The 139,752-nt window shown below is 41.5% G+C and overlaps 1 protein-coding gene across 2 annotated transcripts; it reads right to left on the bottom strand.

Moving 5' to 3' along the window:
- Positions 1–18,355: 18,355 nt before the first annotated feature.
- On the bottom strand, positions 18,356–84,390 carry LOC121877201 (serine/threonine-protein phosphatase 6 regulatory ankyrin repeat subunit C-like). Of its 2 annotated transcripts, none has more exons than XM_042382815.1 (8): positions 84,349–84,390; positions 62,503–62,821; positions 48,648–48,948; positions 37,343–37,755; positions 31,053–31,370; positions 25,965–26,255; positions 23,267–23,665; positions 18,356–20,334 (listed from the first exon to the last, which is right to left on the bottom strand). In XM_042382815.1, exons 2-8 carry the CDS (start codon positions 62,602–62,604, stop codon positions 18,622–18,624), a joined length of 3,537 nt encoding a protein of 1,178 aa, XP_042238749.1. In that variant the 5' UTR covers positions 62,605–62,821; positions 84,349–84,390; the 3' UTR covers positions 18,356–18,621. The 2 variants fall into 2 exon arrangements, with proteins under 2 accessions (XP_042238749.1, XP_042238750.1); XM_042382816.1 differs by having other exon boundaries at positions 25,965–26,183.
- Positions 84,391–139,752: the final 55,362 nt, after the last annotated feature.

Below are 139,752 nucleotides of genomic sequence, written 5' to 3'. Positions count from 1 at the left end.
TACGTATGGATCTCCTCCAATAACCACATACGGCTTTGTTTCTCCTTTGATTCCCCGAGTGATTGCATCTCCCAACAGGGCCTTATCATATTTATGTCCATGGCGGTTCAATTCATCGTTTAAAGCGAGCATAGCATCATAATATTCAAGAAGCGTTTCGTTGCTCTGTTGTTTCCGATTCATCACCTTCTGAATGGCGTCGTACGCGGCCGTCTGCCCGCCGTATTGCTGCTTCAAATAACTAGTTAATTCGTCTACGGTTTCCCAGTCTCTGCGTGCATTGTATAAACGATCCGCCGCAGGCCCCACAAGATGCCTTATTATGAATTGGATTCGACCGACTTCGTCTCCATCTAGCAGCTTGAGGGTTCGGTCAACCTCTCTTAACCACTTCCCTACCTCTACTTCTGGCCTACCGTCGAACTTAGACATGGTCAACCCGGCCCCGGGACTAGTTCCCTCTCTACTATTGTGTCTCCTCATCTCCCACATTGTCTCATCGTGCTGTATTTGATACTGTGTCTTTACCCTATCTAGTGCATCCCCCAACTGAGCTAGGTGTTGTTGATGTTCCTTCTCTAACTGTTGCAATTGTGTGTGGTGTTCCCCCCTTAACTGTTGTACATATACTCCATACTCCCCCCTCATTTGGTTCGCCCATGCCTAACACTCCCCATTGATCTTCCCTTCTAACTGTTCCAATCGTGCCTGGTACTCTCCCCGGATTTTCCCCTCTAGCTTCCCAATACGTTCCACGAAATCTTCTCTCAACTGTACCAACCCCGGACTGTCTCTCCTTTTCTCCGAGTAACCCCGCACCGTGAACAACAACAAACCCATTCCCACGGCGAGCATGAGTAGAACTGAGGTCACACACTCTACTGTTTCCATTCACTTAATGATTTCGCTCATTATCCCAACCACAGAACTATCAGTCACGAAATAAAAATAACCATGCTCTGCTACCATTTGTAACCGGTCGGAATTACTGGACATACTGTAAGTTTCTCACTTGACTAGGGGTTTATTAAAGATTATTAGATGGTAATTGCAGTGGAAGCGCCCCCTTGGAGAAAAACCCCGAACCAGCATAAGAACAATTAAATTTACTTAACAAAATGAATTCTCCGTGACCCGTGGAAGGATAGCATCTGTGATTGGGATGAATGAGACACAGGGTAAAAATTAGACACTTATATTCCCTCCAACACTCCAGACACAATCAAATAATGGTACACCAACATATGTGCACCTCTTAACCTGAACTTAAAACACTACTCTGGGGAATAAAAGTTATACATGATATTGAAATTATTAGAAACTCAGACAATGCATCATTAGACAGCAATAAATTCAAAGTATTAAGAAATGTTGCTTGAAACATGAAACATGAAACAGGCCTTAAGGGCTTTCAACAAAATAATATCAATCACTGAGGAAATGGTATACAAAAATAAGAAATTATTAATTCCACCATGAATAAGCCTAAAGGGCACTCAATAGAATTATGTTACACCAACAGATGCAGGCCTTAAGTGTTTTCAACAAAATGATATCAATCACTGAGAAAATGGTATTTACAAAAATAAGAAATTAATACCTCTGCAATGATTGGGCCTTAAGTGCACTCAAGAAAATTATATTACCCCAACCAATGCACACCTCCTAACCTAACTTAAACACTACTCTGGGGAACAAAGGTTATACCTGAGATTGAAATTATAAAGAAATATTAAATGCATTAAAGGAACTAAATCACAGTATCACTTATAACATAAGGGAGAAAACTCATCTGAAAAACAGCTCCCTCATTCTCTGGTTTCAATTAGTGATGCAACATCAAAAAACAATACTATCAAAATTATTTAAGAAATATTAACTACACACAGCAAGACCACATCAGTAACTGAAAAAATAGTATTAAACTACACACAAAAATATTATCACTATTATTAAGAAGTTACTGAGTCCACCAATACCCGTGAACCATGCTTCCTAACTTAGCACACACATAGATTCCTCCTGCACTCCGTAGTTTTTTAAGGCACAACCAACAGGCACCCGTAGTTTAAGGCCCAAACCGGCCTTTCTCAACCTTGAAAAATGTACCTCTAAGTTCCACTAGACTCCTGGCCCCAGTGTGTGTGGCCCTGTATTCACTCAGCTGGCTTCACTTTACCCCCAGTACATCCATGCAACGGAAGGGAGTGAGCCAATCAGACCTTGTACAGTTGAGAGAAGCTTTAGCTTCCCGTTAGTAAAAGATTTTTCACTAAGCTGCTTGAAGATGTGTGGTATTGTGAGCCGAGGTAGAGGAGAGCTGATGACCCCAAACGATCGTCACTTCGTTAGTTGGGCACCCAGACAGCTGGTTTCAATCCAACTCTCACCATACTCAACTGGTGGCTTAAACCCAGGTCAGTGGACAGTCATACAGCTCGCTTCACCACTCGTTTCATACCGCCAGTAGACGTTATCATACCGCGTGGGGGTCTACAGAACCTTGTTAATACTGATGTTAAAAAATCGAAGGAACCAGGTCATGAGATCCGTCTCTCCTGGGTACAGCGCAGAGGTGGTCCTGCTAGCTTGACCTCTCTCACAACTCCACAAGCTAGTATATATATATACTAGCGGAATCGCTGCCCTCCGGGCGGCTCTTTCGCTAGGCCAAGGTAGGACGCCACCTTCCGGGAGGCTCCACATTGCCTCACTGTAGTGCATTTAGGTAGACCACATTTTTGGTTTTGCCATTAGCAGCAAGTATGTACAGATTTTTGCCAGTTCCCACTCTGGAGCATCCAACAGAGAACTGTCCATGAGAGAAGCAAGGAAACACCAGGTTTAGGCCAACCATCTTTAGGGACTGTCCCTGGCTTTTGTAGATGGTCATGGCAAAGCTCACTTTAACCGGGAACTGAAGTCGCTTGAACTCAAATGGCAGGTCAGTGGTGATGAGAGGTATCCTAGGTATAAAATCGTCCTCTCCTTTAGCTTTTCCTGTTCGTATTGTAGCTTACAGTACATGTGGCATCATGTTCTTCACCACCAGTCTTGTGCCAGGTGAGAAGGTTGGGTCAACTTACACTCTAAGCTGACTACCGACCGTTGCGGTGCTTTTTAAAGATTAGTAGGGTCATTACCTAATACCTGACCATTGTGGACCTGATCTCACCCTCCTCTGTGTATATATATATATATATATATATATATATATATATATATATATATATATATATATATATATATATATATATATATATATATATATATATATATTTCATGTAAACCACAATGAAAACGTGGATAAGATAAATCTTGATAAAATCACACGGGAAGATGTCTTGAATAAAGACAAGCTAAGGTACTCCGTTGTTTCCATTTTCCGTGTGATTTTATCAAGTATATATATATATATATATATATATATATATATATATACCTTGTTTTGTACTTCTCCTTAGTCCGTACTCACCCCTGAAGATGTGAATTACACGAAAGCTCTTCGGAACTTCGTGTTTTCGTCTTTCCTTATGGTTATCAGCATATACCTGGATCACGTGCACCCACAGTGATTTACTTGCATATATATATATATATATATATATATATATATATATATATATATATATATATATATATATATATATATATATATATATATATATATATATATATATATATATATATATGATTTTAAATCCATGTCCTTAAAATATAGTTATAATAAAAAGTCTCAAAAAGCCTGACAGTTAATACCATTAGTGACCTCAGCCCACATCCGATGTGGGCCGAAATCACCACTGGTTCGAAGTCACCAGGGGCCGTCTTCACCTGTATACAAACTTATATGTTCTGCAGTCATGGCTAACGAAAAGAAAATATATTATGTAACTAATTACTGACTGGCATGGAGAGAGAACAGTTTAGTATATCAGTTAGGGGCCATGAGTCTTTCATTTCATTTTCTAACATACGGGTACATAATTATCAGTAGAGTTGATCATGGTTGTTAATTATACTAGTGCAATTGAGGACAACGCACTGTAAATCTGTGCAACTTATATCCCCATCGTAGTATGAGGGGAATTGTTCAACTGTAACCCCAGTTTAACTAAGGGGTGAAGCAATAGCTTGATCCACCTGTTACCTGATGACATACACTTGAAATAAAGATGCATTATGCTAATTGTCTTGAGACGTGTGGCCGACCACCATCTATACTTGAACTAAAAGTTAACGCTATCCCAACAACTGATTGGCACTTAGATCATAGTGTGAATTGACAGTTTTACATTTCACGGTAAATAATATACAGAATATTGATTAGTGTTAGTGTCCGTTGAAATTTATGCCACCTTATTGTTTAAACTAAACCAGGAGATGATTGGCTGTGTTAAGACACACTGTATAATATGTTTATGTTAGGCTCAAGACAGAAAAACGACCACAACGTGGTGTACATGCAGAATTTTCGTTCGATTTTTATTCCCCATCCTCTTACCTACCAAGGTTAATCTGCAAGGGAGTGGGGCAGTGCTTGGTAGGCGCCAGGACGTGTCCACATGTTCTTGGGCTTATATGCTATCCCTCTGGGGCACACTGCTGCTCCAAGATCCCCTGCTGGTCTAGCCTTCGGTCGTGATGCATTCAGTTACCATGTGTTGTCACGAGGAGGCACAGCAGGAGTCTTGATGGTGAAGAGGCTGTGTAATGGCAGCGGAAGACTAAGGCAAGGCTGCTTCCCTGTTCACCACGAGGGCTAGCCAGCGGCGGTAGCCGAAAACTAAGGAAGCAAGCATAATGCTACCACACTAGATGCATTACACCACCCTGTGTGTACACATACACACCATCATCACTATATATATAAAACAATATCCATCATTAATACATGTAACACTATCCATCATCACTACATACAACACCATCCATCATCACTATACTTAACAACATCCATCATCACTATACTTAACACCATCCATCATCATTACATAATATAACACCCCCCATCGTCACTACATGCTGTATAACACCATGAATCAACATTACGTATAACACCATCCATCATCACTATATGTGACACCATCCATTATCACTACATATAACACCACCCATCATCACTACATTTAAGACCTTTCATTATCACTATACTTAACACCAGTCGTCATCACTACATATAACACCAGTCATCATTACTACATATCACACCATCCATCATCACTACACATAACATTATCCATCATCACTATACCTAACAACATCCATCATCACTACATGCTGTATAACGCCATGAATCACCATCACGTATAACACCATCCATCATCACTACATATTACGCCATCCATCATCACTATACCTAACAACATCCATCATCACTATACATCTGTCATCACTATAGTAATAAACTGAGCTTGAGTTCTTACTAAATATAGAAAATTCCAACCTCATTAATTACTGTATATTTCTGAATGGTCAAATTATGAATTGGCCTCAGTGAGGGTGCTGTAAGTTTGGGTCAGTATTAATGTTATGACGTCCCATAAAGTACAAAAGATACCACACTCTGAGGTATCTTTTGTACTTTATGGGGCCCTGGACCACAGGCCACCTTTATGATATTATATAACACAAATAGGACTTGAATCCTTATTTTGCAACCCAACTCCTCTCTTGTAGCGTTGCAGACGTGCACCTCTCTCGTGGCTGAGCGACGGCAAACCTCTCTCGTAGTGGAGCGGCTGCGCACCTCGCTCGTAGTGGAGCAGCCGCACACCTCTCTTGTAGTGGAGAGGCCGCAAACCTCTCTAGTAGTGGAGCGGCCGCGCACCTCTCTTATAGCTGAGCGGTCTCGCACCTCCCTCGTAGTGGAGCAGCCGCGCACTTCGCTCGTAGTGGAGCAGCCGCGCACCTCTCTTGTAGTGGAGCGGCCGCAAACCTCTCTAGTAGTGGAGCCGCCGCGCACCTCTCTTGTAGCTGAGCGGCCGCACACCTCTCTCGTAGTGCAGTGGCTGTGCATCTCTCTCGTAGTGGAACAGCCGCAAACCTCTCTAGTAGTGGAGCGGCCGCGCACCTCTCTTGTAGCTGAGCGGCCGCACACATCTCTGGTAGTGAAGCGGCCGCGCACCTCTCTCGTAAGGGAGTGGCCTCGCTTCTCTCTCGTAGCGGAGCGGCCACTCACCTCTCTTGTAGTGGAGCGGCCGCGCACCTCTCTCGTAGTGGAGCGGCCGCGCACCTCCCTCGTAGTGGAGCAGCCGCGCACCTCTCTTGTAGCTGAGCGGCCGCACACCTCTCTCGTAGTGGAGTGGCTGTGCATCTCTCTCGTAGTGGAGCGGCCGCGCACCTCCCTCGTAGTGGAGCAGCCGCGCACCTCTCTTGTAGCTGAGCGGCTGCACACCTCTCTCGTAGTGGAGTGGCTGTGCATCTCTCTCGTAGTGGAGCGGCAGCTCACCTCTCTTGTAGTGGAGCGGCTGCGCATCTCTCTTGTAGCATTGCAGCTACACACCTCTCTGGTGACGTTGCGGCCACACACCTCTCTCGTAGCGTTGCGGCTGCGCATCTCTCTCATAGCGTTGCAGCCTTGCACCTTGCATGTCTCCGCAAGGTCAACTTTTTCTTAGTTTTCACATTACGTCACTTAGTCCCATAATGCAACGCGTCTAAACCTACAAGATGGTGGACGGCGCAATGGATTATGGGAGTTGTGACGTCACTACAAGCTAGGTGTTGTGCATCACCACAGTGCTACCAGGTGAGTGAGCGTTGGTGATGATTGGTCTTTTTTTTATGTGATTATCCCATAATAGCACAGGTCAGTGACCCACATCAGGGCCTGGGGGGTGAAAATATAATAATAATAATAATAATAATAATAATAATAATAATAATAATAATAATAATAATTATTGTTAAAAATAATAAAATTACTAAACATTTAAAAACAATATTAAATGAAAATATAATAATATTAAGATAATAATAATAATAATAATAATAATAATAATAATAATAATAATAATAATAAATTATAACATTGATAACAATAATGTTAATATTAATAATATTATTAAAAATAAAAAAGGTCTATAAATACATACAAATAAAAACAAACAAACAGGTAAATAGTGAGAAACGATATATTTATATTGTGTTGTCAAAGAGAAATAATTTAAACCCTGTAATAGCAGAGTTGCTAGTCAGAATTTTTTTCGTAGGATGGCAGGTCAATGGGTAAAGAAAACGCTTAAATTCGCTATGGTAATGATATATTTTAATGAATTGAGCCAAAGGGTGTTAAGAAAAGGGTTAAATAAGGGCTAAAGTCGCTAAAAATTCACGTGACTTCGAAAAGCTCTGTGATTGGTTGTGACGTCACAGGTTGGCTCCAGCCGCCGAGCGTGAGCGTGGAGGCAGCCAGCTGGGGTGTATGTGTTGTTACCAGCAGAAATACAGCACATATGGCCATATACAATGTTGATATACACAGGCATACCTAATTTTACGTTAAAATAAATTACTGCTCAAGTATCATCGTGTGTATTTACTTGCTGGGTGCCAAAATGATGCAAAAGACCGATAACTCCAACATGGAAGTTTACATCAATGTTCTCTATTTCATGTTTGGAAAATGTAAGTTTTCGTCACTGATGTCTATATTTAATGTTGTGGAAGGACTAAGGACGACCATGGCCATGGAATGGGCTTGAGATGATCAGATGACAGATGTAATTTAACGTGCTCCATAGCTGGATGGCGGAGTTCTTGATAATACGACATAACGACATCTAATTTTGGAAAATTTCTTTCCTCTGCCTTGGTGAACCCTGGAAGTAATTGTCCAACCTTCTCGGCTGATCGGCTCTGTAAATATATATTATTAGATAATTAATTGTGTTTTACTGTGCGACACAGTAATGCTACATCTATCTATATAAAACAGAGAAGTATGTCTATTTGTGTGTGTGTGTTTGTGTGTCTGCACGAGAATCTTGGAAACTACTTTACCGATCTATAGTGATGATGGATGGTGTTATATGTAGTGATGATGGATGATGTTATATGTAGTGATGATGGGTATTGTTATATGTAGTGATGATAGGTGGTGTTATATGTAGTGATGATGGGTATTGTTATATGTAGTGATGATGGGTGGTGTTATATGTAGTGATGATTAGACAATAAAATAATAACAGATTAATGCTAAAAAAATATACTTTGCTGTACCTTGGTAGTGAAAAACATGGTGGAACTTATATACACCGTTAATGAACTATTGATGGAAGAAGAAGTTTTTGGGACTGAAAAGTGAGACAATGTGGAGCCTCCTGGAGGGTGGCGTCCTACCGTTGCCTAGCGGATATATATATATATATATATATATATATATATATATATATATATATATATATATATATATATATATATATATATGAGATAATCGAATATGCATAAAGAAATAGGTTTTGTTTCCCATGTAGTTATCAGTATATATATATATATATATATATATATATATATATATATATATATATATATATATATATATATATATATATATATATACACGCAATGGTAAAGGGACACACTATACAGTAAGTCGTGATGAAAGAAAACAAGGCAGATGTCAGCTTTACAACACATCTGACAGTTTCATTAGTTGGAAGGTCCAAAAATACTCTATGATCAACAATCATTTTTTTTAACAAAGCCTGGCGAAGTATTCAGGTAATCCTCTCTGACATGACATGACTTTCACATTTAGTCATGCCAGCTCGGGCACACGAGCGTTCATCATAAACTAAATATCTGGCCGAGTGTGAAGAACTTAAGAAAAATTAAAGGCAACTTTCTGCTGCACATATTCTTATACAAAAATTCCTTAATTAAATATTGATAATAATTTTATATTTTAACTAGCAGAATCTCCATCCTCCGGGCGGCTCCTCCGCTAGGCAACGGTATTACGCCACCCTCCGGGAGGCTCCACATTGTCTCACTGTTCAGTCCCCAAAACTTCTTCTTCCATCAATAGTTTATTAACGGTGTGTGTAAGTTCCACCATGTTTTTCACTACAACGGTACAGCAAAGTATATTTTTTTATCATTAAACTATTATTATTTTATTGTCTAATCATCACTACATATAACACCACCCATCATCACTACATATAACATCATCCGTCATCACTACATATAACACCATCCATCATCACTACATATAACGCCATCCATCATCACTACTACATATAACACCACCCATCATCATCACTACATATAACATCATCCATCATCACTACATATAACACCATCCATCATCACTACAGATCGGTAAAGTAGTTTCCGAGATTCTTGTGCGGACACACAGACAAACAAACACACAGACATACTTCTTTGTTTATATATATAGATTAATACATGGCATAGAAAGAGATCACACAAATGTCGCAGTCAAATCCATTTATAGATCAATACATTCTCTTGCCAAAGATTGAAGATATTTGGAGCAGAATGTTTTTAACTGTTGTGGTTTAGTTGAGGTGTCTCTCTGATAAGTTTCGATATGGCATTATTATTGTGGTCCCGGAGGCTGTAGACGCAACAAAGTGTTGGCTGTCCCTCGCTACAATACTGCAAAGTCTCCCTAACAACACTGTTGGCAGATTACATGCCACTAAGACAATTCCCGGAAACACGATTTCCACATGGCAATTTTAGCTGAAATGGGAATATATTATTCATTATATTAGAACGACAGTAGGTAGTAGATTGGTAGGGAGAGTTAGTAGGCAGCTATCAATCAGGGAGGTACTACCGCCTGGGAAGATATTGGAAGCATAATGTATTGTCTAAGGGTAGATCCTGCTGCCATATGGCATCACAAAAATTGTGACCAATTCCCAGGTTGCTGATATGAATTTCAGCCTCATTTACACAGAATTGCAGGGTGTCAATTGTTTTTCTTACTAATGACAACACAACATACATATATCGTTTCTCACAATTGAATTTTTTTATGGTAATTTATTATTATTATTATTATTATTATTATTATTGTTATTATTATTATTATTATTACTATTATTACTATTACTATTACTACTATTACTATTACTATTACTATTATTACTATTACTATTACTATTACTATTATTATTATTATTTTTATTATTATTATTATTATTATTATTATTATTATTATTATTATTATTTATTTATTTTTTTATTATTATTATTATTTTTTTTTTATTATTATTATATTTTCGTCCCCAGGCCCTGGTTTGGGTCATTGGGCCTGTGCCCTGGTGGGCGAATCCCGTAAAAAAAAAAATAGGGCGTTTAATTATAGCTGACGAGGACTAGGCAAAACTACAGGAAGATCTAAACAAATGGCAGATGAAATTTACTGTGTACAAATGTAAAGTATTTAGCCTAGGAGATGTAAACAGAGAAACCAGATATCAGATGAACACAGAGCGCACCCAACCTTCATAGCGAGCGGACGTACTGCGCGTCGATCCCTGCTCAGTTCAAATTGCTGACCATTACGACTGTCGGCCTTGTTTTTCGCGTTGGGTTCGTTCTGGCTGCTTTATCTTGTAGTTGTACATGGAGATTATTATTCTTGTACACTGCACTTCTTCCCTATCTTATCCTTTCGCCTAGAGTCCTTGCTGTTTGGTAAAGACGCGAACCCTGCGGGGCAGAACCATAAGGGGGGCCCTCAGAGGGTGTTTGGGCCGGGTTTTGATATCAAACGATCTAACTTGTTAACACTTGCCTGAATGAGTGTAGAGTAGTCGCTGGTACCTTTGATGAAGCTGGGTGAGATAAAAGGTAGTCTCACGGCGTGTCACCTTTGATACAGTCGTTGAGTCGTTGAATCTTCCCAGCCGCCCTGGGTTAAACTTGTAATTATCTTAGCTTGTAAGTATACAAAAGTGTACACAGGTTCTGTTATCTTCATTTGTGGTTCCTTGGTTTAATGTAAACACACGTGGTGATTTTCCAGTTATATTGGATGCTCTGGTAGTTTCAGAATTGTTTGTTGACAGACTACTGAGCATTAGCTATTAGCTTGTAATTAGCTAATATAATTAGAGAGATATTCAGACTGGGAGCTATGCTCACACACGTCTCTTTGGTACGGTGTCTGGCTGTGAACTGGTGAACTGTGTGAAACTGTGAACTAGGCGAACCTCTCTCTGTCTGCTTGTAAGGGGGTATGTAATCTACACATCAACACAGAGATAAGAGGCTACACTCCACAGGCCTACTCTCACGGAGGCCTGGGGACATATATTTATGGGTTGTAACCTGAATCTGTGTGAAACTACAAATGTATATGTGTGCTGTCCACCCTAGGAGGTGTGACAGAACAAATGCTTATATAGCTGTATGCTCAATAGTCTGGGTGATAGAATGTATATAATGAATATATGTCCTTAGCCCATATTTATATAATACTAATTGATAAGGGCTGGAACAAGGGCTGCTGAGTAGAGACAGTAAAGGTGGCAACATTTTCTGTTTGGGACTCGGCAGTACTTCATAACCTGTCACTGTACGGTGTTAGGGTTTGGCTAGGCCCCCGTCAGGGGATTGTCTGTTCACCCTACCCCTAGACCCGTCTTTACTCGCCCAACAAGTGGACAGAAGGAGCGACATCCATGGGGTTTAACTGAGGTGGACAGATTAGGTAGGATTTTCATGTATGTTACTGACCATGGCTAAAGTGGGAGTGAAGATCTCGGAACCCCGACCCAGGGGTCTCGGATAGGGCTAAAAAGGCTATTGAGCGACCTAAGGGTGAGAATAAATAGACTTGTGGATCTGAGAGATGGTTACATCATCCTCACAGAAACAGATGAAGATGCTGATAAACTAATTAAGTCTAGTGCCATGGACAAAATGAAAACTAACGGTTACAAGGTCATTGTCCCACGGGAATACGGCGCCAAGCTCACCCTTGTATGTAAGAAGTTAGACAAAGATGTGGGAGAAAATACTGCAGAAGAAATAAGAGATGAAATACAAAAGCAAAACAATGTCAAGGTTGTGGAGGTGTATCCTATGTATGCCCATAATTTAATCAAGGTTCGCTTTGCAGACACAACGGATGCAAAAAGAATGAAGGAGAAGGGGCTCTATGCATATGGCACTTCCATCTCCTCACACCAAATAGAATATGAAAAGTATACGACCATCCAACAATGTATGAAGTGCTATAAATACAATGACCACGTGACCAAGAACTGCCCCATGCAAGGGGTCATATGCTCTGAGTGTTCATCTGATCAGCACTTCTACAAAGACTGTCGCAGCACCATAAAAAAGTGTGTCGTCTGCGAAGGTGGCCACAGGACCTTCTCTGCCACCTGCCTGGTCAGGAAACAGGTACCTCAAGAAACAGAGAAAAAACTGACGGAAATAACCAAACAAAAAGAAACCAGGGAAATTTCTAACACCATAGAAAGGACCACTCAGTCGACAATCATGGCTTACAGCCAAACCCTATAAGACGCTCTGAAAGAAACTCAAGCAGACTCCCAAAAACTCAACAATGTCAGCGAGACCGTGGAAGTCCTGCAATCAGAGATAAGAACCATCAAGGACTCAATAAAACAGGCAGTTACTGAGTCACTGGGCGCCATGAGGGACGCAGTGGCCGAGAGCATCAGGAGCGTCTCCTCTCCACAGCTGGACGAGTCCAAAGCCACCACTATATACTTGTCTTACCTGCATGCCCATCACATGAACATGGTTCATCCAGGTTCATTCTCGAAACACCTCAACGAGACACTAACCAGGAACAACATTGCACCTGTTGAAATAAGCGACAAAGTCCCTTCAAAAGAAATCCTGAAGACAGTATCCCACTCAACGACTTATCGACGACCTCAACCCACGCCAGAAATGAACCATGACCTCCCTGACTTAGGCCAGTCAGTCCCCCTGGGATCACAGCTCCAGCGACACCGTAAATCTCCGTGACCCCAATACATGTACTCCCAGCGACGACAGTGACCATCGGACTGCAACCACAGTCAATGGTTGCGACCAGATGATGGCAACTTACTCCATAGAGGAACAAGACCCTCGAGCTGCAGCGTCAGTAGATTACTTCGACACGCAGGCCCAGGATCTGAACACCTTCCTGCACACTGGTGACGAGAAGTTCGAGGGTCCGCCATTAACTGACAAGCAGATGTCTGAAGGTTCTGCTAAGAAGTTCCGTCCCCCTAGAAATGGCAGAAGCCGAGCAAACACTTCAAGCGACGCCCCAAGCTAGTCTCCGAAATGGCAGTCGTTAGCAGGATGAAAATTGTCCAGCATAATGTCCTATACTGGTCCCTTAATAGACGTAACGAACTGTCTAACTTATACTATCAATTAGACCCAGACATCATTCTGTTAAACAGTACTGGCATAAAGAACGAAAGCTGAAAATTTTTGGCTACACTGTATACCAGAGGAACATGACGGGTGAGATGAACAATGGTGTCGCTGTGGCCATCAGGTCACGGCTGAGTCACAGAGTGTTGCCAGACTTCGAGGATTCAGTTCTGGGAGTGCAGGTGGAGACAACTTGGGGACCTGCTATCATATGCACAATGTACCTACCTCCCAGACGTCCTTACTTACCCGAACAAGACCTAAACCAGTTGCTACGCCACAGAAAACCAACATACATCATAGGGGACTTAAATGCGTGCCACGCCATACTAGGACACGGTAATGAGAACAACGTCGGTGTGGCGCTGTATGACAACATCAGAAGGGGAAAACTGCAACACCTCGGCCCAGATTTCCCGACATTGATAAGACGTGACAGTGCCACAACACCCGACATAATCCTCTCTAACAACGAGGCCGTCCTGAACAGGCACGTTACCGCCGGACCCATCAGTACCAGTCGTCGTGACGCTCTCATCCAATCCAATTATGATCCCTTCCAACATATGGTCAAACCTCAAGCGGGCAGACTGGGACTCCTCCAAGGAATCTCTCAGTCTCAAGCGGGGGAGAAACCTGGAAGAAGCCAGCCCCAATGACATCGACGACGTGGTAGAACAATGATACACGGATGTGAAGACGGAAATGAACAACAACATCCCGACCACCACTCATAGGACCATTCCCCTTTCTCACACAAGTCACCAGCTGAGGCAGCTCAGTGTCCAGTACGATCACGTGAGACAGCTAGCCAGTATCCGCGGGTGGACGCATGAGCTGAGAGACCGGTACCGAGAGTTACGGACTGACATCCAGCACGAGAGCAAACGTCTACAGCTACAAAAGTGGGCCGCCTTGGTGTGGGAGGCAGCCAAATTACCGCCATTCTGCTACATTCTGGAAAGGGATCAAGCGACTGATGGGTTCCACCTCTAGCACGGTCCCTTACCTGCTCGACCAAAACAATGTGAAAATATTCGAGGAGGAAAACCAAGAACAATTACAACGGCGATATTTACGGAAGATCTTTACCATTAGTGAACAGGAGAACGAGGGCTTCGACAGGGAGTTTGAAGAGGACATTTTAAGTCAGTTGCAGGACCATCAGCACCTGCTCCAGCCGCTCCCACGGACTGACTTCACTAGACTGGTGGACGGAAGCTACCTGACGGAGCGAATAGTTCCTGCAGATGTGTCAGCCGTCATAAAAGGGTTTAAAAACAAGTTACCTGGGCAAAGCCATATTAACAAGAAGAATCTGGCTCAACTCCCCGACAACATGATAGAGAGGCTTGCTCATATATGCAACGCCTGCCTCGCCTCTGGATACGTCCCTAAGATGTTCAAAATCGCCGTTATTCGCCTCATACCAAAAGCAGGGAAGCCTCCAAACAAAGTCGAAAACTTTCGACCAATATCGCTGCTAGAGGTACCTGCCAAAATCTTCGAAAAAATAGTAAACAAGCTGTTGCAGAAGTATCTGGAGGACGAAGACGTGCATAATCCCCGCCAGGTCGGCTTCCGCCAGTACCGAGGAACATCCACCGCCATAGCCCAGGCCTACAAGCAGATCGCCAATGCCATGAGTGGCCGCCTGCAGTGCAACATAGTACTAAGGGACGTTAGCAAGGCGTTTGACAAAGTTTGGCATGCGGAGCTGCAGTATAAGATCATACAACTGGGGCAACCCGAAAACCGACGAGCCTGCTGTGCAACTTCATTACGGACCGCAGAGCCAAAATTAAGATGCAAGAACATTTTGGAGAAGAATTCTCACTCTCGAGCGGGGTGCCTCAGGGCTCTTGTCTTTCACCAACCCTTTACACGCTCTAAACCGCTGACCTGCCACCCCCAATCGTCGGCAGCGAGTACATGTATGCCGACGATGTAACACAGATCGTCACCTGCCCAGGAAGGTCCTCGGCAAGGATGGCGCGACTCACTGCTCGGGCAATAGAGGATATCTCAGAGTATGAAAATAAATGGAAAATAAAAACAAACAAAAAGAAATTCGAGGTCATACCCATAGCCAAATTCAAGCCGGCGCCATTGATGATCGACAACGAAGAGATTGAGTACTCTAAACAAGGCAGGCTGCTCGGCCTCATCATCTCTCGGACGGGCATCATTTCCCACGTGAAGGGCAGACTAAATAAAGCCAAAGTCGCCGCAGCCAAATTAAAACGTTTTAAACTGATGCCTGAGAAGATACAAATTCACTTGTACAAGGCGCTGGTGAAACCTGTGTTGGAGTACCCACATATACCACTCGTCACACTCGGGAAGACGAGACTACAACAACTACAGAGCTTCCAAAACAAGTGTTTGAGGTCAGCCAGTGGTCAAGCGCCACCCTACCAGGAGACAGTGGAAACCATCCACCTAAGAAATAAAACGGAGGCCCTCACCGTCAGGTTCCATCGCCTAGGGAAGAAGGTTTGGGACAAGCTCCTGGACGACCCTCACAGCCCAGACCACCTACGTGGGGAAGACATCAACGGAGGGCGACCCCACGCATGGTGGCCCATCTTTGTCCGCCACAGTGATCCGCCTTAGATTAAAACTTAGATGATATAAGTTCACATTTAACAAGTCACAATCTAGTGAGTCCATAACGTAATACAGTATAAGATTTTAATAAACTTGTAGTTGTAAAATCAATCTAGTCATTGTCTACTAAAGTAACCATTGTGCAACCTCATTCTAAATCCTAGGTTAGCTTAGTTAGCCAACAAACTCTGTAATATGTAAAACAAGGGGTGTCGTCCCCCTCTGTTTAACTCATTAAACTTCTTTTCCAACCTTTCCCCCCACGACTATATGTTGTGACCTCTCCATCCCTCATGTCTGGCTGTGCCTTGAGCCCCAGCATGCTTTCCATCCATTCCCCACTTTAACCTAAAAAAAAAAATTCAGATGAACAACGTTGATATAGAGAAATACAACTGTGAGAATGATTTAGGGGTAATGATAAGTAGGAATCTTGAGCCAAGATAACAATGTGTATTTACTCGATACAAGGCTATCAAAGTACTCGAATTCATACAAAGGAGTGTTAGTTATAAAACTTGCAAGATTATCCTAAAACTATATCTTGCGCTTGTGAGGTCTCACTAAGATTATGCAATTCAGTTTTGGTCACCATACTATAGAATGGATATCGAATCCCTAGAAAGCATACATAAGAAATCCACACAGCTATGTCAACGATGTCAGTGTCATTGGCTTTTATGAGAAAATTTGTACTGCCTCCAATACAGCTTGTCTTGCATGTACAAAGAGGCGAGTATCTGTCTATTTGTGGGATCATGAAGTCAACTCTTCTAGAGGCGTATCATGTTTGCTAATGGCATCTTCTCCCATTATCACAATAATTGTGCATGGTGTAACAATTTCACACATCTTGTCTGCAAGGAAGTGAAAAAGTTCAGTCTTGTTATTGTCATCTCTTAGAAAGCTTCTCCAATTTATTGGAGCTTTGCTATTTTTTTTTGTCTCCCTTCGTCTGATACTCTAACCTCGTTTTGACCTGGTTTCAGCCTTTACACCTTTCCTTTTATAGACAACAAACACAACATCACTGTCAACTACAGAGGTAGTTGTTCTTTTTGGGGTCTTTGCAACATTGTGTTGTTAAACCTAAGTCTACAGCTCTCGTGATATTTTTCATTATTTTTCCTCAGTCTCTGCTTTTCATATCAAGCCTTATTAGAAGGGCATTGACTGAGTTGAAAAGAGGAATGTTCTTGGCTAATTTGCTGTAGCCATTTTCCTATCTTCTAGTAAGGTTAGTCTTTGGAAATTTAAGTTCTTCCTTCTTATCATCTTAACATAGACAGCACTTGGCCCAGTTTGTTTTCATTTCATATTATTTTTAGGACCAATATTTATCGCCATTGTGGTACAGAGCCGAGGGTTTATCCTTTTACTACTATGTTTCATATGTACTTTCCTGTATGGGATACAACTATGTTCAAGCAATTACTTGTCCTACACCTAACCCGATCGTTCATTTAAGTCCCGTGCGATCCCATTATCCTTGGCTCGGCTTTCCCGCGCTGGCACATCCTGTCAATTCAGAAGCGGCTACCTAACTTTATTTGGGGCTGTTTAGCTAACATTTGGAACACTAAGTACTTATATACAAATGAATCTTTACAATGAGTTATGTACTTAGATGACACTGAGCCCCATGTTGAGTGTTGTCACCAGTGTGTCTTGGCTGTACGTTGACATTCACTCTTTATAAGCATGTTTCCTTTGAATGTCATCCATTTCAGAGTTTTCGGCACAAAACTCACTCTATACACTGAAAAACAGGGAAATCAACAATGAAATCACCTGAATTGATGAACACAATAATTTCTATGCCCAAAAGGAAAATCTGAGTTCCACATTTAGCGGCCATCTTGGAAAATAGCTGCCATCTTGGAATTTTGAATGTCCGATCAGATAGATTTGATAATTAACCCATATTGATTTTATTTTGCCAATTTTCATACTTGTGTCACCATTTGCAAAATTCTTCAAAAATCCACCTACCACAACCATCCTTCCTGCAGTACAACTATCACACGATACATTTATTACTCACTTATCCTATCTCAACAACACATGTCTTCTTGTGAAGTAGTGAGCAAAATATGTCTGAAGTGTTGATTAGCAATAGTCGTAATCATAAGATTATTTTCAGAGTGTTTTCTGTATTTTGTGTAGCATTTGCCTATTTCTTAACTTAGTTACCTGTGTTAAATATTGCCATTGTTTGTAAAGCATAAGTATCATTTTGTTTGTAGCTGATAAAATTTTTTCTTGATGTGACCGTGATACTCTGTCTGTCAGTGGATTATTACGTTACCGGTACTCGGGTATTTAGGTAATCACTACTCGGTAATATGTACAGTACTTTAAATAATCTTTATTTTGACCAGTATCAACTCAGTATACAAGACAACCCATAATAATCAATGACCAATCTCACTTGATTCACACGACTTGTGAGTAGCAACATGGGGTCTCCTGGGCTTAGGGAGATATTCTTCCACAACCTTTATAGGGTCATAATACTGTACTCGAGGCGCACTTGGTGTGATGTGATGTAAACAGTTCACAGTTGTATTGGATGGTTGATTTTAATGTTCAGTTTTCACACGACCCTCAGCCAAAAAATCACCTGAGGAAACCTTGCTTGAATCCCAGGAAACCAACTTTAGGGTTTGAAAGTTTCGTGAGACTCTTCTTGAGAAATTCATTTATAAGCGGGGCTCCTTCTCCCACCTTTGGCTTTTCATAGTCTCCACCAAAGTAAGCATGAACTTTGGCTGGCACAAGATGTTTAGTGTCATCCGTCTTCAGACACATTATTTCAAACACCTCCGTAACGTGTGTCATTGTATCCCCTTCCTTCCATTGGATTTTGTTCTCCCGTTTCACTTGAAGCAGCTTCAAGAAGGAATTCTTGAAGCAGAATCCTGCAGGAATAGGGATACTCCAGTAGCGAGAGTCCCACCAAGAAAATTGGTTCTTCACGTCTCTGGGCATCCAGAGTTCAGCCTTCATGTAGGAGAGGAGCGTCTTGCCGGTGAGAAACACTTGGCGTTCCTGAGGAGCCAACTTCTTCACCACCTCCACCTCAGTCGCGGCGAAGCTGCAGCGCCATTTTGCATCTCCGGTGTTACTGAGGTGGATCATCTGTGAGTCGACGGGTGTGAGGGGTGGTCTCATTATCTCCTTAGGCCAAGGTACAGATAGTACTGGAACTAAGTCAATGTCAACCAACAACAAGGGATACTCACTTCCCTGCCAAGCCAGTGACAGTGCCAGGCCCACCTGCGTCCTGGTCACACCAGGTGGCACGAGGCTCAATCTGTCGTCCTGCAGTACGTAACTATTAAGGCTTTCTCTTACTCGGTCATACAGGTTACTCATCAACCTATTACCCTGAAGGCTCGGGTTTTCTGTTTCAATTTCAATTTTTAACTTGTGGCCGCTTAACAACACATCCTTCTTTGTTTGTTTAATAATTCTAACAGTGACGTCAGAGAAGCTCTTGAGTGTTAGATTAAAATCAAACTCATCAGGATAATAGAGCCTTGTGGAGTCTGCAGTGCTCCCAAGCAGCGTGAGTGTACCAGTGTACGTACTGTCAATATCTGCAACTTTGTCTGTAATTGCCGTCATTTCTTTTGTTATGACTTCTTTTACTTCTTGTGCCTCACCTTTAGTGTAATCAACAGTCACTTTCTGTGCATTTTTCACCAAGTTTCTAATCTCAGTCCGTTTGAGAAGGTTTATGGTGGCATCTGTCGGGTTGTTGTCTATGTGTTCTTGATTTGATTCACATCTGTTATACATCTTTAGGTACTTTGAGAAGTTGTTTTTGACATCTGTTGGAGTAGTTCCAGCTCTACAGGAAGGCTCTTGTTGATCTAGACACTCTCTAAACAGCTCAAAGGCCTTTTGGTGGCCAAACATGGCAGCCAAATGTGGACCTGTTTGCCTGTATCGATCTTCGAGTAGCGGGTCAGCGCCAAGACTCAGAAGGAGGAGGACACAACCAGATTTGCCATGTGAGGCAGCTTGGTGTATGGCAGTCGTGCCATTAGTAGGATCCACTTGTGTATCAATTTCCACACCTCCCACCTTCACCAGGAGGTAGATCAGCTGCAGCATCCCACCTTGAGACGCTATGAGTAGAACCTGGGCTTTGTTGAACGGCTCTTGACATATGGTTGTGGCTGTGTTCCCAGTTATCGTGTCCCAGTATGTTGTGATGAGGTTCTTCTGAACGCGGAGAAGTTTCTGCATCTGATGCTTCTCTACTTTGTCTTTGATCTTATAGTGTAGGTCTTCAAGTTGGATCCTTTCTTTGTTGTAAATATTCTGACAACAAAAATATTATTGTTACGAACTAATCGAGGATAAAGTTGCTACACTTTATAATAAAACTCTGTACCTGTGATTATTATTATTATTGTTGTTTTTGTTGTTGTGTTATTATTGTTATTATTGTTGTTTTTGTTGTTTTACTATTATTTTTAATCAATTAACATTTACTGGTTATATTTAAAATTCCAGAAAATTTGATTTGTTAATTGGAACCAGTTCATTAAACGAAACAGGAAAAAAAATTTTAACGTCAACGTGCCCTCTGCTCCATTAGTCACCCATAAAAATAAAAACACGATAGTTCTCCAGACATCAAAAAAGAATCTTTAGTTAAAACAATTATCCTGTTTTTTTACTCTGTACAAAATTATCTGAGTAAACAGAACCACACACAAACACCAAAAGAGTACCAACATAACAATAAAGAACTATCTCGATATAAATAGTGATGTCAAGCAGGGAAGTGTTCTGTTAATATTGTTGATATTATCACCTATTAGCTTTTTAACTCCTCAGTGAAATATTTTACTTATCCATTTTTGTATTCACATATTATATAGGCAGCAGGTAGTAGGCAGCTACCAAACAGGGAGGTACTACCGCCTGGGAAGATATTGGAAGTATAATATATTGTCTAATGGTAGACCCTGCTGCCATATGGCATCACAAAATTTGTGACCAAGTTCCAGGTTGCTCATTTGACTTTCTGCCACATTTACACACAGTTGCAGGGTCTCAATTGTTTCTCGTACTATTGACAGCACAACATACATAATGTATATCTTTTTAACATTCTTGATTTATTTTTTCGTTCTTGTATTTAATTATGGTTATTATTATTATTATATTTTCGCCCCCCAGGCCCTGATGTGGGTCAGTGACCTGTGCTCGGGTAAGCTAATCACCTGTAAAATATATATATATATATATACTTCATTTTTAGTCCATATAACACGCGGACTTTGAACATATAATCAACGACCTCACCAGCAAGGAATCGAACCCTCGACCTACTGGGTGGGACTAGGGAACGCTTACCGGCTAGGCCACAAGGACACTAAAAGCAGTTCTAGACTCTGCTATATTTCACACAAAGCCTGTTCATCGAGCTGATGGCGCCGTGAACCTCATTGGGAAACTGTCCGTGCCTCGTATGTGGTGTCAGTAGCATTTTACCGAATCCAGCTGGTATGAAACGCGAGGTACATATATATATATATATACTTCATTTTTAGTCCATATAACACGCGGACCTGGTGAGGTCGTTGATTATATGTTCAAAGTTACTACACTATCATCCATGAATCTATCTAGCCTCCTTTTGAAACTTTCCAGAGTTCCAGCACTTACTACAAAGTTGCTAAGCTTGTTCCACAGGTCCACCACCCTATTTGTGAACCAGTTCCTTCCTATCTCCCTCCTAAGCCTAAACTTATCCAACTTAAATCCGTTGCTCTTCTTAATTACGAAAATATCCAGTTTGTAAATACCATTACTTATATTCATGTTGACGAATTCGGTATGTTTAATGAGACTAGATTCTATACTGTTCCTATTGTCAATTGAATTACAAGGTAATATTGAGGAGGCATTATCCCAGTCAATGCAATGCTTATTATCCCTCAAATGAACAAATAGAGCATTGGATTCCTGGCCTGTCCTAACACTATATTTATGTTGTTTAAGTCTAGTTACAAGATCTTTACCTGGTGGCCTAAGTAAAACATCTGACTGACTACCGACTAACCTTATAAATGCAGCCATTGTAGGGCTTACATTGTTTAACAGTGCATGAGTTTTTAAATGCCACATTGACGTTCCAGGTTTTTAGTTGCAAAGGAATTTGAGAGAAATTTTTGTGAAATGGTAATACTAAGAGATTCTTATGGTCATGGGTGGGCTTGGGATCGGTTCTATAGAAAGATGTCTTAGTAATGTTAAGGCATTTGTCTTTGAAAGATCTTGGGTACTTAAGGTTTAAGCCAATATTATAGATATATTTATATTCCTCATCAATGAATTCCGGGCTGCAAGTTCTCAAAGCACGTAAAAACATTGATGAAAATACTGAGTGTTCGACCCTGTTATGGTGGGCAGAATAATAATGAATGTATGAACACACATTAGTAGGTTTCCTATAAATACTGAACTTAAAGGTGTTACCTATTCTGTGGATCAAACAGTCTGGGAATGGCAATTTACAGTCATGCTCTAATTCCACAGTGAATTTGATCGAGGGGGCTAAGTTATTAAGTTGTGGCAGGAAAGTTTTTAGGTCCTCATTACATGGCCAGAGACATAATACATCATCTACATATCTAAACCAGACTGCTGAGGGTGGTAAAATATTACTTAATAGTTTTTTTCAAAGAATTCCATATAAAGGTTGCGTAACACAGGTGAGAGTGGATTACCCATTGCCATACCAAATTTTTGAGCATAATATTCTCCATTGAATTCAAATTTACAATCCTTAATACATAGTTTGATGAGGTAAAGATCTTGTCTTTATATATATATATATATATATATATACATATATACATATATATATATATACATATATATATACATATATATATATATACATATATATATATATATATATATATATATATATATATATACATATATATATATATACATATATATATGTATATATACATATATATATACATATATAACCGTATTACACGTAAAGTGCCTGGGAACGTATATGTATATATATATGCACATATATATATATATATATATATATATATATATATATATATATATATATATATATATATATATATATATATATATATATATATATATATATATATATATATATATATATATATATATATAAAATGACATCTGTAGCAGTCTTACTGAGGTAACCAAATGTTTACTGATGGTTTGATCATAGACAAATACAGACCTGCTCCAGATGCTGGCGGAGGCGTGAAGGCATCATGGTTGTGGGCAGTCGACCTCCAAAGTCAGCAACATACAGGCAACCTCCCATGTTCTTGATCATTTGCCTTGCCAGGTTCCAGTGACCAACCTCCAGCGCAGCGTGCAGAGGACTCACACCGGACTTGGTACACAGGGAGGCGTGACCACCAGCTTCGTGGATGAAGCTGCATGTCAAAGTACACTTGGTACGAACAGCCTGGACCATGAGCTCTGTCAGGTGGAAGACTGACCCGCCATTGGGCCAGCTGGCTTGCCAAAAGTTGTCACATCTCATGGTTAATATGAGTTGACCAACACCTTCTTCAACTTCTGGGAAGTGTGTCAGGTTGGTACGTTCCCACTTCAGAACATGAATGAAGGCCTGAAGATACATAACACATTGATAGTTTATTCTAAAGTGTATGTTGATTTTTATCAATGAGTCAAAGTACACTCGTAAACCATATTCTTCAGCCCACCTGGGTCGGTGCTGGAGGTTAGTACAATGTTCTTTCTGTACGGGGGCCCACTCTAGCTATCACGAGGCAACACACACACGAACACAGACAGTCGTAGTACGGCTGTATACAGTAGATGATATTATGTATAAATATTGTATATGGCATTTTATACTCTGCATTATCTTCATTATATATGAACATGAAGAAAAATTACCATAGGTTGTAGTTACGAAAGTATGAATGGAAATAAACACTTCCAAACCACCCAGTGACTCCACACAACGTGTGTGTGTGTGAGTGCCAGGCCACGATGCTTCCACCACACCCCATCATTCGCGTAACTATATGCGTGATGCGTTGCCTGACTTGGGGTGGCTTGAGCGAACCATACACTTGATATTACAATTTACGTATCCTTCCTGTCCATGATTTACAACAATAACTGTAGGTAAAAAGTTACAATATTATTCTAATAACACTGTCATGCATTGATACTATGACTAGTTACCAAGATACAGAGCACGATGAACATAACATGATAATGATAGTGAAGCCTGGAAGGGTTCATATCATAACGTGTGTGTTCGTGCGTATGTTGCCCCATGAGAATTACCGTGGGCCTCCATGTGCCCAGGTGAGATGGTCAAAGTATTACACTATAAGTGTGTCAAATGAGGAGTGACTGATCTACATGTAATTTAATGTTTTTGAAATATGTAGTTAAATTAAACACGATATTTCATATAGTTACCCGAATGATGGGTTGTGGTGGAAGCATCGTGGTCTGGCACACACACAAACGTTGTGTGGACTCACTGGGTGGTTTGGAAGTGTTTATTTCCATTCATACTTTTGTAGCTACAACCTATGGTAATTTTTCTTCGTGTTCATATATAATGAAGATAATGAAGAGCATAAAATGCCATATACAATATTTATACATAATGTTATCTATACAGCCGTACTATGACTGTGTGTTCGTGCGTGTCTTGCCTCGTGATGGTTAGAGTGGGCCCCCGTCCAGATAGGACACTGTACTAACCTCCAGCACCGACCCAGGTGCGCTAGAAAATATGGTTTCCGACTGTACCATCTTTACATCCTACGGTTGGTGACCACAGTCTTCCACTTTAAATATTTTCGGGCTATTTTTATCAATCCTCCGAGATTTTTCGCCTCTCTGGGCACCCAGTTTTTAATTTCATTCATCCATCCTAGTCCTTCCTCTCCCTTGTGCTCCCCTACCCTCAACTTTGCCCAACTTTGCTTTTATCCTTTCATCCCTGATCATATGACAATATCATCTAGTTTTCCTTATTCTGTAAATTTCAAATATTTCTTTTAAGGCTTTGCCAGTCTTAGTACTTCCTGTCAGTGTAACTTATTTGTTACATTCGCCTGTAACACCATATTTCAAAGGGCTCCAACCTCTTTCTGGTATCTGATGAAAGTGTCCACGCTTCTGATTCATACAACAGTCCTAACAATATTCGAGTACAGTATATAGCATTTTAGTAACCTCTTTCACAAATTAAAGTTGATGTCCTTTTTTATTGGAACGTTTAGATTTTAAAATATTGTTTTTGTATGAACTATTTAAAGGGTTCCCCTAGATCAAGAAGACATAAGAGATTATTTTAATATCAAGTCGGGAACTAATCACGCAACATTAACGTAAGTTTAGCTAAATATAGACGAGTATTATTCATAAAGTATAGAAGCACCCACAATCCGCAGCCGAGTGAAATGTGAGGGAATATGCACTTGTCAAAACAAGTGATTACACCAACGTAACTTGACTCCCCAGTCCGACCACACCCAAATTCTATAATTATAAAGACCTTGGCCACACCAAGGCACTCAGGGTATAGCCACACTAACCGAGTCGTAATCCTGTGCTTCGTTTCTTCTTGTCGTCGAAGAAACGAAGTATGTTAAGGCCAAAATGTACGCTAGTGTGGTCGCATCCTTACACCACTTGTAGGCCTACATAGCAACGTCTCTGAGTTTGATTTAAATTGTCAAGTTTGTTTTTTAGATGCAGCTCATGTCCGTGGCTACATTATCCTCTACTTTACAGCTACTTCACAATCTGCAATACATTCATTACGCTATCTATACTATTATCTACATTACATCATGTACATTTCATTAACTACACTCTCAAGTGCACTACTTCAAATGCATTTTCATCTATACTACATCATTGTAATCACTTACCCTTATAATGATGACCTGGACAGGAGGAGTGACATCGGGGGAGAGCCAGGCAAGCGTCAGCAGGTTGAGGCCGTTGCAGGTGGTGGTGAGAGGCGCCCCTGCCGCCAGCAGGAGGCTGACCATTTCGCGCCGGTTACTGGTAATGGCCAGAGGGAGGGGCTGGGTGGAAGAGCCGCTCGGAGACTCCAAGGGCGCTCCTGCATACAGCAGACGACCCCCCTGTTCGAAGTCGTCACTTTGGGTAATGAGAGACAACAGCTGGTCGTACAGCTCTTCGGGTGACCCTTGAAGCTGTGTAAGACAAATTCTATACTGGTGCTGATCGGGATATATTTGTGTTTGCAGACGGGCCACATTTGATTATATTAAATAGGGATAATTTTCTCGATTCAGGATTTTACCTAAAGGATGAAAGCTTTATATCCGTTTCCTCTATTCGGGAAATGAAGACAGCAAGTAAGACAGAGTATGATTTAGCATACAAACTAAGCGAAATGCATTTAAATGTATAGGGTCAGCAACGACAGCGGGTTAAATATGCAGTCCAATTGTTGTCAAAAACAAGCTCAAGCTCACTGAAATATCTTGGAGAAAGAGGACGACTGGAGAGTAGAAATTGGAAGGAAATTCCCGACTTCATAAATCTGGTGGACGACTGGTTTGACATTATGAATTCTTCTCATAAATTTGGTGAAAAACAATCACTTACTGCATTTGGAATTAATCTATGTGACCAAGTAAATGTTCTGCATAGAATGATTGACGTGGTGACAACAATGAGACTAAGAAACCCGCTGTTGAAAGGCCTTTACAAGTTTCAGAAAGGGGTAATATTATCATCTCGGTCACTTATAGGGTTGTACAAAATGCTCCAGAAGTCTTTTAATCTTGAATTCATTCTTACTATAAAACTAAAGCAAGATTGTCTGGAGCATTTGTCTGAGTGGATAAGGCAGATGTATGGAACCTACGACCATCCAAATGCTGTGTATTTTAAGTTCAGGCTCTAGAAGTTACTCCCTGGAAAAGACGTTTCACTAATTTCTGAGAAATCTAACGCAACTAATGATAATTCTGACTGCTTGTCAAGAAATATTGGTCTTTGACAAACAAATTATAAAAGTACATCTTTCAATAACAAAGAGCTGGCAGTAAAACTCTATGTAACTAATCAATGTTGTAAAGACTTGGTTATTGGCAATGAAGTAGAAAAGAGTTAAGTGATGAGTTTAATGAAAACCCAGGAGGGTGTATAAACCCTGACAAAAATGACGGAAAGCAATAGATTTAGTCATAGAAGAGGAAGCTCTTAGGTACGTTGGTGGCTATATTGTAAGAAGGTTTTGTGGGAAATACCCTCACTTAGGCCAGAAAGTCACTGAGTGTAGTAGCCAAGACAACTATCTGTGCAGGTGGGGGTCGATATGTTCCGAAATTTTACGTGTGACGAGTGACAGCCCTTATATACCAAAATTTATCGTCCATGTTCTCATATTGTTTCCCATAAAGTATGCACAGATAGTTGTTTAAGCTACCGTACATCCATGACCAAAACATGGACAGAAGAAATAAACAGGTGAACTGTATGTTCCTTCTGACACTCTATTAACCATTATGAGAGACGTATTTCAGGCTGTACATTGGAACAGTCTTATGTAGGGGAAAGTATGTTTCAAAACAATGGTGTCTGAGATAGAGAGTTGATGTACCCCGTGATGTTTTATCCTTCCTTGCCAAAATATGTGTTCCTTAGAATTCGGAAACTGAACAGTAGTATTAGGATAGATAGGAAAACAAGTAAAAATTACAGAAGTGAAAATAGAAAAAAAATATGAAAATATCAAAATGAAAAACAGATTGTCTTGGGTCACAGTTGATGTAAATCATATATGTTATTTATTTATAACCTACAGTATGTGTGTAAATAACATAAGTTATCATGATATATTTATTCCTCTTTTAGATGCTTACACACTAATACGGAAACATTTCAGAGGAGGCAGTTATGAACTCAAGTGCACAGATAAATTATAGCAAATAGCATCCGATCGCATTTAGAAAAAAAAATAATCTACGACTCTCAACATGGATTTACAATGGGAAAATCTTGTCTAACAAATCTGCTGACGTTTTTAGAAAAGACGATGACGAAAATTACGATGTTATTTACTTAAGACTTTAAGAAAGCATTTGACAGAGTACTGCATCAGAGGCTTCTGAAAAAGGTTAAGGCTCATGGTATCGAGAGGAAAGTTTTAAATTGGATAAAATAATGGCTACCGATAGAACACAGAAGATCAGCGAAGATGGTTTTATATATGAGTGGGGCCGTGTAACTAGTGGGGCTCCCCAGGGGTCAGTATTGGGCCCACTCTTGTTCATAATCTACATAACCGATCTAGATAATGGGATCAGCAGTGACATAAGCAAGTTTGCTGATGACGTCAAAATAGGGCGGCAGATTAATTCCGGGCAGGATGCAAATGCACGACAGAAAAATTTAAATAAACTGCAGGAGTGGTCAGAAAATGGCAATTGAAATTCAACGCCAGCAAGTGCAACGTACTTAATATTGGTAGAACAAATACTGTCAATGTATACAGCCTTAACATCAACTTAGAGTAGTCGACTTGTGAGAGAGACTTAGGGGTACTTGTAAGCCCGGACCTTCGAACCTAGAAAACAGTGCGTTAATGTTCGAAATAAGGCAAACAGAGTATTAGGATTTATATCTAGAAGTGTAGGTGATGAGTGTGGAGGCCATATTGCAATTATATCTTGCACTAGTCAGGCCGCACCTCAATTATGCTGTTCAGTTCTGGTGCCCTTATTATAGAATGGATGTCAATTCATCGGAGTCGGTGCAGCGAAGACTGACGGAAATGACTCCGGGACTTAGAAACCTTCCATATCAAGATAGATTAAAGAAACTAAACTTGCATTCCCTAGAAATACGAAGAGTGCGGGGAGATATGATAGAAGTATTTAAGTGGGTGAAAGGAATCAATAAAGTAGCTATAGATAAAGTTCACATAATATCCAAGCAGGATAGGACTTTTTTTTTTTAATTTATTAGGCACCCCCCTACATCCTTATGTAAGGTGAAGCACAGAAGCGATTACAGCGCCTAACAGGGAATCATGCTAAGTTCATGCTTGCCTTTATGTCTCATGAACTAAGGGCGTAGAAGCCTGAAGAGTCAAGGGCGTAGAAGCCTGAAGAGTCAATGGTTTATGTCTAAGGAAGTTATTAGAAGCTCCAACAACTTGTCCCTGAATACGAAATCGCATCTTTCTATTTACAACAGGTACCTACTTTGCTGCTAGGTGAACAGGGACCAAGGGAAGCTGGGAAGTGTGTCGTAACAACTTTCCACCGGCCTTGGAATCGAACCCGTGACATCTCGCTTGCGAGACAAGAGCGGTACCGTTCTACCCACCGGCGCCCCCGATAGGACTCTTAGCAACGGATTTAAGTTGGATAAGTTTAGGTTTAGGAGGGAGTTAGGAAGAAACTGGTTTACAAATAGGGTGGTGGACGAGTGAAACAAGCTTCGCAAATTTGTAGTAAGTACTGGGACACTGGAAAGTTTTAAAAGTACTTCCAAAAACAAGATGATGGGGCATAACAAGCAAAAAACAGTCAAAAAGGAAAGGGTAAGAGTTTTTAAAATAACTGATGAGGAAAATGAAGATTTTGAAAGTGAACACGAAGAAAGGATAGAAGGTGAAATGGCAAGACACACACATAGAATCACCCCAAGGCAATATATAGACTATAACTTATCACCTAATAATCAAATAATAAATATGGGAGAAATGATGCTCTGTCTGGGGAAGTTTAAAGAAAAGGCCCCCCGGTCTCACAGGTATTACACGAAATATGATCATAAATCTACCGGAAAGCATCTTACAAACATTATTGAACATCTATAACGCATGCTTAATAACTGGTTACTTCCATAGAAACTATAATATGCTAAAATTATATTTATTCCCAAAGAGGGTAAGGACAATAAGGAAATATTAAACTACAGGTCAATATCTTTATTAGAAATTACCGGGAAACTATTGGAAAAATTAAATTCAGGACTTATAACCTTTCTAACACAACATGGGAAAACAAACAATAGACAACATGGAATTGTGTCCAATAGAAATACCCTAACTGCAATAGCTACAATAACGGAAATAATGGCAATAGAAAAAAGCAAAGGGAACCTGACCAATATAATTTTAAGGGACGTCTCTAAGGCTTTTGATAAAGTTTGGCACTTGGGCTTAAAATATAAAATGTTACAATTGTGACTTATCAAACACTTGCTAAGAATATTATGTGACTATTTAGATGATAGGAGAACACAAATTGAAATTGGAAACTTTATGGGAACTAAGGTAAATCTCGAGAGTGCAGTACCTCAAGGAGGATGCCTTTCTCCATCACTATATACAATATATACCTCAGACACCTCAACCAGCCCCCTTTCGCGAATATGTAATGTTTGCTGATGATATCACTCAAATAGTATCATACCCAGGAAAATCAACCCAATTTATGGCACGCTACACGGTAAGAGCGATAAAAAACATAAATGACTTTGAACAAAATGGAAAATTAGGACACATAGTAACAAATTCAAGATAATACTAATTGCCAAGATCAAAACAAGTCCACTAATAGTCGACCAGAAAAAAAAAAAAAAAAAATTATATATATATATATATATATATATATATATATATATATATATATATATATATATATATATATATATATATATATATATATTTCATTTGCCCATAAAGCACGCGGACTTCTGCATATAATCAACAACCTCACCCTGCCAGGACTCGAACCCACTATCTTAGGTTCACGGCGCCATAAGCTCGATGAACAGGCTTTGTGTGAAATATAACAAAGTCTATGACTGCTTTTAGTGTCCTAGTGGTATAGAGGTAAAGTTCCCCGGTCACACACATAAAATCGTGGGTTCGAGCCCTGTCGAGGTGAGGTTGTTGATTATACAGTATATATATATATATATATATATATATATATATATATATATATATTACATTTGTAACTAACCGGCGATGAATGCTGTAGGTCCTGAAACACGCTTAGTACATCGCCATGGCCTGCTCGTCGTGCCAGGTCAGCAGGAGTCTCGCCAGCCCAGGTCACCACATTATGGTATAAATGATGATATATAAGGTAGTACCGTACCATGGCAATGTTGCCGACCTCTGCCATCCAGTGGAGGATTGTCCGGCCAGAAGCGTCCTGCAGGTGGATACTTGTCGTGAGTGACTGGTTTCCCATATAGGTAGATACCCCGCTGTCCTTGTCTTTGATATCCTTCAGTGCTTCCTCATAATTATTCGCACAGTCCTTCCAATATATTTTCTGCAATCATCAGGAATATTAGTAACCGCACACAATATCAAAAAAATTACATATTTACATCAGGTGATCCTAACAAAGAAGACCACAACCTAATAACTATCACAGACGTGGATATCACTCAGTGAATCGGATGTAATGTACTGTTGATCGTAAAAGTTTGCTCTGGGTCAACAATATAAATTAAGAGAATTTTAGGAGTACAAAAATCAAAACAATATATTTGTATTTTCCACTGGAAAAGGGTATAAATGACGTTTCACATCATTATAGATGAAAATATTTACAGTTCACCACTATCTATTTTAGATACTTTTTATATGAAGATTAATCGTTCCTTACCTGGACAGTAGTCCATTAGCCAACCCCAGGAACTCTAAATTACTCCTTTTTTTATAACTGGCAAAGCGAAACAACGAAAAACAACTTTATTATCTTTACTAAGAATTATTCTATGATCGTAAGAGTCTGGGTGATTATTGTAATCTTTTATAAAGTTTTGATATTGCAGTCTGACTCTGAAGTTTTATTAAATTAGTTCGTATGGAACATATATGATGATTTTTTTTAAGATTTTAGGTTACTTATTTCAGTAACTATAAGTTAAAGAAGTAGTGTTGAATATTGAAGAAAATGTTTAAACACTGAGGAACATCATGGGAACCAATAGTTTCAATTGAACAACAACATTTAGACGTGGCAGCAGTTGCACTTACATACAATTTTGTGGATATAGTTTATTACTGGAACTCGTTTATTAGAGAAGGTAGTTTAATACTGGAGGTGGCTTATGATACGAGTTTATTAGTGGAGGTAGTTTATTAGTGGAGGTAGTTTATTAGTGGAGGTAGTTTATGAGTGGAGGTGGTAAATTAGTGGAGGTGGTAAATTAGTGGAGGTGGTAAATTAGTGGAAGTGGTTTACGAGTGGAGGTGGTTTATTAGTGGAAATGGTTTATCATAGGTAGTTTATTAGAAGAGGTGGTTTATTAGTGGAAGTGGTTTATTAGTGTCAGGGTTTATTAGTGGAAGTGGTTTATCATAGGTGGTTTATTAGAGGAGGTGGTTTATTAGTGGAAGTGGTTTATTAGGGGAGTTAGTGGAGATGGTTTATTAGTGGAAGTGATTTACTAGTAGAGTTGGTTTATTAGTGGAGGTGGTTTATCATAGGTGGTTTATTAGAGGAGGTGGTTTATTAGTGGAAGTGGTTTATTAGGGGAGTTAGTGGAGGTGGTTTATTATTGGAAGTGATTTACTAGTAGAGTTGGTTTATTAGTGGAGGTGGTTTATTAGTGGAGGTGGTTTATTAGTGGAGGTGGTAAATTAGAGAAGGTGGTTTATTAGAGAATGTAGTTTATTAGTGGAGGTGGTTTATTAATAGAAGGTGGTTTATTAGTGGAGGTGGTTTATTAGTGGTGGTGCTTTATAAGTGGAGGTGGTTTATTATAGGAGGTGGTTTATTAAGGAGTTGGTTTATGAGTGGAGGAGGTTAATTAGTGAAGGTGGTTTATTATACGAGGTGGTTTATTAAGGAGGTGGTTTATGAGTGGAGGAGGTTAATTAGTGAAGGTGGTTTATTATAAGAGGTGGTTTATTGAGGAGGTGGTTTATGAGTGGAGGTGGTTAATTAGTGAAGGTGGTTAATTATAGGAGGTGGTTTATTAAGGAGGTGGTTTATTAAGGAGGTGGTTAATTAGTGAAGGTTTATTATAGGAGGTGGTTTATTAAGGAGGTGGTTTATTATAGGAGGTGGATTATTAAGGAGGTGGTTTATGAGTAGGAGGTGGTTTATTAAGGAGGTGGTTTATGAGTGGAGGTGGTTTATTATAGGTGGTTTATTAAGGAGGTGGTTTTTGAGTGGAGGTGGTTAATTAGTGTAGGTGGTTTATTATAGGAGGTGGTTTATTAGGTAGGTGGTCTATTAGTGGAGATGGTTTGTTAGTGGAATTGGTGTATTAGTGGAATTTGTTTATTGGTGGAGGTGGTTTATTAGTGGAGGTGGTCTATTAGAGAAGGTAGTTTATTATAAGAGGTGGTTTATTAAGGAGGTGGTTTATGAGTGGAGATGGTTTAGTAGTGGAGGTGGTTTATTAGTGAAGGTGGTTTATTAGAGAATGTAGTTTATTAGTGGAGGTGGTTTTGGAGGTAGTTTATTAGAAAAGGTGGTTTATTCGTGGAGGTGGTTTATTATAGGAGGTGGTATATTATAGGAGGTGGTTTATTAGTGGAGGTGGTTTATTAGAGAATGTAGTTTATTAGTGGAGATGGTTTATTAGAGAAGGTGGTTTACTGGAGAATGTGTTTTATTAGGGGAGGTGGTTTATTAGTGAAGGTGGTTTATGATACGAATTGGTTCATTAGGTGGAGGTAGTTTATTAGTAGATGTAGTTTATTAGTGGAGGTAGTTTATTAGTGGAGGTAGTTTATTAGTGGAGGTGGTTTATCATAGGTGGTTTATTAGAGGAGGTGGTTTATTAGTGGAAGTGGTTTATTAGGGGAGATAGTGGAGGTGGTTTATTAGTGGAAGTGATTTACTAGTAGAGTTGGTTTATTAGTGGAAGTGGTTTATCATAGGTGGTTTATTAGAGGAGGTGGTTTATTAGTGGAAGTGGTTTATTAGGGGAGTTAGTGGAGGTGGTTTATTAGTGGAAGTGATTTACTAGTAGAGTTGGTTTATTAGTGGAGGTGGTTTATTAGTGGAGGTGGTTTATTAGTGGAGGTGGTAAATTAGAGAAGGTGGTTTATTAGAAAATATAGTTTATTAGTGGAGGTGGTTTATTAATAGAAGGTGGTTTATTAGTGGAGGTGGTTTATTAGTGGTGGTGCTTTATAAGTGGAGGTGGTTTATTATAGGAGGTGGTTTATTAAGGAGTTGGTTTATGAGTGGAGGAGGTTAATTAGTGGGTGTCGGTTATACGAGGTGGTTTATTAGTGGAGGTGGTTTATGAGTGGAGGTGGTTAATTAGTGAAGGTGGTTAATTAGTGAAGGTGGTTTATTATAAGAGGTGGTTTATTAGTGGAGGTGGTTAATTAGTGAAGGTGGTTTATTATAGGTGGTTTATTATAGGAGGTGGTTTATTAAGGAGGTGGTTTATTATAGAAGGTGGATTATTAAGGAGGTGGTTTATGAGTGGTGGTGGTTAATTAGTGAAGGTGGTTTATTATAGGAGGTGGTTTATTAAGGAGGTGGTTTATGAGTGGAGGTGGTTAATTAGTGGAGGTGATTTATTATAGGAGGTGGTTTATTAAGGAGGTGGTTTATGAGTGGAGGTGATTAATTAGTGGTGGTTTATTATAGGAGGTGGTTTATTAAGGAGGTGGTTTATGAGTTGAGGTGGTATTGTAGTGGAGGTAGTTTATTGTAGGAGGTGGTTCATTAAGGAGGTGGTTTATGAGTGGAGGTGGTTAATTAGTGAAGGTGGTTTATTATAGGAGGTGGTTTATTAGGGAGGTGGTCTATTAGTGGAGGTGGTTTATTAGTGGAATTGATTTATTATTGGAATTGGTTTATTAGTGGAGGTGCTTTATTAAAGAAGGTGGTTTATTGGTGGAGGTGGTTTGTTATAGGAGGTGGTTTATTAGTGGAGGTGGTTTATTAGTGGAGGTGGTTTATTGGTGGAGGTGGTTTGTTATAGGAGGTGGTTTATTAGTGGAGGTGGTTTATTAGTGGAGGTGGTTTATTAGAGGTGGTTTATTATAGGTGGTTTATTAAGGAGGTGGTTTATGAGTGGAGGTGGTTTAGTAGAGAATGTAGTTTATTAGTGGAGGAGGTTTTGGAGGTAGTTTATTAGAAAAGGTGGTTTATTCGTGGAGGTGGGTTATTATAGGAGGTGGTATATTTGTGGAGGTGGTTTATTAGAGAAGGTGGTTTATTAGAGAATGTGGTTTATACGTGGAGGTGGTATAATAAAGGGGGTGGTTTATTAGTGTTTGGTAGTTTATTAGAGAAGGTGGTTTATAAGTGTTACGATCTCAAGTATAGAGGGACGAAAAAATGTGCCTGACAGTCTAGGGGAGAACATGGGACTCGTAACAATTCAGATTCGGTCTCAGTATTGTTAGGTATTGCAAGTGCCACTGCATGTTATGACCATCAGGTCTTAAAAGAAATATCCTATTTCTGATAAAGATTAAAACTTATAAAGAAATACAAAAGAAAAAAAACATCACACTTTATGTTACAATAAACAAAATAAAATTAGTACACATCACTTATAAACTATATATACAAATGCCAATACCAGGATCACTACCAATAGAATAACCAATATCACAACCAATACCACCTTGTTACATTTCCACTTATGTGTTTTAGGGAGGAACCGGCTGAAACGTGCTTATAGGGAGAAACAATACACACGGTAGAGAAGGTTGAGAAAATCTATTGTCCCTATCAATACTCAGCCTTCTTTTGTTCTAGGTGAATGGAGTCCCAACAGTCTGCCACACCGAGGACACACACAGGGGTCACCACACCGATGATCACAGCGAATGTCCCAGAGGAGCAGCCAACCTAGGCGGGGAGTAGCTTGTGGCCAACTGGCTCACACCACCCTGCCGGCTTCCCACCAACCTTTGTGAGTGGCGACAGGGATGTTTCGAATAGAGGTGAACCAGGGTTGTTCGTGGTTTCTGCTTCTAGACTTGCACAGAGGGCATAACGACTCCCGGGGTCGTAACATAGGAGAAGGTGGTTTATTAGTGGAGGTGGTTTATTAGTGGAGGTGGTTTATTAGAGAAGGTGGTTTATAAGTGACGGTTTTTTTTTAGTCGAGGTGGTTTATTAGTGAAGGTAGTATAATATAGAAGATGGTTTATTAGTGGAGGTGGTTTATTAGAGAAGGTGGTTTATTAGTGGAGATGGTTTATTAGAGAAGGTGGTTTATAAGTGATGGTGTTTTTTTTAGTCGAGGTGGTTTATTAGTGAAGGTAGTATAATATAGAAGATGGTTTATTAGTGGAGGTGGTTTATTAGAGAAGGTGGTTTATAAGTGACGGTGTTTTTTTTAGTCGAGGTGGTTTATTAGTGAAGGTAGTATAATATAGAAGATGGTTTATTAGAGAAGGTGGTTTATAAGAGAAGGTGGTTTATTAGAGAAGGTGGTTTATAAGAGAAGGTGGTATATTAGAGAAGGTGATTTATTAGATAAGGTGATTTATAAGAGAAGGTGGTTTATTAGTCGAGGTGGATTATTAGAGAAGGTGGTTTATAAGAGGTGGATTATTATGGAGGTGGTTTGTTAGAGGAGGTGGTGTATTATAGGAGGTGCTTTATATATATATATATATATATATATATATATATATATATATATATATATATATATATATATATATATATATATATATATATATATATATATATATATATATATATATATTATTCACTAAGGCCTTCCTCCAATGATGCTGCAGATTTTCTATGGTGTTCCGTTTCAGTTTCTCTATTTCATCCTCTAATTTTCAAGTTCATTAAATCCCTTTCATTTTTACCCCAAAAATTTCTTTCTACAAGTAGCTTTTAAACTCTAACCTTTCTGTTCTCATTAAGAGAACCAGATACGACCTACAATCTTTCCTTGTTCAAATTTTATTTCCAATTGTTTAAATAAAACATAAGATAATTGATTCCTGACAATATCATATAGGTTGATATCCATGCCTTGGGCGATGTTGAAACCAAATTACTGTATAAATAGACAGTGGCGGGAAAGGTAATTTTTGTCTTCTGGCTTATGAGATCATTCCAATTACAGAAACAATATATGTAGGGGGTAGAGAAGAGACCCTCTCCAGATAGTTCACATCTCACACCCAGGGTACACAAACTTCACGACCAACCACTACTTATAATAAAGATAGATTACACTCTTGTGGGCGTGATTGCTCTATCTACAACACGGGGTAACAGGGTTATTAAGAGAAAGAGGTACAGTACTGACATACCTGTGTCGGTGCTTGAAGAAAGCAACTTACCATTAAGTCTAGAGTTGGTTTCTCAGCAGCAGGTCCGTGGCATGGCAGTTTCCTGAGCCACCACTCCACAAGTTCATGACCTGCCAGTCTTGCAAGATCCAAGGGTGTTTGTCCCAATTTGTCCTTGGCACTAAGGTCGAGGCCAGCCTCCACGAGGTGTTGCGTTACCTCCAAACTTCCATTCGATGTTGCATGGTGTAGCGCTGTGCGGACGGTGTTATCCACGGCATGACGGTCACAGAGTTCACGCCTGAGTAATTGCTTCACAGCACGTATATTGTTGCATATGGCAGCATGGTGCAATGGTCGAACCCCACCACCACCCTTAGAGTTAATGTCAGCATTGGCATCAAGAAGAGTCTTCAAACATGATTCATTATCCTTATATGTTGCTATATGTAGGGTGGTCCAACCTGTACCAAAATCCAGCAAATCTTACATGTTGATAAATCCATTGTTGATTTTTTTTTTTTTACGGGCATTAGCCCACCCGAGCACAAGTCACTGACCCACATCGGGGCTTGAAGGGTGGAAATATAATAATGATAATATAATAATAATAATAATATGTAACGAATGAAAACTAAGAGTAGAATTAATAGTAAGAAGTTATTAGTTGTAGGATTGTAAAGTGAAGAAAGTTTGGTAGCGAGGCCGATTATTTATTTAACTGTATATTAATATATTCTTACGGGAAATCTTTCTAAACACCTCTTCCAAGTACAGCTATTTATTATTCAAATCAACTGCATGTACACATTAATAGATCATTATATTTACGTTACTAGACAATGACTCTCACACACAAACATGAAATGGATACACTTCCCACCGTAAGCAACTCACCCTAATGGATCTGTCTGACAATGACTCACGTGTGACCTGAGGGAGGCCAGGAGGCTGGGGGATGTCTGTAGGTGCTGCTGGACTCTATCTTCTGTGGGAGACTCTGCTAGCTGGAGACTCGGTGCTGGGGAGGTAAGTCTCCCTCCCGACCTCGACTTGTGACGAGCGTAACTCTGAGTTCTGTCTCGCCCTGTCTGACTGGGAAGGAGCTGTTAGCCCCTTCCCTATTACAATAGTAATGTTCGAATGCCTGGTGAGGAGCTACAGGCTTCTTACATTGGAGGAGAGACGGCAGATGACCTCTCCTAATTAACACTAAACTGGTTAGATCTGGACAGCTGTGTTTGTCCAGGTGTGTGGTCAATGTAGCTTATCATGGATCGCCGGTCGGCAATGCTTCCTGATTATTACCACCCGGGTGTGTCTTGGGGGATACGGACAAAAACCCCACCGGACAAAATCCCCTAGAACAAAAACCCCAGTATAAAATCCCCACCAGACAAAAAACCCCACCGGACAAAATTCCCTAGGACAAAAGCCCCACCCCTACCGGACATAAACCCCACATAGTAAAATACAATTGATCGTGGTCACTTCGTGCCTGGTGGCGAGTCCGGTGGTACAGTTTACCAAAGCGTGAAAGTTCGAACGCTCGTGCTTGGCTTGGGCGCAACCGCCGGAAGGCTAACAGAGTACAGCGACATCGTTTTCCAGCGTAAATAAAATGGTAAATTAATGCCTTCTTCAGGAATCCTTCGACATGGGACCAGGTTTGTTACACTCCACGAATTTTTTTGCGATTTTTCCACCAAGTTTGATGAAAAACGATTGTGAAGTTTCGGCTGTCCAGAACAGACCCATACACAGACACAAGGCTATTCCTATAGTTTATGAGATAATCATGGTCGTGGTTGTTATAATCATGGTCGTGGTTGTTATAATCATGGTCCTGGGTGTTATAATCATAGTCGTGGTTGTTATAATCATGGTCCTGGGTGTTATAATCATAGTCGTGGTTGTTATAATCATAGCCGTGGTTGTTATAATCATAATCGTGGTCGTGGTTTTTATAATCATGGTCGTGGTTGTTATAATCATGGTCATGGTTGTTATAATCATAATCATGGTTGTTATAATCATGGTCGTGGTTGTTATAATCATGGTCGTGGGTGTATAATCATAGTCGTGGGGTGGGTGTTATAATCATGGTCGTGGTTGTTATAATCATGGTCGTGGTTGTTATAATCATAGTCGTGGTTGTGGTTGTTATAATCATAGTCGTGGTTGTTATAATCATGGTCGTGGTTGTTATAATCATGGTCGTGGTTGTTATAATCATAATCGTGGTTGTTATAATCATGGTCGTGGTTGTTATAATCATAGTCGTGGGTGTTATAATCATATTCGTGGTTGTTATAATCATGGTCGTGGTTGTTATAATCATAATCGTGGTTGTTATAATCATGGTAGTGGGTGTTACAGTCGTAGTCGTGGTAGTTATAATCATGGTTATGATCATGGTCGTAGTTGTCATAATCATGGTTGTGGTTATGATCATGGTCGTAGTTGTTATAATTATGGTCGTGGGGGTTATAATCATCGTCTTGGTTGTTATAATCATAGTCGTGGTTATGATCATAGTCGTGGTTGTAATAATCATGGTCGTGGGTGTTATAATCATGGTGGTGGTTGTTATAATCATAGTTGTGGGTGTTATAATCATGGTCGTGGGTGTTATAATCATGGTGGTGGTTGTTATAATCATAGTTGTGGGTGTTATAATCATGGTCGTGGTTGTTATAATCATGGTCGTGGGTGTTATAATCATAGTTGTGGTTGTTATAATCATGGTCGTGGGTGTTATAATCATGGTCGTGGTTGTTATAATCATGGTCGTGGGTGTTATAATCATAGTCTGGTTGTTATAATCATGGTCGTGGGTGTTATAATCATGGTCGTGGTTGTTATAATCATGGCCGTGGGTGTTATAATCATAGTCGTGGTTGTTATTATCATGGTCGTGGGTGTTATAATCATAGTCGTGGGTGTTATAATCATCGTCGTGGTTGTTATAATCATAGTTGTGGGTGTTATAATCATAGTCGTGGTTGTTATAATCATGGTCGTAGGTGTTATAATCATGGTCATGGTTGTTATAATCATGGTCGTGGTTGTTATAATCATAGTTGTGGGTGTTATAATCATAGTCGTGGTTGTTATAATCATGGTCGTGGGTGTTATAATCATGGTCGTGGTTGTTATAATCATAGTTGTGGGTGTTATAATCATAGTCGTGGTTGTTATAATCATGGTCGTGGTTGTTATAATCATAATCTTGGTTGTTATAATCATGGTCGTGGGTGTTATAATCATGGTCGTGGGTGTTATAATCATGGTCGTAGTTGTTATAATCATGGTCGTGGGTGTTATAATCATAGTCGTGGTTGTTATAATCATAATGTACGTTATAATCATAATCTTGGTTGTTATAATCATAGTTGTGGGTGTTATAATCATAGTCGTGGTTGTTATAATCATGGTCGTAGGTGTTATAATCATGGTCATGGTTGTTATAATCATGGTCGAGGTTGTTATAATCATAGTTGTGGGTGTTATAATCATAGTCGTGGTTGTTATAATCATGGTCGTGGGTGTTATAATCATAGTCGTGGTTGTTATAATCATAGTCGTGGTTGTTATAATCATAATCTTGGTTGTTATAATCATGGTCGTGGGTGTTATAATCATGGTCATGGTTGTTATAATCATGGTCGTGGTTGTTATAATCATATCGGTTGTTATAATCATAGTCGTGGCGTTATAATCATAGTTGTGGTTGTTATAATCATAATCGTGCTGTTATAATCATGGTCGTGGGTGTTATAATCATGGTCATGGTTGTTATATAATCATAGTCGTGGTTGTTATGAATCATAGTCGTGGTTGTTATAATCATAGTCGTGGTTGTTATAATCATAATCGCTGTTATAATCATGGTCGTGGGTGTTATAATCATGGTCATGGTTGTTATAATCATGGTCGGTTGTTATAATCATAGTCGTGGTTGTTATAATCATGGTCGTGGTTGTTATATTCATGGTCGTGGTTATTATAATCATGGTCGTGGTTGTTATAATCATGTGCGTGGTTGTTATAATTATGGTCGTGTTTATGATTATGGTCGTAGTTGTTATAATCATGGTCGTGGGGGTTATTATTACCGTCGTGGTTGTTATAATCATAGTCGTGGTTATGATCATTGTTGTGGTTATGATCATGGTCGTGGTTGCTATAATCATGGTCGTCGTTGTTATAATCATGGTCGTGGTTGTTATATTCATGGTCGTGGTTATTATAATCATGGTCGTGGTTGTTATAATCATGGGCGTGGTTGTTATAATTATGGTCGTGGTTATGATCATGGTCGTAGTTGTTATAATCATGGTCGTGGGGGTTATAATCACCGTCGTGGTTGTTATAATCATAGTCGTGGTTGTTATAATCATTGTCGTGGTTATTATCATGGTCGTGGTTGTTATAATCATGGTCGTGGTTGTTATAATCCTTGATCGTGGTTGTTATAATCATTGTCGTGGTTATGATTATGGTCTGTTAGTTCTGTTATAATCATGGTCGTGGTTGTTATAATCATGGTCGTGGTTGTTATAATCATGATCGTGGTTGTTATAATCATTTGTCGTGGTTATGATCATGGTCGTGGTTGTTATAATCTCACCGTCGTGGTTCATTATAATCATAGTCGTGGTTGTTATAATCATTGTCGTGGTTATGATCGCGGGTATTGGTTGTTATAATCATGGTCGTGGTTGTTATAATCATGATCGTGGTTGTTATAATCATTGTCGTGGTTATGATCATGGTTGTGGTTGTTATAATCATGGTCGTGGTTGTTATAATCATGGTCGTGGTTGTTATAATCATGATCGTGGTTGTTATAATCATTGTCGTGGTTGTTATAATCATGGTCGTGGTCGTGATACTATAAGAAGGAATAGAATAAAGGTTAGAATAATTAATTAAAGAAATATTCGCCATAAGGAGAGGTTAAAATCATAAAAAAAAATATTATGAATCACCGATGATCATTCGGAGATAAATTATATTATGAAGAGAAGTGACCTTGATTCTGGTTATGATAGTCACCTGTGTTAAGTCATCATAGTCATCATCTACGTTAGTCAGTTTTAGGCCCATCTCACATAACTGACCGACCATCGATGTTCTTTCCGCGCGAGGGTGTTAGTTTTCAACGTCTTATTATTTACGCTGGTGGATGTAAGACCTCCTACCCTCACTGACGCAGCTATGGTCAATTTGGTGTTATTCTTGTTTATAAATGCCTTCTAATCTGTCTCAAGTCTATCCGTCCTGTCTATTGCCATCCCAACTGTCTGTTCGTCTGCGTGGTGTTTGAATGTAAGCCCGTCTGTACTCTTTGTGTCGTCAAATCTGTCTGTCTTATCCGTTGTTGGCGTGTGTCTGCCTGTTTGTGTAATGTGAACCAGTCAGTCAGCTGTCTGTCTGTCATGTTAGTTGCCATATTGTCTATTTGTGCATGAATGAATCTGTCTATTTTTGTCAACCTCCTGTCTGTTTCACTGTCTATATTCACCCTGTGTCTATTGTAGCCATCTTCTTTATGCATTCCTGTTATTATCTTTTTATCTCTTCTCCTTTTCCACCCACAGGAATAAGTATACACTGTAGCTGTAAGGTCGTCTGGTAACGTTGAAACTGCCCATCCAGACGCATGATGAAACTCAGCTCCCCCCCCGCCCCCACCTGTTATCTCTAACTATTTTCTGTTTCCCATTCTTTATTCATTCTTCTATTTACTCATCTTCCTTCCTTTACTAATCCAAACAACATTAAAAAAAAAGTAGGCTAAGAAAAAAATTGGGGGGAGGAGGAGGGAGCCGTACGATAACTGCAATCGTGGGCTGGGTGCGCCAAGTCCGTAGATTTGCATTGTTTTCCAGCGTAAATAAAATGGTTATGTGATTTTCGAACAAATCCACTTTGATATTAGCTCTTACCATTACTGTTCTCACTTTTTGAGACCTCAGGGGACCCGTGACCTCACAATCTCTGGTCTCTCAGGTCTGTTTAATGACGTGTGGTACCATGAGGCGAACTGTATAAAAACCTTGTTCACTTATGCACTAATTCAGTTTTCCTTAAGCAGTCTTTGAATACAGTCGGAAGCTAGATAGCTCGTTTATATTTTTCATACAAATTTCATTTAACGTTAGGTTAGGTTCCAGTAGAGATGGGGTTTTTGTCCGATAGAGGTGGCGTTTTGTCCTGTTTTTTCTTGTCCGGTGGGGTTTTTGTCATGGGGTCAGGACTTAATATCACTGAAGGGTGTGTCAACTTAAGTGGGTGTACACCTGCTCATCTACTTACTGTTATATGTGCTGTCTTTCTATGGGCTGTAGGCTGTGGTCTAATAAACACTCATTACAAATAATAATAATAATAATAATAATAATAATAATAATAATAATAAAAAGAACAAAAAAATGAATGCAAAAATTAAAAAAAGAACAAAAGTGAGAAACAATATATATATATATATATATATATATATATATATATATATATATATATATATATATATATATATATATATATATATATATATATATATACTGTATATTTATGCAAGTGATCTAGGTATATGCTGATAACCACAAGGAAAGAAGAAAACATGAAGTGTGTTCTTCTTTCCTTGTGGTTATCAGCATATATATACTGGCAACAGTAAGAGAAACAATTGAGACCCTGCAATTGTGTGTAAATGAAGCAGAAAGTCAGATCAGCAGCCTGGGACTTGGTCACAATTTTCAGGATGCCATATGGCAGCAGGGTCTACCATTAGACAACACATTATGCATCCAACATCTTCCCAGGCGGTACTAATAATTGAGAACTAATGTCATTAATACCGTAAGATATATGTTTGTGTTTTACAGATCTACGCATTCGTATATCCGCACAGCAAGAAAGTATCTTTACAGCTGGGTATGGTGGATTTCAGAATGAACACCTGGCTTTTGTCGTGTAAGAGGGGTTGGTATACCTGATTACGAAGTACATTTCATAATAATATCATAATAATATTCATATCCCCTCTTTGTGTTACCTTTGGAATGAAATAAAAAAGTTGCAATATAACCTTTTGAAACTAAGATGCAACAGTTTGCTTTGTGTTACGCACATTTAGAAAAATCCAACTCAGGACAAATGTTGCCAAATAGGAATATAGCTTATGAAAAGCAGCATGAATGCACCGATATAGTTGACATATGTTACAATCGTACTTGTATAACTGCAATTGAGACTCACACGCTCTTGTTCTCTTTATAAAATAAAATCAAATTTAATATTCAAATTGGCAAGTGTCAAGGTTTACAGCATAGAGTTCATACAATACTAAACTTAATGCCCTTGTTAATTGTCTTTATACTTGTTGTTACAAACATACGAATCATGTTTTCACATGATGAGCTCAACTTCAGAAGGGGCCACCTCCACTCTAAAGAGTCTGTAGACCTTGCTCGTGTTTGTATTTTTTTTCGCAAATATTTCCATATACTGTATGGAACACCATCCGAATCGGTAATGTAAATACCATTCATGATTTGTGCACTGTATTCGCTATGGAGAGTTCTGAAGCATTGTGAGGAACCATTAACACTACTCTGGGTGAGGGCCTATGCTTATTTTGGTTATGATGTTATATGCATTCAATGCACCAAATATAAGTATTAAATACACTGTCTGGCATCTTTATATTGTAATGCATGGCGTATGTACAGTAGTGAGTTGCGTTGTGCATAGCGAAATATTTTTAGGCATGTTACCCTCAACTACTGTAAATAGAATATTTTTATATAAATATGTGTGAGCAGGGATGGTACTTAATACATAAAAATTTTCTGTATGTATGTAGGTATTTTTGCAAGTTAATGCGGGAGTTCTTTAATATTAGTATTAGGTTTGTAGTCCCCTGGAATATGGAGCTTTGTCAGTCACAAGCAGGCCTTGGGAGTAGGAAGACATCTCAGTTTGTCAGTGGTGGATACCTTTTCAAATAGGGTTTAGTTGAGTATTATCTATTCAGTGCCGCTCTATTATTATTTATTTTGTGTAACAAGGCTAATAAAGTACTTGGGTTCATACAAAGGAGTGTTACTTACAAGACTAGCGAGGTCATCTTATGATTATATCTTGCGCTTGTGAGACCTCACCTGGATTACGCAGTTCAGTTCTGGTCACCGCATTACAGAATGGATATAGAATCCTTGGAAAGAATCCAGAAGAGAATGACAAGACTAATCCCGGGCATTAGGAACCTTGAGTATAGAGACAGGTTAAGGCATCTTAATTTGCACTCCCTCGAGAGACGTAGAGCGAGGGGCGACATGATCGAGGTGTATAAATGGAAGTCAGGGCTAGACAAAGGGGACATTGCAAAGGTACTCAAACTATCCAACCAGGAGCGAACTCGTAACAATGGTTTTAAATTAGACAAATTTAGATTAAGGCGCGAAATAGGTAAACATTGGTTTGGAAACAGAGTAGTGGATGAATGGAACAATTTATGGGGAGAAAATACATGAATCAGTTGGAATGGCGGCAACAAAGGCTTTCCAGCGGCATCTCTGGTATTTAAGTGAGGAGTCAGTAGCTCTGGCTCTCTTCAGTGATAGTGATTCGTATGCTGAGAAAAGAGAAATTCTTGAGTCAATCAAGGGAAAGAACGAGAAAAAGGAAAGTCCAAAGAAGCTGAAAGTGACAGAAGAGGAAATTCCATCACTGGAGCTTAAAACCATGCATCCACAAATACTAACTGCTTCTTTTAAACCACGCTCCTGGATTCTGGATTCGTCTCCAAAGATCCAAGCCAATGGAATGACGATCCACAGTTCTTTCAGTCAAGGGAAATTCTACAAGAGTTGCAGGTGGTGAATGATGTGGCCGAAAGAGCGGTGAAGCTTATCCAGGACTACAACTCTTCAATTACGAAAAGCGAAGATCAAAAGCAGTACCAGCTTCAGGTGGTCACCACACATCGACGTCAGTATCCCAACATAAAGAAGGCTAATCTTCTGTGATGTATGTTTCTCTTACATGTGTTCTTTATGTTAATCTCATATTTTGGATAAAATAAACACCAACAAATAAATGTAATAAATAAATCACTTGTATCTGATGTCAGGAACAAGAATTATTTTATAGAGGGAGAAAACATTAGAGAGGTAGAATTTTCGGGCCACTTGTGCATATCCTAAATGAATCTGTAATTACCTATAATTTCGCCTGAAATGTTTTTACATGTAAAGGACGCAAATAAACATTGAGCACTAAAAATATAAAGAACTTTACTTTTTTTGAACCACCCTAATATATATACAGTACATATATATATATATATATATATATATATATATATATATATATATATATATATATATATATATATATATATATATATATATATATATATATATATATATATAATCAACGACCTCACCAGCCAGGAATCGAACCCTGGCTGGTGAGGTCGTTGATTATATGTTCAAAGTCCGCGTGTTATATGGACTAAAAAAGAAGTATATATATATATATATATATATATATATATATATATATATATATATATATATATATATATATATATATATATATATTGATTCAGATTTTGCCGCTTACAGCGGTTAGTTTATTGTGCACCCCATACTCATCATGTGAGCGGTCGCGAAAAGGGATAACAGAGTATGGTTTACAAAGGGTCATAATAATTCACCCCTGTGGTCAGGATATTATGGCAATGAATGTTACACAGTATTATGTGTGTGTGTGTGTGTGATCCTTGTTTCTGAGGATTGGTGACCATGGTTCTCCACTCTAAAGGTTTTAGGGCTATTTTTGCCAGTCCTCCCGGATTTTGTACCTCCCCTAGGACACAACATTTAATTTAATTTTTCCATCCCAGTCTCTGCCTTCTCCTGGCCCTCTTACCCTCAGTTTTGACCATTAGTGTGCCTCTCATTATCCTCTCAGCCTTAAGCATACGGTCAAAATGTCTCCTTTACTTAATTTATAAAAATTCCAGTATTTCTTTCGTGGTGTTTACCAGTCTTAGTATTTCCTCATTTATTTCGTTCTATCTACAATTTAACTTTAGCTTTTTCCTGTGGCACCACATTCAAAAGGCATACCTTACCTCCTTTTCGTGTCTTCTGAATATGTCCACGATTCTGACCCATGCAATAGTAATGACCATACTCAGCATTTCCGTAATTTGTTTTTATCAAATTGAAATAAGTGTCCCATTTTAGCAGGTCTCAGAATAATAAATGCTGTTTTTGCATGATATTTTATCTTATTAATTTCTGTAACTACTCTACCATCTCGACCAAATTTACTTTGTATGAAATATAACATAGTCTCGGACTGCATTTAGTGTCCTTGTGGCATGGTCGGTAACGTTCCCTGGTCATACGCAGTAGATCGAGGGTTCGAGTCCTGGCTGGTGAGGTCGTTGATTATTATATGTTCAAGTCCGCATGTTATATGGACTAAAAATGAAATATATATATATATATATATATATATATATATATATAAAAAACTCACTTTCCATTATATTTCTCATAACTTTAACATTATGTTTTAATAAAACATTACAGGCAGGACTTGTGGATGAATATATCTCTCATAAACTGGTTACAGTCTAAGCCTCCCTGCTTGCTAGGCAGTGACAAAAATACTGTTTTTTCTTCTAATCACTAGGAAGGTCTTCTTTGAAGGAAATAGAGCTTTAGTACATGTATAAGTTAAACAGTTGATCCCATTCTCTCCTATTGTATTTGTTTTAGAAATTCTTCTGAAAGTTGATTAACCTCACAAACTTTAACATTGTTTTTTTTTTTAATTTTCCTTCCAATTGCCTTAACTTTTGTTTCCAAAACTGGTAGTTTGATCTTTATTTATTTTTAGTTTCTTACCTTCCCTTGATCCTTATCATTGTATAGTTCTACTTACACTGCCCCTCTCTTAATTCTTCTTTGTGAAGTTCTTTGCAAGCCTCACTACCGCTTGTTAAGTTTCTTGATGCATCATTTATTTATTTATTTTATTTTTTTTGTGATCCACTCATGTTTAGACTGATTTCTCTTCACCTTCTCAATGGGTCCTGCTTCTACACATCTATTCTACAGGTGCTACAAACATCTGTCCTAATACAAAGCAGATACACCTGTATCGCCAAACGGTTACAGTGGTGTAAGTTAACTACACGGACTTGCGCACCCACCACACCATAGTGTTGTATGGTTACTCATCTATTACATCCTTACACCAGTGACATCTGTAATCAACATTGTGTGTGAAGTAATCATCATATTCATTAGATTATTTACATACTCACCGTTGACATCCTTGGCCTCCACGTTGGCACCAGCAGCGAGCAGCGCCCTCAACACATGTTTACGGCGTCTATGTGTCGCCAAATGAATAGGTTTTAAGGTCGTCTCAGAGCCATCCACGGGGGCCCCCGCCTCTACAAGTAGTGGTACCAGGTGGGCGGCGCCATTAATGGTCGCTATGCTCAACAAACAAAGTGACACATTACCGTTTTCTACCCATTCAGTGGTGCAGGGGTCAGCACCAAGAGCCAAGGCGACTGACACCATCACCTCGTCTTCACAAATGACTGCCTTCTTCAGAACCTGCAAGAACACGACATAAAAGTACAATTATATGAGAATGAGAGAGAGATAAAGGTGAGAGGAGAGTGGGAGAAACAGCGAGGAGAGCTCGAGAGAGTGGGGACACTCTACTTCCACCACCAATATCTTTTTCCACCACAAATTAAAAATAATAATATTAAATCAATATCAGCTCCATGCAGCTACCATTCATCATTCTACACCAGGGGTTCTTAAGCTAGGGTCCATGGACCCCCAAGGGGTCCATGGATGGGCTTCAGGGGGTCCGTAAAGGTCAGCTAAAAATTTTATATTTATATTCACTATATCTTTATATTAAGTTGTTCTATTTTTGTCAATATATACCAGATGTTATGTATGTATTTTTGATTACTGAAGAAAACCAGTAAATCTGTAGGGTGGCATGGGATGCTACTGTACACGGTCAGGTAACATACAATCGTCATCGTCGTCAGGTTTTGACTTCTAGAATGTTTATTTTATTCATACTTTGTGTATGTCATACACTGTATGAGGCAATGAATTTTCAATAAAATGAAGTATATTCATTGCATGCAAACTTGTGTTTATGTACTTATGTGCATTTTTCTAGGGAGGGGGTCCATAGCTTTCACCAGATTCTCAAAGGGGTCTGTGGCTCAAAAAAGGTTAAGAACCACTGTTCTACACAATAAAGAACAACCACCATCTCCAGCACAAGCGCCAACCACCGTCTCTACTACAACCACGTTTCTAGTCGATAAACAAGGTCATTCCGGGAGCACCCAGTCTGACTCCTAGAAAATCTGATTCTTGAGTGACTAGTGCGTGATGCGACCAGTACAGTACAATATCTAGCTGTGATCCCCAAAGTAGATATATTTGTCAATTTACTGGTGAATCTGTGACTACCACGTGAGGTGTAGGCCCACCAAACTCCCCTCATTGCCATGGCTTGTAATCTGAGCCCTGCTTACTGGTGAATCTGTGACTACCACGTGAGGTGTAGGCCCACCAAACTCCCCTCATTGCCATGGCTTGTAATCTGAGCCCTGCTCACCCCCACCGTCCCACCAGGCCACCCAGCTGACCACAACTCGACCGTCTCCCTACTGCCAGCTACTCAACTCTCACAAGCTCCCATATGTCAAAGTTGGCTGCTTGTGTCAAAAATTCAAATTTCACGAAACAACAACTGACTGATATGATAATGGGAGTCCAACGGACTCTCATACAGGACATCATACAACAAATGAATAAGGAGACCATCAGGAAGCTACAAGAAGTTGACCGGCGTCTCACTGACCAGCTATATGAGATTAAAAGAAGCTTGGAATTCTCGCAAGGGGAAATAAATGACTTACAAGCAATGTTGAACGTTGAAGCTAAAGAGAACCGAACACTCAAGACCTAAGTTCAACAGCTGAGTGAAGAAAATTCCAAGCTCAAAACGGAATTAACGACAACAGCAGACCGGGTGGATTATGTGGATGACATACGGCGGCGAAACAACCTCAGGATTGCCGGTATCACTGAAGACATCCACGAGAACTGGGAGTCATCCCAACGCAAAATTTAACGCCTGCTGAATGACCATTTTAAACTTAATGAAGTAAAGTTTGACCGTGTTCAACCCAACCCAACTCCTCCCGTCCCCGCAACATCATTACAAAATTCTCATCCCCCTCTGACCGTGACAAAGTGTTTTATCAACGCAGTAAACTGAGAGGCACCACTATCTTCGTCAACGAAGATCTCTGCCCAGGTATAACTAAAGCCCGTCTACAGCAAATGGACAAGTTTAAAGAAGCCACGAAACAAGGGAAACACGTGACGGTCAGTCAATTCAATTCAATTCAATTCCTTGTTGTGAGGGATTGGGCAAGTAGACACCCGCCCACTCACCCGCTATACCACCCCCCCCTCCCCAAGGCCCTCCAGTACCCCCTCTCCACTGAGGGGGAACCAGCCACTGTTGCTATCACCTGAGGAGTTTCCCCCTCTGCCGGCCAACTCGAGGACTACACGTCTACCCTCTGTGGTGGAAACCAGCAACCCTCAAACCAGAGTGACAGGAGCACCTCTCACTCTATGTGGGAATCACCCTCAACAGTACCGGTCATCCTAATTCTGTTGGTTATAGCACTTGTGAGTACGTCCCCCCCCCCCCCTCACCACTATTATAATCTTCATAGATCTTCCTTTTTCACACCTCAGTGACCTTGAGTTTTTACTGTTCCTTAATCAGTATCAATGTTCCCACAATGATGATGCTAGTGTCATTCCCTTAGATGTGCTAGATCATATGTGTTACACCCCATTACCCGTGGTGTCGACACAATACTCCCTCATATCGATCCTGACCTCACTAGGGGAAAGGTCATGGCAGGGTTAGCTCCCGAGGGATAATTATCAGATATGGCCAGTGCTATGTTCGGTCTTGGATATGTGAGTTTGTTGACCAAACTGGAGTGGTCCATGGAAGAATTGGCGAGGGCCAAGGAAGAAATTGAGAGGGCCACGTTGGAGAACCTGAAATTAAAGGAAGAGCTGTCGAAGTTAAAAGGGGAGGCTGGACGGGTAAAGCCAGTGTCTGACGAAAACTCAAGCGAGTGGAAGGTTGTGAGTAGTGGGAAGACGAAGCTGGTGGTGAAGAAGTAGACCAAGGATATGACAACAACGACAACAACAGCTAAGTGTACCAACTCGTTCAGTCCCTTGATAGACGAATTGGACGTTAGTACAGTCAGGGACAGGGATGACAAGGAAGGTAGAAAAACTTTAATTGTTGGTGACTCACAGGTAAGGTACATGGACAGGGCCTTTTGTGGTAAAAACAAAAATAGGATGAGGGTGTGTTTGCCAGGAGCTGGGGTGGGGGATATAATTGACAGGATGGACAATATCTTATCTGGTAATGGGAACAAACCCATTATCTGCCTCAGTGCAGGAGGCAATGATATTGGCCGGTGTAGGAGCGAGGAGCTTCTTGATAAGTTCAAGGCAGCTATAGATCGTATTAGGACTAAGGGAGGGATCCCTATCATATGCGGTGTCCTGCCTAGAAGGAGAGTTGGCAGTGAATGGTTGTCAAGGGCAGTTGGTGTCAACGACCGTCTTGACAGATATTGCAAGTCAATATCAGTCCCATTCATTGACAACTGGGACAACTTCGATGGCAGAAGGGACCTTTATGCTAGGGATGGGGTGCACCTGTCTAGGGATGGAGTAGCAACCCTGGCTGGGGCTCTAGAGGGGGCAGTTCAAAAGATATCGAAGTCTTTAAACTGCTAGGAGAACATATGAGCACGGGGGTGGAGGAGACTGCAGTGGGAGCGGGTAAACAAAGTGAAAGATTACAGGGAAATAGTGTTAGGAATGATGACAAAACAAAATTAGACAGGGAGTTTAAAACTAAACGAGGTAAGGGGAGGACTCAGAACACGACTAATTTAAATGTATAGTACGCAAACAGTAGAAGTATGAGAAACAAAATGGATGATATTAGGGCCTTGGTATGTACCGAAAAAATCGATATAATTGCATTCACTGAAACATGGATCAACCTAGACACACGTGAGTTACCAGTCGAATACCAAATTGCGGGTTACAAACTGTTCCATACCGATAGGCAGACCAGGAAAGGAGGCTGAGTAGCAATCTATGTTAGGGATAATCTGAAGTGTGAAATAAATAAGGAAATAAAAACTGAGCGGAATACAGAAACAATTTGAATAGAATTAAGCGACGGTAGAGAAAAATTAATCACAGGAGTAATATATAGACCTCCCAATCTTGATAGAGTCAATGAGCGACTTCTCTGGGATGAAATGCACAGGGCTTCCATACACAACAAAGTCTGTATAGTAGGCGACTTTAACCTTGGCCAAATAGATTGGACTGACCTTACAGGTAACTCAGAATCAGAGGATTTTCTCGAGACGATCCAGGACTGTTTTCTAAGTCAACATATAACCGAACCCACACAGGGTAATAATATACTCGATTTAGTTCTGTCAAACAGAGAAAACGTCATTAGCAGTGTCGAGGTAGGGAACGAACTTGCAAACAGCGATCACAAAGAAATTAGATTCCAGTTAGATTTTCAGGGCAGACTTAAGGAAAATTACACTAAAGTACCAGATTTCAGAAGGGCAAACTTTGACAGTTTAAAGAGGCAGCTGAGAGAGGGGGTGTCGCGCTTGGCCATGAACCTGACAGATGACACCGACCTGATAACGAGATCTGAGATTGCCGAGTTCCACGACAATTTAAATAGTGAGTTACTTAATGCACAAAGGCAGAACATACCATACAAAAAACTCAGATCAGACAACAATGACCTTAAATGGATAAATAATTATTTAAAGAACATCATTGGCCAAAGGAAGGCTATAGGTAGAAGGATAAATCGTGGCGAAATTCACCTCCGGGACTATTATAGGGCATTGGCGAGTAGGGTTAAAACCGAGATAAGGAAAGCAAAGAGGAATAATGAGGTAAGGATAGCAAGGGAGGCGAAGACAAACCCCAAAGGATTCTACCAAATGTATCAAACTAAAACACGAGAACAGATTGGACCAATACGGTCAGACACCGGCGAGCTCACTGATAACGACAGAGAAATGAGCAATAATTTGAATAAATATTTTTCAACAGTTTCCACCACCGAAAATTTAAACATGATACCCGAGGCACCGACTCTATTCAGAGATAGTGAAGAAAACAAATTAAGTGAGATAGTAGTGACTAGTAACGATGTTAGTAAGCAAATAGACAAACTAAAGCCTAATAAGTCACCTGGTCCCGATTAGATATTTGCCAGAGTATTAAAGGAATGTAAGGAAGAGCTTAGTATGCCCTTAGCAAAGTTGTTTAACATGTCCTTAAAAACAGGTGTAGTACCAGAATCCTGGAGGATAGCGAATGTAATACCGATTTTCAAGAAGGGGGATAGATCACTATCCTCTAACTACCGCCCAATCAGTCTAACATCAATAGTAGGCAAATTACTGGAAGCAATCATTTCAAACTCTATTCAAAATCACCTGGAGAAGCACAGATAGATCAATGATTCCCAGCATGGCTTCACAAGAGGACGTTGTTGCCTAACTAATCTATTAACATTCTTTTCATCAGTTTTCGAATCGGTGGACGAGGGGCACAATTATGATGTGGTATATCTCGACTTTAGCAAAGCCTTCGACAGAGTCCCCCACGAAAGACTAATTAGAAAGGTAGAAGCTCATGGCATCAAAGGTAACATCCTTAAATGGATTAGGGCGTGGTTACAGGACAGGAAACAGCGAGTGAGCATTAAGGGCACTAAGTCCCATTGGAGCAACGTCACAAGTGGAGTTCCCCAAGGCTCAGTACTTGGACCATTATTATTTATTATATACATAAACGGCATAGATATCGGCATAGACAGCAACATAAGTAAATTTGTTGATGACACTAAAATAGGATGTGCTATTAAATCTGATGAGGACACAGCAAAACTACAGGAAGATCTAAACAAATTTTTCGAATGGTCTGAAAAATGGCAGATGAAATTCAACGTGGACAAATGTAAAGTACTCAGAATAGGAGATGTAAACAGGGAAACCAGATACCAGATGAACAACGATGCCATAGAGAAATCCGACTGCGAGAGAGATTTAGGAGTAATGATAAGTAGGAACCTTAAGCCAAGTAAACAATGTGTTTTTACTCGTAACAAGGCTAATAAAGTACTTGGGTTCATACAAAGGAGTGTTAGTTACAAGACTAGCGAGGTCTTCCTAAAACTGTATCTTGCTCTTGTGAGACCACACCTGGATTACGCAGTTCAGTTCTGGTCACCGTATTACAGAATGGATATAGAATCATTGGAAAGAAATCAGAGGAAAATGACAAGACTAATCCCGGGCATTAGGAACCTTGAGTACAGAGACAGGTTAAAGCATCTTAATTTGCACTCCCTCGAGAGACGTAGAGCGAGGGGCGACCTGATAGAGGTGTATAAGTGGAAGTCAGGGCTAAACAAAGGGGACATTACAAAGGTACTCAAACTATCCAACCAGGAGCGAACTCGTAACAATGGTTTTAAATTAGACAAATTTAGATTTAGGCGTGAAATAGGTAAACACTTGAAATAGGTAAACACTGGTTTGGAAACAGAGTAGTGGATGAATGGAACAAGTTACCAAATATCATCATTAACTGGAATACGCTGAATAGCTTCAAACATAGGTTGGATGCTTATATGAGCAATAGGGGATGGGTGTAAACGGGACTGCCCAGTATGGGCCAATAGGCCCGCTGCAGTTTCAGCCATTCTTATGTTCTTATGTTCTTATAACCACAAGGAAACAAGAATACACGAAGTTCCCAAGCGCTTTCGGGTAATACACAAGGTTTCCACAATGAGGAGGTCCTTCTTGCAGTTTCTCGTGCCAAGAACTGAGAAACTGCGAAAACGAGTGGTCATGTTGGTGGGCGTAGTTACGCATAGCTGAATGTGGTAGTTGTGTGATTAACTGGCCTGGTCGAACAGAACGGCCCAAGTGCTCATGAATACGAGTTATCAAGATTCTTTTTGTTTTACCTATATTGATAAATAATTGAGGATTATAAGTGTGTGGGTATATTGTCTTCAGTTTTAAAGAATTTTTAAATTGAACTCAGGGCGTTGAAGATTAGTCTAAGAGAAATTTGTGGATAGAATTCATTGAAAAGTTTGTTTCTAAGGGTGAAACTGAGTGGGCCTGTGTACGGGATGGTGAAATAGACAGAATATTTAAGAACTGTGTGGATTTGAGGCTGTGTGGGATCAAAAATCCTATTAAGGGTTTGGCCTATTTAAGTATCTGTAAATCTCATTGGGAAACCATTGTTAAAGAGCAATTACTTTATGTATTTCAGTTCCATGTTCAGGTGGAAATAGTTAGAACATATATTACAGACTCAGTAAGAGTACGCACTAGACTTCGTTTGTAATTAAAAGGAATGAATGAGGATTTTTTTTTACTCAAATGAGTGAATGTTGGTTTTCTGTATAAGGCTGTCTCGAAACTATTAAGAAGACTGTGGATATTAACATCAAGGAATGGAAGAATATTGTCCTTTTCCAATTCACAAGTAAATTTGATGTTGCCATGTTTCGAATTTGGAAAATTTAGGAACATAGAGACGTGATCAAGTGATTTGAAAATTTAAAATGTGTCAAAGGCTTAAATTGGGCGGGACATTCGGTTAGCCCAAACTTCTCGTGGTGACAGAGGAAAGCGTTTGCCAACGTGGGACTTAAGGGCGAACTCATAGCAACACCATCACAGTGTTTATAAGCTTTGTTATTAAATAAAAACAAACGATCATTTACAGCCAGTTTTGAAAATTCTTTAAATTATGGTCCACTGAATCCATCAACTATATCTGTATTTGAGAACAATTCATCTGTACATATGTTAATAGTGTCGGCAAGAGGAATGTTGGTAAATAGAGACTGTATATCAAAGCTAGCCATAACACAGTTGTTGAACGAGATGCTGGTTAGTTCCTTAACAAAACTAAAAGAGTCTTTAACAGAATACTGATTACAGGTTATTGGAGACAATATGGGAACAAGCAATTTGGACAGATTATACCCTGTAGTTGAAGGTGCCGAGGGAAGACAATATAGGGAGAAAGGGACAGTCATCCTTGTGTACCTTCGGTAGACCGTACAGGATACCTGGTTTAGACCCGCTAACAAAGAGTTTAAAAAGAGGAGTCATTAATGACATTCTTGTTTTTAAGTTTACGAAAAAATCTGTTTATCTTCTCCTCATACTACAGAATTACAGGACAGTTAATCACACAACCACCACACTGAGCTATCCGTAACCACGCCTACCAACATGACCACCCGTTTTCGCCGTCGGATTTCTCAGTTCTTGGCAGGAGCAACTGTGAGACGGACCTCCTCATTATGGAAGCCTTGCATGAGTATAACTAAAGCCATCCATTTGTGAATTGGCTTCCTGTGAATTGTTGTGTTTTTCACACTCAGGATCGTCTAAATTAAGGTAATACCCCCAGTAGGAAGGGGTGAGGTCATAGATGACACAACAATTGATCATGACTATAATGTATTCACTAGTATACTACATAACTAGTATACTACATAAAGCATAAGAACAAAATATACCATACAAAAAAATGAGGTCAAATAAGAATGAGCCAAGGTGGATGACCAGAAAACTTAAACATGACATAGGAATAAAGAAAGGAATATATAAGAAATTAAAGGGAGGGGAGGATCAGCACAGAAATAGGTATAATGAACTATCTAGGAATGTTAAGAAAAATGTAAGGAAAGCAAAGAGAGACTATGAAATCAAAATAGCATGAGAATCCAAGGCAAATCCCAAGGGACAAGGACAAAGTTGGGCCTTTAAAGTCAGGGAGGGGAGAAGTTATAAATGGCAGTGAGAAATAAGCAAGGCATTGAACAGCTACTTCTTATCAGTTTTCACAGAAGAAATTCGGGAGGAATTTCCAGAGGTGGAACTGATATTTAGGGGAAAGGAAGAAGAGAAATTAATGAATATCACTAACAGAAAAGAGGATGTTCTTAAGAGGATAAATAAACTAAAGAAGACAAAATCCCCAGGGCTGGATGAAATTTTCTCTCACGTCTTGAAAGAGTGTAGGGAACAGATTAGCGGACCCCTCGTAAATTTATTTACAAAATCATTAGACACGGGAGTTGTGCCAGACTTGTGGAAACAGGCAAATGTAGAACCATTTTCAAAAAGGGAGACAGAGCATCAGCGTCAAATTACTGGCCGATCAGTTTGACGTCAGTAGTGGAGAAATTTCTTGAATCAATTATAGCAGATAGCATCCGATCGCATTTAGAGAAAAGGAAATTAGTCTACGACTCTCAACATGGGTTTACAAAGGGAAAATCTTGTCTAACAAATCTGCTGACGTTTTTTAGGAGTCAATAGGGTAGTAGATAATGACGAAAATTACGATGTTATTTACTTAGACTTTAGCAAAGCATTTGACAGAGTACCGTACCAGAGGCTTTTGAGAAAAATTATGGCTCATGGTATCGAGGGGAAAGTTTTAAATTGGATAAAATCATGGCTCACCGATAGAACGCAGAGGGTCAGCATAGATGGTGTTAACTCTGAGTGGGGCCGTGTAACCAGTGGGGTTCCCAGGGGTCAGTACTAGGCCTTCTCTTGTTCATAATCTACATAAACGATTTAGATACTGGGATCAGCAGTGACATAAGCAAGCTTGAGGATGACACCAAAATAGGGCGGCAGATAATTCAGGGCAGGATGCAAATGCATTACAGGAGGATCTAAATAAACTGCAGGGGTGATCTGAAAAATGGCCACTGAAATTCAACACCAGCAAGTGCAGCGTACTTAATATTGGAAGAATAAATACTGTCAATGTATACAGCCTAAACAACATCAACTTAGAGAAGTCGACTTGTGAAAGAGACCTAGGGGTAGTTGTAAGCCCGGACCTACGGCCTAGAAAACAGTGCGTTAATATTCGAAATAAGGCAAACAGAGTATTGGGTTTTATATCTAGAAGTGTAAGTAATAAGAGTGCAGAGGTCTTATTGCAACTATATCTTGCGCTAGTCAGGCCGCACATCGATTATGTGGTTCAGTTCTTGTGCCCTTATTATAGAATGGATATCAATTCACTAGAGTCGGTGCAGAAAAGAATGACGAAAATGATTCCCAGACTTAGAAACCTTCCATATCAGGATAGGTTAAAGAAACTAAACTTGCATTCCCTAGAAAGACAAAGAGTGCGGGGAGATATGATAGAAGTATTTACGTGGGTGAAAGGAATCAATAAAGGGGATATCGATAAAGTTCTTATAATATCCGAGCAGGATAGGACTCGGAGCAACGGAATTAAGTTGGAAAAGTTTAGGTTTAAGAGGGAGACAGGAAGGAACTGGCTCACAAATAGGGTGGTGGACGAGTGGAACAAGCTTAGCATCTTTGTAGTAAGTGCTGGAACGCTGAAAAGTTTCAAAAGGAGACTGGATAGATTCATGGATGATAGAGAGTGGTAGTAACTCTCGACATGAGATGCCATGCACAGGCCAACCGGCATATTGCAGACTCCTTATTTTCTTAAGTTCTTATGTATGTTTTTAGTTCTGTACGTAGGTCTCCCGCCACCTTTATTGGTTTTAATTCATAATGCTCTTTTTTTTTTAGATTGCAGTAGGTAAATTCTATAATAATGTTCCGTTTTTATTGTAAATTACCTGTAACTTTTTGTCTGTTTTCTAGGCCCCTATGATGGAAAATGATTTTCCGAAACGTTAGTAATTAAAGTAACTCAACTTAGTCAAGATGTTTGTGTTTTCCCTGGTTCTCTTCATTATATATATATATATATATATATATATATATATATATATATATATATATATATATATATATATATATATATATATATATATATATATATATATATCTACAGTCCATATACACGCAGACTCTCATATACAAACAATACCTCACTAGTCTGGAAAAGAACCCTGGATCTATGCGTGTGAACAGGAATCGTGTACCACGAGGCCAAAAGGACAACTAAAAGCAATCCTAGGCTTTGTTTTATTTCACACAAGGCCTGCACATTCGTCTTATCATTAAGCAACGTGATCACGTAACAGGGAATATACCCTACATTTAAAGCTAACCTTAGTCAAACCGAACCAACATAACACTGATATACTAACATTATCACAGTATAATTTACACTTTGGAACAAGGAAAATACACACACACACACACACACACACACACACACACACACACACACACACACACACACACACACACACACCATGTCGTGCTACACCCCACGCAACACTGCTTCCATTATAATCTGTGTGGCATACCATCCGCCTCGATCACCCACCAGAGACACTCTTATCAATCATCTCATCACCACCTCAGACCACCTCAGAGTTAGGTACCCATGTGCCAAGTTAGTATTATGTGGGGATTTAAATGAAATTGACACCACTGATATCCAGGACCAGCTATCACTATCACAAGTTGTGACCTTCCCCACACACGGTCAAAATACCCTTGACCTTATCTTAACTGACTTAGCGGACCAGTACCAACCACCTCAACCAATGCCTCCTATCGGGTGTAGCACACACTTATCAGTGCTCTGGTCCCCAGCTGCCACTCCCACTCAAGTACAGAGACCCTACATCAAGACCTACAGGCCGATTACTGACTCTGCAGTGCGCCTCTTCGGGCAGTGGATAGTTCACCATCCCTGGACTGAAGTACTTAGCGTGGATGACGTGGAAACCAAATGGATAAATTATACCAACACCACCACGGAAGCTCACCACCACTTCTTCCCCGAGAAGTCCGTCAGATCTCACCCAGCTGACTTGCCCTGGATCACACCTCGGATCAAAAGACTTATGCAACAGAGAGACAGAGCCTTTCATCTCAATGACCACATCCGCTACAGGTCACTTCGCAACCGAGTCATCCGCGAAATACGCACTGCAAAGAAGTCCCACTACCCAACCAAATTACAACACCTGAAGCAGACCAACATCAGTCAATGGTATGGTAAGCTTAAAGAACTCTGTGGACTAAACAATAAGACACACCCCCTCCCCTTCCTTAGCCATCTCACTAATGTTGACGCAGCTGAGCAAACAAATAACCATTTCGCTACTATATGCCAGACGCTCCCACGGCTTGACACAACCACTCTCCCTGCTTACCTACCAGCCCCCCTTCCCACTGACTTAGTAGAAGAATTTGACGTAGCAAAACGCCTGGACAAACTAAAATTAAAACGCTCTACCACCCCCATTGACTTACCAATGAAACTCTTCAAGGAGTTCTCCCCGGAGCTTGCTAAACCCCTCTGCTCCATCATCAATGCTTCTCTCAGTCAAGCCAGATGCCCAGCTGACTGGAAGACCTCTTATGTATCACCAGTGCCCAAGTCAACCAGCCCACAATCCTTAAATCAGCTACGACCTATTGCAATCACCCCAATACCCAGCCTAATCTGTGAAAGTTTTGTGTTCGACTGGGCTTATGCTGATATTGCAGGAGTCGTAGACCCTCAGCAATTTGGCAACATGAAAACTTCCTCCACCACTCACTGTCTTGTCAGCTTTCTCGATTACATATACCGCCATCTCGAGAAACGAAAAACGTCTGTAGCTGTCGCCTTCATTGATTTCACTAAAGCGTTCGACCTAGTCGACCACAATATAATCATAAACAAAGCTATTGACCTCGGGCTTCGGAGAAGTCTCATACCATGGCTTACAGACTTCCTCAGTGACCGACGCCAAGCTGTACGCTTCCGAGGGGCTGTCTCCACCTTTCAGTCACTCACCTGTGGCGTCCCCCAAGGCACCAAGATGGGACCACTCTGCTTCCTTATGCTCATCAATGATGCCCTAAGAGAAACCCCTGCTCGCTGGAAATATGTCGACGACTCCACCATTGGGATCAGCGTCAACAATTCTGCTCCCAACTATACCGCCCTTCAGGATTTATTGAACAGTCTCCAAAACTGGGCCACCAACAACCATGTCACCATCAACCATACCAAGACCATGGTTATGCACATCAACCTCTCCTCCGACATTGTCCCACCTCCTTCCATTACTCTAGGTCCGAACACACTCCAGGTTGTAGATTCACGAAGCTCCTCGGCGTCACCATAGACAACAAACTAAATTGGAAACCACACGTCAGTGAAGCTGTCAAATCCTCCAGTTTCCGTCTCCACCTCCTCCGCCGACTCAAGTCCCTCGGAGTTCCTGCACACGAGCTCCTCAGTGTTTACACAACATTCATACTTCCAAGCTCACCTATGCCTCCCCCACCTGGTCTTCCTCCCTAAATGCCACACAACGTAAACACCTAGAAAAAGTGCAAAAGAGGGCATGCAAGATTATTCTCTCCCCTTCCTACTCCACATATCAAGAAGCGCTCAACACACTGACCCTTTCGACTCTCACTGACCATCACCACGACCTCATCTGCAAATTTGGTAAGAAGCTTCTACACCATCCCCGACACCGGCTCCTACTACCACCTGAGATCCCTTGTCCGAGAATTGCTGTTCGACACCACAACCGCATCCAGCCCATACGTGCACGAACTGATCGCTATAAGAACAGCCCAGTCCCAACCATTGTAAAAATTATCAATAACTTGTAATAAATCAGTGTATTCACTCCCAGTAAACACTGCTCCTTACACTGTCACTATGTTGAAATGAACTGTAGTTTGAGCTTTTCCCCATCTAGTTATTATATGTCTTATTTGTGTCACTTATGTTACTTGTATATTATTTGTAATTCGTAACCCATTCCCAAATATGTAACTGTATATTTTCAGCCTTCTGGCTGCCAAGCTCTTTCAATAAACCGTTAATTATTATTATTATTATTACACACACACACACACACACACACACACACACACACACACACACACACACACACACTGATTGAGAAAAATATTTATAAGAAACAAACAGACATGCTTGTGTACTTACCTCTGTTACTCTCTCAGATGGTTTCATCCTTGTTGTGCATGACGTTGAATCACTAGAAGTTGTTGGGGCAAGCTTGGACATGATCTGACTATACAAACCCATTACTATACTGACTCACTGTGTCCACTGTACAAGTCTCCAAGTATTTCCTGTAACAGTCACCACTCCATGACGAGCTGGTCAGTGTTTATGTGTCCTGTTTAATTCCTTGCATCATTTGTCCTATTTAATAATATACCAGCATTCTTCACATGCAACATGGAACATTCTAGCGAGGACAAACGAAGACTGGCTTAAAAAAGTTGAGCTGGGAATGGCACTGCAGTTGAAAAAAAAAGTGGTAGAAAAACGGTATGTTTTGCCGAATTACAGATGTACCATTTGTTGTGTTAAAATTACTCTATTATCTTAAAAAAAAAAAAAAAAAAATATATATATATATATATATATATATATATATATATATATATATATATATATATATATATATATATATATATATATATATATATATATATATATATATATATATATATATATATATATATATATATATATAGCCCCACCCTAGAGAATATATATATATATATATATATATATATATATATATATATATATATATATATATATTGACTGGGATAATGCCTCCTTAATATTACCTTGTAATTCAATTGACAGTAGGAACATTATAGAATCAAGTCTCATTAAACATACCGAATCCGTCAACATGAATTTGAGTAGTGGTATGTACAAACTGGATAATTTCGTAATTAAGAAGATTTTTAACCAGGTGAGAAGGTTGGGTCATCTTACTCTCTGACCTGACTACCGACTGCTGCGGTGCTTTTTGAAGATTAGTAGGGTCACTACCTAATACCTGACTATTGTGGACTTGATTTCACCTCCCTCTACTGTATTATATATTTGCCTTGTTATGTATTTCTCCTTAGTCTGTACTCACCCCTGAAGATGTGAATTACACGAAAGCGCTTGGGAACTTCGTGTTTTCTTTTTCCTTGTGGTTATCAGCATATACCTGGATCACGCGCACCTACAGTGATTTACTTTCATATATATATATATATATATATATATATATATATATATATATATACAGTATATATATATATATATATATATATATATATATATATATATATATATATATATATATAATATATAAATATATATATATATATATATATATATATATATATATATATATATATATATAATATATATATATATATATATATATATATATATATATATATATATATATATATATATATATATATATATATGTGTGTGTGTGTGTGTGTGTGTGTGTGTGACTGGGTAACCGCACCCAGTAAGGTCACCCTAAAGCGGTCGAAAACATAATCATAATCACAGATCCAAACAAAAACAACCTATACAACCTCTTATGGTTGCTGCATGGAATGTCAGGACCCTTCTGGACACTGGCGCAAATGAGCATGCTGAAAGAAGAGCCACCCTTGTGACAAAAGAGCTGTCTAAGTATAACATCGACATAGTAAATCCCGGCTACCAAACGAGGGTCGACTCGGGGGTCTGGTATAGCCGCTATACCTTCTTCTGGAAGGGTAATCCTGCTGCAGAGGGAAACCGCATTTATGGAGTTGGTCTTGCCATTCGCCAACCCATCCTACAAAGGGTAACTGAAATGCTTGTTGGGATTAACGAGCGCCTTATGACGCTCGGAGTCTCACTGAATCACTCACGTCTTATTTTCTTCATCAGTGCATAAGCCTCAATTGTGGAGCGGATAAGCACGACGATTGTTCACTTTTTTATAGAATTATGAGATTTTGGCCACATATTCTACTTGGGTTAGTAAAGATTTTCTGATATAGTGCCAACTGAACAGCGTCCCCTGGGTGCCTGCAGCGCTCCTAGAAGCTGACCGCGGTAGCACCTCCGGAACACTTCTTCCACTGCATCAGCTCCCTTATTTTTTGTCTAAACATACTCTATATATGTTTGGTCAGACCAAAGTGTGTTTGTGTGTGTGTTTGTTTGTTGTGTAAAACAATTTAAATTTTTTCCTGAACTAAATTTTTAATCCTATATATATGGTCTTTATTTCAAAACACAGAAATATATTATGCCCCTTTACCTGCTAGAGTAATTTTCGAAGTAGTGAAGACAGATGCACAGGTAGATTTGGTTGACTGTCTTAATTTCTGCATTCCAGGTACTATGGCTGCTACGTGTTTACCTGATGACGATCGTTCCCTGGAAAGTCCCACCACAAGTAACAAGAATGAAAATCTCATAACTGTGCATCTTCTGCCAGGATTCCAAGAAAATCAAACTAGTATGACCTGCTGAATCCAACTGTTAAGACGTTGGTGAAGGATACACAACTCTTGCTGATGATTTGCAAAAGTTCAGCCAGATTGGAGGTTTACCAAGCTCCCTGAAACTATCTCCCCTTGATGAAGATGGCATCAGCACCACACTAGTAAACCATACATCAAAGTGGCACAAGATATGATGCAGAGACAACTTTAACCAAACCAAGTTAATTCGTCTCAAAAAACGGTGTGCTGATGACTCCATAAGTGATGTAACACCAGAAGGTGTGGCAAAGCGAATCAGACGTTCTCATGAATCAGTGGGTGAATCTGAAAAACGCTTCTTTTGTGATGGATATGGAAAACCTGGAGCACTGCACCAGGCAAGTACTTGTGGGCCGGACTGGAGATTCAGGTCAGCTGCTGTTTGAGTGGGTGACACCAAGTTGCTGGCAAAATTAAGTGCCGGTGATGTAATAGCAATCGAGATGAAATATCACTTGAAGTGCTTAATATCATTATATAACCGGGCCAAAGTTATAGTGTCAAAAATCAGCTGAATATCAAGAAAATGACTTCCATAGTAGCATAGCATTTGCTGAACTTACAACATTCGTTGAAGAAGAGCTTAGTGATAAGGAAAATTCCATATTAAAGTTAGTAGATTTAGTGAAATATACAGCAAGCGACAGGATCAACTTGGAGCTCAACAGCGAGAGAGAATTAATTCTACTCGACTCAAGGACAAGCTCCTACCACATATTCCAGCCCTACAAGCTCACAAAAAAGGGAGAGATGTCTTATTAGTTCATGACAGTGGGGAAAATATTGTCTGACACCTTTGATGAAACTACTGAGAGAGATGCTATTTGTTTAGCCAAAGCAGCTCAGATATTACGCAGGGATATGTTTGGTCATTTCCCGTGTTTTGAAGGTTCTTTTTCATCTGACTGCCAAGAGAAAACTGTTCCTGCAGTGCTTCTTGCTTTTATGCGCATTCTGTTAGAGGGTCCTAATATACAACAGTGTAGCAACCCAGCCCGATCTGAAGCTCTTACATTAGCTCAACTTATCAGGTACAATTACATAAAACATAAACGACGTAACTCATCAACCACAACAGTGCGTTACTGTCGAAACCAGAAGACACCATTCCCACTTTATGTTGGAATGATTAAACAGGCACATACCAGAAACCGTGGGATAATTGACAAATTTTTCAACATGAAATATGTGTCTCTTATGACAGGGTGCTTCAGCTGTCTACAGATCTGGCTAACGTTGTGTGTGAAGAATACAAGAGCCAAGTAGTAATCCCTACCAACTTTAAAACAGGTTTACTTATCACAGGTGCGGTTGACAACATAGCTCACAACCCATCTTCAAATACAGCAACTAATTCATTTCACGGCGCTGGCATATCCCTATTTTAATATCCAGATTTTGACGGAAAAGGGAACAAGAGTGATGAACGTGAGCATCAAGCTAGTTTCTTCTTCAAAAAGCATTACACCTTTGCCAAAATTCTACACACATTTACTACCACTCAACCTCCACTGAATCCACCAATGCCAGCTGCAGTGTTGACCACCCTACCTGATGGACACAATGAACACTCATGTCCAGGATGAATATGGACGGTTAGAAAGGTTAGGCGTTCTTGTTTAGGAGCCTTAGATAAAAGACAAAATATCTCCTGGTCTGCATATCATGCCTCTCAACGGCTGACTGATGTTCCTGCTTGATGTTTAACTGGTTTATTGTAACTTTTTGAAGAATTTTCTCACTCCTAAGCAATGATCCGTCATAGCATGACTAGTGTTCTTAATGCAGTGCAGCACTTATATCCAGGTCAGATACCAGTCCTTGCATGTGACCAGCCCCTTTATGGTACAGCCAAGAACATTCAGTGGCCATGGACTGACGCAGATGGTGAGGATAAATTAGTTACAATGATTGGAGGATTGCATATTGAGATGGCGGCCTGGAGGGCAGCAGGGATTTGGGTGGCTGGGAGTGGATGGACAGATGTACATACTGAAGCCCAGGTTGCTACATCAGGTAAAACAGACTCGTGTCTCTCAGCAGATCATCTAAAGCGTACGAGGTACGCACACCAGGTTACAGCAGCCTCATTATACATATTGTAGTGCCAAGCTTATGATGAATATGTTGAAAACCTTGAAGGTGACACTGGTAGTGAAAGATTTTCATCGTGGTGCCAGTAAATGGCAAGACACCATCCCCAGTTCAAATACTGGTCACTTGTTCTAGAACTAGAATTGACTGTGCTGATGTATGTGAGTTCTCTCAGGTCATCAAATTTAAAGTTGTATGTTGATGCCCTTGTTCAGCTCATGCCATGTTTCTTTGCATTGCATCGTACAGACTATTCACGCTGGTTATCTATACATGTACACGACATGCAGTAGCTGTCAGTAAAACATCCCCAGCTCGCTAGAGAATTTGAAGCTGGGAAATTCACATTACTTAAGACAAAACATGAATTTTCGGCCATGTCTCTGGATCAGGGCCATGAACAAAATAATGAGATGGTAAAGGGTGAGGGTGGAGCCACTGGCCTGACTGGAAGTCCACAAGCCCTCCGTAGGTGGATGATTGGAGGCCCACAAATTGCCAATCTTGTTAACGAATTTGAAGAAAGTGCACACCTAAATGCAGAAGAGCAATTACAGCACCATGAATAGGTGCCTAGTTTTCAAAGTTAGTGTAGAGCTCATATGCAGTCAATGGTGGACACCATTACAGAACTCGGGAACCCATGATCTGACGAAAGCAAGGAACTTGTGTCCCTTAGCAACATTGTTGCTGATGTGTCAGGGGTCAAGACTGTGGATGTAGTCAGAGATTGGATTACAACAGTATCAAATCTTTGTAATAGAAAGACTTATCGATCATTCCAAATCGATAAATGAGCCACTACCTCAAAACAAGTTTGCAATGTTAAGGATCGACCAAAACAAGCTGTGCAATCTGAGGTTAACCTTAAGCTCAAGCCAGCAAAGAATGACTGCCTATTATTTTCCGGACTCTATATTGGATGTCAAAACCGTGGTGGCAGTTTTGACGACTTCTTTGCATATGAAAATCAGGCCTACCCTCCTTCTATTTCTGATTGTGGCAGATTACGAACAAGCTCTAAGTCTGATCTGTTACAGTGCTTTGAAAAACTCTGTGAGGCAAGGATAGGTGAGCCTGATGTCTCGGCAGTGGTCATTGATGGTGCTGCTGTTGTGCAGATGCTCAAATCAGGGACAACGAAGACCTTCAAAGAGTACAGCAAAGCTGTTTTTTACCCTTATATTGCACGATGGCTTGGAAAAGTGAAAAGAGTGGATGTGGTATGGGATGTTTATATGCAGTGTAGCCTGAAATCATCATCTATTGTAGAGTAGCGATTTTCAACCAATGTGCCGCGGCACATTAGTGTGCCGTTAAGCATCCGTAGGTGTGCCGCGGGAGTTTAAATAGCATTTGGATACGTTTTGACATTACTGGTATTTTTATGGAGCGCATTAAACTCCTTTTTTTCAATGATGCAATAAATAAACAAATGTGTTGTTTATTAAAAGCCCAAATGGCAGTTTTAAATTCTCTCCTTAATTCCGTAGTGTAGAACCGCCGATGAAATCTATCCTTAAATACTGATGGTGTGCCTCGACCATTTTAGTGCCTGGCTCACTGTGGCGTGAGATGAAAAGGGCTGAAAATCACTGATCTAGAGAGAGACGGGGCACAGGAACCATACGAAGAGTGATGTCTTTAAGACCTTTATCACGAAATTGGCCCGAGTTCTTACGAGTGGATGAAAATAAAATAGAATTATTTAATTTCTTATCACAATATATCATCCAGCTGAATAGGGGCGACAAAGTAATTATTGTAACAGATGGACAGGATGTTCTGTGTGTGCAAGATTGTGTGGACTTATCTCAGATTGCACCGTGTTCTCATGAAGAAGTCAAGACACTGTATCGATGCTGCTAGCAAGGGCCATAATATAACTCTGGTAAGAGCTGTGGACACTGATGTTGTTGTGCTGCCCATTACTAATTACCATAGACTAGCTGTGAAGGAACTATGGATGGCCTTTGGGTCAGGCAATAACTTCAGATACCTGCCAGTTCACCTATATGCATCTGCCATGGGACAAGAAAAAGCAAGGGCACTGCCTATGTTCCAAGCCATAACATGATGCGATACTGTCTCCGTCTGTGGTCGTGGGAAAATGACAGCTTGGGATGTATAGAGATCTTATGAACAGGGCAAGCATGTGTTCCTACAACTTACAGCACCCCTGGAGATAGTATTGATGACCAAATGGCTGTACTGGAGAGGTTTATTGTTCTACTGTACGACTGTAGCAGTGAAATAAAAAAGGTAACCATGAATGTCTTAGTTGCATACCATCGTACTCTTTGACTACTTATTATCTTAGCTACTAACTTAGTAATACTTATCTTTGTTTGGGACACAGCTAAACTTAAAGGCATATTCATATAGCACACTATAAAAGTAAATGCATGCAAAGAAACATTGATACATAACTCATTCTCTGTTCAAACTGCGATTTTTATGCCCATGTTACTACATTACAGGTGATTGATGCCCGGCAATATCTCTTCGCAAACAAAGGCCAAGGCATTGAAGGGATTCCACCAACCAAAGCTGCGCTAATACAACATATTAAGCGAGCTGTATACCAAGGTGGCCATGTCTGGGAACAATGTTCAAGTCCTATGCCCATTTTTCCTGGCCCCATCTATTGGGGTTGGACACTTGAAGGAGAAGCTTATCACCCTGTTTGGACAAAATTACTTGAAGCTGCAAAGATTTGCCCAGAGCTGGTACACTATGGCTGCAAAAGGACATGTTCAAGGCGATGCAAGTGTGCATAAGCAGCACTTCAGTGTACTGCTCTGTTACGAGTGTCCGCCATAAGTTTCTGTTTTTGGTATGAAATACGCTGGTTCGGATGGTGTGTGGTTGGCTCGAGCAGTTTCGCACATTACTCGCCCATACTGACCGAGTCATCATTTAACATTCTCTGAAAGCTGGCCGTACTGGTCGGACGTGTGAGCCTTATACTCTGCGAGAACACTGCTGTGTTGATTTTCACTGGCTGCCTAAGCTTTGAACCATGCCTGGGGCAAGTGGTGGGCAGAAACTTGTGAAGGATTTGGCTAGAGAAGAAAAGATTGCACTTATGAACAGCTTAGAAGACGACCTGCGACTTTCAAGTAGCGATTCGGAAGCAGATGATCCGCGGCCAACAACAATGGAAGTGACAGAAAGTTTTCAAGAGGTGATTAGTAAGAAAGAAAAGAAGAGGTGGCGAGAATTGGCGAAGAAAAGTGAAGGAAGTAATAGCGGTGAGATCATGAATGATAGGAAGAAAAGGACGACACACACAGAAGAAGGCAGAAAGAATTCAACTGGGAATAAAACACAGCAGATTAGTCGAATGGATCATCGTAAAAGTACCAATGTGTTGAGCAACCAGGTTGGTGGAAACCGCTCAGGTAGGAGGAGGAGGTTGAACTTTCCAATTAATTTACGGATGTTTTTCTACGAGCGGTTGCTGTGGGCTGCTGCACTGGGAAGAGAGCATAAAAGGTTTGAACCCCTGCTTAAGGAAGGTCGTAATAATTCCTCCCTGACTGTAGCTGGGGATGAAGCGGTAAAGTTTTTGACGATGACAGGGTTTAAGGTGGTGATTATGACGATGCCTCAGGGAAAATGGAGGACACTAGTTTAAGTATACTTTCATGGAATATAAATAGCTTCCGTCCTAGGACCAGATGTGCATGCTTAAGCAATGTTGTATAAGGTGGATGTTACAACCATATAAGAGACGGGCACGGAGGATGGTAATTTGATGAATTTAGGTGATTATTACTGTTTCTGTTTACCAGCTAATAATAGAAATAATACAAGAGGTCTGTTAACTTATGTTCGGAAAAATGTACCGATTGAATTGGTAATAGCTGACAAGCAGAATGAGGTTGAAAGTTTATGCGTTAAAATCTACGTCCAAGGGAGGTCTGTATGTATTGTTAACATCTATGTACAGTAGCGTTCAAGATTCTTCGAACACTGCTGGAGACAGCTGGCAACTCAAGGTCGTTTGTTTACTATAGTACGTAGTATAATATAATACGAAACAACAAAGCCCAACCAGTAAATTAAGCAACGGGGAACTAAGTAACCAATCTCCGATCACTTTAACATCTATATATGCTGATAACCACAAGAAAAAAGAAAACACGAAGTTCCCAAGCGCTTTCGTGTAATTCACATCTTCAGGGGTGAGTACAGACTAAGGAGAAATACATAACAAGGTATATATATACAGAGGAGGGTGAGATCAAGTCCACAATAGTCAGGTATTAGGTAATGACCCTACTAATCTTCAAAAAACACCGCAGCAGTCGGTACTCAGGTCAGAGGGTAAGATAACCCAACCTTCTCACCTGGTTACAAATCTTCTTAATTACGAAATTATCCAGTTTGTACATACCATTACTCAAATTCATGTTGACGGATTCGGTATGTTTAATGAGACTGGATTCGATAATGTTCCTACTGTCAATTGAATTACAAGGTAATATTGAGGAGGCATTATCCCAGTCAATGCAATGCTTATTATCCCTCAAATGAACAAAAAGAGCATTGGATTCCTGGCCTGTCCTAACACTATATTTATGTTGTTTAAGTCTAGTTACAAGACCTTTACCTGTCTGGCCTAAGTAAAACATATTACATTCCTTGCAAGGAACCTTATAAATGCAGCCACTTGTATTGTTGGGGGAGTTCTTGATTAACATGTGTTTAACAGTGCATGAGTTTTTAAATGGCACATTGACGTTCCAGGCTTTTCTCTCAAATTCCTTTACAACTAAAAACCTGGCCTTAGAGTAGTAGGCCACCACCTGGCACCACTGATATAATCTTTGCTGGCCGCCAGATACAGGAAAAGTGCAGAGAACAGCGTCGTGACTTGTACATGGCTTTCTTCGAACTTACCAAGGCTTTCAATTCGGTCAACGTTTTGGCTGCCCACCAGCAGTATCCTGCACAATGGCATCCAGTCTCAGTTCTTCCCCATCCAAACGGGGGTAAAACAGGATGTGTACTGGCACCAATTATCTTTTCCATTTTCTTGCTTGCCTTCCTTACTCTTGCCCTGTGCCAATTTATCCGGTGGGGTGAACGTTCAGTACCGGATGCAATGAAATTTCAACATAAGACAACTCCAGGCAGGAACAAAGGTGTCGGTCGCTTCCATTCCTAAAATTTCAGTATGCAAATGACCTCACCCTCGTTGCTAACACTGAACACAAACTACAGGAGATCCTGAACACCTACACAGATGCGTATGCACACTTCGCTCAAGGTGAATGCAAGTAAGACTCAGATTTTCTTCAGCCTGCGCCTGGCTCAACCACGCTTCCACCATCCAGGTTACCGGTACTACCCTCTCTAATGTTACCCACTTTCAGTATCACGGCTCTCACCTGTCCACCACCGCAGACATCGATGAAGAGATTCAACATCAGATCAGATGTGCATCTCAAGCCTCTGACAGACTCCGTACCCATGTCTTCAGGTGTACAGAATAAAATTATCCACAAAGTTGCACCGATATCGAGCAGTGGTCCTCCCTACCCTACTGGATGGCAGCGAGACATGGGTCACATACAGGAGGCACCTCAAGGCACTTGAAAACTACCAACATATTCGACATTCTTTCCGCTGGGTTTGCTGGGAAGGCAAGATAATAACTGCTAGTATTCTCGCTGACACCAACTGTAGGAGCAGCAAGGTGTACAATTATCCATGAACTACGTTGGACTGGCCATGCTCCCGTATGGACGACAGTAGACTGCTAAGCAGCTACTTTACATTCACCTAATGAATAGTAAACGTAACGCTGTCGGGCAACGGAAAAGGTATAAGGATAGGCATAAACCTGAAAAAGTGCCAAATCGGCTCCCTCACCCGGGAGACGATCACTCCACACCGTAACGCTTGTAAGAGCAACAGACGAGAAGGTGTGGATACTTTCGAGCAAGCCAGACTCCTTAACAAGGTAAACAAGCGCCAGCGCCGGAAAGACATTGCCGCCGCCCCTCCTGCACTAGATGTAGCCCTCAATACGTGCAATATCTGTGGACAACAATGCCGGTCCCGTAGCAGACTCTCTAGCCACCTCAGAGCTCACCAACGAATATAGCATCATTAATAACTCATATCATTGTATCATTCCTGGATGATCGTCATACTTGATTCCAAGCGACAGGAAAGTAGTAGTAGAAGTGCGTGTGTGTGCGAGCACACACACACACACACACACACTTCCATTTCGTCTGCCTTACGATGGGCCACAATTTTATCGTCACCCTTAAGAAACACTGCAAGGAATGTATTGTCTCTTAACCCGTAACATCACGCAAGAAATTACTGTAATCTATACAGTGTTCTCACATTTACAACAGCAGTCGTAAGTCAGTAAGTTGTACCACAACAGTCGTGGATCAGTAAGTTGTACCACAATAGTCGTAGGTCAGTAAGTTGTACCACAACAGTCGTGGGTCAGTAAGTTGTACCACAACAGTCGTAAGTCAGTAAGTTGTACCACAACAGTCGTGGGTCAGTAAGTTGTACCACAATAGTCGTAGGTCAGTAAGTTGTACCACAACAGTCGTGGGTCAGTAAGTTGTACCACAACAGTCGTAAGTCAGTAAGTTATACCACAACAGTCGTGGGTCAGTAAGTTGTACCACAATAGTCGTAGGTCAGTAAGTTGTACCACAATAGTCGTGGGTCAGTAAGTTGTACCACAACAGTCGTGGGTCAGTAAGTTGTACCACAACAGTCGTGTGGAATCAGTAAGTTGTACCACCACAGTCGTCTCAGTAAGTTGTACCACAACAGTCAGTAAGTTGTACCATGTGGTCAGTAAGTTGTACCACAACAGTCGTAAGTCAGTAAGTTGTACCACAACAGGTCAGTAAGTCAGTAAGTTGTACCACAACAGTCGTGGGTCAGTAAGTTGTACCACAACAGTCGTAAGTCAGTAAGTTGTACCACAACAGTCGTGGATCAGTAAGTTGCATGAAAGTTTTGGTCAGTAAATTGTACCACAATAGTCGTGAGTCAGTAAGTTGTACCACAACAGTCGTGGGTCAGTAAGTTGTACCACAACAGTCGTAAGTCAGTAAGTTGTACCACAACAGTCGTGGGTCAGTAAGTTGTACCACAATAGTCGTAGGTCAGTAAGTTGTACCACAATAGTCGTGGGTCAGTAAGTTGTACCACAACAGTCGTGGGTCAGTAAGTTGTACCACAACAGTCGTGAGTCAGTAAGTTGTACCACAACAGTCGTGGGTCAGTAATTTGTACCACAACGGCATTGAATCAGTAAGTTGTACCATAATAGTCATAGGTCAATAAGTTGTACCACAACAGCTGCGGGTCAGTAAGTTGTACCACAATAGTCGTAGGTTAGTAGGTTGTACCACAATAGTCGTAGGTCAGTAAGTTGTACCACAATAGTCGTGGGTCAGTAGGTAGTACCACAATAGTCGCAGGTCAGTAAGTTGTACCACAATTGTCGTGGGTCAGTAGGTTGTACCACAATAGTCGGAGGTCAGTAGGTTGTACCACAAAAGTCGTAGGTCTGTAAGTTGTATCACAATAGTCATAGGTCAGTAGGTTGTACCACAATAGTCGTAGGTCAGTAAGTTGTACCACAATAGTCGTGGGTCAGTAGGTTGTACCACAATAGTCGGAGGTCAGTAGGTTGCACCACAAAAGTCGTAGGCCAGTAAGTTGTACCACAATAGTCGTGGGTCAGTAAGTTGTACCACAATAGTCGTAGGTCAGTAATTTGTACCACAACAGTCGCAGATCAGTAAGTTGTACCACAATTGTCGTGGGTCAGTAAGTTGTACCACAATAGTCGTGCGTTAGTAGGTTGTACTACAATGTTCGGAGGTCAGTACGTTGTACCACAATAGTCGTGGGTCAGTAAGTTGTACCACAACAGTCGGAGGTCAGTAGGTTGTACCACAATAGTCGTAGGTCAGTAAGTTGCACCACAATAGTCGTGGGTCACTAAGTTGTACCACAATAGTCGTGGGTCAGTAAGTTGTACCACAACAGTCGTAGGTCAGTAGGTTGTACCACAATAGTCGTAGGTCAGTAAGTTGTACCACAATAGTCGTGGGTTAGTAGGATGTACCACAATAGTCGTAGGTCAGTAAGTTGTACCACAATAGTCGTGGATCAGTAAGTTGTACCGCAACACACGTAGGTCAGTAAGTTGTACCACAATAGTCGTGGTCAGTAGGTTGTACCACAATAGTCGTAGGTCAGTAAGTTATACCACAATAGTCGTAGGTCAGTAAGTTGTACCACAAAAGTCGTGGGTAAGTAAATTCTACCACAACAGTGGTGGGTCAGTAAGTTGTACCACAATAACCGTAGGTCAGTAAGTTGTACGAAAATAGTCGTGGGTCAGTAAGTTGTACCGCAATAGTCGTAGGTCAGTAGGTTGTACCACAATAGTCGTGGGTCAGTAGGTTGTACCACAATAGTCCTAGGTCAGTAGGTTGTACTACAATAGTCGTGGGTCAGTAAGTTTTACCACAACACACGTAGGTCAGAAGGTTGTACCACAATAGTCGTAGGTCAGTAAGTTGCACCACAACAGTCGTAGGTCAGTAGGTTGTACCACAATAGTCGTAGGTCACTAAGTTGCACCACAACAGTAGTAGGTCAGTAAGTTGTACCTTAATAGTCGTAGGTCAATGGGTTGTACCACAATAGTCGTAGGTCAGTAGGTTGTATCAAAATAGTTGTAGGTCAGAAAGTTGTACCATAATAGTCGTAGGTCAGTAGGTTGTACCACAATAGTCGTAGGTCAGTAAGTTGCACCACAACAGTCATGCGGTCAGTAGAGTTTGTACCACAATAGTCCTCGTAGGTCAGTAGGTTGTACTTACAATAGTGTGGGTCAGTAAGTTGTACCAATAGTCGTGGGTCAGTAAAGTTGTACCACAATAGTCGTGGGTCGATAAGTTGTACCACAATAGTCGTAGGTCAGTAATTTGTACACAGCAGTCGTAGGTCAGTGGTTGTACCACAATAGTCATCAAGGTCAGTAAGTTGTACCACAATTTGTCGTGGGTCAGTAAGTTGTACCACAATAGTCGTGGGTCAGTAAAGTTGTACCACAATAGTCGTGAGTCAGTAATTTGTACCACAGCAGTCGGAGGTCAGTAGGTTTGTACCACAATAGTCGTAGGTCAGTAGGTTGTACCACAACAGTCATTAGGTCAGTAGGTTGTACCACAACAGTCGTAGGTCAGTGGGTTGGCACAGATTAATCGTGGTCAGTAAGTTGTACCACAACAGTCGTGGGTCAGTAGGTTTGTACCACAATAGTCGTGGGTCAGTAAGTTGTACCACAACTATCGTAGGTCAGTAAGTTGTACAACAATAGTCGTGGGTCAGTAAGTTGTACCACAACAGTCGTGGGTCAGTAGGTTGTACTACAATGTTCGTAGGTCAATAGGTTGTACCACAATAGTCGTAGATCAGTAAGTTGTACCACAACAGTAGTAGGTCAATAAGTTGTACCACAATAGTCGTGGGTCAGTAAGTTGTACCACAACTATCGTAGGTCAGTAAGTTGTACAACAATAGTCGTGGGTCAGTAAGTTGTACCACAACAGTCGTGGGTCAGTAGGTTGTACTACAATGTTCGTAGGTCAATAGGTTGTATCCACAATAGTCGTAGGTCAATAGGTTGTACCACAATAGTCGTAGGTCAGTAAGTTGTACCACAACAGTCGTAGGTCAGTAAGTTGTACAACAACAGTCGTAGGTTAGTAAGTTGTACCACAATAATCGTGGGTCAGTAAGTTGTACCACAATAGTCGTAGGTAAGTAGGTTGTACCACAATAGTCGTAGGTAAGTAGGTTGTACCACAATAGTCGTAGGTAAGTAATTTGTACCATAATAGTCGTGGGTCAGTATGTTGTACCACAATAGTCGTAGGTCAGTAGGTTGCACCACAATAGTCGTGGGTCAGTAAGTTTTACCACACCACACATAGGTCAGTAAGTTGTACCACAATAGTCGTGGTCAGTAGGTCGTACCACAATAGTCGTAGGTCAGTAAGTTGTACCACAATAGTCGTGGGTCAGTATGTTGTACCACAACACACGTAGGTCAGTAGGTTGTACCACAATAGTAGTAGGTCAGTTAGTTGTACCACAACAGTCGTAGGTCAGTAGGTTGTACCACAATAGTCGTAGGTCAGTAAGTTGCACCACAACAGTCGTAGGTCAGTAGGTTGTACCACAATAGTCGTAGGTCAGTAAGTTGTACCAAAATAGTCGTGGGTCAGTAAGTTGTACCGCAATAGTCGTAGGTCAGTAGGTTGTACCGCAATAGTCGTAGGTCAGTAAGTTGTACCACAATAGTCGTGGGTCAGTAAGTTGTACCACAACAGTCGTAGGTCAGTAGGTTGTACCACAATAGTCGTAGGTCAGTAAGTTGCACCACAACAGTCGTAGGTCAGTAGGTTGTACCTTAATAGTCGTAGGTCAATAGGTTGTACCACAATAGTCGTAGGTCAGTAGGTTGTACCAAAATAGTCGTAGGTCAGTAAGTTGTACCATAATAGTCATAGGTCAGTAGGTTGTACCACAATAGTCGTACGTCAATAAGTTGTACCACAACAGTCGTGGGTCAGTAGGTTGTACCACAACAGTCGTAGGTCAGTAAGTTGTACCAGATTAGTCGTAGTCAGTAAGTTGTACCATAATAGTCGTAGGTCAGTAGGTTGTACCACAATAGTCGTAGATCAGTAAGTTGCACCACAACAGTCGTAGGTCAGTAGGTTATATCACAATAGTAGTAGGTCAGTAGGTTGTACCACAATAGTCGTAGGTCAGTAAGTTGTACCACAATAGTCATGGGTCAGTAAGTTGTACCACAATAGTCGTAGGTCAGTAATTTGTACCACAGCAGTCGTAGGTCAGTAAGTTGTACCACAATTGTCATGGGTCAGTAAGTTGTACCAGAACAGTCGTGCGTTAGTTGGTTGTACTACAATGTTCGTAGGTCAGTAGGTTGTACCACAATAGTCGTAGGTCAGTAAGTTGTACCACAACAGTCGTGGGTCAGTAGGTTGTACCACAACAGTCGTAGGTCAGTAAGTTGTACCAGATTAGTCGTAGTCAGTAAGTTGTACCATAATAGTCGTAGGTCAGTAGGTTGTACAATAGTCGTAGGTCAGTAAGTTGCACCACAATAGTCGTGGGTCAGTAAGTTGTACCACAATGGTCGTGGGTCAGTAAGTTTGGCCTGCAACAGTCGTGGGTCAGTAGGTTGTACCACAATAGTCGAAAGGTCAGTAAGTTGTGCCCACAACACACGTAGGTCAGTAGGTTGTACCACAATAGTCGTGGTCAGTAGGTTGTACCACAATAGTCGTAGGTCAGTAAGTTGTACCACAATAGTCGTACGTCAGAAAGTTGTACCACAATAGTCGTGGGTAAGTAAGTTGTACCACAACAGTCGTGGGCCAGTAAGTTGTACCACAATAGTCGTAGGTCAGTAAGTTGTACCAAAATAGTCGTGGGTCAGTAAGTTGTACCGCAATAGTCGTAGGTCAGTAGGTTGTACAGCAATAGTCGTAGGTCAGTAAGTTGTACCACAATAGTCGTGGGTCACTAAGTTGTACCACAATAGTCGTAGGTCAGTAGGTTGTACCACAATAGTCGTAGGTTAGTAAGTTGTACCACAATAGTCGTGGGTCAGTAGGTTGTACCACAATAGTCGTAGACCCGTAAGTTGTACCACAATAGTCGTGGGTCAGTAAGTTGTACCACAACACACGTAAGTCAGTAAGTTGTACCACAATAGTCGTGGTCAGTAGGTTGTACCACAATAGTCGTAGGTCAGTAAGTTGTACCACAATAGTCGTAGGTCAGTAAGTTGTACCATAATAGTCGTAGATCAGTAGGTTGTACCACAATAGTCGTAGGTCAGTAAGTTGTACCACAATAGTCGTGGGTCAGTAAGTTGTACCAAAATAGTCGTTAGTCGTAGATCAGTAAGTTGTACCAAAATAGACGTGGGTCAGTAAGTTGTACCAAAATAGTCGTGGTTCAGTAAGTTGTACCACAATAGTCGTAGGTCAGTAAGTTGTACCACAATAGTCGTGGGTCAGTAAGTAGTACCACAATAGTCGGAGGTCAGTAGGTTGTACCACAAAAGTCGTAGGTCAGTAACTTGTATCACAATAGTCATAGGTCAGTAGGTTGTACCACAATAGTCGTAGGTCAGTAAGTTGTACCACAATAGTCGTGGGTCAGTAGGTAGTACCACAATAGTCGTAGGTCAGTAAGTTGTACCACAATTGTCGTGGAACAGTAGGTTGTACCACAATAGTCGGAGGTCAGTAGGTTGCACCACAAAAGTCGTAGGCCAGTAAGTTGTACCACAATAGTCGTGGGTCAGTAAGTTGCACCACAATAGTCGTAGGTCAGTAATTTGTACCACAACAGTCGCAGATCAGTAAGTTGTACCACAATTGTCGTGGGTCAGTAAGTTGTACCACAACAGTCGTGCGTTAGTAGGTTGTACTACAATGTTCGGAGGTCAGTAGGTTGTACCACAATAGTCGTAGGTCAGTAAGTTGTACCACAACAGTCGTGGGTCAGTACGTTGTACCACAATAGTCGTGGGTCAGTAAGTTGTACCACAACAGTCGGAGGTCAGTAGGTTGTACCACAATAGTCGTAGGTCAGTAAGTTGCACCACAATAGTCGTGGGTCACTAAGTTGTACCACAATAGTCGTGGGTCAGTAAGTTGTACCACAACAGTCGTAGGTCAGTAGGTTGTACCACAATAGTCGTAGGTCAGTAAGTTGTACGACAACAGTCGTGGATCAGTAAGTTGTACCGCAACACACGTAGGTCAGTAAGTTGTACCACAATAGACGTAGGTCAGTAAGTTGTACCGCAATAGTCGTAGGTCAGTAAGTTGTACCACAAAAGTCGTGGGTAAGTAAATTGTACCACAACAGTCGTGGGTCAGTAAGTTGTACCACAATAGTCGTAGGTCAGTAAGTTGTACGAAAATAGTCGTGGGTCAGTAAGTTGTACTGCAATAGTCGTAGGTCAGTAGGTTGCACCAAAATAGTCGTGGGTCAATAGGTTGTACCACAATAGTCCTAGGTCAGTAGGTTGTACTACAATAGTCGTGGGTCAGTAAGTTTTACCACAACACACGTAGGTCAGAAGGTTGTACCACAATAGTCGTAGGTCAGTAAGTTGCACCACAACAGTTGTAGGTCAGTAGGTTGTACCACAATAGTCGTAGGTCACTAAGTTGCACCACAACAGTAGTAGGTCAGTAAGTTGTACCTTAATAGTCGTAGGTCAATAGGTTGTACCACAATAGTCGTAGGTCAGTAGGTTGTATCAAAATAGTCGTAGGTCAGAAAGTTGTACCATAATAGTCGTAGGTCAGTAGGTTGTACCACAATAGTCGTACGTCAATAAGTTGTACCACAATAGTCGTAGGTCAGTAGGTTGTACCAAAATAGTCGTAGTTCAGTAAGTTGTACCATAATAGTCGTAGGTCAGTAGGTTGTACCACAATAGTCGTAGGTCAGTAAGTTGCACCACAACAGTCGTAGGTCAGTAGGTTGTACCACAATAGTCGTAGGTCAGTAGGTTGTACCACAATTGTCGTAGGTCAGTAAGTTGTACCACAACAGTCGTGCGTTAGTTGGTTGTACTACAATGTTCGGAGGTCAGTAGGTTGTACCACAATAGTCGTAGATCAGTAAGTTGTACCACAACAGTCGTAGGTCAGTAAGTTGTACCAGATTACTCGTGGTCAGTAAGTTGTACCACAACAGTCGTGGGTCAGTAGGTTGTACCACAATAGTCGTAGGCTAGTAAGTTGTACCACAATAGTCGTGGGTCAGTAAGTTGTACCACAATAGTCGTGGGTCAGTAAGTTGTACCACAACAGTCGTAGGTCAGTAGGTTGTACCACAATAGTCGTAGGTCAGTAAGTTGTACCACAATAGTCGTGGGTCAGTAAGTTGTACAACAATAGTCGTGGGTCAGTAAGTTGTACGACAACAGTCGTGGGTCAGTAGGTTGTACTACAATGTTCGTAGGTCAATAGGTTGTACCACAATAGTCGTAGGTCAGTAAGTTGTACCACAATAGTCGTAGGTCAGTAAGTTGTACCACAACAGTCGTAGGTCAGTAAGTTGTACAACAACAGTCGTAGGTTAGTAAGTTGTACCACAATAGTCGTGGGTCAGTAAGTTGTACCGCAATAGTGGTAGGTAAGTAGGTTGTACCACAATAGTCGTGGGTCAGTAAGTTTTACCACACCACACGTAGGTCAGTAAGTTGTACCACAATAGTCGTGGTCAGTAGGTCGTACCACAATAGTCGTAAGTCAGTAAGTTGTACCACAATAGTCGTGGGTCAGTAAGTTGTACCACAACACACGTAGGTCAGTAGGTTGTACCACAATAGTAGTAGGTCAGTTAGTTGTACCACAACAGTCGTAGGTCAGTAGGTTGTACCACAATAGTCGTAGGTCAGTAAGTTGTACCACAACAGTCGTAGGTCAGTAGGTTGTACCTTAATAGTCGTAGGTCAATAGGTTGTACCACAATAGTCGTAGGTCAGTAGGTTGTACCAAAATAGTCGTAGGTCAGTAAGTTGTACCATAATAGTCGTAGGTCAGTAGGTTGTACCACAATAGTCGTACGTCAATAAGTTATACCACAATAGTCGTAGGTCAGTAGGTTGTACCACAATAGTCGTAGGTCAGTAGGTTGTACCACAATAGTCGTAGGTCAGTAAGTTGTACCACAATAGTCGTGGGTCAGTAAGTTGTACCACAATAGTCGTAGGTCAGTAATTTGTACGACAGCAGTCGTAGGTCAGTAAGTTGTACCACAATTGTCGTGGGTCAGTAAGTTGTGCCACAACAGTCGTGCGTTAGTTGGTTGTACTACAATGTTCGGAGGTCAGTAGGTTGTACCACAATAGTCGTAGGTCAGTAAGTTGTACCACAACAGTCGTGGGTCAGTAGGTTGTACCACAACAGTCGTAGGTCAGTAAGTTGTACCAGATTAGTCGTGGTCAGTAAGTTGTACCACAACAGTCGTGGGTCAGTCGGTTGTACCACAATAGTCGTAGGTCAGTAAGTTGTACCACAATAGTCGTGGGTCAGTAAGTTGTACCACAATAGTCGTGGGTCAGTAAGTTGTACCACAATAGTCGTGGGTCAGCAAGTTGTACCACAACAGTCGTAGGTCAGTAGGTTGTACCCCAATAGTCGAAGGTCAGTAAGTTGTACCACAATAGTCGTGGGTCAGTAGGTTGTACCACAATAGTCGTAGGTCAGTAAGTTGTACCACAATAGTCGTGGGTCAGTAAGTTGTACGACAACACACGTAGGTAAGTAAGTTGTACCACAATAGTCGTGGTCAGTAGGTTGTACCACAATAGTCGTAGGTCAGTAATATGTACCACAATAGTCGTAGGTCAGTAAGTTGTACCAAAATAGTCGTGGGTCAGTAAGTTGTACCGCAATAGTCGTAGGTCAGTAGGTTGTACCGCAATAGTCGTAGGTCAGTAAGTTGTACCACAATAGTCGTGGGTCAGTAAGTTGTACCACAACAGTCGTAGGTCAGTAGGTTGTACCACAATAGTCGTAGGTCAGTAAGTTGCACCACAACAGTCGTAGGTCAGTAGGTTGTACCTTAATAGTCGTAGGTCAATAGGTTGTACCACAATAGTCGTAGGTCAGTAGGTTGTACCAAAATAGTCGTAGGTCAGTAAGTTGTACCACAATAGTCATAGGTCAGTAGGTTGTACCACAATAGTCGTACGTCAATAAGTTGTACCACAATAGTCGTAGGTCAGTAGGTTGTACCAAAATAGTCGTAGGTCAGTAAGTTGTACAATAATAGTCGTAGGTCAGTAGGTTGTACCACAATAGTCGTAGAATCAGTAAGTTGCACCACAACAGTCGTAGGTCAGTAGGTTATACCACAATAGTCGTAGGTCAGTAGGTTGTACCACAATAGTCGTAGGTCAGTAAGTTGTACCACAACAGTCGTGGGTCAGTAGGTTGTACCACAACAGTCGTAGGTCAGTAATTTGTACCACAGCAATCGTAGGTCAGTAAGTTGTACCACAATTGTCGTGGGTCAGTAAGTTGTACCACAACAGTCGTGCGTTAGTTGGTTGTACTACAATGTTCGGAGGTCAGTAGGTTGTACCACAATAGTCGTAGATCAGTAAGTTGTATCACAACAGTCGTGGGTCAGTAGGTTGTACCACAACAGTCGTAGGTCAGTAAGTTGTAGCAGATTAGTCGTGGTCAGTAAGTTGTACCACAACAGTCGTTGGTCAGTAGGTTGTACCATAATAGTCGTAGGTCAGTAAGTTGTACCACAATAGTCGTGGGTCAGTAGGTTGTACCATAATAGTCATGGGTCAGTAAGTTGTACCACAATAGTCGTGGGTCAGTAAGTTGTACCACAATAGTCGTGGGTCAGTAAGTTGTACCACAACAGTCGTAGGTCAGTAGGTTATACCACAATAGTCAGAAGGTCAGTAAGTTGTACCACAATAGTCGTGGGTCAGTAGGTTGTACCACAATAGTCGTAGGTCAGTAAGTTGTACCACAATAGTCGTGGGTCAGTAAGTTGTACCACAACACACGTAGGTCAGTTGTAAGTTGTACCACAATAGTCGTGGTCAGTAAGTTGTACCACAATAGTCGTAGGTCAGTAAGTTGTACCACAATAGTCGTAGGTCAGTAAGTTGTACCATAATAGTCGTAGATCAGTAGGTTGTACCACAATAGTCGTAGGTCAGTAAGTTGTACCACAATAGTCGTGGGTCAGTAAGTTGTACCACAATAGTCGTTAGTCGTAGGTCAGTAAGTTGTACCACAATAGACGTGGGTCAGTAAGTTGTACCACAATAGTCGTGGTTCAGTAAGTTGTACCACAATAGTCGTAGGTCAGTAAGTTGTACCACAATAGTCGTAGGTCAGTAGGTTGCACCACAATAGTCGTAGGTCAGTAAGTTGTTACCACAATAGTCGTAGGTCAGTAAGTTGTACCACAATAGTCGTGGGTCAGTAAGCTGTACCACAATAGTCGTAGGTCAGTAAGTTGTACCACAATAGTCGTAGGTCAGTAAGTTGTACCACAATAGTCGTGGTTCAGTAAGCTGCACCACAATAGTCGTGGGTCAGTAAGTTGTACCACAATAGTCGTGGGTCAGTAAGCTGTACCACAATAGTCGTAGGTCAAGTTTGACCATTAAGATACGTGTCACTTGGGTCTCATGACGTGTTGATAATTAACTGTTATTTTATATTTCTATATAAGTAATAATCACGAGGTACAGTGACAACTGTTGATCTACCAAGTAACGAACACTGACACATCCAGCCACTGTACCCTCTCTGGGAGACTGGCTGTGTGAGGCTGGGGAAACACTGATAATGTCACAGGAAGTTAGATAGAACTACAGTAGAACCACGTTATTTCGAACTCGGCTGTTACGTCCTTAGCTTAATTCGAACGAATCCCAAAGTTAGAACACGTTATCTCTATTTCGAAATACTCGTGTAAGTTCGAATTATATCATGCGGATTCGAACCGAACTGAATTCGCGCGAAAATTACAGCCGCAGCGCCGCGCTGGCACTCACTGTCTCACAGGAAGTGTGAGTTGGCATTTAAACACGCTGCTGTAAACATCAGTTGTCGGTCACCTCTTGTATATTCCCATTTTCTTTAGTAATTATTGCTGAATTTAAGTCAGGAAAAGGTTAAATGGAATGTCATATGAAAATATTAATACTGTATTTTAGCTGAAAATTATTGAAAAGCTTGACCAATAACAACCAACATCACACAAATTAGTCGGGCGGCACATGTAAACTTTTGGGACCTAGTACTTTAAACTGTGTACCAACTTTGGTTGTTTATTATTTTCTAGTTGTTAACATGCCGATAGATCAAATAAAACTTGTTGCCAAAATTCTGTTTGGCTTTAGGGCTATATTTTAGAGCTGTCAAATTACACATTACGGTATAAAATGCGGTCATCGGGGAACGAAAAATAGTAAATGTAGGCGACGAAATTGGATTTATTTTTTACAGAAGCACTTACTTGGGAGCATAAAATGATATCGAGTGTAGAATTTTCACACTTGCTTATCCAACAGGCCATTTTCAATATTTTTTCAGCTCCAAAGGGAGCTTATATCTTAGTACGTATGGTCTTGATTTTCGCCTAAGGTCAAAAGTTATGTGTTAGTATGCATTCAAGACGCAAATGCTGCTAGTTGATTGCCTAACTGATGGAGACAGCTCAAATGACGAACTCTGAAGCTGATCCTCCTTCCATGCCTGGACAAACAATAGTAATAAACCCTGAAGTAGATGCTCCTTCACTGCTTGAACATACAACTACTGTGGAATGTCAAAATGATGTTCCTTCACTATGTGAACTAACCACACCAACGAACTTCAACGACGATGCTTCATCACTGCTGAAACCTTCCACAATAATAGATTGTAAAGATGATACTCCCTCTCAGCTAGAACCAACCAGAACGATGAACTCTGAGCATGATGCCCCGTCAGTGATCATCATTGATGTGATGTGCTTAGTGAACATGGTTAAGAAAACCCCCAGACAAGTCTAATGTTCAACAGTTTTCTCAAAGGGTTTATAGGCATGGTGGACAGCTTAAACAACAGTTATGACCGATATGGCGATATTTTTCATACACTCTTTTGGCTGCATTTCTGTAAAAATTTTAATGTCTTAAAAGTTAAACTGGACTGTAAACAGAGCTGGATTAAAGGGGGCCCAGGGAACACTTGCCCCGGGCCCCCCTACTCAAATGAACCCTCTGGTGGAGAACAAGAAAGAAAAATTCATATTATTTCTTTTGAGAACCATGAAATAACATTAACAGACAAGACCACAAGGGCCCCTCAATCATAAGTGCCCCGGGCTCCCCAAAATCTTAATCCGCCCCTGACTGTAAATCATGTATTCATATTATTTCATACGTTAGCATGTATTATATTGTATATTGTGGCATAATGATCCAATACTGAATTACTTTGTAAAATGTATCTCTACATTTAGCAATTTTCGGGGCAAATGCAAGGGTGGCAACAAGTTTTATTTCATTAAGTGACATATTCCTGAAGAAAACCCACGGGGAAAGAAAAGTTGGCAGGGTTTTTAAAGTACGTTACAAATGCTTACTGACTATATGCATTTTTCTACTCATCACCACACTTGTTACATGCTCTTTTATCCTGGGCCTGCCTACTGTACCTCTAGATCACTGGTGTCAAACTCAAACCCTCCCGCGGGCCATATTCTAGTATTGGTCGTCTGAGGGCCAGGAAGGAGACAACATTATTACCGGTACTCCATATCAAGGGCTGTATTTTATTTTTATTTTTTACGGGAATTAGCTCTCCCGGGCACAGGTCAAACGACCCACAACGGGGCCTGGGGAGCGAAAAAAAAAGAACAGAAAGAAATTACAAATAGAGAACAAAAAGGTTATACTATATTAATCTATACCACGAAGATGCCGGAAAACCATTTTTATAGTGAGACAGATTGTATAAGTTTGGAAACACAGAAGAAGGCAGAGCATTCCACAGTTTGGCTGTGTGAGGAAAGAAGGAGGTACTATAACGGGTTATTCTCGTGTGACCGACATCCACAGACAAACGGTGGGCACCGCGGGCAAGACGAGTGGTACGAGCCCTCTGCCTTGCCGGCGGTACACAGGATGCCAAATCCACCGAACATTGCCCGTTAAAGTACCTGTAAAAGAGAGAGCACTAGCAACATCGTGGTGAAGAGAAAGGGAAGAGAGATTATCAACTAAAGGAGGAGAGTTAATAAAAAGACGAAATGTCACCCCAGACATGAGAGTAAGACTCCAAGTTAGGATGAATGAATTCCTTATAAACTTGAAGCAACTCCTCAGAAGTGAAGTAGCTACAGGATCTGCACAGCATTTCGGGAGGCAGCGTTAGCAATGTTGTGGATGTGTAGCTTTCATGACATATTGGAGGAAATGATGAGGCCGAATATTATATTTTAGAATGTGGCAGAATGATTGCGTCCTAAAATGTGATTGGTGGGAGATCTTCTATTTTGGAAAGTGTAATTGGTAAATACTGTGTTTTATTACTATTGAATTTAACAAAATTTCTACCTCCCCATTCGGAGATGCTGCACAGGTCCACGTTGGTTAGATGAAACAATATCAGCTCTAGAAACAGATCTAGTTTGAGAATTAGGGGGAAGGAAAAATGCGAAAAAGAGTGAAGAGTAGAAACATCAGCGTAAGAATGGATAGAATTAGTCGTAGTGAGAAGTAAATCATTGATAAAAAGAAGGAAGAGAGTAGGTGAAAGAACAGAACCTTGTGTGTGTGTGTGTGTGTGTGTGTGTGTGTGTGTGTGTGTGTGTGCGTGTGTGTGTGTGTGTGTGTGTTTCTAATATAATTCCTTTTATTTTTATAGTCAATTATCTGCCCAAAGTAAACTTTATTTTGAACTCTAATCCTCAAGTGACGTTAATTTACTTGAGTGATTGAATTCGAATAATATTTTCGAATTCGCTATCATCATTAACTCGAATACGCTGTTTAGCTTCAAACATAGGTTGAATAGATATATGAGCGATAGGGGTTGGGTGTAAACGGGACTGCCCAGTATGGGCCAATAGGCCCGCTGCAATTCTAATATAAACACGTGTTTGTAAATATTTTTTTTTTACAGTTTTTATCTTTTCTTTGGTTTCATGAAGTTGAGTTCTCCTTTTAGTATGTTAAAAAGAACTAGTGGATATTTATACAGATCTGAACTCTGAAATCTTGAAGAATCACTTTACTAAACCAACAATTACTGCGATATACGTAATAATTTAAGATTAAATAGAAATTTTATTTGTTTCATAGCCTTCTATTGGGCAAAAATAATTATGGAAATTGTTTAAGTAACTTTCCCTTTATATATTTTAGGCTTAAAAATGTTCGTGACATTGTGATCGCTCACCGACTCAAAAGTACAGAGCTGATCTACACAATCCTGAACTACATCTCTGACAGATATACTATATAGATGGATACATACTATCATATACTTGACCATAGATCTGTAAAAATATAAGTAATCCCATATGAGTTACAATTAAGTCACATGACAGGTTTACGGTTTACGTTAGATTGCCTTCGAGAGAAAGAATAATGGGAATAAACTTTAAATTAGACGTGTGTTACATAACCCAGGCAGCTGACTTTCCACACTCTCAGGTTAGAAGGAGAGATATGAAGTATGATCCACCTAAGGGTATTTTGCTGTATTAGTCAGTGTAGTGGCCGCCTTTCTTTACCTAGCTGATATTGTGTTTTGCACGAGATGGAAGTTCCTTCAAGCGCACCTTAGTCACACCAGTACAATCATAGAAGAATCTTTGAGATTCAGTTAAGATACGAATACAAATGTGGGTAGATATGTGTTAAAACTAACATCTATTTACTTCATTTATCTTTCTACAAAATCCATAGATAAACAGAAGCGTCTAAGAGATTAATTTTATTTCCAGATGTTTATTTATTTTTGTCCTTCGTGCGGTGTTGTCTAGTGTCGGGGTCGGTATTGCACTCGACCACCTTCTCTTTCTTAACTGTAAAGTTAGGTAGCACCCGTTTATATACAGATGGACTGGGAGTACCCCAGGATAGTAGAAGAGACCCTTGGAACAGGAGACCAGTTTAGTTTCCACTCAGCCGCCGCACTATATAGTGTAACACATTAATTACCATTAACTACTAATCAGCAAATATCACAACACTAACAAACACTAATTAGCAAACATAAAATGTTTTGTCAGAGTCTGCAGCAATATTTTTCAGACAACTTCTACAATACTCGAGATAAAATTTGATGTTTTTAAAATTCTACGTATACTGTTTTGATAACCTACAGTATGTAGATGAAATGGCAGCCAAGAGTCAGTTATTTTCATGGGAGAAAAACATATTCAGTCAAGTAAAGAAGGGCGGGTGTTGAGCTGACTAAACGTTGACAGAATCCACAAGTCTTATTTTCCACCATGTAACGTGACGTGCAGCAGACCGTGAAATAAAATTAATTACTTTCTTGGTTGAGAATGAAAGATGATACTTTATTTATATTATAAACTCTCTCTCTCTCTCTCTCTCTCTCTCTCTCTCTCTCTCTCTCTCTTTCTCAGCATATCTAGATCGCGCACCACAGTGATTTGCTTGCATATATATATATATATATATATATATATATATATATATATATATATATATATATATATATATATATATATATATATATATATATATATATGCCATTTTTTTGTCACAGACCCTGGCAAAAGTTTTCATTTGGGGTAGAAACATTGCCTGTAAAATATTTTTTAAATATCTTAATAATTAGAGGTTGCTCAAGTCAAATGAAATTTAACAATATTATGCCTATGCTTAATGTTCATAACACATCATTTCCTAGCCCCCAAGCCTGGCCCCCCCCCCCACTTAGTCTAAGTGGGTATTAGCTGCTCAAGGCAGGGGTCGCATGAGGACCAGTCTCACTCTTTGTCGCCCAGTAAGGTCTGCTTGAGGGCATTAGGGAATGATTTCCTGTGGTCAGCAACTGCCTGCAGTAGATACTGCAGTTGCTGTTCGTCCTTGGTGATGCGGCCTGAGAAATCTTGGACTAAGGCTACTCCTCTTTCTGCATGATCATTGATCACAGACAAAGCTTGTACACTGGCTTTTGCATTTTGGAAGCCAGGATCATCTTTCCACTGTTCTACTGGGAGGGCCAGGAAATCTGTATTCAAGTTGAGCTTTTTGAAAAATGACTGTGTTCTTTGTTGTGAAATCATATAGGTTCTTCACTTGGAGTGTGTCTGGATTGATTGTAACCCGTTTGACATGCTTTTCTTCTCCAATAACGATGTTCATAGCTTCCAACATGCGGTCCTTCACTGCTGGGAGAACATCGTCATCAAAGAAGGCCAATGCAACCAACTCTTCTGACAAGTACCAGAGGTGTCTCATCATTTTGTGGAAAGTTGCCTTTGATATGGCATCGCTGATGGTACTGTAGTCTTGTAGAGCTTTAAGCAACATCAGATCTCCTTTTGGTGCCTTTGCAGCAAGTGGAGCAGTTGTCCAAGCCTTCACATATATTCGGGCAAAGAAAATGCACAAATCACTTAGTCCTCTGTTCTCCTTTGGAGTAAGCTTAAACTGAGAACGGAATAACCACACTTTGAAGGAATAAATGGTCTTTGCCATCCATCGTGCTTGGTGCATTGCACCAGGAGCAGAAAATCGTACTCCCAGAGAAGGTGATGTGCCAAGGAAGATGGAGGCCAGCTCTAGCAGCAGGCAAAATATAGCAAATCACGACCCAGAAACTGCTCAATTTTGACACACGCACCCTTGTGGTGACCAATATTTGAGCTTGTTGTTTCAAAACACATGCCATGCACGATGACTGCAATGTGCCATTGCTGCAAAGCCTTCACAACAGCTTTTGCTTGCTCATCACCGAGACCAGAGGGAAGTTTTGGAACAGCAAGAAGTTGGGAGGTGCCATTGCCTGAGACAAAAACTGGGAGTCTGTCAACATGGCCCCCATGCCCCGTCAAATCAGGCATCAATTTACCATCCCAGTGAACAATTAAAACTGACTCTGGTTTGAAGTTTGAAAGGATTTCAGCTGCCCTGCTACTGCGATGATGCTGACGTTTCCTCCTGATGCTTGATCGATTCAGAATCAATTCACTGACATCATGGCCCAGACTCCGAGCAGTTTGGGTGCGAATACAAGAATTCATTCGGAATGTGTTCATCATTATCTATCATTATCTATCATTATTATTTTATTCTATTTTATTAAACTTTCTATTAGCCCTTTCACTGGTGGTGTTTTTTCTCAGCTGAATAAAATCGTCTGGCGGTACCTTTAATAAAATACACTCTCCTCGGCATTCCAGACGTCACCACATCATTACTGACAGATTCTGAGAAAAAAAGGTCTTCGCCAAATGCGCCTCTTTACAGTGATCATCTACCTCAAGGTTTTGTTTACTGACCCACTAACAGTTCTGTCTGATCTAGGACCTTTACAACTATGACCAATACAATGACCAAATCGCGAAGGCTGTCTTTCTAAAGCTGCTGGACATAGTAAATCTCCAAGCAATAATGGGTCTTGCTTCTTTCATTCTAATGCAACAGCAGCAGCAAAACGCAAAATGGTCAATGCATTAATGGATGAGGAAAGAAAGACCGATTACGAGGTATTCCAACCAAAACGCATCACTATTAGTGCAAGGAAAGCTTTAGGGTACAGTTTGGAGGACTTCGTAACTGGTAACGCCAGGTACTTTTCAAGAAACGGGAAATTCTGTCACCTTTTTCAATTTCATTTCAGAATCTTGGCCACAGGAAGATGACTTTAAGGGAAGGCACCCAAATCATTGAGAAGTTCTAGGTCACCAATGATCATGCTGAGCGCAGTGTAGTGCTTGTTCAAGAATTTAATCAGGGGATCACTCATGATGAAGCCCAATTTCAGTTCCTACCCTATTTTGTAGCAAACCAACGTTGTCAAATATAGTGACAGTAGCAAATCGACGTTTCATCATCATCATGCCTCAGTCTTCAACATTGTAGACTCAAAACAACAAATGTCTCCACTGTCTCACATATAACACAAGTTTTACTATTTTCAAAAACCCATTTTCATGTACTGACTTTATATGTTCTACAACAATAGATAATTAACACTGAAACATACAAAATAAAGTTACTGAATTGAAATTACTCTATTTTTTGTCACCGTAAAATTTTTCATTATTACATGATAATAATTTCGAGTTATACTGATAAACTTTCTCGGCGACCTTTAAATTTAGACTGATTAAAAAATATATATATTATGCTTTGAAGAAATAAATGACTAAAGGTGTGACAAGGTATTTCACCATTCACCGGAAGTCGTGGCCGCTTGAGTTGCCAGGTAGCCATTTTATGTTATGCCCATTTGTTGTTGTTTGTGTATAAATTGTTATACCATGTATTTTTAGCTCATATTAATTACTTATTTCACTGCTATTAATATTTTGACCTTCTTCCATTTAAAACCTTACATAGCAGTATATGTAAGTTAGGTAAATTAGATAACGTTCACTTGGCATGTGCTGATGGGAGCAGCTTACTGAGCAGCTGGGGCTCAGGGGCTCCTCCTTCTCTTTCTTCAGCCTCTGGCCTATAGAGATGGCTCTCTCTTCCCCTTTCTCTCCTGTTTCTGAGCCACCATGTAAATAAGGTTGGTCCTTCCTTTCCTGCGAAAAGTTAGGTGGAGAGCCACTGGTGTGTATAATGACCGCCCAATTAGGCAAGAAGTGCATTTATATTATACCTTGTACATTTTATTTGTAAATATGTAAATTGGTAGATTTACCTAGATGTTTCTGTTAGTCCTTTTCGCCCAGGATTATATTCCTCAGCCATGACTGAGTATTTGGGAACACCTAAAGAAAATTTCATGAAGTCTACCTTACTTAAAGCTAGCCATAGTAGTACACAAGTGATCGCGGGCACGTTCGTGTCCTTGTGAGAGTTTGAACGCTCGTGAGAGCGTACAGCCAATGAGGGTGCGCCAAGTCCGTAGACTTGCATCGTTTTCCATCGTAAATAAAATTGTTAATTAATGCCTTCCTAAAGAAACCATCGACATGGGAACAGGTTTGTTCCGCTCTACGAATTTTTTTGCGATTTTTCCACCAAGTTTGGTGAAAAACGATTGTGCCGTTTTTGCTGGCCAGAACAGACACACAGACAGACACACGCCTAGTCCTGTAGTATATTAGATCACTGAGGTCCGGCTGTGTCTTTTGGGGTAAGCTTTGGCGAGACCCAGGGTTGTGATCATATATATATATATATATATATATATATATATATATATATATATATATATATATATATATATATATATATATATATATATATATATATATATATCTGACCTGACCTCATGTTTTAGGTCACCCTGTATATTTAAGCCTCTCTGTCCATGTAATCCAGTTGCTCTGAAGATGTCTTGAATAAAGACAAAGCTAAGGTACTCGTTTTTCCATTTTCCCGTGTGATTTTATCAAGATATATATATATATATATATATATATATATATATATATATATATATATATATATATATATATATTATATATATATATATATATATATATATATATATATATATATATTTTATATATATATATATATATATATATATATATATATATATATATATATATATATATATATATATATATATATATATAATTATGATTTATAAATTTAAATTTAAAACTACATTACACGATAGGAAGAATTAGATTACTAGACGATGATACTCAGCACACACACACACACACACACACACACATACACACACACACACACACACACACACACACACACACACACACACACACACACACACACACACACACACACACACACATCCACCATAAATATAGATACAAAATTTAATAATGCAAGTTTGCAACATTTCCTGCCACGTAAAAATATCTTACACTAGTACAGATCAGGTTTGCGCTTATTCACTTGTCAATGTCATCTGGCTGGATTTCTATTTCTTCTACCTTTGTGTTGAATAGATCAAGGGGCAGAGAAACACTTCAGACCTGCATGATACAAGAGCAAGAGGAAGAGTGATGCATCACAAGTAGTTTAGAAAGTTACAAGAAAAAGGGCCTAGACCAACAGGTAGATACATTTACTCAATACCTCGATAATTTACCATTAAATCTCTTCATTTAATTATCAGGTGTTCCTCTTGTCACACCAACCGTGATGTGTCCTAACCCTTTCTATCTCAATAACCTGCTTGCCGTGTACTTTAGGGGGCAGGGAAAAAACACTTTTATTTGAGTTGCAGGCTGCACTTTTCAGGCATCGTTTGTATGGCTGTAACAAACACCTGTGCAAAATTTCATGCCACTTCATGCATACTTACCCTGCCGCATCGCGAACGACTTTTTGTCAACTTTTAGTGTATACCAAAAATTAGGTGTCATTTAATGTTTTCCAGGATAATGATAAATTTTACATGGGTGACATCGATTTAATTCACATGTTATTTTATAGGTACACCGTATAGAAAATCATTACAAGTTCATATTGAAATTCTTTTTTGTGCGGAACCTTGGCATCATTTTCCTAGACAATAATCTTTGCCTAATATATCCATCTCTCGATTCGTATCCCGTCACTTCAGTGCAAGCTTCAGTCATCACTTTTATGCCTCTCTCGACCGCCTGAGTGCTGTTTGGCCACTTGGGCACCACTAATGGTGTCTCAAGAATGTCATTAACCTGTAGATTTGACAGAGAAGCAATGTAAGGAGGCTCAGTCTTGAGTTCATTCCTCCAGTTAATCATGGAATGATAGTTTTTTGCTTGCCACTTTAGTTTCGGAGTCACCACCTTTCTCATGTTGACTACAGGAGGCACATCCTCATTCCCATCTCCATCTTTACCCTCCTCATCAGTATAGTTTAACAAATTCTCGTCAACAGCAGCATCAGAATCTTCCTCCTCCTCTTCAGATCTGCCAGTGCATTCTTCCTTTTGCTGATTCTCCTCTCTAATTTTTCTTATCATTGAGACAGCTTTTTCTCTAACAGTCATGTCCTCATCTGCACACATACCAAGAAGAAGTTGATCTGTGTGGGCGAAGTATGCATTTCTCTGGACAGCCTTCTTCACTATCGTCTCCTCCTCACTATTCAGGTGTTTCATATATAGCAGGGACTGGAATACGTTCCTTGAGCCGTGTGTTACGTAAGGGTGTATCTTGATGTAAAACCACATTGGAGCACTGAAATTTTTTATTGTAATGACAATTCTTTTCAACTCATGGCTGGGTCTTGATGTTGCTACATACAGCCTGAGGATTCTACTCCATAAGGTGTTCCACCTTGACACACAGGGAGGACCTGGCTCAATAGCAGCCAAGTCATCTGCAACAACACCTGTGATAACTCCTTTACAAATCCTATACAGGTATTTCTGATCCCAGGACAGATCTTTCTCCACTTCATCATTAAACACAGGGAAATCAGGGAAACTGACTGGCTGGAAGGCGACAACTGGAAGCTCAGACAAAGACTCCTTGATCTGCTTTCCAATGGGACCACGCCAATGCTCAGGACCACTTGGTTTACCATCATAGTGATAAAAAACTGCGCGGAAAGGCAGCTCATTTCCGTGAAGCTGACATATGAAATAATGGAGCGGGTGACCAAGTAACATTTCAAGATGATGAATGACTCCATTTTCTGATCCTACATTTACATTGGTTCCATCACAACCAACACACACAATGGGCTGCTGGGTTAGATTTTTCTCCACCAGAAACTCGTGAATAGTTTTGGCAATCTGCTTTCCGTGTCCAGTCTTGGGAGTCACATGTGTGAGATATTCATTGCCAGGCTCAGCCATGATGACATAATGATCTTTCACCATCATCCTCGAACTCCATTTCTCGGTCTTCTCATTCTTTATCATCACACGAGTGGCGGTCTTCTTACCATCAAAATAGAGTGACGTCAAATTATCTAAACTAGCCATCTCAATTTCTTGCCTCTTAAATCGGTATTTTTGTCTCGCATCCCGCAGCTTATGTGGTCCAATAACCTGACTCTTGTCATCCTTTGTGATAATGCCATAGTCAGTTAAGGTGGCAGTAGCAATGGCAGCTCCAGCATAATCACTAATCAAGTATCGGTCACAAGCGGCAGCCAGTGTAGGGAGTCTTGTCCGGTTCTGTGAACTGGTGTCTGTCAGAGCCCTTGGATCAGGGACAAAATCAGCATCAGTATTGACGAGAGGAATATCTCTTGAATCATCTGAATTATCCTCAACATAAGGAATATCTCCAGCTACCAGATATCTATGTTTGGCTAGTACTGTAGGTAAATTTAAAACTTTCAGTAGAAAATGCGGCAGACTAAACCTCGACATATCAGCTTCAAATTTGGCATGGAGTCTTAGATATGTATAAGGAACAATGCCTGAAGAGTGCAGCTTTGAGCAAAATTTCACTGCCCCCTAGTGTACTTCATATGTCCACACCTTCCCAGGACATTGACGGGGAACCTTAAAAAGAGGGCATGCTATTATGCTATCGTCTGATGCCCAAGTCGGTTTTCAGCTATCTCGGGTCAAGGTTGCTTCAGGTCAAGGCTTCTTTGGGTCAAGGCTTCTTCGGGATAAAGCTTCTTTGACCAAGGCTTCTTGGGGTCAAGGTTTCCCCGGATCAAGACTTCTTCGAACCAAGACTTCTTCTGGTCAAGGCTTCTTCAGAACTATATGTAATTTCGAGACGTGTACTGTAAATCACCTCATATAATAAATTCCAGGTGTCAACGACTGCACCACACAGAGTAACTATATATGTTTATTTGGGCTTGTTAATCGCCACCAGCAGGTAGAAGCGAATGGTCAGAGTAGTGAGTCTGAGTGAGATAATGTCAGTCAGTGTCAGAAAGTGTCAGTGTAGTGTCTGTGTCTGTTGGTTTTTTGTTTGTTTATTCTAAATTTATTCATCAATCCATTTATATTTGGTCATACTGCATGATACTGTACCATCACTACACCACTCCACTCGTATCTGGCCACACTGCATGATACTGTACCATCACTACACCACTCCACTCATATCTGGCCACACTGCATGATATTGTACCATCACTACACCACTCCACTCATATCTGGCCACACTGCATGATACTGTACTATAACTACACCACTCCACTTATATCTGGTGACACTGCATGATACTGTACTATAACTACACCACTCCACTTATATCTGGCCACACTGCATGATACTGTACCGTCACTACACCACTTCACTTATATCTTGCAACACTGCATGATACTGTACGATCACTACATGGATAATTAATTGATGGGAATAATAAAAATGTAAGGTTTTAGGTGAGGCAGTGGATTAGGTGAAGATATGTTGCAGATGAACAGGAGTTGGGTGGGGCAGTGCTGTTAGGGTTTTGGGTGAGGTCTGAGGCAGTGGTGTGCGTGAGGAAGTGGTGAGGGTACGGCAGTGGTGAGGCGAAGGCAGTAATATGGGTGAGGGTTCTTTCTGCCACAAATTCATGTATGTCACATAAATTTTATGGAAAGTAAACAAATAATTAACCTGGGGATATGAAACTCATAAAAATGTGTAATTCATAGCAGGTTTTGTGGTAAATTAGACACTAATCACACATTAATTATTGCAGTAAATGACCATTACTTCATAATACAGCCACCAGCATTATTGATCACACCTTGCAACCTTCTCTCCATTGAAGAAATATGGTTATAAATCAACTCATCTCTTCCCCTAAACACATCCCACACAGTGTTCACATGCTGCATCAGCTGTTGCGTTGTCCTTTCTTGTTCGGGTTCCCACGAATTTACCATGTTGGACCAAATGTTCTCTATTGGTTTCATGTCTCACCCACGACTAGGTCAATCCAGTAATTCTAGATTCGGGTGTTACCCAAGCCATGTCTGCACGATGCGGGCCGTGTGGATTGGACAAGGGTAATGGGCATACTGTAGAGCATACGGCCTGGGAATGTAAAGTCTCGCTCAAGTAGTGACGGAAAAAATACCTCTTCGAGCATCGCCAAATACTTGGCTGCTGTAAAACTTGCCTCGATTTGTGCAACATCTCCCATCCCGTGGAGGTACACCCAGCTGCACACAATGCGTGTGACGTGCCCGCTCCGCGCTTCTTCCTAAAAAAGTCTGCTAGTCCAGTCGAATTAGCTCGAAAATAGGCAAATGGTGGAAAAAAATTATATTAAGGTAAAATCTTGCATACATACTCCTGAAGGCTTTAGAAATTGAATTGAATTGAATTGAAACAGTTTATTTAGCCAGAAAAACACAGATACAGAGTGGATAATAATAACAATATTAACATGGCTGAGCCAGTTGAGAACCTGAGCTCTCTTTTAGGCACCTGATAAATTATATACTATACATTTATCTCAAGGAAGTATTATGTAACATTTAGTATCATCTGGAATAGTACAATGGCATGGTGGTAATAAGAACATCTCATAATGTTACCACTGTTATCACTTCAAAAGAGTTCCCCTCCGTCCGGGAGGGGGTAGCATCCCCCTTTTTAGCCCCAAACGCTCCCCCCAAAAGAGGGGTTCCGATTACTTTTTCGCATTTTCCGGCTAAGCTATGCATCAAACGATAATATTTCATAGATACAATAATACTGTAGATATGATTTAAACAAGATTGACTCGATTCATTTTTTCCCATAGATGTTACAGATTTTGTGTAATCCACGTCATCACCACCACCACCTTCTTAAACAAACTCTATCCACCATTACCTTTGTTCGCCATTGCCTTATTTGTCACAGAGGCAAGAACGTTTGGTCACAGATTCTCAAGTAAAAATGTTTGTATATTTTAGGTCTGTAACTGTTACTCATCCAAACCTGAATATTAGTTGGGAATTGGCCTGTGGAGTGGTGAGTGGGAAGGATGTGGGGTGGTGAGTGGGAAGGATGTGGGGTGAGTGGGAGGGATGTGGAGTGATGAGTGGGAGGGATGAGGAGGGGTGAGTAGAAGGGATGTGGAGTGATGAGTGAGAGGGATGAGTGGGAGGGATGTGGAGTGATGAGTGGGAGGGATGAGGAGGGGTGAGCGGGAGGGATGAAGGATGAACAGGAGGGACGAGAGGGTGAGTGGGGGATAAGGAAGGGTGAGTGGGAGGGATAAGCACTGAGCAGGGGTGAGTGGGAGGGATGTGGGGTGATGAGTGAGAGGGATGTGGGGTGATGAGTGAGAGGGATGAGGGGTGAGTGGGAGGGATGTGGAGGATGAGTGGGAGGGAGTGAGAGGGATGGGGAGGGAGGATGTAGAGTGGTGAACAGGGGATGGGGGATGGGGTAAGAGATGTAGAGTGATGAGTGGGAGGGATTTGGAGTGGTGAGTGGGAGGGATGTAGAGTGATGAGTGGGAGGGATGTGGAGTGGTAAGTGGGAGGGATGTGGAGTGGTGAGTGGGAGGGATGATGGGGGGGGGAGTCAACATTTACCAATAGCAACATTATATAGTTAACGTGTAAAAGTAATGCCATACTTTGTTGTTTCATGTAATTATGTTAATATATCAATATACAGTTTATTATATTGTTACGCTTATTAACACGAAATTATTGAGAACTTTATCTTATCTTATTATTATTTAATATTTTACTTGTTTTGATCCTATACAGTTGTCAATCAATACAGCAAGTTAGTTAATGTTTTATATAAGGTTGACACAGACAGGTGATGATAAATTAAACAATATATTTAACTATTAAAACGGTTCAGTTGCTACAATTTGTGATAAAATGTTGTGTCAAGTTGTGGGAGTGACACTTTAACACAGTGCGATCAGGACGAATAATTTGTTGTACTCTAGTGCTTGTGAGGACTGGGTGCATCTACAGGACAGGCTTAGCGAGAGTCAGACTGTGCGTGGAGGGACGGAAACTTCCATTAATTTCTATAGCAGAGTCATCAAGTTAGCTTTATGGTGTAGGATTAACACTTAGGAGAAAAGCAATTACTATTTCTGGGACGGAGCATCTTGAGCAAACTTGGCACACAATAAGATCAGCTGTTACCACATTCGGCGTAAAATGTATTATTAATTTTTTGGACGCCTCATTAAACTAAACACAAATTCCTAACTACAGTAACATACAGTACATATTTAGGCGAGTAAGAGTTGCTGACCTAAAATCTATCACCTGTATATATACAATTCTACATACGATTCAATGACCAAACCTTCCTGACTCTGACATACTGTAAGTAAATGGACCTGGTTCCTAGACTTACACTGGACGAGTTGACGGTTCAGGGCAAACACAAGAAATACACTCTACCACGTTCGTAGAGTGATGCGGTATATATAATTTGTTATAAAAGTTTAAAGTCCTGCTGCTATATTAGTCGAGAAAACTTTATTTCTCTAGGAACAGGACCGCCAGTTGCAATGGCGTCACTAATTTCAAACACCGCTGGGTGTCTTTTTATGGTCAAGTCATAGACATTTCATAAGTGAAGAAATGTGCAGTGAGGAGTAGCTTCAAACATAGGTTGGGTGGATATATGAGCGATAGGGGTTGGGTGTAAATGGGACTGCCCAGTATGGGCCAATAGGCCCGCTGCAGTTTCCTCCATTCTTATGTTCTTTTGAACATAAAAAACTCCCATGTTCACACCAGCTCAGCTGCCATGTACTCTTTACCTGATAGACTTTCTCTTCCTTTTTTTTTCCAGTGCATTTACAGAGTATATCAGTACTAGATGGAGATACGAGTAAATTTAGAATTGATGACATTGTCTGGACTCTGTTTTGATAATGCCTGATGCTAGCTAAACATAACAACATAGTGCTGTTATTGTTTTGATGATTCACTAATGAACCACTGGGATATATCATCAATTATATTAATTCATAGGTCAAATTTTACTATAACTACCATAAGTATTTTGATGTTTAGATTCGACATAGGCTATATTGGATAGTTTTAAGTTTTGGTTATCCCTGTACTTAGACATGCAGACTATGTTTTTTCTGATGGTTTGCGATGTGTTATGAACGATTTTAACCTTCTTTTCTATCAGAAATCACGAGTTTTGAGTTATTACCCACCTCCCCCTTACCGATGTATGTTAAGCTAACCTTGTAACTCATCATACCCTGTATTTTCTTTGCGATCGAAAAATGTTTTGCAACAGAAATTTTGTAGAGATAATGTGTCTTATTGTTCAAAGTACTTATTCCCATAGTTAGAATCTTAAGGTTTGGAATGTTTATACTATGAAATTTGTTGTATGGGCAGCTAATATCCATTGAATTAGTTAATGTGCTTAGTTATATTTATATATTCAAAATAGTATTACTGTGTTGCACAATAAAGCACAATTAATTATATAATAATATTTATTTACAGAGCCGATCAGCCGAGAAGGTTGGACAACTACAGCTGGCTGCCTCCCGCTGGGAAATTCGCCCCAACCAGTGACGTCACAACCCATCACAGAGCTTTTCGCTTTAACCTTTATTTTTGACACTTTTTGGCCCAATTTATTTAAAAATATAATTACCATAGTGAATTTAAGCGTTTTCTTTACCCATTAACCTGCCATTTTACGAAAAAATTCCGACCGTTAACTCGTCCATTGCCTGTGCCTCCAGCAATTCAAGATGACGGTCTCTCACGCATAATCAGGTGAAGTGTCTCAAATGTAATGTGTTCCCTTCTACCTGTACCGTAATTACCCGGCGGCGTCCTCGTTATCTGCCGTGATGTACACTCGGTGAAAGGTGATGGCTTTAATGAGAGCTAAGATGATATCTTTGGTGAATGCTTTGTTCAGATGTCATGATCGAAAGCTGTGATCTGGTGTCATGAGTCAATGCTAGTGCCATGAGTGAAAGCATTGATCTGATGTCATGAGTGAAAGCTTTGATCTGATGTCATGAGTGAATGGTTTAACCTGATATCATTGATGAGTGTTTTGATTCTGATACGATTATGTAGGGGTTGTAGCGTTATAGCATGTGTTGTTATATCAAAAACGACGTTACTCTGAAGTGCATGTCACATCTTAGTGTGTAGGCTGTCATTGGTTGTAGTTGTGGGTACACATGACGATAATAATTATCTTTCTGTGAGTGCATAACTGAGGCAATTTTGTGGAGAGTTTGATTACATGTGAGAAAAACAGGAAGGGGGAAAGTCACCTGTAGCCCGGATCTCTCAGATGGTACACGGATGGTCTGAGAAAAACTGGCAACATTCAAGATGGGAAGTACTTGTGTAATCAATGAGTTAAAAAGAAAACAGCTACAGTATAGAAGTAGTTAAACAGAAGATACAGTATATAAAATAGTTAAACAGAAGATACAGTATAGAAGTAGTTAAACAGAAGATACAGCATAGAAAGTAGTTAAACAATACATACAGTATATAAAATAATTAAAACAACTGACATAATATAGAAAGTAGTTAAACACTATATCCAGTATATAGAGTATTTAAAACAAAGGATACAGTATAGAAAGTAATTAAAACAATTGACACAGTATAGACAGTAGTTAAAACAATTGACACAGTATAGAAAGTAGTTAAAACAATTGACACAGTATAGAGAGTAGTTAAAACAATTGACACAGTATAGAGAACTGTAAGATATAAAGGACGTGATGTAGAGTACTAATATGAAGAGTTATCCCTGCCACTAATGAGCCCAAGAAGGAAGGCGACTACTACCATAACAGAGTGGAGGATGAGTTCATAACACCCTAAAATATAACGCAGGTGCTGGAATAGTGTCACGTATTTCCGTAATTACGCTCTTTATCACAACCTCAGGCGACAGTAATAAATCATCTCAATCATCTTGGTTATTGAGAGAATAATATTTTACCTCCTGTGTTTATATTTTCCTGTAATTGATGGGGTCTGGTGGGAGGGGGGGGGGGGCAGAGGCAGGAGGGGCTGTTGGAGACTTTTCTATTTACATGATGAGAAGTTTATTAAACACCCAATTTTTAGGTTACTTATCTTCACATATTTTTAAGTCTCAAGTAACAAGGAACGATATACTACCCGAGAATGGTATTACTTTTACGGAACCAGGTTTGATTTTTTTAATAATAAAGCAATGCGAACGACAGTGGTACGGGATTAACACTCATTAATAAATAGTACGGAAATGATTTAGGCGTATTTAAATATTCTCACACAGCATCGTTCACCTGCTGTTCATTAGTCACTTGGCAGCTCTCACGCTAATTACTCGTCAGCTCCTAAATTACACTAAATTACCGACCTGCCTGTTACCTCGTTATACCGTAATTAATAACTTGGCCCCGAGTCTCTACGTTTTGTTTACATTGTGGGATGTAATAATAATAATAATAATAATTAACGGTTTATTGAAAAAGTTCTGCAGCCCGAAGGCTGAAAATATACATTGGCATAAATGACTTATTACATACATTGGTGGTTTAACAAAAGCCTTCATTAGAGAAAGGTAAAGGAACATACAGTGAACATACAGATTAATGTAGGTGTTGAACAGCAAAAACGTAGTGTAGTAACTCCCTCCCAGATGGTGTTAGGAGGGACCTCACGTGGTGTAGTAGTTCCCTCACAGATGGTGTTATGAGGGCACGTGGTGTAGTAATTCCCTCACAGATGTAGTTGTGTGCATTGTTATGCGGGAAACACAAGTAGAGAGTTAAGGTTCAGTAACGTGAGTCAGCTGTTTAATTAAGCTATATATTGTCAACTTAGCCTTCAAGGGGAGAGAGTATTATAATCACTTCTACAGTGTGTGTGTGTGTGTGTGTGTGTGTGTGTGTGTGTGTGTGTGTGTGTGTGTGCTATTTTTACGTATTTGTATCTGCGTTTGTGCGTATACTTGTGTGTAAGTTTCTGGCTTACACACGGCTGCATCGATATGTTTACTTAGTTGTACTTTCTTCTGTGTGTGTTTGTTTGGATATGTTAGTCTCAAAGACCAAAAAACGACCACAAAGCGTTGTGGACGTTTTAAAATTAACCAGAAAGCTAAATTTTGCATCTTGGGTTTAACCCAAACCTAACCTAACCTAACCAACACAATTATCACACACGCCCCAAAAATACGTCCATCGGTTATGAAGTAGTTTAGGCAGGAGGGTTGGGTGTTGGCCATGACCAGTTTCATTTAAATGGAGGCAGATGAAAGGACAAGGCCATAGTTGTAGGTCAAATTTCTGTGGAATGTGAATTAAACTGTACTAGGAGGAGGAGGGCGTAGAGGGAGAGGGAGGAGGAAGGAGTAGAGGTATGGGAGGGAGTAGGTAAGGTAGGTATGGGTAGACTAGGGAGTAGGCGTAGGGGGTGGGGAGAGGTAGGGGAGTAGGAGAAGGGGGAGGGAATAGAGTAGAGGTAGGGGAAGGAGTAAGGCAAGGGTGAAGGAGTAGAGGTAGGGGAGGGAGAAGGGGTAGGGGGAGGCAGTGTAGGTAAGGGGATGGGGTAGAGGGAGGTAGAGGAGTTGATATACGGGGAGAGGTTGAGGGAAGGGGATGGGGTAGTGGTAGGTGGAGTGAAGGGAGAGGCTGAGACGTTGAGGGAGGGGCTGTAGGATAGAGGAAGAGGATAAAGGGAGGAAGAAAGGGGATTGCCTGGTATGGCCACTTTACTTCAAATATTCGCTGTTGTAATGTATAACCAATTTTTCATCTAAGTGGAGAGTTAACAAATAACAAAAAATATATCCACTCTTGGACCCGAGACTCTCAAGCAGTGTAAGAGAATTCAACCTAGGTGCAGAAATATCCATACACATACTCATAGACACACATGTATAATCAGCTAAAAAAAAAAGTATTGCTATGATATCTCTAATTAAAAAGAAATAAATCAGAGCCAATTGGAACATAAAACGAGGTGTCGCTATGTTGGCAACCCTGACATCTGTTTGTTTATGAACTTCTAACAGTGGAGTAACTATTATTCTATGTCTCTATTCTTCCTCCGTTCACTTAATAATTTTCGTTATTCTGTGTTTCGTTCCATGGAAGTAAACGGAGTCAGATATTTAAGGTGACAAGTTTGCATTGGTTTGAATCTAATATTAACTGAGTGTAAATCCTTCTGTTTTTACAAAGGAATTTACAGAGTGAAATACTTATAGTTGCTGTTTTTCATTTCATTAACAAAATTTAAAACGACAAAATTGTAATATGTGACCCCCCCCCCCCCTGACACCTGCACTGTACCTCAAGTAATACTGTAGTAGCAGGACTAAAAGTGGAACCAAACGTATAGTAGTTGTAGTAGTAATAGTAAGAGGAAAGTATTAAGAGGAATAGGAATAGGAAGAGGAGGACGGATTTTATAATTAAAATCTAAAAGTCGAATACTCTGGTCTTGTTACACAGATTATTAAACAAATGACATTTGTGGAGGCTGATGACAACTCAATTCCCCCGTGAGCTGACCATTCAGTTTGATAATAACACGCAACCTGGCACTCCATCTCTTAACTATTTTTCTGACAATATCTATTATAGCCCGATCAATTTGTTTCACTGAAATATATAGAGATATAGGCTACCGTTTATGGATGTTTTGTTTTTCTTGTGAATCCTTCCATTTTATTTCTCTAACTATTTGAATGTTATCTTCAGCTTTCGGATGAGTAGAAATGTAATATTTTATAATAGCGAATATTAGCGTTACACCATTATTTCTATGGTTAACTATACTGTACTGTACACACACACACACACACACACACACACACACACACACACACACACACACACACACACACACACACACACACACACACACACACACACACTACTACTACTACTACTACTTTTTTTATATCGTGGCCTCCAGCCTCCCCCAATAGCCACACCTTCGCCACCATTTATTTACCTTAATATTAAATATCCTAATACATAAGAAGCTATCCTATCTGTGTTAAATTAGTTGAGCCGCAGATCTATGCGGCATTCAGTGACTGTAGCCTCATAGTCAATATCTGCAGCAGTTGTCGGAGTAGGGGCAGAAGCTCTCGTTCCCCTGAGGCAGAGCAAAGCCGACCGAAGGAGAGAGAAGACAGTCGACATCTCATCCAGGCTGTAACATAACTTCTGGGCTGCTGCTTCTGTTCGGAGATCAACTCCGCGAGTCTGGCGTAGAAACATCTTGCACTTGGGCCCATCCCACCAGAGGTTGTGAACACTAGAGGAGTGAAGCTGCCTTGATCAACGTTTTGAATTCTCTCCCCATATGCCCTTCTCTTGTCGTTCTCGTTCCTCCTATGTGCAGCATCGAGAGCTAGGTTACGGTGACATGCGGCCATGGGATCAAAAATCCTGATGTCGAAGAAAGCTCGCTGTCCCCGCGTCCAGAATCCTCGAGCACTGACGTCCACACGGGCTTCGTTAGATGTGTTTGAAGTCCTGTGTTGGAAGATCTCGCCATCCAATGGAAGGAGGGTCGGTTCTACCATGACGTCCCGGCAGATTTCCTTCAACATATTTGTTGTGAGATCCCTTACCTCGTCATGCCTCATGCATATGAAGCCCCCCTTCTTGCAGACCATGGCGTGATCGCCATCATAGGAAGAGCCACACACGCATTGGGAGGGCAAACCTTCTACTGGCCAACCGTACCTTAGAGCAATGGCATCTGTAAATTCTTGTTTATTAAGACTGAAACCATTTGCCCTTATCGGTAACGTAGTTAACCAGTTCGAGGCGCCCACCTCCTGCGCTATAGCTACTTTTTTTTCAAATTTTCTGGAACCTGCAGCAATCGTTGCTGCAACTTTTCATTTTGGCAGTGCTGTCGATCTGTCGTAATGGACCTACGAATCTTATTTACTTCGCTGGTATCCACTTCCCCTGTTGCATTCTGGGCTATTATGTGGTCCGTGAGGGCTGCCGTGAGCTTAAGTGAATTTTGATGTTCAGTGGCAGCAATCTCCTCTGGATTAGTTAGTCCCATCCCTCCCAGTCTTGGTGGAAGTGCAAGAAGTGCTCTTTCTGCTGGGGTTAAGTCAGGGTGTTTCACTAGTTTGGGAATGAACTTGACACTGATAGCTTCTTCCAGAGGGTGGAGGAGGGGTCCGATCTCAGGGATGGTACGCATCAGGTAGTTCCAGCGATGCTTGACTCCATGGGTGAATGCTGCAAAGGCCGCATGTGGCTCTGTGTTAGCAATCTCAGACAGAGCTTGGATTTCACTAACCCACTCATTCACCTTTCCCGCCACGTACTCGGTCTTGAAGTCCGTAGTGCCAATTACTGCGCCTAGATGTCTTTGGCCGTCCTTAGTTATTTTGACCTCACTTCCGCCAAAAACCTCCAATGCCCGTTCATAATGTTCTGGCTTCACGATGAGGAAGGACTTGCTGGCGTTTGGGTGGTACCCTATTTGTGGACCTCGCGATGTTACCAAGTCCCACCACTTTTTGATGCCTCCACTTTTCCTGCTCTACTACTACTACTACTACTACCTTTGGCCTCCAGACCCAATAGCCACACCTTCGCCACCATTTATTTACCTTAATATTAAATATCCTAATACATAAGAAGCTATCCTATCTGTGTTAAATTAGTTGAGCCGCAGATCTATGCGGCATTCAGTGACTGTAGCCTCATAGTCAATATCTGCAGCAGTTGTCGGAGTAGGGGCAGAAGCTCTCGTTCCCCTGAGGCAGAGCAAAGCCGACCGAAGGAGAGAGAAGACAGTCGACATCTCATCCAGGCTGTAACATAACTTCTGGGCTGCTGCTTCTGTTCGGAGATCAACTCCGCGAGTCTGGCGTAGAAACATCTTGCACTTGGGCCCATCCCACCAGAGGTTGTGAACACTAGAGGAGTGAAGCTGCCTTGATCAACGTTTTGAATTCTCTCCCCATATGCCCTTCTCTTGTCGTTCTCGTTCCTCCTATGTGCAGCATCGAGAGCTAGGTTACGGTGACATGCGGCCATGGGATCAAAAATCCTGATGTCGAAGAAAGCTCGCTGTCCCCGCGTCCAGAATCCTCGAGCACTGACGTCCACGCGGGCTTCGTTAGATGTGTTTGAAGTCCTGTGTTGGAAGATCTCGCCATCCAATGGAAGGAGGGTCGGTTCTACCATGACGTCCCGGCAGATTTCCTTCAACATATTTGCTGTGAGATCCCTTACCTCGTCATGCCTCATGCATATGAAGCCCCCCTTCTTGCAGACCATGGCGTGATCGCCATCATAGGAAGAGCCACACACGCATTGGGAGGGCAAACCTTCTACTGGCCAACCGTACCTTAGAGCAATGGCATCTGTAAATTCTTGTTTATTAAGACTGAAACCATTTGCCCTTATCGGTAACGTAGTTAACCAGTTCGAGGCGCCCACCTCCTGCGCTATAGCTACTTTTTTTTTCAAATTTTCTGGAACCTGCAGCAATAGTTGCTGCAACTTATCATTTTGGCAGTGCTGTCGATCTGTCGTAATGGACCTACGAATCTTATTTACTTCGCTGGTATCCACTTCCCCTGTTGCATTCTGGGCTATTATGTGGTCCGTGAGGGCTGCCGTGAGCTTAAGTGAATTTTGATGTTCAGTGGCAGCAATCTCCTCTGGATTAGTTAGTCCCATCCCTCCCAGTCTTGGTGGAAGTGCAAGAAGTGCTCTTTCTGCTGGGGTTAAGTCAGGGTGTTTCACTAGTTTGGGAATGAACTTGACACTGATAGCTTCTTCCAGAGGGTGGAGGAGGGGTCCGATCTCAGGGATGGTACGCATCAGGTAGTTCCAGCGATGCTTGACTCCATGGGTGAATGCTGCAAAGGCCGCATGTGGCTCTGTGTTAGCAATCTCAGACAGAGCTTGGATTTCACTAACCCACTCATTCACCTTTCCCGCTACGTACTCGGTCTTGAAGTCCGTAGTGCCAATTACTGCGCCTAGATGTCTTTGGCCGTCCTTAGTTATTTTGACCTCACTTCCGCCAAAAACCTCCAATGCCCGTTCATAATGTTCTGGCTTCACGATGAGGAAGGACTTGCTGGCGTTTGGGTGGTACCCTATTTGTGGACCTCGCGATGTTACCAAGTCCCACCACTTTTTGATGCACTCCACTTTTCCTGCTCCTGTAAGGTCATCAGCATATGCCACTTGTTTGACCCCAGTTGTTTCAAATTTTATTTCTTGTTGGAGCACTGATAGGCCAATTGCATACATTGCCATTGCAACGGGGTCCCCCTGTGTTGTTCCCTCGGTCGACTGTAGGATGGTATCACCTCGTAGAGCCTTGTTATTTACTATGTAGAGGTCTGAAGGATTCCTATACGAATTTTCAACATACATCGCAAAGCTTGGACACTTGATCTTGATGTTGTGCAGTGCAGCCTTGCACTACTACTACTACTACTATTACTATCACTACTACAACTTTGCTGTCACTCGGAATTGAGTTTGACAATCATCCAGCTATGGTACAATGACATGAGTTATTAGGGATGTCACCTTCGGTAGCTAGCACTGTGGTGACTAGAGAGGCCGATACGGGACCGGCAGGGTCGTCCACAGATGTTGCACGAGTGGAGGGCTATATCTGGTGCAGGAGGGGCGACGGCAGCGTCTTTCCGGCGTTAGCGCATGTCTGCCTCGGTATGCAGTCGGGCTAACTGGAAAGTATTGACACCTTCTCGTGCGGTGCTCCTGCAAGAGTTAAGGTGTGGAGTAATCGTCTCCCAGGTGAGGGGATCAATTTGGCACTTTTTCATGTTTGTCTTAAGACTATCTTTATACCTTTTCAGTTGCCCGCCAGCATTACGTTTTCTATTCGTTAGGTGACTATAAAGTAGCTGCTTTTGGCAGTCTACTGTCGTCCATGCGGATAACATGGCCAGTCCAACGTAGTTGTTCATGGATAATGGTAGCCTCGATGCTCCTACAGTTGGTGTCAGCGAGAATTTTGGCTTTTGCTCTCTTGTCTTCCCAGCGAACTCAGAGGACGGAACGTAGACTACGTTGGTGAAAGTTTTCAAGTGCCTTGAGGTGCCTCCTGTATGTGACCTATGTCTCGTTGCCGTATAGAAGGGTAGGAAGGACCATTGCTAGATAACGTGTAACTTTGTAGATAATTTCAGCTCCCTACAGCTGAAAACATGGGTACGGAGTCTGCCAAAGACGTGAGATCCACATCTGATCCGATGTAGAATCTCTTCATCGATGTAAGCGGTGGTGGACAGGTGGGAGCCGCGATACTGAAAGTGGATAACATTAGAGAAGGTAGTACCATTAAGCTGGATGGGTGGTGGGGGTGTGGCTTAACCAGGGGCAGGTTGAAATAGAATCTGTGTCTTGCATACATTCACCTCAAGGCCGAAGTGTGCATACGCATCTGCATAGGTGTTTAGGATCTCCTGTAGGTTGCGTTCAGTGTGAGCGAACTGGGGTGAGGTCGTCTGTATACTGAAGCTCAGTAATGGAAGCTGCCGACACCTTTGTTCCTACCTGGAGTCATCTTATGTTGAAAATACCTTTCATCCGGTACTGAATGTCCACTCCGCCGGCTAAATTGGCATTGCCACAAGTAAGGAAGACAGCCAAGAAAATGGAAGAGAGTTGGTGCCAGTACACATCCTTATTTTACCCCCGTTTGAATGGGGAAGAACTCAGACTGGGTGCCATTGTACAGGACACTGTCGTCCATGCCATCGTGGACCTAACAATGCCGATGAATTTTGGTGGGCAGCCAAAACGGCTGAGGGTCCGCCAGTGGGCTTCCCAATTGATCGTGTCGATGGCCTTAGTTAGGTCGATGAAGGGCATGTACAGGTCACAGCGTTGTTCTCTGCAGTTTTCCTGTATCTGGCGGGCAGCAAAGATCATATCAGTGGTGTCACGTGATGGACTAAAATCACATTGAGATTCCGTCTCAGGAAGTAGTCTGTTTAGGAGGACTCAGGCAATAATTCTGCTAGCTACGGACTGGAGCGAGATCCTGCTTTAGCTGCAACAGTCTGACCGGTCTCCCTTCCTCCTTTTCCCATATATTCTCCAGGAGAGAGTGGAGACGACTGGTAAGCAGAGGTCCTCCTGCTTCATACACCTCGGCTGGGATTCCATAAGGTCCAGAGGCTTTTTTATTTTTCATCTGCTTGATGGCAGCACGGTTGGAGCAATTACACCTTTTTAATTCAATTACAATTACAAATACTTGCCTGAATTTTTAATTTCAATTACATTTCAAATGTTCAATTACGTTATAATTACAATTTGAAAATCAAAAGTTCAATTATAATTATAATTACAATTGCAAGTTTCTACATGCTAGCTCACCCTTTGTAAAGAAATCCGTCATGCTGTCTAGTTATAAGGGCTAAATCCTTATTGATTAATATGTTTCACTTAAAACTATTGTGAAAAAAGCAGACATGGTCTATCAATATTCCAGTGCAGTCCATGTATACTGCAAGTTACACCTAATATTTACAAAGCTGGGAGTTTTTCAAATAATTCACTATTACACTTTACAATTAACAATGACCGAAAAGAAGCGGCACCAAGATGGGCCCTGTTGGCCGTGAAATAATTTCTAGCAATGCTGAAAACTCGCTCGGATGGAGCAGATGTTGCAGTACACCCCACCAGCTCCCTTGTCAGGTTCTTCAGTGGGTGCAAAGTTAGGGGCACTTCTTTCCAGTAGAGCATTGGGTTACTTGAAAATGGGTTAGTTCCTTCCTCCACACAGTGTTTCAACAACAGGCTAGTTTAAGATGGTGGTATGAAAGAGAAAAGTCTGGGTCTTTTTGATTCAAGTAATCCTTCTGCTAGATTATCTTTATAATTTTCTTCCTCTGTTTACCCCTCCTGAACTGCCTCCGATTCTTCCAACATTTCCTTGATATCAATCAGTACTTGATCCTTCTGCTCCTGTGACGGCAGCCAGTCCAGTTTGAACCTCGGATCCCAAAAAGCCGCTGCTCGAACATCCCTCAGTTCTATGTATGGGTCCAACCTTTCCTTCACAGAGTCCAGCAGGACTCTAGCCAAAGATTCACAGTACTGCAATTGGCCATTGCGTGGGTGGCAGTCAGTGGAATGACCATGGGCATGATGGTGGTTGATTTGAAAATTTAATCGGGGGCCTGAGTTCACAATTAAAATTAAATTACAACTACATGATTATCATTTCAATTTCAATGATAATTACAATTAACTATTAACTTTTTCAATTACAATTGCAATTTTTATTTTCTTGTAATTACTTACATTTCAATTAAATTACAAATACAATTACTCCAACCCTGGATGGCAGTAGCTACTTCATCCAGGTATGGAGGATAGCTGAGGTGGATCAGCTCTGGATGCTAGGGGACCTGCTGGGTAGTCACGACATCCACATCAGTGTTTCGGTTGAGCAGTGAATGGTAGGGCTCTTTTCAGTGCAAAAGGAGGCCTTCTTCATCTTTAATTAGGGAATTACCGTCGGATAAGTTGAGGGGGGTTGCACCATGAGTGATTGGCCCATAAAATGTTTTAGTGGAATTGAAAAATTCGTGCATCTTGTGTTGATCTGCAAGTTTTTGCGTTTCACATGCTTCATTTTTCAACAATTCGTTCTTTAGTTTGCAAAGTTCGCTTTGGGCCACCGCTTTTTTCTTGTTGTCTGAACAGAGGGTTGTTCTGCCAGTCAGTTAAATAAACACGTTTATCATCGACAAGTACATTGATTTTCAGGTAATTTTCATCAAACCAGTCCTGGTGTATTCTTTCGATCTGGCCGAGGGTCTCTCTGCAGGTTTTTGTCATGACTGTGTCGAGAATACCCCATTCGGCACTGGGATTTGGGTTGTTTGTTGTCGGGTTGTTTATCAGCCCATGTTCGAACTACCACTGGATCCTCCAGACGCTTTGTGTTAAAACCTCTTCTGGAGGCTTCTTGCCTTCGCCGTTTTGGGGCGACATGAAGTGAGAGCTTGGCTATGACAAGCCGATGATCAGTGTTGCAGTGGTCTGAGCCACGCATGGCACGGGTGATGAGGACATCTCGGCGATCTCTTTCTCTGACAATGAAGTAGTCATGTTTGGATTGTGGGTGTTGCCACGAACCCTTGAACTTGTCGGCCTGATAAACAAGGTATTGGTGATAGTGAGGTTGTGTGCAGCGCACTTGCTGAGGAGGAGTAGGCCGTTGGAATTACATTTGCCTAGTCCATTTCTCCCGATGATTCCTTACCAAATGTCAGCTTCTCTGCCAACTCTGGCATTGAAGTCACCTAAGAGCACAACCTTATCTTCTCTGGGGATGGAGGTTAGCACTCTGTCAAGGTCGGCGTACAAGGCCTCCTTGATGTCATCCTCTGCATCCAGTGTTAGGGCGTATGCACTGATGAAAAATGCATGACATGAGTGATTCAGTGGGACTCGAAGCATCGTGAGGCGCTCGTTGATCCCAACAGGCATTTCAGTTAGCCTATGTAGGATGCATTGGCGGATGACAAAGTCAACTCCATATATGCGGTTTCTTTCCACAGCAGGCTTACTCTTCCAGAAGAACGTATAGCCAGACCCCTGTTCTGTTAGTCGACCCTCGACCGGGAGCCGGGACTCACTAATGGCTGCTATGTCGATGTTATACCTAGCCAGCTCTTTTGCCACAAGGGCAGTTCTTCTTTCAGGACGCTCATTTGTGTAGTATCCAGAAGGGTCCTGACATTCCAAGCAGCGACCGTAAGAGGTTGCATCGTTTATTTTTGTTTTGTTCTGTGATTATGATTGTGTTTTCGACCGCATAAGGCTATGTTTGGGCGCATTTTCTAAGCCCCTTCCCATGTGGGGTGAGCAGAGTGGCTTCTCGAAAGGGCTGCTCAGTCACACAGACAGGACCGGATTGCACTGCTATCTAGATCCCAGTGCATAAACTACCATCTTATCTATGCCGCCCATGTGCAGTTATGACTAGAGACTCCAGGCAGTCATCTCTGCCTGTCCCGTCACCACTCGTCCGTCGCCATAAGACTTTTGGGGTATAGGGGTTTTGATGATGATGAGAAGTATGATGAGCTGGATGATGGCTGTGCACGAGTTGATTTATGTGGTGAGGCAGGAGCGCAGGCTGGACCACACATCTTGGAGTTCTTTTCCTGATTCAGTGGCACAAGTGTTGCAACGAATGGGAAGAGGGAGAGTTGCAATGGACTGCCGATATCCCAGTTTGTTGGGTTTCGCCTTAGTAGCCTGTCCATCATGCATTGCCTTCATCAACCGGTATAGTCTTTGGGTTCCACTGTTGGGCACCTCTTCCGCCTATCCCGCTGAAATGTACACAGCTATATCATCGTACACCGCCTCTTCCTTGCTCCGTCTTCAGGTGTCACACGACGTGTTTGTAAAAGGCGGGTATTCAGTGGTTGCTCTATTTGTTTGTTTGTTTTGTTGTATGTCCGGGAGATATATTAGGCGTTTTTAAGAAAGGAAGTTGAAGTTTAGACACAATGGGGGACGATGTACAGTATACTGATTTATCTTTTGTTTACGTTATGCTAAGATACACTAACTGACTTAAGATGGTGTGCTAACTTTAACTACAACAATAAAACTTGTTTACGACGCCACACGGCCTGGTCACAAGCTGACAAAGGTAGACTGATGGTTCTCCTGACAGTGTGAGTGAACTTCCTGCGTCAGACGTTGAGCATTAATCTTTGTCACAGATCGAATTGGATCTCTCCAATGCGTTCCACTCCGGTGGCTATTGACATTGTTATTGAAACAGTTTATTTTGCCAGAAGAACACAGATACAATGTCGATTAAAAATCATAATATTAACCTGGCTGAACCAGTTGAGAGCCTGAGCTCTCTTGTAGGCACCTGATATATACTGTACATCTGTCGCGTGAAGGATTGAATTACTGTGCTCTCTTGATAACGAAACTCTTCCGCTGAACAGCACCAAGTTTTCAATTTCGTTGAGTCTCAGCATAAAAACTGTCAGGAGACTCAGATGTCTGAGTACTACTGTTGTTACTAATTAGTGCTGGGAAACGTGTCTGCCGGCGGCTAGTTGTCTGAGGTGTGCTTTTGTATTTGAACAAAGCGAATAAGAAATGCCTTGAAACTTCTTTAAAATTATCAAGTATAATTTCCATTGAAATAGAACACTTTTATATACTAAAGTTTTAGGTATAGGTAAGTTCATAGCTTTTGACATCCCTATAGGTGATGGATGACGGAGAGAGCCTTCGCTGGCCGGCTGGGAGTAACTGTCTGACACACAGATAACATGTTCTGATAATTAAGACACGATTTTCCCTTAAGCTTCACTCCCGCCAGCCGCCTCCGTCTGTGATATGTCAAGATAAACAAATTCTCAAAAAATATTCTATTCTCGAACAGTCAATCAAGGATTGTAATTTCCTCGAGTGAAAAGTCCCCGTGTGATAAACAAAGTAAAGCCTAGAACAGGTAGCGTATTTCCTGTTCCAATTTAATTCAAAATTAATAAATCTTTTAAGTTTATATATCGATAAAACTCTTCAATCGACTGTACACGACGCTTGGCCATCATGATGACTGTAAAAATTATTTGTCACTCTTTTTCACAAAAACGGGAGTTTTCTTTAGAGTTTAACGAAATAAAATACGGGAAGACAGGCGGTTACAAAGCATGAGACATTCGTGATCACCAGAATCATCCAGGCTGTACGAGACTGAACGACAAACATTTAATTAAAAACAATAATGTACACAGAGCTTTGATGGCGTTAAATTACTGTGTACCTGCAGCGAGAACTAGTGAATTAACGTTCACAAACCCGTCAATCTACGCACTATCATGTTGGCCAGATGTATCACCAAGGAATGTGCGGGGCCATGAGTCATGAAGACATTAATACAGCCCGCTGAGATCCACTTCAGTTTTCGCTTAGCCTAAATCCGTGACTGCTGATTGCGGCACCCCCTTGACCTGACCCCCCATCCTCCCTCATTCTAATACTTAACTACCCCCCCACCCCACCCCTTCCTCCCATGATTATCCGTAGCGAGCCACGGATCGTCACGGAGGAGAGCCATGGAGGTGAACCACGACTCAGTCAGCCCAACAATAAACCAGCCCGGAGCCGTGACCCGCCTTCCAGAACTGGATCGCCTCCACTACACGTTTCACCATCTGAACCATTTCATTATCTATCCTATTATTTATCCATTAGTCTTCTTGTTTATTCGCAAGTCATTCTATCTGTCTGTCAGTCTGCTAGTTCCTTTTACATGTACATCTTTGTGTTTATATTATTATCACTAATTCTTCTTTTTTTTTTAGTAACGAAAATACATGAATTATTATAGTATACGTTTCAGGACGTGAGGTATGGATGTTTTTATTTATTTTTTTACATGTACATCTTTGTGTTTATATTATTATCACTAATTCTTCTTTTTTTTTTAGTAACGAAAATACATGAATTATTATAGTATACGTTTCAGGACGTGAGGTATGGATGTTTTTATTTATTTTTTACCTTTCCTCAACTGAATTATATATACTTTATTGTCTTGTCAGAGAGAGAGAGAGAGAGAGAGAGAGAGAGAGAGAGAGAGAAGAGAGAGAGAGAGAGAGAGAGAGAGAGAGAGAGAGAGAGAGAGAGAGAGAGAGAGAGAGAGAGAGAGAGAGAGAGAGAGAGAGAGAGAGAGAGAGAGAGGAGAGAGAGAGAGAGAGAGAGAGAGAGAGAGAGAGAGAGAGAGAGAGAGAGAGAGAGAGAGAGAGAGAGAGAGAGAGAGAGAGAGAGAGAGAGAGAGAGAGAGAGAGAGAGAGAGAGAGAGAGAGAGAGAGAGAGAGAGAGAGAGAGAGAGAAAGAGAGAGAGAGAGAGAGAGAGAGAGAGAGAGAGAGAGAGAAAGAGAGAGAGAGAGAGAGAGAGAGAGAGAGAGAGAGAGAGAGAGAGAGAGAGAGAGAGAGAGAGAGAGAGACGAATTCCCATATCTAAAACTCAGCCCATCACCTTGCAATCAAACCCACATTTAGGAGTACACACCAACACCTAGGAGTACATATCAACACCTAGGAATAAACACTAACACGTAGGAGCCCACACTAACACCTAGGAGTACACACCAACACCTAGGAGTACATATCAACACCTAGGAACTCCACACCATTACTTAGAGCCTACACCATTACCTAGGAGCCCACACTAACACCTAGGAGCAATAATAATCAGCACTGAGGAGCCCACACCACCACCTAGAACCACACCATTACCTAGGAGCCCACACCAACACCTAGGTGCCCACACCAACACCTATAAGCACACCAAAACCTAGCACACAACACCTAGAGTTCACCACCAACACCTCCCCGGAGGAGCCCACACCTCAATACCCAGGAGCCCACACCACCGGAGGAGTACACACCAACACCTAGGAGTACATATCAACACCTAGGAATAAACACTAACACGTAGGAGCCCACACTAACACCTAGGAGTACACACCAACACCTAGGAGTACATATCAACACCTAGGAGTACATATCAACACCTAGGAGTACACACCAATACCTAGGGGCCCACACCACTACCTAGGAGCCCACACCACTACCTAGGAGCCCACACCACTACCTAGGAGCCCACACCACTACCTAGGAACCCACACCACTACCTAATTACAGGGATTTGGTGTTACCAGTTATAACATACTGTACTGTACGCTTGAGCTTGAAACGTGATAAGAAATAGAACACACAGAGAGGATATTAGGAAACCTTAACTCAGAGCAGTGATAAATTTAGAGAGAGAGAGAGAGAGAGAGAGAGAGAGAGAGAGAGAGAGAGAGAGAGAGAGAGAGAGAGAGAGAGATGATTGTTATTACTGAGTCTTGGAAGGAGCTGAAGCAACAAAGGCTTTTATCGCCCTCCCCCCCTCCCACTTCCCTCAAGAGAAGGTCGAGCTGGTGTCGTAACACTGCTCCTATAAGCCCCAGAAGACAACGCCCCCCAGTACTGTATCACCGAGGGTTTACGCAAAGGTGTCAGCTGTGATTTATAGAGTTCTCCAGCGTTAAATTGCTGATGGTGAGTGTGTATTGACTCTACTAGAACACGCGCTTAGTTGTTAAAGCACTGTGATTATTATAACACAAGGTTTTGACTTATGAACAACTCATTTTACTATACGCTCTTTCCCACGCCAAATTATTAGGGAAAACATATGGTATTTTGTTTACAGAGGAGCGGGATACAACACGCTTGTTTGTTCCAATTTACAGATTTGTCGACGTTACCAAGTTATAGTTTTCTCACTTATTTCAGCTACGTCCTGGTTTCTGCTTAAGGCAATTTTGACTACTATCCAGAAATACTTGTGTACTGTCGTCTACCAGCTAGGTACACAGAAATGCGATCAATACAGTTCTTAAAACAGCTGTGAGCGTAAAAAGGTTTTTACAAAAATCCTTGAAAACGTTAGTAGCAATATTGATCTTGAAGGCAGAGTTGTGTGGACAGCGAACACATACTGTGTTCAAATGGATTCTGAATACTCTTATTCAACCTTAATATTTCTTTCTTTTTTTGCTATAGTTTCTCATCACCTCTTGTTTTAATCCACTATCACTTGGGAATAAGAAAATACAAATACAGTATAAGCCTAACTTTTAGGTACAAAACACCTCACTCTGGGTGCTTATAAACAACATCACAAGACCTGCTAGAGCAGTGGTTCTCAACCTTGTTTGCCCCATGCACCCCTTTCACCATATGTCAGAATGTCATTCCCCCCCTCCTTTCCAAGATTGTCTGCCTCAAAAAGTGCATTCCAAATAATATGCATATAATACTGAAAATCCTTTATTTTTTCCATATTAGTACATATACATTTACAATTTTACATGGATTATTTTTATAGTGGAGTTTTACAAATTAAATGCCAATTGAAAATGTTGATGGATTTATAAAACTTGAATAAAAGTAAAATAGTTTTTTTTTATTTATAATGAATTACTTAACAGACCAAACTGAATCATAATGCAATAAACAAAAAGTTCAATAGAATACCAGGATATTGTAAATTTGTAATTAATTTTATTCAGATGAAGATTACAGTCAATGAGAAACCTGTGATTGTTTTTTCTTCGCCAATTCTGGGATACGCGGAGGAGTGCTTGAAAGGGCACAACGCAGGTCATTTTCTACCTCTAATCTACTACGTTGCTTCGTTTTAATTTGCAACAGAGTTGAGAAGCCTGACTCACAAAGATATGTCGACACAAACGGAAGCAATGCACGGATAGCTCTTTCTGCCACTTTTGGGTAGGAATCGCACATCAAGGGCCAAAATTCTGTGATTGATTTCTCATCGAACATATCTCTTGCTCCCGAATCAGTTTTCCCCCCCCTGAAAACCTGAATTCCCACCCTGGGGGGAATTCCCCCCTGGTTGAGAACCCCTGTGCTAGAGGGTTGTGTAGCTCCTCTGTCTCAATAACATCTGCCCTGTTGGTTATTACGGCCGTAGTCTTGTTAATTGTAAGACTCTTGTTGTTCTCAATACTACTCTCGATGGCTTCTCATACTTTTGATGGTCTGAGTGTTTTACTGTAATTCTGGTTGTTCTGGTCTCGATCTTGTTAGTTCGGTTCTCTAGTTTGGTTCGTAACGCCCTCTGGCGTTTTCTTTGATGTGTGTAAGTACTGGGTGAACCCCCTCGATCCCTGAAGTGGTGATATTGCCGCTTATCCTTCTTCAGGACGAGGAGGTTTTAGCTTCTCAGGTGAGTTGAACGGTGGGGGAAAATCTTCATCACCTTAACTTGTTTAACTTAGGTGTGATCGAATGATGTGCCAGCTGGTAAACCGCCGACTCGACTGCCATTGAGTCTCGATATGAATTAAGCAGGAGTGGCTAAATCCATATATATATATATATATATATATATATATATATATATATATATATATATATATATATATATATAGAAGTATATATATGTTATATATATATATATATATATATATATATATATATATATATATATATATATATATATATATATATATATATATATATATATATATATATATATATATATATATATATACACTTATCGCCTGCGCTGATTAATAGAAGGAAGTCATAAAGAGCATTTTGCAGGACAGTGACCATATCTGGACTGACCTCGGCGCCAAATATAACTCCAACATCTTACACTTCTTCTTGTACAGCATTGAGACACAGGAACACTTGCACAAACACCCCCCACACACACATTAAAGTTAGTCTATAAAGTTTTATAATCAGGAGTTGAGTCAGCAGGATCCAACAATCAGACTTTCTGTTGAGGAAAACGAAGACCAAGGTAGCTTAATAGTCATCTGACATAATGACACAATTCCAACAGGTGATTGTCGTGTTCAATGTTTCGTTGTCAAGGTCATACTGGTCAGACTTACATAACACCGATGACATTTTTTTTTAAATCGTGGCTTGAAAATTACCAAGAAAAAAATATACAAGTAAATTATTATCGCTAACCCAGATAAGATTATGTAGTGTTAAGTTAATTACCGAAACTTTTGATATTTCTGTAACCTGGAGCCTGTGAGAGGTTAAGCAGGTTGTGGACACACCAGGTGATGTGTACAGAACCTTCTTCATTTATATGTTGACGGTCACACCTACAGTGGGGTAGTGCTATTGTACACCTAAAAAAAAAAAGTGTGAATCTCGGGTTGTCTTTCTTTTCCTGCAACCATTTATCCAGTCATCCATGTCGCCCTTCCTTCTTTATTTTATTTTTGTTGACGTTAAACTGATGTGTTAACACTAACAGTCTCTCGGGTGAAGATGACCATTGTCAGTGTTGTGGACTGTTGGTGAGGGTGGGCGGTGGTGGGGTTACCACACTGTTGGTGAGGGTGAGTGGTGGTGGGGTTACCACACTGTTGGTGAGGTAGGCGGTGGTGGGGTTACCACACTGTTGGTGAGGTGGGTGGTGGTGGGGTTACCACACTGTTGGTGAGGGTAGGCGGTGGTGGGGTTACCACACTGTTGGTGAAGGTAGGCGGTGGTGGGGTTACCACACTGTTGGTGAGGTGGGGGGTGGTGGGGTTACCACACTGTTGGTGAGGTAGGCGGTGGTGGGGTTACCACACTGTTGGTGAGGTGGGGGGTGGTGGGGTTACGACACTGTTGGTGAGGTGGGCGGTGGTGGGATTACCACACTGTTGGTCAGGGTGGGCGTGGTGGGGTTACCACACTGTTGGTGAGGGTGGGCAGTGGTGGGGTTACGACACTGTTGGTGAGGTGGGGTGGTGGGATTACCACACTGTTGGTCAGGGTGGGCGGTGGTGGGGTTACCACACTGTTGGTGAGGGGGGGGTGGTGGGGTTGACACTGTTGGTGAGGGTGGGCGGTGGTGGGATTACCACACTGTTGGTGAGGTGGGCAGTGGTGGGGTTACGACACTGTTGGTGAGGTGGGCGGTGGTGGGATTAACACTGTTGGTCAGGGTGGGCGGTGGTGGGGTTACCACACTGTTGGTGAGGGTAGGCAGTGGTGGGGCTACCCTGTGTGGTGAGGGTGGGCAGTGGTGGGGCTACCACACTATTGGTGAGGGTGGGCAGTGGGGAGGTTGGACCCGCTGTTAGTGAGGGTGGGCAGTGGTGGGGGTTGACCGCTGTTGGTGAGGGGGCAGTAGTGGAGGTTGACCGCTGTTGGTGAGGTGGGCAGTGGTGGTGGTTGAGTGGGCGGTGGTGGAGGTTGGTGAGGTGGGCAGTGGTGGAGGTTGACTGCTGTTGGTGAGGTGGGCAGTGGTGGAGGTTGGGCTGTTGGTGGTGGGCAGTGGTGGAGGTTGACCGCTGTTGGTGAGGGTGGGCGTGTTGGTGGTGAGAGTGGTTGAACCGCTGGTTTGAGGTGGGCGGTGGTGGAGGTTGACCGCTGTTGGTGAAAGTGGGCGGTGGTGGAGGTTGACCGCTGTTGGTGAGGGTGGGCGGTGGTGGAGGTTGACCGCTGTTGGTGAGGGTGGGCGGTGGTCTCAGCAGCACCAACATATACTCTGTTGTGCCTCGAAGCTTGATATCACCTATTTTTCTTGGTTTTCACTGCTGGGGACCTGCAGGAGTACTGTTATAGTTGTAAGCACACTCACGCGCGCGCAATACTCTGTCTTCTTTCAATCGGCAAGTGTCACCTCCCACGTCACCCCCATTTCTTTCCTCGCCAGTGTCAATAGAATCACTCAAGCAATATTTACATATTAGAAGAGAAAAAAAAGGAGATTCATTGTCTCTGCAGCACAACACAATGACATCACGGTGAAAGCGCTAACACTCCTGGTTGAGCGTTGGGCGTGTTAAGTGCCTCTCGGGCTCTCCCTGTGAGCTATGCTGCTTCCTTCACCCTTGATTAACGTAGGCGTCATGTCATTGTCTCGAGCCTTCGTGACTGCCACTTTCACATCCTAGGCGTGATAATAGTGTGTTTTGTCGTAAACAGTGATGCAGAGAAAGGATGCGTTCACCCCTTACCAACAGTACATTACTGAACGATCAAAAAATTCCAGTTTTTGGCGAATTTCCCGTCATTGTGATACACAACAAGCATACTTAGTTGTTTGTGTGGTGGTGGTGGTGGTGGTGCATGGTGAGTGTGGTGTACAGGTGGTGGTGGTGCATGGTGAGTGTGGTGTACAGGTGGTGGTGCATGGTGAGTGTGGAGTACAGGTGGTGGTGCATGGTGAGTGTGGTGTACAGGTGGTGGTGCATGGTGAGTTTGGTGCACAAGTGGTGGTGCATGGTGAGTGTGGTGGCCACCAGTGGTGGGGGCATAATAGTGAATGTGGTGTACAGGTGGTGGTGCTTGGTGAGTGTGGTGCATACAGGTGGTGGTGCATGGTGAGTGTGGTGTACAGAGTGGTGGGGCATGGTGAGGTGTGTGGTATGCTGGGTGGTGGTGCATGGTGGGTGTGGTGTACAGTGGTGGGGCATGGTGAGCGTGGTGCACAGGTGGTGGTGCATGGTGGGTGTGTGGTGTAGGTGGTGGTGCATGGTGAGTTTGGTACAAGTGGTGGTGCATGGTGAGTGTGGTGTACAGGTGGTGGTGCATGGTGAGTGTGGTGTACAGGTGGTGGTGCATGGTGAGTGTGGTGTACAGGTGGTGGTGCATGGTGAGTGTGGTGTACAGGTGGTGGTGCATGGTGAGTGTGGTGTACAAGTGGTGGGGCATAGTGAATGTGGTGTACAGGTGGTGGTGCTTGGTGAGTGTGTGGTGTACAGGTGGTGGTGCATGGTGAGTGTGGTGTACAAGTGGTGGGGCATGGTGAGTGTGGTGTACAGGTGGTGGTGCATGGTGAGTGTGGTGTATGGGTGGTGGGGCATGGTGAGCGTGGTGCACAGGTGGTGGTGCATGGTGAGTGTGGTGTACAGGTGGTGGTGCATGGTGAGTGGTGTACAGGTGGTGGTGCATGGTGAGTGTGGTGTACAGGTGGTGGTGCATGGTGAGTGTGGTGTACAGGTGGTGGTGCATGGTGAGTGTGGTGTACAAGTGGTGGGGCATAGTGAATGTGGTGTACAGGTGGTGGGGCATGGTGAGTGTGGTGTACAGGTGGTGGTGATTCACGTACACACACACACACACACACACACACAGGTGAAGCACGCCTGTAGTAGACATACGAGTCTAAGGAGTGTTAGTAAGACGACACAATCTACCAGGTGGATTAATCATATACTGGTGTTGACAAGACTAGCCTAGATTTAGTCCATTATCAGGTTCAGAATACGATTAGTTACACTATATTCTCCAGTGCTCTTCGTTCGCAAACAATAGACTGTATCAGACGACACTAAATTTAAAAGAACCAATAAAGTGTTGTACTAGAGTCTAGTACAACACTTTATTGGTTCTAGTAACTGAACAGTAAAGTACGACACTGCACCTTAGAAAGAATCAGTTTCATTATTTACCAAATACGTATATAACATTCAGTATTACGCTATTATACCCGTAGAGACAAAAAAACTTGATAATGACCGTGTAGGAGGGGAAACACTCAGCACCAAGGTCATGTTGCTCTTCCTCACGTGAAACACTTACACGGAAGATAAAAGAGGAGGAGAAAAAAGTAGCACATAGGCCTTAGATTTCACATTTCACAGACAAGGGAAATGTTGCGAAATCTGTCACTACACCAGGGTTGCCGGGGATGGGAGGGGGGGTTGAGGGTAGTACTTCCGCACTACGAGCAGCCTCCGTGAGAGATACAACTGATATACAAATCCCCTCCTTGAATGAAACTGACTTTCTCTCCTCCGTTTAATGTACTTAGCAATATGTCAAGAGAAGAGTGACCTTCCTTTTCAATGGCATGTAGTGTGGGAAAATATTTCTTAAAAGCAAGAACTTCCTCCTCAAGAGGTGTAGTGATGAATACTTCGATATGACACAATAATTCCGCCAATGGCAAGCAGTAAAGAATAATTTTGAAATAACTAACTTTCTCGCCAAGTCATGCGGAAAGAAATATATGTTGATATCAACGACTTTTTCGTATTAACAGTGATAAGCTGAGCAGCACTAATAGCAAAATATTACAGGGGCGGATCCAGTATTTATGAAAGGGGGATAGGATTTGGTGTGAAAAGAAATAAAATCACAGGAAAATTTATTATTTTGGCGAGGAATAAAACCACATTTATTTTCGTACCATTAACATTTAAATTAATAAAACCAAAAGCATTTTAAGGCACTTGTTAATTGACAATGCATGACTTCCACAGACTGACAACACAATGTACAGCATCATGGCATTATAGGTACTGTACTAATTAAAAGATCACACCCTTTTAAATACCTTAATCAATATTGTAATTTCCTTTTTCCCACGTGCTTTACTAGCTCATATATATAACCTAACCTAGTCTAACTTAGGCTAAATTAACATAAATATCTTAATATCTTGGAGACTGCACGCCATAGCAGCACCCGTTTAATTATAATGCTGACAGGTAGTGAATATTATGTGCTGGATTACTGAATATAAAGGGTGACAACAAAAATAAAGTGTAGAGGTGGTTGTAACATTAGTGTAAGGAGAAGCTTATGTACGAGCTCGGGGTCTGGCCTGGATGACGTCACTGCGTAAAAGAGGCATTAAACATAGACAGTTCTAATCGCTCGTTAGGTTGTCTTAATCTTTTTAAGGCGCCTAGAAAGTGGTTCCAAATAGGAACCTAAGGATGTCTGTGATAATACAGATTGGTCTGCAATGTACATAAGAACATACGAACATAGGAAAATAAGGAGTCTGCAATAGGTAGGTAGGCCTGTGCAGTGTGCATAGCAGCTCTGTCGAGAGTTATTCTACTCTCTATCATCCATGAATCTATCTAGCCTCCTTTTAAAAACTTTCCAGCGTTCCAGCACTTACTACAAAGTTGATAAGCTTGTTCACTCGTCCACCACCCTATTCGTGAACCAGTTCCTTCCTATCTCCTCCTAAACCTAAACTTATCCAACTTAAATCCGTTGCTGAGTCCTATCCTGCTCGGATATTGTAAGAACTTTCTATATCTCCTTTATTGATTCCTTTCACCCACTTTAATACTTCTATCTATCTCCACTCTTCGTCTTTCTAGGAATGCAAGTTTAGTTTCTTTAACCTATCTCTCCATATGGAAGGTTTTAAGTCCCGGAATCATTTTCGTCACTCTTCGCTGCACGACTCTAGTGAATTGATATCCATTCTATAATACGGGCACCAGAACTGAACCCATAATCGAGGTGCGACCTGACTAGCGAAAGATATAGTTGCAATAAGACCTCTGCACTCTTATTACTTACACTTCTAGATATAAAACCTATTACTCTGTTTGCCTTATTTCATTTTAACGCACTGTTTTCTAGGACGTAGGTCCGGGTTCTAATACCCCTAAGTCTCTTTACAAGTCGACTTCTCTAGGTTGATGTTGTTACTTCTGTATTCATTGACAGTATTTGTTCTTCCAATATTAAGTACGCTACTTGCTGATATTTGAATTTCATTTGCCCTTTAACTGCTGCAGTTTAAAATCCTCCTGTAGTGCATTTGCATCCTGCCTTAATCTGCCGCCCTATTTTGGTGTCATCCGCAAACTTCCTTATGTCCTGCTGATCCCAGTATCTAGATCGTTTATGGAGATTATGAACAAGAGTGGGCCAGTACTGCCAGGGGACTCCACTGGTTACCAGGCCCACTCAGATTTAACACCACCTATGCTGACACTCTGTGTTCTATCGGTGATCATGATTTTATCAATTTAAAACTTTCCCTCGATACCATGAGCAGCTTAAATTTCGTCATTATCTACTACCTCGAAGACTTTCCTAAAAAACGTCAGCAGATTTGTTAGACAAGATTTTCCTTTTGTAAACCCATGTTGAGAGTAGTAGATTAATTTGTTTTCTCTAAATGCGATCGGATGCTAATTGCTATACTTGATTTAGAAATTTCCCCACAACTGACATCAAACTAATCGGCCCGTAATTTGACGCTGATGCTCTGTCACCCTTTTTGAATAAGAGTGCAACATTTGCCGTTTCCACAAGTATGGCACAACTCCCGTGTCTAATGATTGTGTAAATAAATTTACGGTCCGCTAATGTGTTCCTTACACACAGAAAATTCGAGGAAAATTATCATCCGGCCCTGGGGACTTTATCTTCTTTAATTTATTTATCTTCTTAAGAACATCCTCTTTTCTGATAGTGATATTCTTTAATTTCTCTTCTTCATTTCCCCTAAATATCAGTTCCACCTCTGGCATTTCCTCGTGAATTTCTTCTGTAAAAACTGATAAGAAGTAGCTGTTTAATGCTTTGCATATTTTCTCAGTATCACAGATCACTTCTCCTCTCTCTGACTTTAAACGTTCAACTTTTAATCTGACCTTTTCCTATATACCTCGACAAATCCTTGGGATTTGCCTTGGATCTCTTGCTATACTGATTTCGTAGTCCCTCTTTGCCTTTCTTCATTTTCTTAAAATCCTGATAGTTCATTATACCTGTCTCTGCCTCTTTTTTTTAAATTCCTTTCTTTATTCCTATGTCATGTTTAAATTTTTTGGTCATCACATGGCTCATTCTTTTTGACCTATTTTTTTCTGTATGGTATATTTTGTTCTTGTGCTTTACATATTTATACGAAGTGAATATGTTATCGTCATGATCAATTGTTGTTGTAGCCTATGACCTCATCGTTCCTACCAGGGAGTGACTTGACTGTTCCCAGGTGACCTCACCTAGGTACCTTCTTAACCCCTGATAATCCGCCAATCGAAATTTTGGGACTCTGACCATATTGTCATTGTTTTACGATTCCCAATTTAGGTGAACTTCATTTCTCTGTGATCACTGTTCCCTATTTCTTCCCCTACTGTGATATCTCTGATAATATTTTCTTTATTTTTAATACTAGGTCTAATATATTGTCACCTCTAGTAGGTTCTGTAATTAGTTGTTTTAAAATTTTTTCCTGTACTGCGTCTAGGAAGTCTTCAGATTTATAGTCACCTACAATGTTGTCCCAGTCAATATTTCTGAAGTTGAAATCCCCCATAATGCACAGGTTGTTGTACTTTGCTGCCCTACTCATTTCCTGCCATATGGGCTGAGCTCTTTTTCTCGGGACTTGGGGGCCTGTAAATCACTCCCATAAATAGTTTTTCTCTTCCTTCCGCAATTTCTACCCATACAGACTCGGTTCCTATTTCACCCTGTCCTTGTGAAAAAGGTTGTACCCTTCTATGTGGTACTCTGATAAAAAGTTCTTGCTCGCCAGATTCATCTAAGTTTCGGTGATCGCTATGACGTCTACTTTCTCGGTACATACAACAGCTCTCAGCAAGTCTTCTAACGTCCCTACTGTTTGTATAGTATACATTTAAACCTACCCTTCCCTGGTCCTGTTTACCTTGTCCTGAGTAATAATTTTACTCCCAAGACCTGCTTGTTTTTGACTCCCACTTACCCCGACCTCTCTCTACTGGCGAAACCCCCCATTTGAGTGACAACACGCCCAGGATGCAGACAACGTTCACCCCGCGCGAGACAAGTGTGCTCCGTTACGACTGTACAGGTAGTCATTGCCATAGAATGGTTTGCCAGTTATCAATGAACGACCAACCACTGCTTGCACAATGTTTTTCCAGTCGGAAATTTATAGTAATTGCCCTGGACAGCCATTCACCACCAATCCCTCTTCTCGGCAAAACACCACATACAATCGGGATCCCTCCCCTATATCTAACCTTCCCTAGCGCCTCCTTATACCTCTTGAAATATTCCTCACTCCTAACTTTTCCTGTGTCGCTCCTCCTACACTAAGACACACTACTGGCTTAGTACCTCCCTGATAAAACCCTATCTATCCTCCTCAGCTATATGGCCTATCCCAGCCCCAGGAAACACACCCTAGTCCTACGTTTCCTATCTCTTCACAAAAGTCCTATCTAAGAACTCATCTGCCTGTCCTCAACTACACGACCTTACCACTGGGCAGGGCTTGAACAACTGCTTCCGGCACCACACCATCTCGTGTCTTTCTCTTCCCCGCCAGCTTCTTCCAACACTTGGTAGGGTTACTGCACTCCACACCCTGGTCAGCTTTCGTGAGTCTGACCCTAGTCCCATTGAAACAACTATTCTCCACGCCTGCTCCTTCGCAGGTGTCCTGTTAGGCAGGACACCTACCTGAAGGAGTTCAGTCATGAGGGTTTCTGTTCTCCCTTTGGTGCCCATTTCTCCTCAACTGCTCCAACCGCTGACTTAACAGAGTGGCCAGGGGTCGTCCCTCACACAGTCTCCTCTTCCCCCACAACACAACGATCCACGGCGGCTATTTCCTATGGTCACTAACACGAGCACTTAGGGCACGTCCTTCCGCAAGCTAGGTCAGGTAGTGTGGACGTAGTTTAAGCGCGCGCGCGTGTGTGTGTGCGTGTACAGTCAGTCAAAGTTCTAACCTCCCCTGGCAATATTTGGTGAAGTAAGGCTGAATGTAATGGTGAATGTGATTGGTGGATCTATTTCCGGCTGTATTACTGTCAGGATAAATATTAAGGAGTCCAGAGGTAGCATTTTTATACTAATAAACTATTCATTGTTATTCAAGATCATGACAAGTTTCCAAATGTTCGTATATTTGCTTGTGTGATTTTATCAAGATATATATATTATATATATATATTATATATATATATATATATATATATATATATATATATATATATTATATATATATATATATATATATATATATATATATATACCGTATATATATATATACATATATATATATATATATATATATATATATATATATATATATATATATATATATATATATATATATATATATATATATATATATATATATATATATATATATATATATATATATACTGTATATATGTTGCTAAAATCCTACAGGGAAAAGGGAAACAACGGGAAGACCTTAGCTTTCGTCTTTATTCAAGACATCTTCAGAGGTAACTGAATTACAAAGACTGAGAGAGAGCTTTGAGAACACAGGGTGACCTTGCAAAACATGAGGTCAGGTAAAAAAACATGACATCCACTAATCCACACACCAACCACATAGCAAACATGAGAAGAGATTATAAGAACGGGCGACATAACCAGTCATGTTACGCGTCAAGTAAAAATTATGAGACCCACTAATCATCTATCATACATCTACCTTACATGCTTTCAAAGCAGTTTTAGCCTTAGGCCACTGACAAACAAATTTGTGTGTAATATATTATCAGTTTGTTCTGACCACTCACTAAAGTGTGGGGGAGGTGTGGTAGTGAGGGGAGATGGGTGGGAAGTGTGGGGGTGGTGTGGTTGTGTGGGGGAGGTGGTAGAGTGGGGGAGGTGTGGGAGAGTGGGGGAGGTAGTGGTGGAGTGGGGAAGGTGGTGATGTGGTGGTGTGGGAGGTGGTATGGGGAGGTGTGGTGGTGTGGGGGAGGTGTGGTGTGTGGGGAAGGTGTGGTGAGTTGGGGAGGTGTCGTGGTGGTGGGGCAAGGTGAGGGTGGGAGGTGTGGCGGTGTGGAAGAGGTGTGGATGGGGTGGGGAGGTGTGGTGGTGTGTGGGGGAGGTGTGGTGGTGTGGGGAGGTGTGGTGGTGTGGGGGAGGTGTGGTGGGTGTGGGGGGAGGTGTGGTGTGGGGAGGTGTGGTGGTGTGGGGGAGGTGTGGTGGTGGGGAAGGTGTGTGGTAATGTGTGGTGGTGTGTGGGGGAGGTGTGGTAGTGTGGGGAGGTGTGGTGGTGTGGCAGAGGTATGATGGTGTGTGGGAGGTGTGGATGGTGTGTGGGTGGGTGTGGTGGTGGGGAGGTGTGGTCTGGGGGAGGTGTGGTGGTGTGGGGAAGGTGTGCTGGTGTGAGGGAGGTGTGGTGGGTGTGGGGGGTGTGGTGTGTGGGGGGTGTGGTGGTGGGGGAGGTGTGGTGGTGTGGGGAAGGTATGGTTGTGTGGGGAGGTGTGGTGGTGTGGGGGAGGTGGTGTGTGGGGGAGGGGTGTGTGGTAGTATGGGGGAGGTGTGTGGTGGTGTGGCAGAGGTATGATGGTGTGGGGGGAGGTGGTGTGGGGGAGGAGAGGTGATAGAGGGAGGGGTGGTGTGGGGTGGTGTGGTAGTGGAGGGAGGTGTGATGGGTGGGGGGGTGGTGGGAGGGTGGTGTGGGGAAGGTGTGTGTGGGGGAGGTGGTGGGGAGGTGTGGTGGTGTGGGGAGGTGTGTGGTAGTGTGGGGAGGTGTGGTAGTGTGTGGGAGGTGTGGTGGTGTGGTGTGATGGTGTGGTGGGGGGGTGGTGTGGGGAGGTGTGGTGTGGGGGAGGTGTGGTGGTGTGGGGAAGGTGTGGTGGTGTGGGGGTGTGGTGGTGTGGGAGGGAGGTGTGGTGGTGGGGGGTGTGTGGTGGTGTGGGGGGAGGTGGTGTGGGGAAGGTGTGGTGGTGTGGGAGGTGTGTTGTGGCAGAGTTGATGGTGTTGGGGGGTGTGGTGGTGTGGGAGGTGTGGTGGTCAGGGGAAAGGTAGGTGTGGGGGAGGTGGTGGTGTGGGGGATGTGGGTGGTGTGGATGTGGTGGTGTGTGGAAGGTGTGGTATTGGGGAGGTGTGATGGTTGTGGGGGAGGTGGTTGTAGTGATTGATTTTTATTTTGCGCTTACAGCGGTATTTATTGTGACCACACTCATCCTGTGAACGGTAGCAAAAGGATTAGAGTAGGAGTTTACAACGGTCATATAATAAACCCGTTGTCAGGATATTATGGCACTGAATGCACAGTATTTAATTACATTATTTGTTTAGGTCGTGGGGAGGTGGTGGTATGGGGAAATGTGATGGTGGGGGAAATGTGGTGATTTGGCGGAGGTGTGGTGGTGTGCTGATGAGTGATGGTGGGACAGATGTGGTGGTTTGGGGGAGGGGTGTTGTGGTGTGTGTGGGGAGGTGTGATGGTGTGGGAGAGATGATGGTGTGGGGGACGTGTGTGGTGGTGTGGGGAGAGGTGTGGTGTGTATGGGTGAGGTGTGGTGGTGTGTAGGTGTGGTGGTGTGGGGGTAGGTGTGGTGGTGTGGGGTAGGTGTGATGGTGTGGGAGGTGTGGTGGTATGGGGAAGTGTGATGGTGTGTGGGGTCGTGTGGTGGTGTGGGGAAGTATGATGGTGTGTGGGGGAACGTGGTGGTGGGGAAGTATGGTGGTATGGGGGACGTGGTGGTGTGGGGAAGTGTGATGGTGGGGAAGTGTGATGGTGTGGGGACGTATGGTGGTGTGGTGGTGTGGGGAGGTGCTGGTGGTGTGGGAGGTGTGCTGGTGGTGTGGGAGGTGTGGGTGGTGTGGTGGTGTGGGGTGGGGTGTGGTGGTGGGGAGGTGTGGTGGTGGGAGGTGTGGGTGGGTGTGGGGAGGTGTGGTGGTGTGTGGGGAGGTGTGCTGGTGGGGAGGTGGTGGTGTGGGGTAGGTGTGGTGGTGTGGGGAGGTGTGGTGGGGAGGTGTGGTGGGGGAGGTGTGGGTAGGTGTGGTGGTGGGGAGGTGTGGTGGTGTGGGGAGGTGTGGTGGTGTGGGGAGGTGTGGTGGTGTGGGAGGTGTGTGGGGGAGGTGTGGATGTGGGGAGGTGTGATAGTGTGGGGAAGTGTGATGGTGTGGGGGCTGTGTGTGGTGGTGTGGGGGAAGTGTGGTGGTGTGGGGGAAGTGTGGTGGTGTGGGGGGGAAGTATGATGGTATGGGTGATGTATGATGGTGTGGGTGATATGTGGTGATGTGGGGAGGTGTGGTAGTGTGGGGGAAGTGTGGTGGTGTGGGGGACGTGTGGTGGTGTGGGGAAGGTGGGGCAGGTGATGGTGGTTTTGTGGGAGAGACGAATTGTGATGATGAGAGGTAAAACTGCTGGTGACTACAAAGAGGAATTTAATTTGTAATACTAATAATAATAATAATAATAGTAATAATAATAATAATAATAATAATAATAATAATAATAATAATACTAATAATAATAATAATAATAACAATACTAATAATAATGATAATAATAATTGTAATAATAACGATATAAATATTAATAATGATAATAATAATAATAATAATAATAATAATAATAATAATAATAATAATAATAATAATAATAATAATAATAATAATAATAATACCGTGTTTCTGATAAATATGACACTACCTCCGCACTTGGTGTTGTGGATGACAGCAATATAGTATTTCAAAAGTCTTGGCCTCACGGTGTTACAAGCAACGAAGTTATTCACAGTCCCTGCTTGTAACAATGACACTATCCATCCTCAGTCTTCTTTATATGTTGAACAATTTCCTTTTGTAAATTAACGTAAACATAAAAAAAAATATCTATATAAGATAAATAGCTCTTGTGTACAGTACAATGAACGTTAAGTGAAGAAATGTTATTCCCTAAAGAGAGTGAGATTAGACTTTTGAAACATCCTGTATTGAAGGTTATCGTTATCCACACAGCATTACCTTAACATTCACGGTATACCACCTTTACGGTACAACACATTAACATTCACTGTACACAACCACAGTATAACACTTTAACATTCACGGTACAACACATTAACATTCACGGTACACACCCACAGTACACCACCTTAACATTCACGGTACCCCACCATGGGACACCACCTGAATATTCACGGTACACCACCTTAGGTGGTGTACCGTGGTACTGTACTGTGAATGTTAAGATGGTGTACCGTGGTGGTGTACCGTGGTGGTGTACCGTGAATGTTAAGGTTGTGTCCCGTAGTGGTGTACCATGAAAATTAAGGTGGTATACCGTGAATGTTAAGGTGGTGTACCGTGGTGGTGTACCGTGAATGTTAAGGTTGTGTACCGTAGTGGTGTACCGTGAATGTTAAGATGGTGTACCGTTGTGGTGTACCCTAAATGTTAAGGTGGTGAACCGTATTGGTGTACCGTTAATGTTAAGGTGGTGTACCATAGTTGTGTAACATGAATGTTAACATTTCCCGGACACCACAACCTTACACCACCTTAACATTCCTGGTACACCACCACGCTACACCACACGGTACACCATCTTAACATTCACGGTACACCACTACGGTACACCATCTTAACATTCACGGTACACCACTACGGTACACCAAACTGCTGTGGATCCTCTCTCACATAGGCCTCATAAAACATGACAGAGTTGATGCCCTCGCCAAACTCGTGTCTAACAAAGACACCGTTGAATACAATTTGGGTCTGTCAAAAAGAACCCTTAAAACTGTAATTAGGAAAGAACTTATTGATGAGTTTGACGCAAGTAGACTAGTGCAAACAGGCACTAGTCGATCCATAGTTTACCATGATGAGATATATCAAGTGAAACATGTATATGGAGCAAGTAACAAGATCATTAGATTACAAGATGTTGTAACCGCTAGATTAAGGTTAGGATATAAGTACCTTTGGCAGTATGTTCCTCAAGCATATGTAAACAAAACTTAATGTAAAGTGTGTGGCCAGATATATGGCCACACGCTTGAACACTACGTCCTCGACTGTGTGAAGATAGAACCTTTTAGGGACAGGTCCAAGCACACTGTGTGTGAAATGGCACAACACTTCATCTCTAATGGCAAGATAGCCGACATATTAAGATTGTATCCACTTTTTTGCACTTAGTAACTATATCAGTTCTCGTGTACAGAACCAAATACGCAATGTGCTTGAATACTTCTCACGTAAATGTGGATAACAAAGTGTGAGGCCAGACATACTGCCTCACACGCCCGTACTCACGCATTTGTGAATAAGTTACCCTTTATGTATAGAACTAAACATTCAGTGCCATAATATCCTGACAACGGGGGTTAATTATTATGACCCGTTGTAAACTCTACTCTGTAATCCTTTTGCGCTACCGCTCACAGGATGAGTGTGGGATGCAAAATAAAGTAGCCGCTGTAAGCGGCGAAATCAAAAATCAATTCACCACGGTGCACCACCTTAACATTCACAGTACACCACTTTAACATTCATGGTACACCACCTTAATATTCATGGTACACCACCACGGTACACCATCTTAACATTCACAGTACAGCACTACGAAGGTAGTGTACCGTGGTGGTGTAACGTGAATGTTAAGGTGGTGTACCTCAGCGGTGTACCGTGAATGTTAAGGTGGTGTACCGTAGCGGTGTACCGTGAATGTTAAGGTGATGTACCGTATTGGTGTACCGTTAATGTTAAGGTGGTGTACCGTAGTGGTGTACCATGAATGTTAACATTTCCGGTGCACCATAACGGTACACCACCTTAACATTCCTGGTACACCACCACAGTACACCACAACGGTACACCACCTTAATAGTCCCGGTACACCACCACGGTACACCTCCTTAAGGTGGTGTACCGTGGTTGTGTATCGAGAATGTTAACAATCACGGTACACCACCTGAACATTGACCGATATTCCTGAACATTTACGGTACACCACTACGGTACACCACCTGAACATTCACGGTACACCACCACTGTATAACAACTGAGCGTCGGTTTTACTCGGTTCCTGAAGGCTGGTGACCCAACACGACTCTTTATAAACAATTTACTTGGAGTGACATTTTCCTTACAGAGCTGTGACTGCCTCCTGGACATTGCAAACCATCAACTTGTGAAACACTTATCGAATGATATACTGATGTTTTCGACTGAACTGAGTATGTGTCTGTCAAGTTTTGTGGAATTGGGCAACACACACACACACACATCAGAACATACATACATACGAACATACATACTAATGGTTGCCTCTCGTGTACGAGGATGACTGGCCGGCCGAAGGGCCACATAGGCGGCGTGAATTTGTTTAAGGTATAGAAGCTGTCGCCAACACAACAACCACACCCTGAGTTAACGAGCTGCATGACCCAGCGTCAAGGAATAGTCCGAGAAGACCGAACAACTCGCCAACTGTACTGCCAAGTATTACCCCGGAATACAATAAGCAAATCAATTAACATCCAGGTCCCCAATTACTGCTGGGTAGACAGAAGCAAATGGCGTAAAGAAACTTGCCCATAGTTTCACCCTGCTCGGGGATCGATCCCGGGACCACTTACTTGCGAGGCAAGCATCCTAACCATTACACCACATACATACAAACATACATAAATACATACCTGTACTTACACGGACAGACAGACGGACATCGATTGAAAACTTAATTTGTATAATTATTATAATGTACACGGACATCAATTTATCTCAAACCTACTACTACCAGATGAAGGGAAGAACCTAATAGTTAGTTAGTTAGTTAGTTAGTTAGTTAGTTAGTTAGTTGTTAGTTGCTGTTGAAGTTAGTTAGTTAGTTAGTTAGTTAGTTAGTTGAAGAAGTTAGTTAGTTAGTTGAAGGTTAGTTAGTTGCTGAAGTTAGTTAAAGTTGCTGTTAGTTAGTTGCTAGTTAGTTAGTTAGAAGAAGAAGAAGAAGAAGAAGAAGAAGAAGAAGAAGAAATAAAGAAGCTAGCTAGCTGAAGAAGAAGAAGAAGAAGAAGAAGCATAGCTAGGGTTATTAAAGAAGAAGAAGAAGAAATAGCTAGCTAGGCTGAAGAAGAAGAAGAAGAAGAAGAAGAAGAAGAAGAAGAAGAAGAAGAAGAAGAAGAAGAAGAAGAAGAAGAAGAAGAAGAAGAAGAAGAAGAAGAAGAAGAAGAAGAAGAAGAAGAAGAAGAAGAAGAAGAAGAAGAAGAAGAAGAAGAAGAAGAAGAAGAAGAAGAAGAAGAAGAAGAAGAAGAAGAAGAAGAAGAAGAAGAAGAAGAAGAAGAAGAAGAAGAAGAAGAAGAAGAAGAAGAAGAAGAAGAAGAAGAAGAAGAAGAAGAAGAAGAAGAAGAAGAAGAAGAAGAAGAAGAAGAAGAAGAAGAAGAAGAAGAAGAAGAAGAAGAAGAAGAAGAAGAAGAAGAAGAAGAAGAAGAAGAAGAAGAAGAAGAAGAAGAAGAAGAAGAAGAAGAAGAAGAAGAAGAAGAAGAAGAAGAAGAAGAAGAAGAAGAAGAAGAAGAAGAAGAAGAAGAAGAAGAAGAAGAAGAAGAAGAAGAAGAAGAAGAAGAAGAAGAATGGAGGAAACTGCAGCGGGCCTATTGGCCCATACTGGGTAACTTGTTCCATTCATCCACTACTCTATTTCCAAACCAATGTTTACCTCTTTCGCGCCTAAATCTAAATTTGTCTGATTTAAAACCACTGTTACGCATCTAAACCCAACCAGACACGACGACATCAACACCTCAAACCGCACTTAAATATATAAATAGAATTAGTGCCGAGTTTTTAGTTGTGTTTTTCACCTACAGGAATTCCATGATAAACTGACAATCCGGGAGGTGACATATCTTAATCTAATGTGTGTGTGTGTGTGTGTGTGTGTGTGTGTGTGTGTGTGTGTGTGTGTGTCTTTCTCTACGGGCGATCTCCGAGGCGGTGACCTTTGTGGCTGGCTGGATAATCATAGTCACTCAAGGTAGCTAAGCTTATGACAGGTGAAAATAAATTATACGAGAAACTGATGGTTTGTGAGAGAACTGGGGGAAGGAGGAGGAGGGGGAAGATACAGTAAGAAGGAGGAGAAAAGTGAAAGAGCGAAGATAAAAGATTTTGATTTTAAGAATAGATATAATTGAAGAAAAGGGCAAAAAGGGAGAGAGAGGAAACTTAGGGGGGAAGGAAATAGCAAGAAACGGATAAGATGAAATAGAGTGGATAAGAGAAGAAATTTTGATCAGTGAATAGATAGAGCGGGAAAAGAGATGGGAGAGAGAGAGAGACCCATGTTAACCACAGTGCTGTAGGCGTTCGCCTGTGGTTAACACGCCACTGCTATGTTGAGCGACGTCCGTTGGAAACGCGATAAAAATAAATACTTAATTTTCATTGTTTTATATTTACTCCTTAAAGAAAAAGAAAATGCTTTTAACTATACATCGCTTGTACGTGTGTATCCTTCACGCAACGGGGCCCTTGTACATTGAGAGAAAGGGAACTCTCCTAAGATGAGAGGTGTGATGAATTGCAGTATAACCAACAGAGTAATACAAGCGTTGGTGAAGGTGATAGTGTTCTCGATCTATCTAGGTAAGTATTACAAGACTAACTTAGGTACTGATGCATACAGGTAACCCGAGCCAAGCCAGAGGTGACCATTTTGTGGTTCAAAGCTGGAGGTTTTGAGCCACGATGGCCGGTGACCCCTGGCTACCAACCCCGCCCCCCCTGGCACTAGTAGTATTACCACCCCCTGCCACCACTAGTGCTACCACCCCCTGCCACCACTAGTGCTACCACCCCCTGGAACCACTAGTTCTATCACCCAATGGCACCACTAGTGCAACCATTACCACCCCCTGGCACCACTAGTTCTACCACCCCCTGGGACCACTAGTGCAACCCACCCCCAGCACAGTAGTGCTACCACCCCCTGGGACCACTAGTGCAACCATTACCCCTGGCACCAGTGCTATCCTGGCACAACTACTACCCCTAACACCACTAGGCCCCCTACACCTACCACTAGCCACCCCTTGCACAACTACTACTACCACCCCCTAACACCACTAGTGCCACCACACCCCTGACACCACTAGTGCTACCACCCCTGGGACACTACTCTACCCCCCTAACACCACTAGTGCTACACACCACCACCCCCCACACCCTGCCACCACTAGTGCACCATTACCACCCCTGGCACCAGTAGTGCTACCAACCCCTGCACACCACTGGAGTGCCAACCATTACCCCCCTGGCACCAGTAGTGCTACCACCCCTGGGACCACTAGTGCAACCATTACCCACCCCTGGCACCAGTAGTGCTGCTACACCCTGGCACCACTAGTGCAACCACCACCCCCTAGCACCAGTAGTGCTACACATCCTGCCACCACTAGTGCAACCATTACCACCCCTGGCACAGAGTGCACCACCCTAGCACACATTACACCTAACACTACTATCACCCCCTGGCACCACTAGTGCATTACCACCCCCTGGCACCAGAAGTGCTACCACCCCTGCACCACAAGTGCAACCATTACCACTGGCACCAAAGTGCTACCACCCCCTGCACCACAAGTGCAACCATTACCACCACCTACACCACTAGTGCTACCACCCCTGCCACCACTAGTGCTACCACCCCCTAGAACCACTAGTTCTACCACCTCCCACCACCAGAATTGCCACCACTAGTGCAACCATTACACCCTGACACCACTTACAACCCCCTGACACTACTAGTTTCCTGACACCACTAGCACCACCCCTGGGACCACTAGTCCTATCACCCCTGCACCACTAATGCGATCACCCCCGTGCCACCAGTAGTGCTACACCACCCTGCCACCACTAGTGCAACCATTACCACCCTACAGTAGTGCTACCACCCCTGGCACAACTACAACTACCACCCCTGTCACCACTAGTGCTTTCCACCCCTAGCATCACTAGTGCTACCACCCCTGGCATCACTAGTGCTACTACCCTAGCATCACTTGCATACCTGGCACCACTACTGCTACCCCCCTTAACACCAACTGACCCACCACTTCTGACACCACCTTCAAAGCCACCACACCCTAACACCACTAGAGCTACCATATCCTGACACCAACAGAGCCACCACACCCTGACACCACGAGTCACCACATCTGACACGGCCATCAAAGCCACACGCACTGACACCACTAGAGCCACTACACCCTGACACCACTAGAGCCAACACACCCTGACACCACCTGAGCCACCACACCCTGACACTACTAGAGCCACCACACCGTGACACCACTAGAGCCACCACACCCTGACACCACTAGAGCCAACACACCCTGACACCACCAGAGCCACCACACCTTGACACCACCTCAGCCACCACACCGTGACACCATGTACGCCACAGGGTAAGAACTCCTCCAGGGTCAGGTATAGTGTGTGTTGAGCGGCGGTGAGGTGGCCCTCACTCCGTAGTAATGACCGCGGTGGTGGTGTTACCTACGACAGTACTGTAGCAGCGTCTAGCATGATGCAACCAGTGAGTTCCTCCCTCACTACCACTCTCATCTCTCACTCTCCTCATGTCAACGTTTTCTTCACTAACACATAGTAAACATTGTCAAGTATTATTGAACTTTTTATATATTTTAGTAATCGAGATGTTGTATTATTTTCTATTATATTGAGATTAGCTGTGAAGAACTGGTACATGTGCTTCAGTGTACCTCGCATGCTTTACATACCAGTATAATTATGTCCACAGTACTATGGTGGTATAATACAACACAGTACTATGGTGGTATAATACAACACAGTACTATGGTGGTATAATACAACACAGTACTATGGTGGTATAATACAACACAGTACTATGGTGGTATAATACAACACAGTACTATGGTGGTATAATACAACACAGTACTATGGTGGTATAATACAACACAGTACTATGGTGGTATAATACAACACAGTACTATGGTGGTATAATACAACACAGTACTATGGTGGTATAATACAACACAGTACTATGGTGGTATAATA

The sequence above is a fragment of the Homarus americanus genome, unplaced genomic scaffold, assembly GCF_018991925.1.
Source record: "Homarus americanus isolate GMGI-L3 unplaced genomic scaffold, GMGI_Hamer_2.0 scaffold55637, whole genome shotgun sequence".
In the NCBI taxonomy this organism is placed as follows: Eukaryota; Metazoa; Arthropoda; class Malacostraca; order Decapoda; family Nephropidae; genus Homarus; species Homarus americanus.
The sequence above is the reverse complement of the archived record's forward strand: the minus strand, read 5'-3'. Positions and strand labels throughout refer to the sequence as shown.

Excerpts from the sequence above, each read along its gene's own strand:
- LOC121877201 (XM_042382815.1), bottom strand. The coding sequence starts at position 62,604 with ATGGGTTTGTATAGTCAGATCATGTCCAAGCTTGCCCCAACAACTTCT. Across the intron at positions 37,756-48,647 it reads GGAGGCCAAGGATGTCAACG|GTTGGACCACCCTACATATA; the intron begins GTGAGTATGTAA and ends ATTTTGGTACAG. Across the intron at positions 20,335-23,266 it reads TCCGCCAGCATCTGGAGCAG|AATATTTACAACAAAGAAAG; the intron begins GTCTGTATTTGT and ends TTTTGTTGTCAG.